This window comes from Agelaius tricolor, unplaced genomic scaffold (genome assembly GCF_023055355.1).
Source record: "Agelaius tricolor isolate 1412-34295 unplaced genomic scaffold, bAgeTri1.0.p SCAF_59, whole genome shotgun sequence".
NCBI lineage: Eukaryota > Metazoa > Chordata > Aves > Passeriformes > Icteridae > Agelaius > Agelaius tricolor.
The window spans coordinates 1644251-1788429 of record NW_027269319.1 but is presented as its reverse complement, the minus strand read 5'-3'; the positions used below and the strand labels follow the sequence as shown (position 1 = coordinate 1788429).

Genomic DNA, 144179 nt, shown 5'->3' with positions numbered 1-144179 from the left:
CTGTCCTCAAGGTCTCCCTTGCAGCTGTGGCCAAAGTGGAGGCTCTGGAATTGCTTCCAAGGCCTGGCACAGCTGCAGTCCCGGAGCCCTCTGTGCTCCCTGCTGGCCCCCTCCATCCCCTCAGTCCCGCCATGCTCTCGGTGAAGCCCCAGCCCCCTTCAGTTTCTTCAGCCCCTCACAGTCCCTCTCACCCGCCTCAGTCCCTTCTGAGCCATCCCGTCCCCTGAGACCCGCCAGCCCCTCAGCCTGTGCCACTTCCCTGTCACCTCAGTGCCACCATGGCCCTCGGCTGCCCCACAGCCCTCAGCCCCAGCAGCAGCTCAGGGTCACCGTCCCTTCGGCGCCACCGCCCCCTCAGCCCCCTCAGCCCCCTCTGTCTCACCGTCCTCCAGCAGCTCCTCAGGGGACAGTGCCTGGAGCCAGCGGCAGCTCCCACCGCTCCAGGGACAGCCAGGGCTGGAAGTGCTGCTCCACCCGGCCCGGCCGCCAGCTCGGACCCAGCACAGGGACAGGGGACACAGGGGGCACCGGGAGAAAAGCAAGAGGTGAAAAGGCAGCCGAGGGAGGAAAGAGCTAAAAATGCAGCCTAGGCCTACACAAACAGCAATCTATCCATCAATCTCTCCATCTAAACATTCCTATTCCTCTTAATATATAACTATACACATTTATAAATGTCACTTCATTTACATATATTCATTTACATAGATATGTAAGTATATATATTTTACTGTACAGATATAAAAAATTAACTCTGAAAATCTATAAATGTAAATGGATAATAAATTATATCACTTCTCTAACTATATGTATACATATCCACATTTAACTGTACAGATCTATCAATATATGCCCATATAAACAGAACACTATTATCTATAAATGGAACTATAACCACTCATAAATAGAACCACAGAAATCTATAAACATATCTACAAACAGAGGAATTCTACCTGCCTGATGGCCACAGGCTCTCCCCTGTCTCTTCCTGCCATGCAGGGCAGCCCTCCTGGAGATGTTGCTCAGATGGTATCTGGGAAGCAAAGGGAACGCTCAGTCAATATTGGCCCTTGTGCACCTTTCCCTTGGGCAGCAACTGTCCTTCTACCAGGGGCTGTCAAAGATGGCCTGAAAGACGGACTCTCACTTGGCAATTTGAAGCAATCTGCCCTTAAAAGAACAGGGAACATTCCAAGTGTTCAAAAGTGTGTTTCAAAACACTGATGTATCTTGATAAAGTCTCAGCCCCCACAGTGCAAAGGGCACCCAGGAGAGCTTGAAACACAGCCAGTCCCAGCTGCCACAAGGAATCCCAGTGAGGACCTCAGTCCTCACTGAAATGGCTGAAGCCGAAGGTGCTGGGAGCTGAGACGTGAACCAGCTCCATGACCTGGCATCTACAAACTGCCCTCTGCAGTGAGCAGCAGCTGCTCCACCTTGACCATCAGCTCTGGCAGGAAGGGCTGGGAGGGACAGAGCTCCCTACGAGGCCTGCAGGCTGCACCAGCTTGGCTAAGGAATGGATCCAAAGTGCTCCTTCTCTCCTCTTAGGTCTCCCTAATCAGGGGTCATTCAAGCTTTTCCTTTTGTTACTGGAGTTACCATGATTTTTCAATTGGTTGGCCTCTGATGCTCAGCTCCTTGTTTTTCTTGTGGGTCATGACCAATATCAGCAGACTGGTATTACATTTAGTCAGTGATTTGTACTTCTACCCTGACTTTTTGCACTTTTTTTCCCCTGTTCCTTCAAGAGTTGCTCAGCCTGGCCTCCCCTGGCACCCTGCAGCAAATTTATCCACCAACTTCAGCACAAAACTGGGACACCCGGCTTGGTGACACAAGTCCCACAAGGTCAGGTTTATTCCCTGCTCTCTTGCCCCAGCAGAGGACTCGGCCTCAGAGTCTCTGGAGAAGCGTGGAGGGCAGGGCTCAGGCAGGTTGTGCCCGTGCAGGATTTGAACTCAAGGCACCAGGAAGCACCAAGCCTGCTCAGAGCAGCCATCTCACACCTCTCTAAACCAGTGGGGGCTCTGTCCTTACCAGGCTCCTCGGGCTCCTGGGAACTGTTCCTGCAGCTCTCGGTGCCAGATGAAGCTTCCTCTGCTGCAGCTCTGTTCACAGGCTCCCCTCCTGAAGAATCAGGGGCAACACCAACATTGTCCTGAGCTGAAAAACAGAAAGAAAGGAACCCAAAGATCACTCACTAATTTGCTGGAATCATATCAGGGATACAGTAACTCTCCTTCTCCACTCCCAAAGGATGTGGAGCACGGAGGAGGGAACGCTGCCCACACAGTTCACATGACAAGCCTTTTAAATTCAGGATTCAGGAGGCCAAGGTGAAACTGAAGCTCTTACAAAATGACCTTTGAGACAAAAGGGGAACACAGAAAACCAGAAGACACAGAGTGAGGGGACGTGCATGGGATACTTGGCCTTCAGTGCCAGTTCTCCAAACACTCTTCTCTGCTTTCCCAGCAAGTAAAACATCTTCTTCAGTTCTTCATTTCCTCTTTTAGAAATCTTTCTTTACCAAGAATAATTCAATAACTAAATAATGATTAAATAAGTTCAATTAAAGAAGCCTTTGCTTCTCAGCCATGTAACAAGGTTCAAAAGCTCAGTCCAGCCCCTTTTATCCCCATCCAATGGAATTACCTGAGCAGAGGGAAATCTTTTAGACAGGGACCTCCTGTTCTCCCGAATCATTTTCTCTACGGCAAGGCCCAGATCTGCTGGTGGCCATTCCTCCTCCCCAGCTGTGTTCTGTGCTGAGCTGGAGGCCGTCCACGCTGCACAGGCTGCACTGCCGGCGGGAGCGCTGGGCCCTGAAATGCCCGGGGTGGCTGCAAGAATCCAAACGCACTGGTCAGGCTCCCCAACGTGGCTGTGGGACACAGAGCTCTAGAGCTGCTGTGGATCAAACATCACGGGAAGCACACAGGGAAACCAGGCAGAGAACCACAGGGAACTTTGGCAGCATTGTTTGCATACTTTCTCTCTCCCAGGCTCATGATCTTGGATGTGTTGTTTCCGGAAGCCAACTCTGGGTCCACAGGTGCTATAGCTATCTGCATACCCTGTATCACGGAATGAATCAGTCTAATAAAACAAGGAATTAGACATGGGAGAAATAGGATTCCTGCTACTGAACACAGCACAAAGAATATTGTTTTGTTCCACCAGGCCCCATCAAATAATCTGTCCCACCAGGATGATTGTAAAATTGAATTCCATTTTTGGACTGGGACATGGGCCACCTTCTTAATTTAGGCTGCCAATCCTCTTATGGTTTCCCCATAATCATCAATTTCGATACAACACTCTGATTCATTGAATTTTCCACACACTCCCCCTTTGGCCAGCAAATAGTCTAAAGCTATTCAATTCTGGTACACAAACGCTTGTACCTGGGTGCGCTGCTGACTTAGTAAATCCAGGGCCTCTGAAGTGTGATTTGACACAATTTCCACCACTGCCTGCAACCTGATCAGCTGGTTCAGTAGATAAATTGGAGTCCTATATCCATGGCTCCCATCTTGAGCCCATATGGCTGCCCCATAATAATCAATTATTCTTGCTACTGGCCACTCTTCCTCCCCCCAAGTTTACCTACCACTTATGACAGGTATAATTTTCTTCAGGCTTCTTTGCTCCCTCCTCAGGGTCTCATACAGAGGAGTCCCTAGTAAGTTACTCTGTTTGGGGGAGAGTGAAGAAGACTGGCCAGATCATGCCCAAAGTGCATGATCCCTTCCATCTTGGAGGCAACTCACTGTATGCTTTCTTTTTGCAAATCAAATAAATTCCATCTGGGGCTTTCCATCTAATGTTCCTTTTCCCTGGGTCTCCCCAGTATTCTCTCAGACCCTCCAAGGATTGGTAAAGATTGGCTCCAGGACTTTTGACCCAGCAAAGTCCTATTTGTCTGTTCCATTCACAATTTGTTTCATTTCTCCAGCTCCAGTACCCTGTAGGAGGTGCCGGTTGCCAGACTTTGCCCTTATTGTTTGAATTTACCATCAGGGTAGTTATACACGGAGTGTATCCCACCATTTCGGTATATTCTTTCCCCCCTTGACTGATGCAGATCGTTCCGATCACCCTTTGATCCAACACAATCTTTCCCGCTCCACTCTTTTCTTCCTAAGTTCTGACTCCCTCCTTTTCAACTCCTGAGTAATTTCCCTCACCTTTCCCTCAGGATCCGTTCTGTCTTTGTTTCTTGCAAAACAGACAACCCTATCATATTGCAGGCAGACTCTATCATTGTTTGCCTGTGCTAAATCCAATATGATTGGTTCCCTGCTTAGGGTGAATTTGGTGTCAAATTTCATATTTCTTCCCACCCAGTACATCTTTTTGTTCATCACACACGTCCCCAGTTTCGAATTGTCATAACACAATGGATTCACCTGGTGATATGCTACAAAAATTGACTCAGTCTTTCCTCTAACCCACATTGTCCAATTATATTGATTGCAAACAGGGATTGACATTATTTCCACATTCCTTTTCCATATCTGATGTTGGTGTTTGCTTGACTATCCGTTCCGTGTCCGCACCTCCGGATCTATACAGAAGATCTCTTTGCCCAATTAACATAATCTGACCCTTGTGCCGTTCACCCAACAGTACCTACCAGGCTCCCTGATGCACTCCTCCGGGGCTTGGTATGCTGAGGTTCCCCCATCCCTTCGTTCGATTGCGACCATCTGAGTGCACTTATTGCACTCGTCCATGGAGCTCTCATTGCCATCATTGATCGGGATCTCAATGTGCAGACTCTGCATCCTGCACATGGCTAGGCTCAGGCTAATCAGGATTCCCACCAGGCGTACTCCTCTGCCTTTGCCTCCACCCCCTGTGGTGCCACCAGCAGCGAGGAAGACCATCTTCGTGGCAGCAGGAGTATTCTTCAGGTAATACATTCTCAGACCTTGCCGCATACCTCCTCTTAAAGGTGCCCCACCATGAGACCTTGACAGCATCTGAGCTGCACGGTACTTTGATTGACTTCCGACACTCCACATCCAAAATCTCTGCCTTAGACCTAAGTTTTCCACGCACCCCGTTCTGAAAAATGTGAAACCAGTCCTGTGAGTCTAATTCAATGATTCTTAAGTTTGTGGCTAGGGTTAGAATACGGTCAGTCAGTTCAAGCTCCTCTTCCAGACACTGAGCGCACAATCCCTTTGGCCTCTGTCCCCTTCTGCAATGTATAACAAAAGTTCCCTGACAATATTCACACTTGAAGTGTACAAATGGATAGCATACAGAATCAGACAGTATACAACCTATCCATTCACCGTCGGTCATTTATGAGGACGTTGGAGTTTGATTTTCAAGTTGCCTGGGGAAGAAGTGACTCTCCACTTGGGTGCTTCTACCTGGTGTTTGACCTTCTTCACCCTGGACACGTGTCCAACCTTTCTCCGCCATCCGAATGGCTGTGTCTGTTGTCAGAAGGACAAGAAAGGGGCCTTCCCAGTGAGGGGAGAGGGGTACATCTTTCCACACTTTCACAAGCACCCTGTCACCCAGTTGAATTTTGTGGACAGCAAATCCCAGAGGGGTGCTCTGAGATACTATCCCTTGTTTTCTCAGTTCCTGTAAATTTCTGTTTATTGCAATCAAATATGGTTGAATTTGGCTGTCCTCCAATCTGGGGTGTCCCACTGGCATCCTGTGCTTATATGGCATCCCATATACCATCTCGAAGGGTGAGAGCCCCATTTCTGAATGAGGCATCATCCTGATATTAAGCAAGGCCAGAGGTAGGCATTTCAGCCAGGATCCGAGTTTCTAAAATTAATTTAGACAACTGCACTTTCAAGGTCTGATTCATCCTTTCAACCTGTCCTGAGCTTTGGGGATGCCATGGAGTGTGGTATTCCCACCAAATGCCTAGCACCTCCGCCATCTGCTTAATAATTTTCGAAGTAAAATGAGTCTATTGATCAATGCAATTCAATGTAATTCACCACCCCATATCGGGACACAATTTCTTCCAGCAATTTCCGGGACACTGTCTGAGCCATTGCCCTTGGACTGGGGAAAGCCAATTCGTAAATTCCTCCGCACCTGAAAAATTTCAAAAATTGTTCAGCAAGGTCCTGGGCCCCCCAATGTGCTCACTGGTGCAGCTTCCTCAAAATCCTCCTGGTAAAACCTTTAGACACTAGTTCTCTTCCATCCGGTAGTTTCCACTTACCTTCCTCCAGTTTTCCTCCAATCTTCTCATTACTTTCAATCTCCTTTTGGGAGGGTTGAGGAGGGTCGTCTGGACCTTGATCCCTTTGATCTCCGAGGTACTTACCGTCATCAGTGCTGCGGTCTTGGCTTCCTGGTCTGCCAAATTGTTTCCCTGGGTTCAGAACTGCATCCCTGCCTGGTGTCCTTTCACATGGACAACTGAAATTTCTTCTGGCTCCCTTATTGCTTCCAAAATTTGCCAGATCAATTCCCCGTGCATCAGTCCCTGTCCCCATGTGTTGATCAACCCCCTTTCTTCCCAGACTTTCCCAAAGGTGTGAACCACCCCAAAGGCATACCTAGAATCTGTAAAAATTGTTCCCTTCTTTCCCTTCAATCCTTTCAAGGCTCTCAGGACTGCATACAGTTCGCAAGCCTGTGCTGACCATTCCGCGTTCAGGGGGCTCGCTTCTATCACTTTTCCTGTTTGCCCGGCCATGACTGCATATCCTGACTTTCTCTTTCCATCAGTCACCCTGCTTGAACCATCTACAAACCAATTTCCCCCCTTATCTAATTCCTTTTCTTCCAAATCCTCCCTAATCTTTGTCTGCAATTCAACCACTTCCATACAATCATGAACAAGTTCCTCCAAGGCTTCCCCAAAGAAGAACTGCACTGGGTTTTGCTGCAATTCCAAATCTTGTGAATGAATTGTTGTTGTCTGCAATTCCAAATCTTGTGAATGAATCAAAATGGCTTCATACTTCAGCAATCTAGCATCCGTGAGCCACTTATCTACTTTCTGTTGTAGTATGCCCCACACATTGTGCTGTGCAAATACTACCAAAGGTGCTTCAAAAGTTACTTTCTTGGCTTCTTCCACCAACAATGCCACAGCTACGATAACTTGCAAGCAGGTGGGCCAGCCGCTGCTAACTGGGTCCAAAAGTCTAGACAAGTAACCCGCTGGTTTCCTGACCCCTTCCCAGTCCTGTGTCAGCACACCATGTGCCGTGTGATTGCTTACATTCACGAACAACTGGAATGTCCGTTTCACATCAGGGAGGCTCATCACTGGTGCTGCTGTGAGTGCTTCTTTGACTGCCCTGAAATTGTCCTCATCTTTTTCTGTCCATTTGATCCAGTCCGTGATGAGTTTCTCATACAAAAACTTCACCTTCTCGCTGTATCCTTCAATCCACTGCCGGCAATACCCCAACAGCCCCAAAAGTTGCCTAACTTCTCTTTTTGTCCATGGGGGTGGTAAGACAATAATCCCTGCCACCCCTTCCGGATCCAACTTCTTTTTCCCTCTCGTTAACCAATATCCCAAGTACCTGACCTTGGGCTCTGTGAATTGCAACTTTGACTTTGACACCTTTAATCCCTTTTCCCCTAGAAAGTTCAAAAGTTCAATGGTACTTGTCCTCACAACCTCCTCCCTTGGACCTGCAATCAACAAATCATCTACATATTGTAGCAATTTTGTTCCCTCCATTGGTACAAAGTGACTCAGCACCTGCTCGAGTGCTTGCCCGAAAAGGTGTGGGGAATCCACGAAGCCCTGAGGCAAGGATGTCATCTGAGTTGTTCCTTTCTGTTCGCCTCTGTGTCTTCTGCGCAGAGAGAAGTAATCTCTGTTGTCCTCTGCTAAAGGACAGGTCCAAAAAGCATCCTTCAAATCAATCACGCTGTACCACATGTCCTTGGGAGAGATGTAATTCAGCAGGGTGTAAGGATTCAAGACTGTGGGGAACAGTGTCTTAGTCCTTTGAATCACAGCCCTAAAAACTTGCACTAGACTGTAGCTACTGTCCGTCTTTTTCACTGCCAAAATTGGGGTGTTTTGCTGGGACATGCACGGCTCCAACGTTCCTTTCTTTAGTAATTCATCAATCACTGGTTTCAGTCCTTTCCTCCCTGCCGTGGGGATGGGGTACTGTTTGACCTGAATGGTCTTTCAGTTTCAATGTGGATTGGCTTTATGTCCAGCCTCTCGGCCTCCCCTTGGACATACCAAACCTTTGGATCAATTTTCTCCTCATCCTGGGTGGTGAGTTGATACAACCTCACCCTGAGCTGGGAATTCTCTACTGCTAAACCGTTTTCCAATGCCACCATCAAATCCTGTCCCAGCAAATTAAAGCCTGCATCTTTTATTAAACATATTTCCTATACACTTTTTAGTTTCTGTCTCTATTTCAACATCCTTTATGATTGGAACCTTGAAGGGTTTCTCTTTGCCCCAATTACCATCATTGTGTCATTGCTCAGAGAGCTCCCTCGTGGTAACTGCTGCACCATGGTTTGTTCTGCTCCGGAATCTACTAAAAACCAAATTTCCTGCCTGTGGGGTCCCACTCTCAATCAAGGGCTCCTCCCTCGGTGTTCTGGACCCCAAACTGAAAAGCCCCTGACACCCCTAATCCTCCTGAAACATCGCTTGATCCTTGACCTTGTTGGGACAATTCTTTTGAATGTGTCCCTTTTGCTTGCAGTAGTAGCACTCAAAGTGCTTTTTCTGGTTGTTTGAACCTTTTCCTTGGGAAGGATTTTGCTTCTTTGCCTGTGCCGTTTTCACTGAGTCTCTGACCTGTTCCTGTTTCTGTGCTTCCCTTACTGCGCCACCAGTACCTTCGCTTAAATCTTCTGCTTTTCTTCATCTCTCCTCATGTAGACCTTCTGGGCTTCCCGGAGCAAATCCTGCAATTCCCTGTCTTGCCATCCATCTATCTTTTCTAACTTTTTCCTTATGTCTTCCCGTGATTTTGCCACGAACTGAGTTTTCAGCAAAACTGGCCCAATTGAAGAATCGGGGTCCGTCTGGGAATACATCCTCAGGCTTTTCCGGAGCCTTTTGAGCCATTCCGTGGGGGTTTCGTCCTTTCCCTGACATTCCCTGAGTACCTTACTCATATTTTGCCCCTTCAACATCACGTCCCTGATCCCTTGGATTATCATGTTTCTCAAATTTATCATTTTCTGCCTCCTTTCCTCCTTCTGGGCACTCTAAGACGACTTTTGGTTCATCCAGCTCTGGTCTCCCCACTCCCCCTGGGGATTCCTGTGCTCCCAATCCCTGGTCACGGCTTGTCTGATCATTTCCCTCTCCTCGTTGTTGAACAGTGACCTCAGGATCGCATTGCGACCCTTGGTACGTGTACTGGTTCCTAGGAATTCATCTAGTCTTTCTTCCACCCCCAATGGATCATCCATCAATTTCCCCATCTCTTTCTTGAAAGCCCTCACATCTCTGGTATCAATCAGCACATGTATGAAGCCGGTAATTCCCAGAGCTGTCAGCACCTCCCATAAAGGAAAGATGCTGGGCTTCTCTTTCTCATTCTCACTGTCTCCAGTGGTCGCCCTCCTCGTTCACTGCTGCGTCCGATGGCCCAGAGGAGAACTAACTTTCTTGGGAAAATTACCTGTTTTTCTTTGGTCTTGGGAAGGGTCAGTAGCTGGGGCTGCTCGCATGGGAGCAGAGGTGCCGCCACCTGCCCACGTGGGAGAGAAGGCACTGCAGCCAGCCCTAGTGGGAGCGGCGGCGCTGAGACTGACCCCGCGGGATCACTGCCTCAGGAGGCAACGCAGGCACCAGAGGTGCTTGGGCTGGTGCAGGCTGGGGTGGAGGGACAAGGCAGGGAGGTAGAAGGTTGTCCAGTGGTTCCTACTCCTTGCCCTGGTTTGCTGTGTGTCTGAGAGCTCGGATCGGGTATAAACCCGTACAAGTATATCTCCACATCTCGGCATATTCAATTTCCTCAAAGTCCTGCGGGTGGCGATCAACTACATGGTCATACAGGGACTTGCATGTGCAGAACACTGGCCAAACCATGTATTTTGCAATCTCCTTCCCTCCCCACTTTTCCATGTAAAACTGTATCATCTTTTTCTTGGATTTTCCCATTCTCCTGGGGCTGTCATCCCAATGTTCTAACATCCATCCCAACGGGCCTTCCCTCAGGATTTCAGGCAGAATCTTCCCGGGATCTTGGGCAGGTTTTTCTTGGGGCTTTTTCTGGAACCTACTTATTCCCAACTCCATTTTTCCAAAAAACCCGCTTGCAAATTTTCTCACCTTGTCTCCTTCGGTTGGGACTCTCGATGTGAGTCCCCAGTTTCTGTCCAATGTAGATTTCCTGAATTTGTGAAATGCCGCTGGTCTTACTCAGCCACGCAGAGAACCATTCTGCGGGTCTTTTGACTGGTCTCGAGTTTTCTTACCTGTTCCTCTGGATGAGAAGGCAGAGCGGCTCCCAAAATATTCCGGGAACATCTTTTCCCCTTCCTGACCCAACCGTGACTGATTCCCCGAACTCCCTATGAGTCCCGGGTCCCATATGGGAAAAGAAAAAGCGCTTGCTTCCCCCTTGACCGACCAAGTCCTTTGTGGGAAAGTGGAACTGTGATTGTGGGGTCCACACTTGCTTTGTGATAGAATCATGTCTCACACACATGCTTGATCACACCCCACTCAACCATGCAATACTCACGGTTCCTTTTCCCATGTGGATTCTTCGTGCACGTCGATTTCTGGGTGGAAAAAGCACCTCAGTCTCGGGGATCCTTCTTTGGATCATTCCGAGTTTCTGAGAGCTGGGCCTGTTTTTATTCCTCTTTGGCTGTGGTTCTGGTTTCGGTTCGGTGTTTTGATTGGTTTTGCTGACTCCCAATCCCGTCAGACTGCTGAAATCAGCGGGGCACCTGCTGACTGGGAAGGGGTCCCTGAACCCCAAATTCAAATCATGTCAGGATGTCAACAGAATTGTTATAAATGATCAATCGAAAGCCAAATTAACAAAAATGCGAAAAGATTTATTTATCTTTTTGCGCAACCAAAATATGGTCCTCAAAACCACCACAGCCAAAGAGATAGCGTCAAGCCTGGGATCAGCGCTGGGTAAACCTGGATCCAACCTCTATCGCATCGAATCCTCCCCCTGTCCATGCAAGCCGCTTCTAGCGACGAGGTTTTATACAGTTTATTGTGCCTGAGGCAAAGGAGTCCCAATTTCTTTTGTAATTCTTCACATTCATAGTGGGTTCTTTCACTGTGCAGAGCTGGACAAAGGCCGTCTCCTGGTTGATAGCCAGCATTGATTGAGTTTGGGGAAGTCATGTATTCACATGTATGTTCCTGGCATCCCTGGCTATCTTGATTGATGTTATCCGCAGGATGATGATCGCTCTTCCGGCGGTTTCCGATGACTCGAGATACTGGTGATCATTGTGCTAGTAGCATCTGTTCTTCCACTAAAGTGTAGCCGTCTCCAGGAATCTCAGAGTTTGAATAGACATCTGCTCTCAGGCCGTGTGTGGTCAGAGACTCATTTGTATTTCACAATCTTCATAAAATACATTCTTTGATAGCATGAATTATTTCTAACATATATTACAGTGGAGAAGGTGCTGGCGCTGAGCCCGGCGGGCAGCGGCAGCTCCGCCATGGCGTCGATCGCCGACTGTGCCCACAACGCCCGCAGCGCAACGGCCGCGGCTGCGCCGGAGGCGCGCGGCCTGAGGGGGGCGCTGCGCTCGGGCCCGCGCGCGCCCAGCGCGGCCCCGGCGCGGGCCGGACTTGGCGGGGACGAGCGCGGCAGAGCCGGGGCTGCGGGCACAGCGCGGGCGGGGCGGCTCCGGGGCTGGCCGGGCTCGGCTCGGCAGGGCCATGTGCGAGCCCCCTCTTTCTCTGGCTGCAGTCATCCTTCTGCATTAGCTTTGCGGCACAACCCCAAAGCACCAAGGCAAGGAAAATATACAAGCCGCTTCCCAGCCCATCTTGATGCCTGGGGTTATTCCTGCCCAGGTGTGAGACTTTTCATTTCCTTTCCTTTAATTCCGTCAGATTCCCCTCAGGCCAATTCTTTAGCTTTCCAAGGTCCCTCTGAATGGCACAAACATTTGGGCTGTCAGCTGCTCCTGCCAGCTTTGTATTGTCTGCAGACTTGCTGAGGGTGAACTGCTCCTCCAGCCCGGCCATGAATGAAGACATTAAAGAGCATCTGCCCCAGCATCAGCCCCTGGGGGTCAGAGCACCTGTGACTTGCCTCCAGCTCTACTTTGTGCCACTGGTGACAGTCCTCATCCATTTTCAGCCTTCCTCACTGGGCATTTTGGCAGTTTGTGTTTAAGGGTGCTGTAGGAGACTGTCTCAAAGGCTTGGGTAAAGCTGGAGTAGACATCATCCATTGCTCCACCCATATCCATCCATTTGACTGTCCTATCATGGGCATCAGGTAGGTTAACCATTACTCCCAATCAACTTCTCCATTTCTTTGGAATGGTTTCCAGGATTAGTTATTCCATCACCTGTCAGGGGATGGAGGCAAGGCTGACTGACCTGTATTTTCCTGTCCTTCTTACTCTCTTGGAAGAAATCAGTCTATTAGAGCAATTCTGGCTGTTTCTAGCTAGTCAATTCCAGCAAAAATAACCAGTAAGAAAAATGAAGCTCTAAATAAAGTCTATTAAATTCTTCTTTCTGCAACCATTCTAGGCCACAAGAAAGATCTTGTTTTCTTTCCAGTACTGGACAGCTGATTAAAAAAAAAAAAAAAAACAACAAGACAAACGTCTCCTTAATAGAATATAATTATACCTATTTCTCAGAAGACACATAACTTAGATTTTCTTTCAGGATTAGACTGAGATGAAAGGACTTGAGAGCTTCCAGAACTTTGATATTTTCTTGTCTCCAGCTGTTTGGAAAACTGTTAGAGCATGGTGAAAACACAGTGCTTTTGAAAATGCCATTCTGAAGTTTTGTATGCTTGTATTACATATAAAAGTCCCTGCAAGAATTTTAGCAAACCTGTAGCACAGATTCCTTACTTTCAAAATGAGGAAATGCCAGAATTTGTTTGATCTTTGGTTTTTTATGTTGTGTTTCTGATTCCCATATTTTTATATGCATATATATCTTTTTTTAGTATCATGGTTACATACTCCAGTTTCCATCAGATCCCAAAATCATCAGTTCTCAGAATAGCCAATGAACAACTAATCAATATTCTTTTTCATCTCTTTTATTTCATAATAAACTCAGACACCACTGATCTTTTGGGAATCCAGGACAATACTTGTATGCAAAGTTTGCAGGGAAGATTCAGCTTTCAAGCCCTGTGAATTTTCTCTTCTCTCCTTTCCCATTCCCCTTTTCATTCATCTCTTGCCTGACCTCAGGGCCCTTTCCCCTCCTGTCAGGCCCTCTGTTTGCTGCACTCCAGGGAAGCTCTCAGCTGTGGGTTCCCCAGCGTGGCAGCTCCAGGCTTGGAGCAGCAGAACCCAACTGTGGCTGAGAGCTCAGGCACCCCCTGGGCCAGCTCAGCTTTCAGCTGCCAGGGCAGCACAGAGGGAAAGGGGCAAGAGAGAGCTGAGGACACTGCCAGAGCAGCCCTTGGGCAGTGCAGGGTGAGAGTGGCTTAAAGTGCTGCTGAGCCCCACTGCAGGGGCACAGGAGGCTGCGCTGGTATGGCTGGGCTGTGCCACCCATCCAGATAGAAAGGCAGAGCCAGCAGGCTCTGATGGGGGAGAGCAGGCTCCATCCCTACCAAAACTTGGTCAGTCCTGCTAAAACCTCTCTTTGTCCTTCTGTCTGAACACTGACACTGCTTTGGAAAACAGAATGCAGGTGACACAAGACAATCTATCATAACTTGTAAACAAATTTCCGTGGGTTTTTTGTTTGCATGGGGGTTTTTTGGTTTGTTATGGTGTTTTAGTTTGGTTTGGGTTTTTTGCATGTGTGTGAGGCTTAAATGTGTCCTAAAGTTCTTGTGCATCCATGAGGCCTCCACAGGGATCTCCTTCGCTCTGCACACGCCCAGAGAGCAGCACTGGCACCTCAGGCTGAGCACAAAGGAGCATACGATGATCTGCAGGGTGGTCTGTGACAACAGGCACTTGGAGCTGTTGTCCAGTGTGTAAGAACTACATCCCCTCTTCTTCAGACTCTCCTAAAAATGCCCACTAATATTGTTTTGTATGATGCAGCTCTCTTAAGCCCCTATTACACTGTATCTGCACGAGCATTCACACCGATGTTTGCTAAAACAATTCTGCTCCAGCTGAAAAGCACTGGGGACCCTGAGCAATAACAGTAGATAAATGGACATAGAGAGACTTCAGGAGCAGAAGCAGCACTGATGTGAAAATACAGAAATCCACCAATGGTAGCACAGCCCACACATCTCCACTGGGTTCTGCAGAATGGCAGCAAATAATGCACAGGTGTGGAGACCATGAACTGGTTGGTGCTGCACTTATTTGTCAGTGGGCAGAGCTGTGGGAGGCAGGGATTAAGGGTGATTTTGGAACAGGAAGAAGAAAGGTGTTGGAATCTATAAAGTTAGAGGGTTTTGAGAAAATGGTAAAAAAGCAGGCTCCAAAAGGCCAGCAAGGACAGAGAAATGCTACGATAGCAGAAAGAGTTTTAGGCTGCAGCTTAGACATGAGAAATAGACCAATAAGCCTATGTGGTTTGTCCTTTTTAGTTGCAACAAATTTACTTAATGTATATTTTAGAAGGCTAACATGAACAAGCCATTGTGTTAGAAAATAGGCCGCTATTGTTTTAACCGAAGCTATGTGTGCTCCATGTAATAGGGTAGAAGTAATGTCAATATGCTTTTGCTCTATGTGTGATTGGCTGAAACTTGGAAAGATTTTGCTTTATGCTGCGTTGTAACATTACGTTTCTTTGGCATTCTGTTTAAATCAGTGAGCTGTTCACATCGAGTGTCTCCATTGTTAAGTGTTGAGACTGATGTTGAAATAAAATGGCTCAAGACACTGATTTTTGAGTGTCCCATCCTGTTCGAGTCTGTAAATAATTGCCAGTGGCAAAAGGGACAGATAAATTCCAAGTGGAGGCAGAGTGGCACTGCTCTGCTGACCCAAGGAGAGCAGGGAACAAGTTGGAAATGAGTAGGAAAAAAGAGTTCTGTAAAAGGAAACCTTGCTATATAGGCATTAGTGTTCTTGCCACAGCACACAGAGCTTAGAGCATGAATATTCATCCTATTTAAATATTCCTGTAAGGAGTTAGAAAAATTCCTTTACATGTGGTTATTTACACAAACATACCCATGAACAAATAAAAAAACTGCACAACCACATGCATCATTAAGCAGGATACTCTATAGATTCTCACATTAACACTTGCATAATTATATATGATGCTTCCAAACATTTAAAGATTTTTGTTCTCCATTTACTTCTTTAAAACTCACAAAATGTAATGAAATTCTCTTTCAAAACTGCAGAGCCTGCTGTGTGGCTAAGCAAGCCATTATTTGCTTGCCTTCAATCATCTCTTCCTTGTCTGTTACAGTCACTGATGCATTAATTGCTTACCCAAACTTGAAACGGTTCATGAATCACTCTGAAGATAAAATAAATATTAAGGAGCCAATTTTAATGGAATTCATGTCCTCTGCCTCTTAAAGCTGAAGGTCTGTATTTATTACCTGTCAGAATTAAGTCTTGTTGCCTAATAAATGGGGAAATAGGAAGTATGCTCACTAGATCACCACGCTTTAAGGGATCATTGCATTTTAGTCTTACTTGACCAAATCAGTAATCAAAGAGAGAAAGGACTGGTCAATTACAACAGAGCAAGCAGGTGAAAGAGATGTCTAGGTCTGCTGCAGCTGGAGTCAAAAACGAAGTGTGTGGGTTTTGAAGTTGGGAAGGGATTCCAGATCAGATGATTTTAACTACTTTGCATTACTAAATGCATGATCTTCAAACAACCACACTGGCAACAAATATCATGACATAAGAAATGTTGCTATTCCTTGCACTGAGCAAAGGAAGGAGAGAAGGAAGGCAAGGAGTTTTCAGGAGTATCCAAATAAATCCACTTTATTCCGGATCAATATGGAATTTTCACTAAGCAAAACACTAAGTGGAGGGCTCTTAACCCATTTAATTTTTTACTAAAATTCAGTAAAAGATACTGTTTTAGCATGTAAAAACTTTAATGTTGAAAACATGAATGTGCTGAGAGATTTTGAAGTCTGGACCAATGACAATTCACTGTTGAAAATCCAAACCTAAAACTTTTCAAATTAAATGACCCAGGATGAAGTAGGAAACACAAGTCCTTCCCTTGAACCTTGACTTGCCTCTTCTAGCTCATTCCTGAAAGTGGTAGGCAAAGAGGATCCCACAGAAATCAGAGAAGCATCGGGGTCTATCCCTAAAAGGCAACTGTAGATGTGAAATAACTTGGGAATTAGAGGGACATCAATGAGCCACTTGTGAGTCCAACTGCTAGTGAAGAGCCCTTTTCCAAAGAAATGCCAGCTTCTCTCAAGGAAGCTGAGCAGCAGGACATTATGGCTCATGTAGCTGGCAGGTATAAAGCAGATAAAGCAAGAAATTTGTGGAAATGAACCCTGGTATTCACTGGTCAGAGCAGGATGAAGAACCCATTTTATCAGACTCTGGCTCTTAGTAAGAAAGGAAGAAAGCTCTATTTATTATATCAGGACCAGCTGTTCATGGTCAGAGGTGGTATCAGCTGCTCAGCAGAAGGCACAGCTTTAACTCCAGCTCATCATGCCTGGAGGCAGCCCTGAAGTGCTCCTGCACCTCAGCTGGTGCCAGAGCACAGGGACACCTGCACACCCTCCTTAGACCCCTGTGTGCCATAAAACTAAAGGCATCTCCCCAGCCAACCATCCAATTGAGCACTTAGCACAGAGCATGCCACTGCCAGTGACATCTGCGTGAAAAAATACAGAGAAAAGTGCAATTACAAAACATATTGGGGGCTCAATATAATACAGGAAAAATTCAGATTTTGGTACTTACCTTCATAAATGAGCATACCTACTAGCTCTTTCTCCTAAATCGTGGTTAAACATGTGCAGTTTCCATGGCAGTGTCCTAAAATTCTTCCATTCATGCATTCCCAGCTAGCAGAGCTCTCACACAACCTGTTTTTTCTCTTAAGTGTAAGGAAGGCCTTAGTTCAGATGAACTGTGCTGCTTCCTCTGAAAGCTATAAAATTATGGAAATAATATCTGCAAAGTCATAGATTCTTTAAGGCAGGCCTCTGGTATGTAAAATAGGGAGTGTTTACATTTAGCATCATGTGCACATAAGATAACAATCAAACCGTTTTCTTACCTTGAAAAATGAAAAATAGTTTTTGTGCTCCCAGAAGTGGCACAGCCAAATAAGGCCGAACTCAGACACAAATGCGTTCCTCATCATACAAATGGCCAAACCAATGACAGCTGCCGGTGACACTTTTCCCGCGGTCCCGAGTGCCCCAAGCGCGGATCCAAGCGGCGTCTCACCTGCCCAGCTCATTCCCGCCCGCGGATCCGAGCCCGTCGCGAAGCGTCAGCAGCAGGGATGGGAGCTCAGCAGCTCGGGCTCGATGCCGTGTGCTCCGATCGGGGCTCCCGAGAGCTCCTGCGGGGCTGGAGCAGCCCCAGGCAGCGGGAGCAGCTCCTGCTGCGGTAGCCGGGCAGCCTCGGGGGCTGCCGGGGCACGGCCCGGGCAGGGCTCGGCTTGGCCCCGGCAGTGCCGTGCCCTCAGCAAAGCTCCGGGCCGGGCGTGGAGAAGGGCGGGATCTGCTCCAGGGATCCCTGCCGTGCCCGAATCCAGAGCCCGCGGGAAAGGCCGCCTGGGGCACAGCGACCTTCCCGTTCGTCCTCCGGTCTTTTGGGAACGCTGCCAAAGGGGCCCGGGTCTCTCCTCGCCGCCTGCGGGCATCGGCTCATTGCAGGGACCTGTCAGTCGGAGCAGGGCTCGTCCAGGCTGGAGACTGCTGCAAACAGGCCGTCAAAACATCCGATCCCCAATTCCTCTGTGCCAGCGCCTGTGCCGGACAGGAGGAGTCCTATGTTATAATTTGTGGTGAGGAACCAATCACCGACAAGTGAGTCCAAATGAAATGTAATTTATTAATTGACAGAGCAAGCGATAATAGGCAAATTACAGCGCTGGGTGCAGCCGGGCAGTCTCCGCTCCACCAACGGCTCGCACCCACCCGGCGGTTCAGGCCTCTCTCTGATCTGTCGTGGTTGCGTATTTTCCAGTGTTTTCTGCGTCTGCGCTGATAGTTGCTAGGGGGTCTTTGTCTGCCTTTTGGTGGTCGTTTGGAGGAAGGCTCCCGTCCTCTCTCTCAGAGTTTTGATGACCCTGCAATAGTCTTTACCATATATAGGCGTGTGGCTGCATACGTATTGCATATTCAGCTTTTCAACATATTAGCTTGTGACATATTGCGGTTTAAGCCTTATGACATTTTGCAACATATTACCCGTTTTTATAGACTTGATGAACAAACTTGAGAAATTAACCCATTACATCCTACCCCTGAGAAAAACTCCTGCACATTCACAGCAGCCTCAGCAGCCGTGGTTGTACACCATTGCAGAGCAGTGTGCTTGTTAATTCTCAGCCAGCCTGACAAGCATTTTAAAGGTTTCTGCAGTCAATCAGTAAATCGATCATTGATTTTTAAGGTCTAAAAATTTAAAAATTAGAGTAAGAATTTAAAACAGTTACATTACAACAACTTACCTATATCCCAAATGAATTTTTGCATTGGAATTTTTGAGGAGACAAACCTCTCACAAACTAGGATAGCTGTCTTTTTTTTCTCTATAGGGAAACACCTTACGAGTAATGTTACAACAGAATTAGTAATCCATGTTTTCTCTGCGGGTTCCATTAAACACAGACTAAAAATATATAACAGGAAATAGTTGTAAGCAGAGTTGTTAAGTTACAAAATGCAGCAAAGGCCTGTTGTACCTGTCTGTGTACATAAACACATTTGCTCTCTCATCTCACAACTCATTCTGCAAGTTGCCATAAACAGCTGAATGCTCTCAGTAGCTCCAAGTCCTTCCTCTTACCATCCTGAATGGACAGGCAAAAGTAGCAATAGACAATATAAACAACTCTTCAGTTCTATTAAAGCTTAACTCTTAAAAGATCAGTTTTTATTTTGTGTCTTCAGGGGCAGCAGACATACCAAACACACAGGAGAACATGATTTTACACAGTGCCGTTTGCTCTGGCAGGTGGTGTGGTCAAGAGCTGCTTTCCTCAGGAACTGGTGGAGAATCCCTCTCTAAGCTTCAAGAGCTGCAAAATGAGTAAAGCCTGAAGGGACCAAGTTGCATTTCATGTGTTAGATGGTAATCCTTCCATACTCTGAGCAGTGTTTAATAAAGCAGTTAAGGGATACTGGAAAAACATCCTCTCCTGACTTGATCTATGATTTGCGGGTGAGAAAAAAAATATTGATTTTCCAAAGAGAAAAATAGTGTTTTCATTGAGGAATTCCCTAGATCTGCCTGAGGAGGTTGTACTTCAGAGGAGGCAATGAAGCAATATAGGGATCAACAAAAAATTTAGCTTAGAGCTGAGAATAAAAACACAGAAACACATACTACAAATATTAACCCATTTGATACACTGAATGGCTACGACTCTGTAACTTTTATTTCAAGTTGTACACATTTTCATGTATATTTTCCTCACATTTATTTTTAAGTAAGACTGTACAAAGAAAGTAAGGAAAAGCATGAAGTACAGTTAATACTGTCCAAAGAGTGATGTTAAATACAGTCAGAATCAAATAGTGCCAAACCATGTCAAGCAATTTCTGAAGGCATCTGAAGTCTGCTGGTTAGTCGCTGACTGAAAGGAATTATAGAAAAACCAGAATAAATGTAAAAAAGACAAGACTGACTATCACATCTTTAATAAATATCCATGCATAAGTACCTTTTATTATGATAAACAGTTTGTCCTGTTCAGGTCAGTGAAAGGATTCTTGCTGACATGCAGTGGGTTAGAAAGTGCATGCTTTGTGAAAAGATGACAGAGAAAACATTAAACTGGTCAGCACATCCTTTGTAATCAGTCTCTGTTTTCTCCAATTAAAGTGAGATACATGCTTATAAATCACAATCATTCCTCTGCTCTCTGTAAGTCTTATTTTGTATTGCACACCACTCTTAAAATTGAATTTGCTGTTCTGCTTTCTATTCTTTTAGCTGTCACATGAATAGGGACGAAAATGCTGACAGCTGTGGGAATCCATAAAATCAGAAGGTTTTGGGAAAACTGCAGAAGACAGGCCTCAGTTACAGCAGAATACTGAACACTGCTAAAGCAGCAGAAAAGATATCTAAGCTGTAGCGAAGACATGGGAAATGGAACAATAGAGCTGTGTAGTTTGGCTTTCTAAGTTGCAACAAGTTTATTTAGTAGATATTTAGAAGGTTAAATATGAATAGTGCTCTGTGCTTTTTCTCTTATAAACGGGCCATTGTATGTGAGAATAGGCCACTATTGTTTTAACCAAAGCTACGTGTGCTTAAGGTGATTGGATAGAACTACTGTCAGTATGCTTTTGCTCTATGTAATTGGCTGAGACACATTTATGGTATGTTGTAACATTAAGTTTCTTTGCCCTGCTGCCTGACCAGCGAGCTGTTAGCATCTCTTCATTGCCATAACCCTGTAATGAGACTGATGCTGAAAATAAATAGCTCAGGACGCTGATCCCAGTGGCCCCGTCCCATTTGTGTCTGTATATGAACTGCCAGTGCACAACAGCTCACAGCGAAGAGTCAGAAAGTGCATCCCACTTGTGTGGGTTTTTTGGTTTTTATTGCTACGTCACATACATGTGTCACCCTCTCCTTAAGTGAGTTTCAGCATAACCATTCATACCTGCCAAATATCACAGTGATTCAGCAAAGGATTAATTTGTTTCAAAAGTCAGACTCCTAAAGTCAGTGCCCTCCGTGAAGCTGTGTTCCCATCAAAGGAGACCTCCTCAACAAAGCCTCCTGGTTTTACCCTGAGAGTTACAAGCAGAAGTGCCAGCTGAGCACCTCTGAAGCTGCCAAAATCTCCTGTGGCCCCTCACGCCTCTGAGCTGAACTAGATTTTCATCTATATCTATATCTATATCTATATCTATATCATCTATATATATTCTATATCTATACCTATAAATATCTATATCTATACCTATCTATACCTATATATCTATATCTATACCTATATCTATATCTATCTATATCTATATCTATATCTATCTAAAGATGAGTGTACCTTCCACCTGAGCAGTTCGTCTCCTGTACCTGAGACCCATGCCCTGCACCCCATGTCTGTAGGGTCCATGTGTGTATGGGAGACCCTTTTTCTTCTGGAGCAGCAAAAAGGCACAACAGATCCCACAGGTCGATTGAATTGATCAAGATGCCCTCTTGAAGGCACCTGAACCAAGGATGAGATCTCCACCAGCTCTACAGGCAGTTTGGACATGCAGCTCCCATGGAGGCACAGGTACATGGGAAACCAAAGTACAGCCTGAAATTATTAAATATCAACTGTAATACACCTCATTTTTACTGGGGGAAGTAATGACTGCAACGAACATGCAGTCCTACTACAGAAACTTTATGTAGCTGCCTAAGAGTGTTTGAGAGAATTTTTAAGGGGAGATGCCATTTTTATTTGCCTGTCCAAAAGGTCTTGGGTGGTATCTGTAGGCTTTTTATGGAGATTTTGCATTTGAAACAGTATTAGATGGTTGTGCTGAGACCACAGAACTAAATTCTAGATACCTGGTTAACAGAGACATGACAAGCCTTCATATACAATCTTGAAGCAGCCCAGAAGAGCAAAGACAAAAACTTAGGCAAAAATTATTCTTGGTTTATATGGCTTAAAATAATAAAATGTGAAGAATAATAAGCTTTTTTAGCATTATTTTTCCTAGATGGAAACCGTAAAGTCTGTGATCTAAACTATCTATTACAATCCATGGCTGCCCCTATTACCAAGAGCACAAATATTAGCTGAACAAATAAATCATGCTGCACATGGATAGTCAAGAGATTTTTTAACTTGGTCTGAACAATAACAAAGCTTTGATATTGAACTGCATTGCTACTGCCTCAGCAACCCTCAAACGAATGAGTACAACAATCAACTTTGTAGTTTACTGACTTTTTCTGCCTTTCTAAACAGGATATGATGATACTGGCCACTTGTGCTTACAATTCTGCATCATGTTGCTTAATTGTCCTTTTATGATTTCTTACAGAATCTGTTAATCAGTTTTTTTTCTACTGGCACATTTTCTTCTTTATAGCCATGGCAATTTCAGAGATTTGTTTTGCTCTCAGCAAATTTGCTGACAGACTGAAAATCAGACCTGTGTTTACTTGCAAAGCTGAACAGCTCCTGGGAATGCCTCACGATGGCAGTCTGTGTCATTTACAACACTTTCTGATACTTCAGTGACAAATCAAGTGATACTGGTTCCATACTGCAAGCTGTAGCAATGTTTGTCTTTTAAATCTGTGGGCTGAGACTAAAAGAGTCAGCATTAATTATTCAGAAGGATACAAAAAGTGATGAGTTTTCAATCAGTATAAATCTAATCCATATAAAATGCATTTTAAGGTGAGCAAGATAAACTCTTTTTATTGTTATTAAATGATTCTTTGAATCCTCAAGGGTCAGTGTCTCTTATCCCCATCATTCATGAGCTCTTCATATTAACTGCTATACAACATCCTAGAGATGACAGATGCATTTACCACAGATGACATGTCACTTTTGTTTCTCTTTGGTGACAATTAAAATTATTGTTTGTACACTCCTAAATCAAACCTCAAGGTTGTCAATATTTTAATGGATTAATTTTTCAAAGAGCAGCAATGTTTCTCTTCCTGATTTTAGTGAGAAAGGACAGAACACGAGGCTAGCAAAAAATGTAGATGAGAACTTGTTTATGTATAGCATTTATTCAGCTGATACTTCATACCAAGTACATATATACATGGTTTTTAAGTAATGGTGTATTTAACCGGGTGATTAGAAAGTGATGTAAAATAACTCTCAGGCCACTGCTTTAAAAGATTTGCTCTCTTCCCTTCCTTTAACCTTTCTGTTCCTGACAGCCATGGGTATTTGTAAATGATAAAGAAGTTCCAAGGTATCAATTAGTCCAGTGGATTACTGTCTTTAAAATAAAAATCAAAATTATACGTGTCTTGTTTCCTAGAAAAAAAAAAAAAAAAAAAGAAGAAAAGAGAAATCTAGTTTTCTAGTTTTTTATTTCTGGATATTAATCAGATTTAATGGAAATATTGCACAGAATGAAATAAAATTTGGATTCTATTTTAAGCCAGCCCTGCAATTCTCATCCTTAACTTTTAACATCCCATCCTTAGTTTTAGCAAAGTGTCTTCTAGTATAGGAACCTCAGAAAAGAATTTGAAATAAATTTCTATGAAACCATGCTGTTGTAAAACAAGTGCACTTTCTTAAGGTTATCCTTTCTTCACACAGATGAATGTCACAAACATATAAAATTACAAACATATATATATATGTACGTATATAAATCTGCTAAAGCAGAGAAAGCTTGGCTCTAAATGCTGAGCACTACCTTTGGAAACACAGATGGTACTAATGCAGAGACAGTCAAAGAAATTAAAAATCCACTATTAGCAGTGGCCAACTAGTTCTGATGTCTTACAATTTTTATAATTTATGATCAGGTCTGCTTTGTTGGAGTGGTTGGAGCTCAAGAAGCCAAAGGGAGCATGCAGGACAGGTGACTGCGCTGTGACTGCAGCCCCAGGAGGGGTCACCTTGGCGGCTCAGGAGCAGCACCGCTGTCCATCCACGATGTGCTCACTACTCCTGTGTCCTGCGAGTCCTGACAGCAGGAGCTGCTCCCTGCCGCCGGCCAGCTTCTCTGCCTGGAGTCCCTTCCCGTGCTGGCAGTACAAGCTCCCTCTTGCCTGGAGCCAAACGTGAGCCTGTGCCTTGGGCTGGCTTTGCCAGGTCTCTTTTTCCAAGCGTTTGACTCCCAGGCTTCTGCCCCAGCCCAGGGATGTTTGTTATTTCCATCCCCAGGTAGTTTTACATGGTGAACCATTGTGGCTTTACCTAACAGGTGAATCATTAAGGTGGTGGTGCTTTCCTGTACACAATGTCCTGTTAAGACCAAGAAGAAGCTGCTCCTGCAGCTTGGTTTGTGGCTATTCCCACACCATTTATCCCACACTGCATGACTAAAGAAAGTCTGTCCTTTTCCTTACTAAGTTTAGGCTACAGCTGAGTGCAAATATATGTTAAAAGGGAATAAATGCCAGAATCCCCTTACACTTTTCCCATCCCCTCCCCAGCCACGGTGCTGCCTGAGGGGGTTCTAGAGATGGACACAGCTCTCAGACAAATAACCTCAGATGGATGTTTCACAGACAAGACAGGTCTATTAGCCAGAGCTGGACAGACCTGTGAGGAACTGGGTGCCACAGCCTGTCCTACACTCATCAAAGCTTCAGGATCAGTGAAGAAACAGGGACAAACATTGATGTGGTCACTCATCACAGAAATGAGAAGTGCCCCAAAGCCAATGTCAGTTTAAAAGGGAAATTTATTACAGATTGCTACAACTGCACTGCTTAGACACAGAAACCATTGCCTGTTACAGGATGGCCACAGAATGGCACAACTCTGAAGACCCTATAAACAGAGAAAAATCCATTTCAGCTCCCATAATTGAGTATTTTACAGGTTACTAAGTGCTGCCTACATATATCTGTGTGTCTGTATGTAAAGAACCAAACATGGACTGAATTATCTGCATATCCACAGAGCAGGAGTTGTGCTCTCAGCGGACTCCGGGAGTTTTCTCAGGAGGCCTCTGCAGCGAGTTCTGAGCCAACGGGGGGCTCTGCTGCCAGCCCAAATCTGCGCTTCCCTTGCCCAGCCTGAGTGCAGGTGGGGCATGTGCTGGGCATGGCTGGAGATTTGCATGGCCAAAATCCTCCAGCATTTACATCTGCTCATGGCTTTGGGGAGCACAAATCACAGAACACCCATCGCAGCTGACAAATGGCATTTCTTGCAGATTGCCACAGCCGCACTGCTGATCCACAAATACACGAGAATCAATTTCAGTTGAAAAATGTCATTTATTAGAAATTGCAATTGCTACACCCACGCTGACAATAGAGAACTATACAAATCTCAATTTAGGTAAAAAACCAGGAGTTTATTAGATTATTACAACCAGTCCATTTAAAATATACAAATAACAAATTCACTTAACAAAATTTAATTTATTGGCAACCTCTACTATACAGAACTCACTAGACACAAAGATCAATTAGACGTTTAACAACTTAATTTATTACATATTACTACAAACATAGAGCCCATATAGAAATACAAAAATACACATTCCCTCTCTAAATAGCCCTACACTAAGAATTCAATAGAGTTACACAACTATACCCTGCATACATCTTTAAATAGAATACATATGTATATGCACATATATAAATACATATATAACTATAACAATCTACAGATGTAAATATAGATTAAACATCACATACTACATAAAATATACATATAAAAATATATATATCAGTAGATAAACAAAGCAAACCTATCTGCACCTATACAAATATCACTCTGCCAAGCTAAATATCCACCCAATGCATCAATACAAACACAGAGCTATACATCTGGACACATATGTAAATATCAATAAATAGACAGAAATGGAACAATATACATATAAAAGTACACATATGTCCCAATTCAAATACCAAAATACCTATTTAAAAACCATATACCTATACCTGCATCAATATAAAGAGATATGTTCAAAGCTGTAAACCTAGGAAATAGAACTAAAGACAGATATAACAATATCCATGTATACTTAGATACAAATATACACATATATGTAATTACAGACATATATGTATATATATGCTTACATATACATATAGCATACATCCATACATATAACTACATAAAGATAGAAATATTCCTATACAAATAGCAACCCACATATGGAAATACATATGAAATAATCCCTGTCCACGTGCAAGTCCATCTATCCTTAAACAGCAGTCGAAGTAGAGGGATCCCAGCTGCCCCATCTTCAAAGCCTCTCGCTCGGTCTCCTCCTCCCGTGCAGAGCAGCTCTCCCAGACAGCGACAGCAGATGGGACATCTGGCAAGCAAAGGGAACACTGAGTGAGTATGGGGACGTTTCCCTTGGCAGCAGCTGCACTTGCATCAGGGAAGAGGAAATGTCAGAGCCTCCCCAGGGGGGTCGTAAAGAGAAAGCAGCCGAGCGGGCCAGGCTGTGGTGAGCGCAGCCGCGGCGGGACTGTCCCGCAGCCCCGGCAGCCCGGCAGAGCCGGCACAGCTCCCGGGCCCTGCCGGCACAGCTGCCTGGCCCAAGGACAGCCCCTGTGCCAGCCGGGGCAGCTGCGCTGAGCAGCCCCAGCACGGGCAGGGCCCGCTCCTGCCCCGCCGGGCACTGCCCACGGCCACAGCCCACGCCAGCCTCAGCCCCAGCCTGCCTCCCCGGGCCTGTGGCCTCAGCCGGGCTCTCTCCAGGCTGGCAGCAGCAGGTCCCCGTTCACTGCTCTTGCTGCCGGCCTTCAGCTCCTCCCTGCTGGCTCCTGTCAGTCTCTGGCTATCCTCAAGGTCTTCCTTGCAGCTGTGGCAAAAGTGGAGGCTCTGGAATTGCTTGCAAGGCCTGGCACAGCTGCAGTCCCGGAGCCCTCTGTGCTCTCTGCTGGCCCCCTCCATCCCCTCAGTCCCGCCATGCTCTCGCTGAAGCCCCAGCCCCCTTCAGTTTCTTCAGCCCCTCACAGTCCCTCTCACCCCCCTCAGTCCCTTCTGAGCCATCCCGTCCCCTGAGACCCGCCAGCCCCTCAGCCTGTGCCACTTCCCTGTCACCTCAGTGCCACCATGGCCCTCGGCTGCCCCACAGCCCTCAGCCCCAGCAGCAGCTCAGGGTCACCGTCCCTTCGGCGCCACCGCCCCCTCAGCCCCCTCAGCCCCCTCTGTCTCACCGTCCTCCAGCAGCTCCTCAGGGGACAGTGCCTGGGGCCAGCAGCAGCTCCCACCGCTCCAGGGACAGCCGGGGCTGGAAGTGCTGCTCCACCCGGCCCGGCCGCCAGCTCGGACCCAGCACAGGGACAGGGGACACAGGGGGCACCGGGAGAAAAGCAAGAGGTGAGAAAGGCAGCCGAGGGGGGAAAGAGCTAAAAATGAACCCTAGGCCTACACAGCTCAATCTTTGCATCTAAAATTCCACATACCTCTAACTAAATAGCTATGCACTTCTATGTATAAATATATATATGTTACTCTATACACATATAAATGTAAATCTCAAAATCTATAAATGTAGCTACATATATATAAATATAAAATTCCATAACATCTATAAATGTGATGCAATTATTAAAAAAATATATATATTGATTTAACTATAAACACACCTGTATAAATCTATAAATATAACTATATATAAAAATATATACATATATATTTATATCTATATCTATATCATCTATATATATTCTATATCTATACCTATAAATATCTGTATCTATACCTATCTATCTATTATAAAAAATATGTCTATTTAAAAATACATATATAATTATCTATATTGATTTACTATATAAACACACCTGTATAAATCTATAAATATAACTATTGGGATATACAAATAGACTTATAGAAATCTATAAATCAATGTATAAATGGAGGGATTCCACCTGCCCGATGGTCACAGGCTCTCTCTCTGATTCTTCTTCTCACGCAGGGCAGCCCTCCTGGCGAGGTAGATCAGGTGGATATCTGGGAAACAAAGGGAACACTGGGTCAATATTGGCCTCTGTGCATCTTTCCATTTTGAAGTAACTGTACTTCTATCAAAGACTGAAAAAATGGCCTGAAAGGCAGACTCTTATTTGACAATTTCAGACCTGCTCTTTAAAGAATAGGCATCCTTCCAAATTTTCAAAACTTCTGAAGTTTTTAAGAATCCCAATAAAGTCTCAGCCCTTGCAGTACAAAGGGCACCCCCAAGAGCTTGAAACAGCCAGTCCCAGCTGCCACAGAGAAACTCAGCCTTCTTCTTTTTCTGTGCTGACAGAGAGACCTCAGTCCTTACTGAAATGGCTGAAGCTGAAGGTGCTGGGAGCTGAGTCATGAACCAGCTCCATGACCTGGCATCTACAAACTGCCTTCTGCAGTGAGCAGCAGCTGCTCCACCTTGACCATCAGCTCTGGCAGAAAGGGCTGGGAGGGACTGAGCTCCCTACGAGGCCTGCAGGCTGCACCAGCTTTGCTCAAGAATGCAGATCCAAAGTGCTCTCTCTCTCCTTTAGTTCTCGCTAATTTAAAGGGGTAATTTCATTTTTTCCTTGAGCTACTGGATTTGTGACTGATGATTTCCTTGGCCTCAGAGCTTCTGCTGCTTGTATTTTTAATGTATCTCACTACAGCTATCAGCAGACTGTGGTACTACATTGATTTAATGCTTGGAGACAAAAAGCTCAGACTTCTACACTGACTTTTTGCTGGGCTTTTCCTCTCTTGCTTCAAGAGTCACTCAGTGTTGCCTCCAGAGCACTGACACCCTGCAGCAAACTTATCCATGGACATCAGCACAAAACTGGGACACCCGGCTTGGTGACACAACTCCCACAAGGTCAGGTTTATTCCCTGCTCTCTTGCCACAGCAGAGGACTCAGTGCCTCTGGAGAAGCGTGGGGGGCAGGGCTCAGGCAGGTTGTGCCCGTGCAGGATTTGAACTCAAGGCACCAGGAAGCACCAAGCCTGCAGACAGGAACTCAACTCTTCTCATCTCCCTTCCTGCCAGAGGCAGGCTCAGAGCAGCCATCTCACACCTCTCTAAACCAATGGGGGCTCTGTCCTTACCAAGCTCCTCGGGCTCCTGGGAATTGTTCCTGCAGCTCTCGGTGCCAGGCAAAGCTCCCTCTGCTGCAGCTCTGTCCACAGGCTCCCCTCCTGAAGACTCAGGGGCAACAGTAATATTCCCCTTGAAAGAGAAACAGAAAGGAAGAAACCCTTCTCACCACTTACACAAAACACCTGGTCCAACACCTCCATGGCTCACACACTTAATCCCTTGTTCCTAACAAGAACTCTGGGCCCCAAAGGCCTTCAACAGTCAAAAAGATTTGACTTCTCAAACACAGTCCAAAAGCTGTCTAAGCTGTCAAAGCTGACAGTGTTGAACATGGGGGTGACACTGAACACGTGGAATGGCTGCTAAGGAAGGAGTCCTGCCAGCTCCTGGCACAGGGATGTGCTCCTCCCTCCACAGCCCTGAGCACAGCAGTCTCATCCAGGCTGCAGCTTGGCAGGGACAGCATGGGAACACACATCTCTTCCCACAGAGATGCCCAAGAGCAAGGGGACTGAGCTCTGCAACATGGACAGCAAGACTGGCCAGTTTGCCCAGCTGAGGATTTCCCAGATGGAAACTGGGCTGCAGGCAGCAGCTTCCTGAGAGGACAAGAAAGCTGCAGCTCCAGCCCAGCCCCAGCCACGGCTCTGGGAGTGCCTACACGCACGGCAGGGCTCACACAGCAGCAGCAGCTGCAGCCCAGCCCTTGCTTTGCCTTGGCCTTCCCACCCAAAAGAGGCACAGCCCACATCTGCTGCTGCAACAGAGGCACCTCTGGCATGCCCCTCCCTGCGCGGGACACTTGGCCTTCAGTGCCCCTTCTCCAAACACTCTTCTCTTCTTTCCCATCAAACAAAGCCTCTTAGAACCTACCAAGCTTCCACTTCCTCACCACAAATGCCCCTGCACCAGGGATTCTTCCCAGGAAAACAAGCACCCAAACGTGGCCATCGCCTTTCACCCTCATTTAAGGGCTATCCCCCTTTTTCATTCCCTTTTCTTCTGGAAATCTTCTTTCACCAAGCAAATCCTTCCCTGTCAATTCACAGCTGAACTCAAGAAGCTTTTCCTTGTCAGCCATGCAACAACATGCACAAGTTCTCAGTCCAGCCCCTTTCTTCCCTGCCCAATGCAGTTACCTCAGCAGAGGGAGAAAACATCTCCTCCAATGTCTCAAGCACCATGTCCAGATCCGGCGGTGGCAATTCCTCTTCCCCAGGAGTTTTCCACAGCCAGCTGGGGGCTGTCCATGCTGCAAAACCTGCACTGCCAGCTGGAGTGCTGGGGGCTGAAGTGCCTGGCCTGGCTGCAGGAGTGCAAACACATTGGTCAGGCTCCACGATGTGTCTTTGGGACACAGAGCTCTGGTGCTGCCTTGCATCAAACATCACAGGAAGCACACAGCAACCTCTGTTCCAGAAATGTATTCAGACTTCCCAGGGGATTGGAGGAGTGAGTTCTTCCTCTTAAAAATATTTATCCTAATTGACATGTACATAGATTAAAGCATGGACTGGAAATCTGATATAGACACAGACACACACAAACACCTTATAATCACAGTCTTTTGCATTTTCCCAGCAGCTTGAGGATTTGGCTGCTTGACTTTCTCATCACAATCGACCACAGAAAGTGGATGCACCCAGGAAGAGCCCAGATCTGCACACACACACTGAAATTAAAGTGTGAGTTTTTTCTAAAAACAACCTTGAGGGTGAGGCCATATTCTGCAGCTGCAGCTGTTGTGGGGCACACAGAGCTCATTTCAATGGCACGCCTTGATTTGCAGGGCAGGCAGTCTTAAACATCTGCAGTATTCTATCAGAGTCCTAGTTTGGCTTCATTCAAAGAAAGAGGAGAGTGCACCTAACACTGACCACTTGTTAGGCAATATCTTTCACCTTGCCCTTGTACCCCTACACAGAGGCTGTCTGGAAAATGCCCAGAACACTCTCCAAATCTGCAGCAAGGACAGGAAAAGCAGGCAGAGAATCTTTCTGTTTTCAAGGTCCCCCTTCCTAGACGACTTGACACTTTCTACCTGATTCTCACTTGAGATCTACCCATGATAGAGCACTGCAGGAAAACACTTTAAAGGGTCATTAACCAGGACCTGCTTGGAAAGCAAGGGTAGAAGCTCTTTCCCTACCTGATGGGCTGAGGGCTGGCAACTGCTGCTCTGAAGATGTGCAGCTGCTCCTCTCTGAAGAGACCATGGAAGGGTTGTGATGGTCTATGGGAACCAGAGGAACGATGAGCTCAGGTTGGCATTTAAGCTTCATGGGAACCAGTGGAATGATGAGCTCATGGCTGAATTGAAATTTGCCCGTGCCTGGTTCCTCCGATGAAATCCCAGGAAGTCCAGATGTGGCAAAGACTTTCTTGGGTGATCTTAGGAAAACATCAGCCTCCTGAGCACCTGCACTTAGCCTGGAAGGGCCTGGAAGCAGCTCTAAACCCTGAGATGAGGCAGCAGCAAGGTTGTGGTACGAGAGCACTGTGTAGGAGTGAGAGAAGAAGAAAGGAAGCAAGGGAAGGCTTGGTCACTATTGGTCTTTGGGTGTGTTTCCCTTGGCAGCAACTGTACTTCTATCAGGGAAGACAAAAGCTCCCATCCTCCCAAGCAGGGTGAGAAAGAAGAAAAAAGAACCAAACATGTTCTGAAGCTATTCAACTAGCAGTTCCTTGTCTACTGAACTCTCCCCTGTTCATTCAACTGTCTGGGAAAACTGTCCCGCTGCCCTACCCTGGCAGGAGGCAGCTGCCAGAAACCCAACTGGCAGGTCTTTTCTCTGGTGCCCCGGAGGGACAGGAGGCTCGCTCCAGCTGAGCCAAAGAAAGCTCTCAGCTCACACGCACTCACGGAGAGCTCCCCAAGCATCCCAGGGCAGGACAAGGAGCAGCGCCAGCCGCGGCGGGACTGTCCCGCAGCCCCGGCAGCCCGGCAGAGCCGGCACAGCTCCCGGGCCCTGCCGGCACAGCTGCCTGGCCCAAGGACAGCCCCTGTGCCAGCCGGGGCAGCTGCGCTGAGCAGCCCCAGCACGGGCAGTGCCCACGGCCACAGCCCACGCCACCGTCCTCGCCTGCAGCTCCCACCCCGTCTCACCGGCTCTGGGCGGCTGCCCGGCGGGGAAGGAGGGCACCGCCCGCTCCGTGTGGAGCTGCTGGAAGCGGCTGGGCTGGCGGCTGCGCACGTCCAGCCCCGCCGCCAGCCGCTGCCTGTTGGCCCTGGTCAGGCGCTTGATGCGGAGCAGGAGGTCCGGGCGGTCGCGACGAAAGTTGGGGTTCTTGAAGTGAAGCCAGCCCCCGGCATCGCCCGGCTCATCTGAGCCAACCCAGCCCGGCACTTTACGGAAGCCGTAGAGGTTGAGCTGCCGCACGAAGCTGCCGAAGTGCGTGGCTTGGAAGGAGTCCGGGGCTGGTCCCGCCCCCTCAGTGCCCGCCCTGTGGGCGTCGCCCGAGCTGAGCAGCTCCTGCTCGAAGAGGGAGCGGTCGACGAGCAGCCCCTGGGCGCGGCTGTCCCAGCGCACGGAGCGGACGCGGGGGCTGTTCACCAGGCGCCACAGCTTGGCGGGGAAGGTGCTGGCGCTGAGCCCGGCGGGCAGCGGCAGCTCCGCCATGGCGTCGATCGCCGACTGTGCCCACAACGCCCGCAGCGCAACGGCCGCGGCTGCACCAGCGGCGCGCGGCCTGAGGGGGGCGCTGCGCTCGGGCCCGCGCGCGCCCAGCGCGGCCCCGGCGCGGGCCGGACTTGGCGGGGACGAGCGCGGCAGAGCCGGGGCTGCGGGCACAGCGCGGGCGGGGCGGCTCCGGGGCTGGCCGGGCTCGGCTCGGCAGGGCCAGGTGCGAGCCCCCTCTTTCTCTGGCTGCAGTCATCCTTCTGCATTGGCTTTGCGGCACAACCCAAAGCACCAAGGCACGCACAGTAACTTTCAGAAAGGTCTAAACTGAGGAATCCCATCAGAAACTCTTCCTCTTTGTTCAGTGAAAGGAAAATCACTGTGTGTTCTGCATAGCCGAAGTCAGGAAAAACGTCTTAGTCTAAATAGCTTCTCTGTTTTGGTTGGGGATGCAAACAGTTCCTCATTTCCAAGCAGACAGGTCAAATGGGAGAAGGGGAAATGATGAAGGGACTTTAAGACATTCTTTTGGACACACCTCAGCCCCTCAGTGTCCTTCCTGAATTGAGGGGCCCAGAACTGGACACAGTTCGAGGGCGTGGCCTCTCCAGTGCCGAATGCCGGGGGACAATCACTGCCCTGGCCCTGCTGCCACACCATGGCTGGCACAGAACGTGTTGCCCACATTCACCATCTCCGACGCCGTTCCCGCCCGCTCCGGCGTGGACATGGTTCCATTCAGCGGCGGGCAGGGAGGCGGCCGCTCTGCCAGGGCCGCCTGTGGGGGGGGCGGCTCCGCCCACACCGCCATCTTGGGTGCGAGTGCCAGCGCCAGCGTTGGGGGGGAGACAAAGCACTGCCCCCCCCGACGGGTGAGGGCGAAAGGGTGGCCGGACTGGGCGGTGGTGGGTCTGTGGGGACGGCTGGGGTCAGGGAGAGCCGGGAGGTGGCTGTGTGGAGGTCGGAGGGATCGATGGGGGCTGGAGGGAAGGTGCCGGGGAGAGGGGCATGACCCCCGCGGGATGTGGGAGAGCGGAAGAGGTGTGGGAGCAGCTGGTGTGTGTGGGAAGCTGAATCACAGAATCGGTCGAGTTGAGATCATCCTGTGCAACCCCCCTGCCAAGGAGTCACCTGGAGCGGGTGACAGAGGACCACATCCAGGTGGGTTTGGGATGTCTCCAGAGGGGGCAACTCCACACTTTCCTGGTGTCAGGAAAATCCACAAACGTTAGCGTTTATGTCCAAAAAGGAGACAGAGGAGTCCTTCGCCTTTATTCGAATAAAGGAAAGGAGTCCACCCGCGCAAATGGCCGTGGGGTTTTCTCTCTCAGGGTTTCGGAGGGAGCAGCCTCCTTTTATCCTGAGCTCCTGGCCGCATGTTGCCCTCTGCCTTTCCCCTTTGGCTGAAGTACAGCCTTCCTGAACGGCCTACTCCATATCCCCCCTTAAACCTCCAGTTCTACCCCAAAGTTCCGAAGTTCAGGCTTGTACAGGCCCACTTGTCTGTCTCAGGAGCCAAACTGTCTGAGCTCTGCAGCAAACCTGCTGCCCAAAGTCAGTAGAGACATTAAGACCCATTTCAGTTAATTGTAAAGACATTAGCACAGATCTTTCCTCTCAGTTCCTACTCTTCTTATTTCTCAATTTGTCTTTACACCCCCTGCTGACTTTTCCTTGTCTGGTCCCTGCACTAGGTGTGGCAAGTAAATTCAGAGAATGAAGTAGATAATAACAGTTTATATTAACCCATTAATCACTTTGGGTACTGATAACCAAAGTCTCCCATCCTTTTCTTCTAGCTGAGAAGTCCAAATCTCCAGGGCTTTCGTGACCTTGACTGAAGTGGGATGGGTCGATCCGTGTTCAGCTCTCCTGGCTGCTCTCTCTGCAGTCCCGGTTGGATTTTATGAACAGTAAAGTCCAAAGGCAGCATCTGTGCTAACTGGGCTTCGTGTCAAAAGAGATTTCACAAGACACGGTATCCTGGCCACACACTAGTTTAAATATACATCTTCTTCTCCCTGCTACCTTGAAAATGAACAAGGTAAGAATCCCAAACAATTAAAAAGGGAATAATTGAATATTCCCTCGGCTTTGGCTCTTATCTTGCCAAACCTAATGGCAAAAGCCATGCCCAGGGCATCTTAGTTTCTGTTAATAGCTTCAAAGAGTGTTTATTCGTCCATTCATCCTTTCTACTTGGCCTGAATTCTCAGGGTGCCAGGGAATATGGAGGTCCCACTGAAATCTCAAAGCAGCTATAATCCCTTGAAGTATCCCCCTGTAAAACCAGCTTCCCCTGTCCAAATCTACTGCCTTCACAATCCCATGTTCAGAAACCATTTGTTAACTGATTGTTATGAATAATTTATGTAGCTATTGGCTTTCGCTATTATTGACTTCAGTAAACTATTTTGATATAGTACAGTTTGTAATCTCTAACTGCCTTTGATACAGTAGAATTTGTCAGCCTTTTATGGTTAATACCCTAATCCCTGTGTAGATTGTATATCTTGGTGTGTTATATATTATAGTTTAGGCTTTGACAAAATATTAAAATAGAAGCTATGTAATGTGTATTGTAACATTAACTTTTGGAGAAGTAATTGTAGCTTTACTTTTGTAACTGACAAGTAGTGAAGCTAATGTTGATAGGAAGTACTTGTAAAAATGGCTACAATGTCTGTATGATAAGATAACTGAAAAGAACCAGGCAAGTAACACCGAAAGAGCAAGGAAAAATCTACCACTGACCCTTCGGCTATCAATAACTCTAACCACACACCAGGGGGCCTCTTGAGGAAATAAATTAAATACAAGACTCTCAAAATTACATCTGCTTTGTTGCATGTACTCTTTAAGAAGTTGAGGTCAGGGGTTGAACTAAGATAAAGAATTCCTGGAACATGTAAACTCAAAGGAAGGTTTGAATATGTGTAATTGTCATAAATATGCATTTGACTAATGCAATGAAAAAGTAAGTATATAAGAAGAGTTGTTAGAGTTAACCGTGTGCATCTGGCTATGCACCCAATGCTGTTACTTTTGCTTTATCCCTTATTATCTCTTATAAAACCTTTAAAAATTTTAAAGAGTTAGCCTTGTTTCTCACAATGATCAAATAGTTGCTGAAGCAGCTAGAAACTCATCTGGCCACCTTGCCAGCCAGCATACCTCTACCCGAGCATATCTAAGCCCTCTTGCCCAGGGAATCTTAGTAAAATATGTCCTATCCTTGGAAAGGACATAGAGCCCAGGGTCATTTCCCTGCCTTGCAATTTCCTTTATAGTCTGGCTATATACTTTAGCCAGACACCCCTCATTATTAGCACGTTTTGCTAAAACAAAAATACCCAATGCAGTACATCTTGAAGAACATTGCCAATCCTCGAAAGCCCCAATGACTCACCCCATGGAGCTGTCCCAACACCTGCAGGGTCAAAGCTCCTGGCATCCACTGTTTACTGCCCTTTATTAATAAGTTCTCCCCTCTTTCTTGTGCCCCACTACCTTTAATTATCTCAAACTCCTCTGGTGGAAAAGACAGCACCAGCACCACCACTTCCCCCCTCTCCCTCAGGCAGTAGCTCAGTCACAGGGGGTAAAGGGGGGATCCCAGAGACCTCTGGCAGAAGCACTGCTTTCTGAACATCTCCATTGAGCAGTTTATTACCTGTTGTCTCTTCTGAACACCCTGCCTGATGTCCCTTAACTGCTCTTATTTCTGCCTCTTTAGGCAAATTCACTACCTCCAACAAGTGAGTAATTGAGCTCTCCAGAGGGAATGTTTTTCCCTGCAAGTTAATAATCCTCACTCCTCCCAGCTTTCCAAATGCATGTAAAACCCACAAGCATACTTGGAATCTGTAAATCTTCTACTACCAAGCTAACTTGAGTTTAGAATTCCAGCTACTGCTAAGAGAAGGAAAATGGTTCCATGACAGTTGTCTTTTTAAATTTGAGGTGTAATTTAATGTTTCTGTTAAAAGAAACCTCACAGGATCCCCATATGTGCTGTTTCATTAACTCACTTAGATATAATCTTTATATTATACTATATGCTATATACTATACTGTATACCATACTATACACTAAAGGGCACTGCCAAGCTGAAATGATTGTGAAATGCTGCGGTTTGGGAAAGCAGTGTATACCAACTTCATCTTCAAAAGGTAATGGCCTTGTTGCTTTCAGTAGAACTGCTCAATTAAAGCAGGTAAGAACTGGAAGATTCAGTTCCTAACCCCTGGTTTGACTGTAAATGCCATTATAGGCTTAAATGGAACAGGTCGGGTTTTACTGGTATAGTCTGCACTTCATTCACTTCTGATTTCATTCAGTCTGGCACAGCCTCAGTGGCTGTGGGAAAAGAATGCAGCTCATGTCTAGTGACAATCTGATTGGTTCCATTATTCATCTCCAGCTGCTCGTTCACTTTGCAAAGTCTTTAAGGAGATTCTTGTAGCTTTGCTCAATAATATTTTAGGGAACTACAGGAAATTCTGTTCAGACAGGAGAAAAGCCTGTTTTAATGTTGAGGGTGATCAAGCACTAGAGAGGCTGCCCAGAGCCATGGCTGAGTTTCTGTGCCTGGAGATGCTCAGGCTGCCTAGACAGGATCCTTGGCAACCTGCTTTGGCTGAGCCTGCTTCATGCAGGAGCACAGGGCAGGTGATGTCCAGTCCTCCCTTGCAGCCCCAGCTGTTCTGTGATTCTCTGTTAGTCCAGAGCTTTTGAGACTGCTTTGAGTTAGGAATAGGTTCTCTTCAAACATGTTTGCATCTCTCTTGGTACATAGCAAAATTCTTGGAATGGGTCTTTACAAGCCTTGAGTCCGAGTTTCTTTTCAGTTCTGTAGGATTTGTGAGCTCTCTACATACAGTTCTCATTTATTTCCAGGGTGTTGCTGCCTTCAGCTTTGACTGGCTTTGTGTGTAGATTCAATAGGAACAGTTTGGTTGTTGTGCAGTGAACTGGTGCACATACACACTGTCTGAGTTGTTTGCTAAAGTCTAACCTGGTTCTTTTTTGTTAATGCAGAAAAGCAGAGATGGAGGATCTCATCTGGAAGATGAAGATTTTTTTTGTGAAGAGGGTGATAAGGTATGGTGCTTCCATTTTAAATGTTACAGAGCAGTGGACATTTTTCCCATGAACTTTCTGCTTGCTGTGCAGATCCTGCTGGTGTCTTTTACGGCTTAATGTTGGACCAGAATGTATGAGTCAGCACAGGCTGGCACAAACTCCCAGTTAGGTGACAAGGAGTAGATTTGTTTCTGTTACCTTGTTCCGTGTGGGATCCCCAAAGCAAGAGCTGGGCAGAGGTGCAGTATTAGACATGTGAGCACTCTTAAAGTCAGCCTGTGCCAGAGGATCACTGGCTTGTCAAGGGTTATTCCAGCTGCAAGGTGACTTCAGTGATTTACAGTCCTCCTTATCTGTATTCCACTTTTAATCTATTCCTCCCAACAAATATTTTTCAAAATCTTTTTGGTTCCATGATCTTCTCTGTTTTGGGCATTTTGTTACTGTGATGCCTCAACATGTTAAAAACCCCAAATGAAATTGATCGCATGGATGTGTATTTGGTGTTTTTTTGATAGTGTTCTTTAATGTTCAGGAAGAACTTGGAGAAGGTGGGAATCTGTACACTTCAGCCACCATGTCTGGAATTGGCAATAAATGGACGGCTGGAGAGCCTGGCCCTTCTGCACCTCTGGAAAAGAAGGCAGGGGTTGAAAATTTGGGCACCACTGTGGAGACCATTAAACTTGGTGGTGTTTCTTCAACAGTATGTCTTCCTTGCATACCCTTACTCCACCTTTTGTTTTTTTTTCATCTGGAGGCAGAAATGTCTCTGGGGTCAGGGTGAGCCCTTCTGTGACCTGGTCTGTGTGCTGTGTGCCTGTGCCCAGGAGGAACTGGACATCCGGACCCTGCAGACCAAGAACCAGAAGCTGTGGAGATGCTCGACCAGCGCCAGGCGATAGAAGATGAGCTGCGGGAGCACATTGAGAAGCTGGAGCGTCGGCAGGCCACTGACAATGCCTCTCTGCTGATCATCAACCGCTACTGGAATCAGGTTGGGAACAGCTTTTGTTACTTCATGTACAGTTTGCTTGTCTCCCCTGTACCACTGCACTCCTACACTCCTACTGTTCACATCCATTCCTTACCTTGTCTTGCCTTGCCTGTCCCATCATTCAGTTTGATGAAAATATCTGCATCATCCTTAAACGCTTCGAACTGGACCAAGGTCTTGGAGACCTTTTGTCTGAAAGAAAAGCACTGGTGGTGCCAGAACCTGATCTGTCCGGTCGGCTGTCTGTGTCTGCCCAGACATGTGCAGGGTGCAGGGTGGTTCTGGGGCAGCCCGCGCTTCAAAGGATGAGTCTGGACTCTTCAGTTTTTCAGTCTTCAGATTGTTTATTATTTCTTATCTACAGAATTTTCTTTCTGCCCAGCAGAGGTCTGACCAGCAAGGCAGCTAAGGGCACTCTGATCACCCATGGGGCGGTCGTGTCTTTTTATACTAAAAACTACGTACATGATATTTACCTTTATATCCCAATACCCTTCACCCATATTAGCAAGTGCACCTTCACCATGGACCAATCCCCAAGTGCCAACATCACCACAGAAAATGGATGAAGAAGAAGAAGAAAGAAGAAGGACATGACATGCCCTGATCCCTCCATCTTGTCTCCATAACCCCCCTGTACTAAAACCCCTAAAATCTATATTTCACCCTGTAAATATATCCTTCTTGCACCATTCACTCCCAAGTGACTCTCATGTCCTCAAACAGATGTCACATCCCTAGAGGGATCAAAATCAAGCCACTAGACGTTCCTGGCAACATTCCAGGATTTCCAAGCCCCCCCAAGGGTTCTCTTGGTAACTCTGGACATCTGGAGTGATGTGCTGAGTTCCCACACTGATCCAGACTCTGACAGTAATCAGGAGTGTAAAGATGAGAGGGAATATGGTGAGGCACCTATCTGGGGACAGTGGGAAAGGTGGATTTCAGCTGTGGACAGCGCTGATGTCCACTTCTAAAGGCTGACAGACTTTTTTTTGTGACTGTAAGGAACAGTGATATGCTACCTTCTAGAACACACTTTTTTTCACCTCTTTATGTTCTCAGGGGAGGACTGAAGCTGGCATTCTCCATGCTGGCTACTCTAGCCAGCAGTACCAGTGAGGAGATACAATCTCATCTGAGAAAAAGTACTCCTGAGCAGTGTCAGGAATAGTTGGCTCTGTGCAATGTGCTGGCTGAAGCACTCCTTTGATCGCAGTCCTCCAAGCTGCAAGAGAGGGTGGAGACAGCAGAATCCTGGGTGTCTGTCCTGGAGACCATGATTGCTGACCTTCAGTGGGACATTGACAAGATCCGCAAGAGAGAGCAGAGGCTCAACCACCACCTGGCGACATCCTGGAACGAGTAAGTGCTGGCCAGGAGACCTGGGAAGTGGGAAGGATGTTGGATGGTGTCCAGGATTGCCAAGCAAATTGTATTCTATTTGCCATCTCTATGGCAGTTGTTTTCTGTTAAGTGGGTAGTTTTCCTTATCTCTTCCACAACCACTTCTTTCCCCAGGGAGACATCTGCTGATAACAGGCTACTGAATGTCACTGCATGACTGATAAGAACTATAGCATCCCAGTGTGAGATGCTCCACCCAGAGGGAAGAGCCAGGCATTCCTACCTGAGATATAACCAGCACAGCTTCTCCACTGGATTTTCCCAGAGGAACAGCTGCCTCTTCCACTGGATCTTCAGAGGAAGACTACACTCTTTTCCACAGGATCACTGCTTCAGCAGAACCACACCTGACACTCCAGGAGGACTGCAGCCACAATTCCAATTGGACTGCTACCAACACCCTGATGTGTCAGGTTGTGTTCTGACTCTGTCAGTGTTGTTTTAGTTTACTTCATTGTACATTTTATCTTTTTATTTTCTTCCCTAGTAAAGAACTATTATTCCTGCTCCCATATTTTTTGCCTGAGAGCCCCTTATTTTAAAACTTATAGCAGTTTGGAGGGAGGGGGTTTACATTTTCCATTTCAGGGGAGGTTCCTGCCTTCGTTAGCAGACACCTGTCCTTCGAAACCAAGACAGATGGGTGTGTGACATTCTCTCTGGGACTTTGCTTGTAGAGCTGAGAACCTGTAGTGTTCCTTTTTGTGCATATTTCTGCTGCATCACTCTTGTCAGTATTTCACTGGGTCTTGAAGGAATCCCTTACATGTTTTGCAGGTAAATTCCAAAGGCTACAAGGTGTATGGAGCTGGGAGCAGCCTCTATGGGGGAATAATCACAATTCATGGCCTCAAGGTAAGGCCAGGAGCTTGGCTGTGGGCAAGGGGAAGATTACAGTCAAGAAGAACAAGGGCCACAATTTGAACAGAATTTGATACTTATTTTAGATAATTTTTAGATCCTGTGCCACAAAACTGGGTGACTCTGGGCAAGCCATTTTGTCTGTGTATGAGTTTTCTACTTAAGAAACACCTGGTGGAATTAGACTCTGTCTCACTTGTTCAAGTTACCTGACTGCTCAGTCTGTAACTACTGTTACTGCATGAACAGATAGTTCATTAGCACTCTCAGGAGACATATTAACAGTAGGATTTGCAAGGAGTTTATCCCAACAGTTTGAGGAGATGAATGCAGAGCTGGAAGAGAATAAAGAGCATGCTGGGAATCATCTTAATGAATTGGAGGAACTATATCAGGATCTCGAGCAAGTAACCACACAGAATGAAAAGCTCAAGGTGAGACATCTGTAGCTGTGTGAGGATGAAGGTGTTCTGTGGGATGGGCTGCACTCAGCTTTGCGGTGCTGTGTCTGCAGAAAACCTCATTGCAGTGTCTGTTCTGAGCCTGCTCTTTAGCTGTGTTACGCTTTGCTCCAGGTACAATTGAGTGCAGCTCAGTGCGTTGGTGACACCGTGTGGCCACCGTTGGAAATTGTAATGGTTTCCTGCCCGTGTCCCGTTCTGATCTTTGAGTCCATTTTAACCATATCTGGTTAAAACTGTATTCGTCTCTTTACAAGTAGTGATCCCTCCTCCACCTTCCCCAGGCCCTGTGCAAGTGGAACCAGAGAACAGAAACAATCAGGGAACTTGTGTGGGGAGAGAGGCTCTTGAAAGAGTCAAAGAATTTCTGTCTTTCCCACTGTGGGGGATGGATAGATAGGAAACAGCCTGTGAGTTTGTGATGTTTTAAAGGTGGTAACACACTAAGCTTGGCTCTGTGATAGATGAGTATATGGTGGGGAGAATAATCCAAATTTCATCTTAGTGGTCAGTGCCAGTTGTAGGAAATGTCTGTCTCGATAACCTAAATCTGATACTGGGAGCTGTCTTGAGGCACCTCTGAATTTTGTTTATCCACAAGTTTGTTTAGAGATAAGTGGTCTTTAGTTTACAACTTTTTTTTTTCCTTCTAATTGCTTTTAAGCTGAATGCATGTATATATGTATCTGTTTCACTGCTGCGAGTCCACAATCATTTGCTAACTATCTTTATAAGGAGGATTCAGATTCTGTACTTCTTTTTCTTTAATTTCCTTTCAGTCGTTATGTCTTACTGGTAGAAGGCTACCATAATGCCTACTTCACATGCACTTTCTCTATTCTCTCACTTTTCTATGTGTCCATCTTTGTTGATGAGGTGATTATTGTTTATGGCAGGTCCAAGGCTGTCAATGAGCAAGAAGGTATGATGTTGTGCTGTGCCTAAAAATGACCACCACCTCTCCCACACTGCCCTTTAGGGGCTACAGTGCACTAGAACATCTGGGTTTTTTCTTTGTTACTGTTAAATACTTGTTCTGGCAGGTCTCTTAATCTCAAAAAACCAAAGCTCTTCACCTGTTTTATTGGGAGGCCATGGTTGGGTGTAAAACTGGCATGGCTTCTTTTCAGACAATAGTGTTGCTCTACTATGTGGCAGAACGATAACAGTCTTATTTTGTTCTTTGTCATTGTCACTTAGCTTGTTCTCCATCTCCATGAAAGTCCTCAAGAAGGTTGGCAGAAGTGTGGTTTGTTGCAGAGGTGTTTCTGTTTTTGCAGGCCCCATTAATCGGGAGATGCATCACCTCATCAGCAGCCTCCAGAATCACAACCACCAGCTGAAGGGAGAGGTGCTGAGATACAAACGCAAACTGAGAGAGGCCCAGTCTGACCTGAGCAAGGTAACACAGCAGGAGATGCCAGAAAAGAGGGGAAAGGCTTAGAAGGGGGAATGCTGTCACCCTTGCCAGGAATACCAACCTTTCTGATACACTGTGCAGGATGCAGTGAAATTTTCTGTGGAGCTCTGCACTCTGCTGCTTCCTTTGACCAAACGAATGCTCTTCCTTTGTAGCTGTGTAGTGCTCCATGAAAAGGGGGCATGGAAGCATGCATCTGGGAAGACAAGGGAGAAGGGGGTGAGGAAGACTCCTGGCTAAGAACTTAAACATTTGTTTTCTTGGTCATCTCTCTTGCTGTTCCATGCCAGATCCACTCTCGCAGTGGCAGTGCTCTCCTCCAGTCCCAGTCTAGCGCTGAAGACACAAAGGAGGAACCTGCAGAGATCAAGCAGGAGCCTGATGATCCTTCTGCCCAAGTGACTGTTCCCAAGGCTGCTTTTGAAGATGTTAATGAGATAAAGGCCAGGCAAGATGAAGAGGAACGGGAGCAGGTGAGATGGGAAAGAGAGAGGGAACGAGAGAAGGAAAAGGAGAAGGAGAAAGAGAGAGAATGAGAAAAAAGAGAAAGAGAAGGAAAAGGAGTGAGAGCGGGAAGAGCAGAAGCAGAAGGAATCAGAGAAGGAGAGAGAGTCCTAAGAGAAGGAGAAAGGGAAGCATGAAGATGGAAGAAAGAAGGAGGCTGAAGTGATCAAGCAGCTGAAGGCTGAGCTCAAGTAAGAGTTGCTGTTTTCTCCCTTTCCTGTGTGAGCAGTGCCCAAGCCTGAGGTGTTCACGTGGTCTTGCTTTTACAGGATCAGCATCACTGGAATTTGGAGCCAAGAGAGTTTCTTGACACCCTCTGTTTCTGATTGTGATGTGGTCAGTGCAGTAGCTTAAAGCATGAATTACCAAAGGAGGTACTTCATGGTGTGGGTCAAGTAATGTTGATTTGTTGCTGTCATAACAATAGCATAGAAGTTCACAGCAGCAGGTTATTAATAGAGGACACAGCTGTGTTCCCACTCCTATGTGGTTCCCAAAGCAGAGGTGGATAGTTTCTAGCTTATTGTTAGGGTACCTCTTTCATCTCCAGCCCACTTCTTGCATTTCAACCTATGTCCCTTAACATGTTTCTTTTCCAGCCTGTATTCAGCTGCTGTTTTATATTACCAGGATAAGATGACCCAAGGATGACTCCATATCCATGTGGGAGATGAGAGAATATTGCCAGGCTGTGGTGCTGGCTATGCAGCAGTGGCTTTGCTGCTGTGTTCTCACTGTGGTCTGTCTCCCTTTCTCCAGGAAGGCCCAGGAGAGACAGAAGGAGATGAAACTCTTGCTAGATATATACTGCTCTGCCCCCAAAGAGCAGAGAAACAAAGTGCAGCTGATGGCAGCTGAGAAGGCAAAAGCTGAGGTATTCCTAATTTCTCTTCCTTTTTTCTTTTTAATGTGTTACTTAAACTTTTCAGATACTCTGAAGCAGAACTGTGTTGTTTCTCTCCTCAGAATTGAGGATTATTTGTCTTCTCAGCTTTGTCGCTTAGAGATTGGAATGGTCTGGAGATAACAGGGACTAGTTGCTAGTGCAGGCACACACACACGCCAGTCTCTAGGCTCATAAGCATAGACCCATTTGCAGATTCCTTCAGTTCCAGTGCATGTCCCTCTCTTTGGGACCCCTGTGGTTCCAAGCCCCTCTTGCCTTGTTCACAAGCAGGTCTCACCTATAGGCAGCACTTCCTCTGTGCAGCACACACACATGGGGTAAAGAGTTAGATTACATGGCAATACTTAGGAAAAGATACAAGAAGCTAGGACAGGATAGGCTGTGATGATTGTGGGCAAGGCTGAGCCAGACAACTGCGTACTGACTGCCCATATTTCCCATGGGACTGGCTCCTTTTATACCCTTCTCTGTCTAACCCCAATTTGTTCATCCTTGGTCTCCATTTCCCTGCACATTGCTTCTGAATTTGAGCAGTTCTTGATTGCCACAGCTGTCCCAGTTCAGGAGCCATTCCTGCTTTACAGTGTCATCAGTTACAAAGTCCCAGCTGATCCTCCCAGAGGTGGTTCCTGTTATTGTATTTGGATTCTTGTTATTGTAGAACAGAACTGCTCTACCTTGTCAATGCTGAAGTGGCCAAAGTGAGTTTAAGGAGCTTGGCAGCCTGTTAGCTGGAAGCTGTAAAGCTGTGCACATGTAGAATTTTTGCCCTGGTATATCTGACAGCTGTTCAGCTGCTGGGAATTGGGTGTTGGTTTCTGCCCAGCTCTGGCAATGACTGTGTCAAACCTGATTCTGCCAGACAAGTGACAGGTGACCATCTTTTCTCTGCACTTTCAAATTCAGAGTATCTTTTGCTGTGGTGCAGACTTGTAGGGAATACATTTTTCTGGTTGTTGGCATAATGTGGAAGTTGTCCCAGGGAGGCTGGGACTAGAGGATCTTTAAGGTCCCTTCCAATCCAGGCCATTCTATGACCCTGTATCCTGTCATCCTTGGTACCACTGTGGAACTGTTCAGTGCCTTACTGCAAGTCTTTAAGCCACTGCCCAAAAATAAGACATCTTTGTTGCAAATATTTGACTGCTAACTTTTAAAGTGTTGACCAGAGAGATCTGGGTACAGCTCTCTGGATACAGGCACAGCTGCTCAGGGAGAAAAAGGCAAGCCGAAGGTGTGCTCCCTGGTGATGGCGAAGCAGGGGTAGTTTTAGGCTGCAGCTTGAATGACAGCTCTGAAGACCCACAGAGCATGCATTCATTTGTTCCTTCTGGTCCCTCTGTGTCCCTTTCCAAGGTGGATGCCCAGCTGCAGGTGGTGCGTAAGCTGGAGGAGAAGGAACACTTACTGCAGAGCAGCATTGGAACAGGAGAGAAGGAGCTGGGGCTGCGAACACAGGCCCTGGAGATGAACAAACGCAAGGTGAGCAATGCCTTCCTTTCCTCTTGGGCTGTAAGTGGGAGCTTGGGGAGGCATGGAATGTTGTGGTTTGCTCTATGTTTGTCCGGTTTCCCCCCATTGTTATGTAGATGGTTCTGCCCAGTTCCCAGATCTTGTCAGTCTCCAGAACCCCTCCCACGTTGCTATAGTTATCTGATGTATCATTTTGTTCCCCTCCCCTGGCTGCCTGCCTGTCACTCGGCACCCCTGCCTCTTTTTCTGGAATCTTCTGGCCAGGGTGTCGGGTGATTGGCTCAGGGACCGGGGCCCCACCCGCAGCTGTGTTCTATTGGTTCTCCCTTTGTGTCAATCCCAAATGTATCCTTCCCTTCCCCTCTCTGATTCGTTGTCCTTCACCCCTCCCATTCCCTTTAAAACCTGAGGTTTTCCCCACTTCAGGGCTCTCGGGTTCTTCTCCTTCCCTGTTCACTTCCCCTGCTAATAAAACCTCCTACCCCAAAGGACCTGGGAGTCGCCTCTTCATTCAGTCCTACGACTTTGGAGTTTCCCGCAACGGCCAAACGTCCGCAAGCCTGACATTGCTTAGGCACAAGGCCCGGACTTCGTGTCGGGGAAGTGCCTTGTCGGCTGGAGGTGGGCTGGACACTTGCTAGCCTGGGCATTTCACTTTCTACCGGCCACCGCTCCAATGGAAGCCTCTGAGCTCTCACTGGCATTACAGAACCTGGTATTCGCTGGTTTTGGATGAGTGTATCAGAAGGCTGAGGAGTCCTGGAGAGAATTATGATTAAATTTAATTTAATTATGATTAAATTTAAATTTAATTATGATTAAAATACTGGAGAATGATGTTTTGCTTTGATAAGGAGAAGCAGGTTATATGTTTTTCTGTGTAACCTATGGTAAAGAAAGACACAGCAGCCAGATGAACTGGGGTCAAAGCTTTTATAGCAAAGATGGGGTAAGCAAAAGGAGATATAGGTGGGGAGTGTGAACACTTTTAACAAATTCCTAAGATAGTAAAGTAGGTGTGTTACAGTAAAGTAAGACTTAAGACTTGTGCTGCCTTTGTTGTTAAAGTTTAGTAGAAATGCAGAAATTACATTAAAACAGGCAAAAAGGAAAGCAGGAGTATCACTGTGAGGAAGAGCTAGGGAGAATTCAGCAGTCACCTGTGCTTAATATGACAATTGGTGGTATTAGGGCATTTGGTTATAAAGTCAGAAGAGAGGTGGTGAAGAGAGAAGATTGTTAGAAATAGGTATCTTGCAGTTCTGTCTAGTTCGGCTATAGAACTGCCTCTGAATGCTTTTACAGAGAAAATGTTGAAGCCGGAAGGCTGAAAATACCTTAAGAAGAGATTTGGATGATCATTAGTGTTTTTCTAAGTGATGTGCTTTGCAGCATGCCAAGGTTTGGTTCTGCCCAAAGGAATCTTGAAGCTAAATGATCAAAACTTGTTGATAATAAGGTAATTACAAGGGACTAGAAGCCACTAGAGCTGTTCTTCTATGTTTGATCCTTATATACTGGTTTTCTTTCTCAGGCCATGGATGCAGCCCAGCTTGCAGATGATCTGAAGGCCCAGCTAGAGCTGGCTCAGAAGAAGTTACATGATTTTCAGGAAGAGATTGTGGAAAACAGAGTAACTAGAGAGAAAGAGATGTTCAACTTCAAAAGGGCTGAGGTGTCGCAGACATCTTTTCATGAAAATCCTTTCATTAGGATTTTTTCCTGCTGAGAAGCTGAGAGGCTTCAGGAACAAAATGTAAACAATGGTTATCTGCTGCTGTGGAATGCAACAGGGGCATTTGTGATTGGCCCATCTTGGATGTTTACCATTAATGGCCAATCACAGCCCAGTTAGCTTGGACTCTCTGTCCGAGACACAAACCTTTATTATTCATTTCTTTCTATTAGCTTAGCTAGCCTTCTGAGATGAAACCTTTTCTTCTATTCTTTTTAGTATAGTTTTAATGTAATGTATATCACAAAATAATAAATCAAGCCTTCTGAACATGGAGTCAACATTCTCGTCTCTTCCCTCACCTGAAAACCCCTGTGAACACTGTCACACTGAGGTACATATCCTATGCACAATCCTTCAAGATCTGTCTGCTATGGTGTCCTTCTTGTACATCGAGCTTGCCAAGGCTTTCAGCTGAACTGCTCTGGGTGTCCAGTTTCACTTAGATTTTGGCTTCATCAGGTCTTGGCTCTTTCAGATTTTTTTCCCCTGATAACTGACAATACTTGTAGCATCAGAGGATCATGTTGTCTCTTGGATTACAGGGGGTAAAACTATGGGTGGCATGACTTAGCCAGGTGCATGTTCTCTTTGGTCCCTGAAGAAGCTGACAGAGAATGTACTGCTCCTTCTCTTGGTCTCCTGTTTTTGTGCAGGAAGATATTTCTGGGTTGCGCAGGAAGCTGGAGACCACAAAGAAGCCTGACATGGTTCCCAACTGTGATGAGATCCTGATGGAGGAAATCAAGGATTACAAGGTGAGTATCTGTGTCCCTCAGCTTCCCTTTTTATCTTAGTCAGAAGGTGTGTAGGCACACTTCCAGTATCTGACATCTCTCGTCTGTACTCTGGCACTGGAGAAACCATTGTCCTTCTGAGGAATGGAAGGACCTTCATGTTGAGACATCTCTCAGCACAGCAGCTGGGCTGCAGGGCCCCTCACAGCTCTGTGTCTGTGTGTCTCTGTGTGTGTGTGTCTCTCTGTGTGTGTGTGTCTGTGTGTGTGTCTGTCTGTCTGTGTGTGTCTGTGTGTGTGTCTGTCTGTCTGTGTGTCTGTGTTTCAGGCCTGCCTGATGGGCCCGTGCTGCAGCATGCACAAGAAGGACGCGGTGCTCACCAAGTGCTTCCACGTCTTCTGCTTGGAGTGCGTGCAGACGCGCTACGACACCCAGCAGCGCAAGTGCCCCAAGTGCAGCGCGGCCTTCGGGGCCGACGACTCCCACAGGATCGACATTGGCTGAGGCCTCTGAGCCCCCACTGCTGCCGAGCCAGCCTCCCTGCCTCCCTCTCAGCTTCTGCTGCCTGAGCTGCAGTGTCTCCTGGAAGGGGCCTTCAGGGTCTCGAAAGAGACACACTCTGGATCTTACTTCCTTTCTTGGCCCTGTCCCTTGGGTCTTGCCCTCGGTTTTTGTGAGTTCTTTGTGCCTGAGAGGAAATTTCCCATCCCAGTGTTCCCACACTGCCAAGGTGGGAACATGCCACTGAAGTGCTGCCTTGGTGGGATGGAAGCTCAGCTGCAGCAGAGATTTGTGAGAGCTTCATTTGAGGGCTCTGCTAATTAAATCCCATCAAGGAATGGCAGTGTTCCTGGGAGGGAAGAGTTTCCCAATTACCAGCCCCAATAGAGGCCAAGGAAATGAATCTGTAGACTCAGTGGAGCAACTCCTTAGGCACCTGTGATCTTCCTGAGCCAGGCCAAGAACCCCTGAGGGCTGGTGCACTAGGAAACCCTAGCCCCAAACAAACACATCTAAATATCCAGAAGAGGAGAAAGAAGAAATCTTGGTGACCCTTAGGAAATAGCATTCCACTGAGGAGCCCTGGTTGATGTGCTCACCTTCCCCTAGGCTGAGGCATTGCTGTCATTGCGCTTCTCAGAAAAGGACTTTTAGTCATCCCTTTACTGCAGCTTTACCACAAAGATTAACTTTGTTATGCACAAATTCTTATTAAAGCTGTTGTTTGGTTGATTTTCCTGGTACTCCTGCCTCTGGTACTGTCTGTCTGTTCTCCCATCCTTCCTTTGTCCAGTTCTTGGAAACTTTTCTCACAAGCTTTAAACTGCAGTAGAGACATGTGATTTCTTCCTTCTTCTCCTTTCAAAATGTGCTCAGCTAGAGCAACTTTGGTCCCTCTGGCTGTATCCCCAGTGGCTTATTCCTGACACAACAGGACAGCCAGAATGCTGCATTATTTCTGCAGTCATTTTGTCATGGCTGCTGGGAATTTTGGCAGAGATGTCGTATGGCTTAGAGTCTCAGTGCTCCCTGTGCTTGGAGGCTGCATTTGAAGTCTGCTCCAAAAACCAAAATGGGAAGTTGTTGATTTGTGACATTTCTTGCTAGGGTCTAGTGTTTTCCCTGTAAACCTAATTTGCATGGAAGATGCACCTGTCAGAGGTTTGTCTCATGGGTGTCCCTTCTGTGAAGCAGGGAATCTCCTGCCTTCCTCCATCCCCTCCCTGCAGGAAATACCAGATACAAAGTGAAAGGAGTTCATCACAGGCTCTTATACGATTCATAATCTTGCTGAAAACATTCAGAATGTATGAGTAAAGCTTGTAAATGATGAGGAATCCTGAAAAGTGAGAAGGAACATGGCATCCTGCCTTTCCAAGGGGAACCTGGGCTGGTGAGAGTCCCTGCCATGGTGTAAGAGCTGTTAGAAGGAATGAGAGTAGAACCCACTCCCCTTTCCCTGGAAGTTGCTCCTGGGATTACAGGTTCTGGCAGCAAGCTGGCTAAAGTATGGTGTGGTAATGCTGCTGGTAGATTTTGGGGAACAAATGCTTCTTCAACCAGGACCTGGCTCATGAACAAACTGTCTGCATCTTCAAACAGCTTTGCTACAGCAGCAAGAGTTCCTTTTACAGCTGTGAACAGCAACCTGAACTGAACAGCCCCAGCAGAGCTGCAAATCCCCTCTGTCCATCCCCAGTGTATCACCCTTCTACTGATATGAGCTTTGTGTGCACTCTGCCCAGGTTGGCGTCCCTCTGCTCCTGGTAGGAAAAGGATACTTCAAACAATCTGCATTAGATTCACAGAGGAGTTTTTGGAAACTCCTGTCCTCCCTTAGCAAGAAAAATGTGTTGGTTTTGTTCTAAAGTAATAGCTTATTTTAAGCTAATTTCTGGAATAACTGAGTTTTTCTGTGCTTTTAATTAAACCACTGAGAAACAGAACATATGGAAATAATTAAATTTTTCAGGACTAGTAAGTATTGGGGTAAAAAAGTAAAGCAGTGACGGTATTCTTTATGAAAACATTCTCTAAATTCAGTGTCTTAGGCAAGAAAGAAAAGCCTTGTCTCCAATCTCCCGTGCACCTTCTGCCACAGCAGATCCTCCCTTCTGCCACAGCAGATCCTCCCCTCTGCCACAGTCTGCAGGCACTGATGTGCCTGTGCTACTCCCCTTCCCACAGAAACTCACAGCAATCTCCTGTGCCCAGGGGATCAGGCTGGAGCCGTGGCTGAACAAGAAAATAATATGCCAAAATATGTCTCTGTTGGGCAGAAGTTACTTGGGTCCTTTCTGAAAAGGCACAGTTGGTGGTGCAGTAATTCAGAGCAATCCCTGTTCTGCATTTGACATGAGAGAAGCTCCTCAGACAACTACCAGAAATAACACTTGCTTAACAGTAGTTATTAGGTGATTGACATTTTTTCATTTATATTTTTGCTTTTAAATGAAGTCAGATTTGTTGAAGGATTTGGTGTTTAGAGCTTTGAAGCAAAACATTTTTGCTTAAGATACGACTAACATTTTCAGTTTTTTGTTAGTTTTTTTTTTTTTTATCTGTTTCTGGGCTCGTGTGTAGAGATAAGGACATAAAAGCCTTGATAAAAATACTTATAAAATTGGACTGAAATACTTCTTTCCTAGTGTTTTAATGAAAAGAACAATATTCATATGTTCTAAACCAGTGATGTTGGAGGTTGTGAGGTACCAGGTGCTACACAACAAAAAAGATCTTTCTAGAAATTTGATTATCTAAAGGGGAGAGGGAGTGGAAGGGAAGGCAACAAAAGTAATCTGAGTGGGTAAGGGTCCATCAAGTTTGTCAGGAATGTGGGGACATCCCAGATCTATTAGACCTACCGAGGTGCAGGCCTGTGGATCCCACTTCTCTGTTTTATGTCCTAATTTCTCTTCCCCGTGTTACTGCATTGGAAGGAGCAGAAACACAAAAGCAGAGAACAAGCCCTGAGCAGGGAACAGCTCTCCAGCTAATTAGTCTGGGTCTCACTGTGATCAGCTTTTAGTGCTGTTGCAGAGGTTTTCATGTACAAGAGCTCTTCAAAGGTTAGAGATGCAAATAGGTAGAATGTCTTCCTCAATCTGCCTGCAGCCTTTGAACTCCACCTAACAAGAACACCCCGGGCAACCCCTGCAGGTGACTGGAGATACAGGGAGGGTAAAAATTCGGTGATTTATCTGGGAGACTGCAGTTAAGGGACAGTGTTACCAACTTTCTTTTTCTCTGTAATATGGGATGTGTTGGGAAGTGGTTTTTAAAAATTGGTAGAAACCCTATTTAAAAAACACAGTCAGTTGAGTTGATGCAGTGTTTATTCAGATGCTGAACAGCTTACCCTTCCTTCCCCTCATCACCCAGAAGGGAGAGAGCTCCATTCAGTACATTGCCTCTGAAACCACAATTTCTCATTCTTCATTCACAGGTGGTTTTGGTGACTTCTTTTGGTTTTGATGGGACCTTGGTATCTGAATAAATCGTGGTCCAGAGCCCCTTTAGTCACCTCATCTGTGAGGAAGGACCTTATAGTCATCTTAAGACAGAGAATATTAAGGGAGTAGTTTCACACTGGCAAATATTTCACTTTTTGAGGTAAATACTGATTTACAGTAGTGCCCCCTCTCCCTTCTCATCCTTGTCCTGTGCCACTGTGAATCCATCCCTTCACCTGTCAGTGCAGTGTTTGCACGGCTTCTCCCGTGGGAGGGAGTGGAAGCCCAGCCTAGGCTCACAGGCAGACAGAAGTGGTGGTTTGGTTTTTGCCAAGTTATTTTAAGCTGGGTGAGTTCCTTCACCACAGCCTCAGAGCAGCCACACCTCCATTTGTGCTGACTGAGCTGAGGGAATCGTGTGTGGTGGGTTTGCCACCAGGAATTTTTCTTGTGAGCCTGTGCCAGGAGAGAAGGGACTGCCAACACAGAACAGCACCTGCCATAAAGAGGCATCCGTGAGGAGCCTTCACATGAACAGAGACTAGACCCACACAGAACACAACAAAAATGTACCAACAAAGGGACATACTGCCAATGAACAGTTTAAACCTTTTTTTGGTATCTTTTTTTTTTTTTTTCCTTAATTAATGCACAGAAAGGGCTAAAAAAGTGAAACTTCACTGTTACTGTCAAGTGAAGAAACAAGGAACTCTCATTGGGATGCTCCTTGTCTCTCCAGTCCCTTGGGAATGGCTGGTGTTTTCCAGGAGAATAAGAAACTTGCTGTAAAAGGAGAACTCAGGAGGGTGGCAGTGGCTGTGGGCTGCTGCAATTCTGCTCTCCTGAAGAGCTTATTGCCTGGTTTATTTTTGCACCCCTTTCTGGCATTACAAAAGTGTGTTACAAATTTTACAGAGGAAGGGGAGAAAGGAAGAAAAGGGAAAGGGCACAGATATGCTGGCCTAGGGCTCTGCAGTTCTGTTTGTCCGTGCATACTCTTCCAGCTCTGATTTCCTGTCCATGGCAAGTTGCAGCTCCTGCTTGATGATTTCGATCTGCTTCTCCAGCTCTGTCAGCTCTTGCAGCACCGAGGTCCTCGCAGTGTTGAGGGACTCTGCTTTCCCGTTGGTGGTTAAGGAAGGTGGAGTCTCTCTCCTCCCCTGTGGCAGGGGGATGTCCTGGTGCTGATGGATTGTCACCTCGTTTTGCCCCTCATCAGTGCAGATGTATTTTTTTCGGTGGCAGTTGCCCAGGTTGGCTATGTTCCACACCACATGCTGGCTATTCCCCACATGGGCCCTGAACAGAGAGAGGAGAGTTAACACCACATCAGAGCCTGCTCTTGTCTGTGTGCAGACCTCCACTGGGAGCCATCCTACTGGAAAAATATAAGGCTGCTGTTGCATGTTACATAGAAATATTATTCCTTTATCCCTGAAATTATGTTTTCTTGCAAAGCACAAATCATGAATTTAAATGACCAAATTTTTGTGATTTAACCATAGCAGAGGCTAGAACAGAACCCTGAATGTAATCTTTCCCAAAACTTTTTTTCAGTTATGAAATTACTCAGCTGCAGCTCAGGAAAGTCTGAGTCCTTCAAAGCCTCTGAAAGCTTTTGTGGTTGCAATGTGCAAGTTTATTACAGTGTTAGTCCTTTGTGTGTTACTAGTCAGTTCTGACTTGGGCATTTGCTCTCATGGAGAAGGAAAGAGACTCCCCAGAGCTGCTGTGGAGAGGTGAAGGGGGAAGCTTTGTCCCTTAGTCTTGAAGTCTTGTTGAGGAGCTGCTTGTGCTCTGGGGGATGGACACCAATGATGTTTATCCAAGCCTTGCAGGTTCATTCCTGAGCTCCCTGACACACCACAGAGATTTAAAGGCTGTCAAATTGGAGCACAAATTTCAGTCTGGGAACTTTTTGAAATGCTTCATTTTTTTTTTTTTTTCTGCAGAAATACTTCCATAATATTTTGATTCTAGAAAATCTTTTCCTACTTTATGGGGAACTTCCCTTTGCTGGACTCCCAGATCAGGCCATTTCCCAGGACTCCTTCCCAAAGTGAGGTGTAGCCCATGGCCTCCACTCTCCAGCTGGAACAGAAGGAAGCACAGAGTTTGCTGTTGTGGGAGGGGAGCTTCTCTTTCCTGCCTGCTTTCCCTTTGGGACAGGTTGGTGTGTGCTCATGTGATAAAGGCAGCTTTAAACTCTGAAGCAGTTGTGTTTCAAACTGCTCCCTTCTCAAGCTCTTCTGTGGGTATCCTTGGACAAAAGGCCTCTTGGTGGGAGCTCTCTGTGGGCAGGTTAAGGAAGGAGGTTGATATTTCAGGGTTGTGACTGCTGAAAGCAGCTGGTTTAAGGGGTGGATACTTTTCTCACCTGACTGAAGTAAAGGAACTTGGAAAGTGAAAATTTTGTTCAAGGAGGTGGCGACTGTGGGTGTTTTCCAAGAGATGGGCCAGCAGAGAGAAGAGGCTGGAGGGGAGGTGTCAGGCAGGAGCAGCAACCCCTGCCTGGATCATGCTCCAGAGAGCTCAGGGAATCCCAGCAGGGATGTGTATGTAGAGTTGTTTATTTTTGTGCAGATCAGCTATATTCTCATATTTCAAAATAAAAGATGGGAACACTCCAGGTCCAGGCAGTTGATTTTAACAAATGGCAGTCCACAGTTAGCACTTCAGTTTCACCAAGTCAATAAAACCATTTAAAATTGGGCTACCGATGCTGAGCAGCTTTTGTAGTTTTGGTGACCTTAAGAAACCCAACGGATTTTCCTCCAGGAGGATACCTGGAGTAGCATGATGCCAATTTTTTCCACCTCTTTTCTGTATCTTTGGTGCTTTTAAGAGTTCTTCAGGGCCCAGCAGGAATGAAAGCACATGTGATAATGTAAGTGATTTGAGAGCTCTGTGTTGTGCTGATGGCTCAGGTTTCAGCTTTCATATTTTTCAGATTCTATTCTGCTTTATTGTGTAGTGTTGAGCCTCATATTAGGGGATTGTAAGCTCTCTTCACAGAATAGGTAGACAAAACAATTCCTTCTCTAGCTGAGGACCAAAGACAGCTGATCCAGATCTCAGGCCCAAGAGTATAAACACTGGTGGACTGAAGAGAGAAAACAAGAAGGATGGGACTTCATGGGCTAAAGCTGTAATTGGACAATTAGGTCCAATATGCTAATGGACCAAAACTTTTAAAAGTATGAGACCCCATGACCTGTCATCCATTTTTCTGGCCATTTTGGGTTGTGCTGCCCAAGGTGGATCTATTTAAGGCCTCTTAATAAATACCTACTTTATTCTTTAGCTCTGTCTGGTCTCTGATCTAGGTCAGTTTTCACAAGGCATCAGTGCCTTGCCACATGAGTGTTCATGACAATCTGGACATCCCACTCATGGCTCTAAATTCATCCCAGTTCTGTGCAAACAGCAGGCCTGAGATGCTGAGAAGGGCAAGCACAGTGGGTGGGTGTTCATGCACACACCTGAGGGATGACTGCTGTGTGGGCAGAAGGTTTTGGACTGCTGTACATTTTCACTCTCCCAAGTTGGAAGATTATTTGCATGGATCTTTTTCTAAGCCATTGCCTGGGGGGCTTATGCACCATCTCCTCCTGTTCCACCCAACAAGGAGGGTGCAGCAGAAGGAAACATTTTGCAGCACTCATGGCCTCTCGTGCTGCTCATAGATCAAATGCCAGGAGTGGCTGTGTTCAAGGAGGTTCCATACATGGTGTTCTTTGATAAGATGAAGGAATGAACAAAGGAGATCAATTGCAGGCATTTTTAGACACTTGTGTGTATAAAGGCAGCTTAGGAGCTTAGAGATGCTTACTCATCTATATTTGCTGCCTTTAGCAGAGGATTATCAAAGAAACACAACATACATTGACATCTGTAGGTTTCAGTCAGGCCAAACATCCAGTAACATCCTGAAAGACCTTTTGTATTCTATACTCTGTGCCTGAACTTCTCTGTAGAAAAGCAGTGCTGCTGTCTGTGTCCTTACAAAGTGCACCAGTAGGGTTGAGTTGCTGAGCACATGCACAGTTCCATGCAATGCCTTGTGTTCCTGGAAGCTGTACATCCCAGTCTCCTCTGCAGAAGACACAGGCTATGAAAACAAGGCCAAGCTGTTACCTACTTTTTTTTCCAACAACACTTGTTGGATGCAATAATTTTCAAAGGATTGCATTTGCCTCTCCTCAGCTTTCTTTAAAGAAGAGAGAGCTGAAGGAGTTTCAGGCATGCGAGTGCCTGATCTCTCTTTCCCTCTAAAGGCTCTGCCTCTCAGAGCCCCGGTTACGTGCCGGTGCGTTGGCATGGGAGTCATTCATTCCCTAAACTCCATTGCCTAAACACAAGTGGACTTCAACTGCAAAGCCTCTCTTTGCCATGGGAGGTTTTTTATAAGCTGCATTCAAAATAATGAAAGAACAAGATATCTAGATTTAATACTAGAAAAAATAATTAATTTCTGCCTTCTTCATTTGTCACTTCTATCTTGTTTCCTTTTTTTTTTTATTCTATTACCTTTGGGGCATAACTGTATGTCCAAACAGAAGGCATTTAATTTCAAAGTAATATTTATAGTTTGTGTTTTAAGGCATGGATAGCTTCCTACCTCTTTTCTACTCGTTTTTTCTTAGGCTGATGTTTTTCCTCAATAAATGAACTGTTTAGAGCACGATGTAATCTCTAGAGGAAAAAGAGGAACATAAATTAGTCAAAGTAAGATTAAAAATGGCTCCACAAATAGGTAAACAATTTGGGCTTTGTATGATGAAGCTGAGAATAAATTATTTTGCACATTGAAGGATACAAGCAATTGTCTGTGCTTTGTCATTACAACAGATTTATTTTCCTGTACTTTCCCAAAGAAGGGCAAGCTGAAAAGTTGATTAATAGTTTGGGAACAATCCTTGGTGTTAAATTAGTTTTAAAAGATTTCTTCCTCTGTGCTGCTTTAAAGCAATGGAAGTTCTTTCCTTTTCTGCCTTTTGCTGTAAAGTAACTTCTTCCTTTAGAGCAAACACCCAGAGCAATTCTGTCCCATTAGTTTCTCTAGAATACTGAGGGAAATTACCCAGCATTTCCTGCATGCCTCACAGGTTTGGGAACCTGTAACAGTGAGATGGAATGTTCTGGTTTGCCAGTTCAGGATAACAACACTGTTGCTTCCATCATCCAAAAGAGCTGAGCTGTGAGGCTACAAGCGCAAATGGAGGGGTCCCTCTGTAAGCTTTGCAACCAAATATTTAAATAATTTCCTCTGTGTTTCCCATTCCATCCTTAGGTCAGCCTCTTCAAACTCCAGAAGCTGCTGACACCATTCAAATGCCAACTGTCAGTGCCCTTACAACATTTCATACCTAGTTCTTGTCCAGGCTTTCTTGGTCAGCCACACAACTTTCACAAGGTCCCTTCAGAACACCTGAAGAACATACCTGACTGGTATGGAGCCAGTACTTCATCTTGGATTTTTTCTTGATTCGTGGCAGGACCAGTCTGTACACGATGTGCTCCCCAATCGTGGTGAGAATGGACAAACCAAAGCCAACGCACAACATCACGAAGAGCCCTGAGAAATGCTTTATCCCCATCTGCAGTGTCTGTGAATAAAATCAAAAGGAAAAGTTAAGGCAGGAGGTTGTTAGTGTACTGGAGCAGATGCTCTGTTTTCTCATGTGGAAATGTGGTCTGACTGAATACAGAGTGGTGAAATAATGCAGAATGGTTTGGATAGAGTTCACAGCAAAGCCTTTCTGTGCTGCTTGGTGTTCAACCAGAGCAAAGGCTCTGTCATGGGAAGAGAATCAGCCAACACCAGGGAAATTGAGCCATTCCCCTAATGAGGTGGAGTGTTAAATGTACAAGAATACGGTGTTTGCAGTGTCTTTGCATTTTTAAAAGCAAGTACTGCTTGATAGAATGCAGTCAATGAGCTGTAAAGCAAGTCCTTCATCAGCAGTTGAACTACTGCTCTATAGTGTTCATATTTTCAGGGAATTGATTGTGAACTTTCCCTTTTTGTGCTTTGCCCTTGATGGAGGGTCATGGAGAAAATGTTAAGTAAGTAGCACAAACATGGCACCCCTCCACTCCTTATATTAACAGGACTGAAACTGCGTTAGGAACTCTGACTGCAGCTATTGAAAACAGGAACACTCACACCTTTTTCTGCCAACCCACCCTTTTCATGTAGGATAGAAAGCCTTTAATTAATTTGTCTTATTGGCATTAATCATGTTTGAACACCAAGAAACTGTGTAGAACAGGAATCTGTACCACAGATACCTGCACTGCAATGTGTGGGTGAGGCGCGCATGTTGTACCTTTATTCTCAGGCCTCCATAACTAAGTTTATAAATAACTAAAATCCCTTGTGAAAAATTACTGCTCACAGATTACTATGGAAATATTTCCAAGAATACAAAGTCCAGTTGTGTCTTTCTATTAAACAATGTTACTCACCAAGTAAATGAATGGGAAAAAAAAAAAAAAAAAAAGAGGAGCAGAGTTTGGGAAGGGTTGTGTGTCACCTGTGATGCTGCTACCCTGAACCAGTTGTGTTCCTTGTGTTCATTTGCTCCATGGGTGGGGGTGGGGATTGTGCTTTATTATGAGTATTTCCATAAGTTGGAAAAAGAAACTGGAATTAGTGAGAAGATGCATCACAGAATATTTGTGAAGTCTTGTTCTAAGGTCGTTTTAAGCCACAGAGTTCGTAACTGATGAGTCCACTGAAGCTGAGGGCTCAGAAGTCCCTCTGTGTACTTTGGTTGGGTGACTGTGAACTGTATTTCTCTCTTCTGGTTTGCATATTTGATTTCTGCTCTTTAGAACACAATGGTATGAGATAGCATATCACGGGTTTTTTACAAGAACAGAGCTTCTGCAATCTAGCAGAGTGAGAACTTTCCCATACTGGCACTGGCAATGGATTGTTTTGGGGATCCTCTGCCAAAATTAACCTCCTTGTCCTGAAGCACACTGAGCAGAACTTTTGAGATGAGAATTTTTGTACTAGTGAATAAACACTTCAAGGGTGTTGAAGGGTCTAATGGAGGTGTAAAAGCAATTTCTAAAGAAGCTGGAAACCATAAGAAAGACATAGCAAAATGGCTCTGGGGTAGAAGTGTGTCAAAATTTTGGCACAAGGGTTTTTTTGATATGGAAACTGCATTAATTCAACCTCAAGGCAAAACTTGCCTCTCCACATCACAATTTCTTACTGACCTGGTGTCTCATAGTTTGTCCTTTCAGTTAGGGGCATAGGAGGGTGGCACAGAGATTACAGGTGGTAATGCTTTACACTGCTCAAGCACCAAAGTGTTTGACTGTAGGTCTGGCAGTGAAGCCCAACTTTTAGCCCAGGTAGAATAAAATAAGAATGAGGTCCCATGTCTGACCTTTTTCTCAGAGGTCTCAGAGCTAAGGCCTCAGTATGGCTTATCTTTGAATTTGAAATCTTTAAGTATCTGTAAGAAGCAAAAAACCTGCTATCTCAAATAGCGGAACATGCTGGTAAAAGGTACTTTTGCCAGTTCTCCAGGAAGCTCTAATGCAAATCACTCCCCTCCCAGAAAGGGTGTTCAAAGGCAAGTATGCAACAACTTAGAGATGCAGAGCTAACAGTAAACATAAGAACAAACAGAACAATATTTAAAAGGTTATGTGTTTGCTCAGTCATCTGATGAATACACTTATCTACCAGCACTCCCAGGCTCCAGCTGTTGGATGTCACAGAGAGTAACAGCTTGTGGGTGGTTCTTGCCATGGGAACTGGGTTTAATGTAATATCATAAAACCCTATCCATTCAAAACAATAATAAAAAGCCCTATTGCAGTGGGGGTTCCTGAATGCTTGGGGTCAGTGTTTGATGCCACTCCAGCACTGCTACAGAAAGCACACTTGGCTAGCTCCTTACATGAAAAATAACTCCCTCGTCTTCAACAAAGCCTCTCTGATTTATGCTGATGAGTGTCTGGCTCCCTGTCCTGTCAGCTCTGCAGAATTGTTTTCTACCTTCCCTGGAAGCAGGTGAAAGAAATTCCAGCACTGTCATCCCACATGAGTTTTTCACCTGTAATGGATGGCTTTTGAAATTGTCCCAAACAAGACATCTTTTCCTAGCAAAGGAAGTGCCAAAACAAAGCATCAGTAATATTTCATCTAGCAATGAAGAAGGTAATACTTTGGAAGAGCTGCATGATAAAGGCTACAGAGTAAAAGGAAATTTTTGAGACTAAATTAAGGGGGAAAACAAGGTAGGGTAGAAATAATTAACGCAGTGTGGAGTGTATGGAGTGATTATACATAGCAGTATCAGTATAGTCACAAACCATTGTAAAATGGCTATTTATCAGCTGTCTGTAATTACTGTAGAGACACACGTTAAATAGTAAAGGAAAGCATCTAATAGAGGCAGCTCTCATTTTCAGCCTCTAATAGAGGCTTCTCTCATTAGAGGAGCAATCTCAAATACTTATTTTGTTGCTCTTATATGCATTTTTAGGTGCATACATAGAATATACATGGAAAGAGCAGGAAAAAAATGGTTTCTCTGCATTACTGCATTCCTCTCTGCTCAAGGGTTAGGGGCCAGGGGAGTGGGTATGTGGGTTGGGGGTGGCAACAGAAAACAAACTGGTGGATTTCTCTACTGCAATATCTTATTTTTATTTACTTTTATTTAATTTTTTTTTTTTTTCATAAGGAATAAAAGCCCGCCATGTGGTGTATTCTGTACTAAGCCAGGATAAAAATGCAGTCCTTGCTCCAAGTTTGTAATCATAAATCCAGGATGTAGCTTCCTGCATTTTAGGAGAATGAACTCAGTTATCGTCATGTAATGGTTCTGGAACAATAAGCAGTGTAGTCAATCCTGTGATAATTACTGCTAATGGGTGCTAAGCACAACAGCCTCCAAGTTGTTTCCCACTGGCAAATTGGGAAATTGGCATTTCCTAGACACCAAGTACAATAGAAGATATGTGCTTTTTCTTTACATCCTTGAAGACACTTATTCAATTTATCAACCTATATATGCAGTTGCTATCTGAATACTTCCTGTTGTTTCCACTCTAGTAATGTGCCTTTTTTTCTTTTTTTAACCCTGAATACAAGTAAAGGGATGCAGAGAAGCCAGTCTGACATTTGTGTTCACTTTGGAGCAGGCAATAGAGACAAAAACAGCATTTAGTAATTTCAGCATTTGTTTTCATGGGAAGAACTCCTGTTTTACTCCCTACTACAGGAGACTGCAAATGCTTTACTCTCCCTGGCTGCACTGAATAAGTCATCAAATACTCCTGTGGTCCAACTTTGACTAATTAGAAGCTTGTAAAGATTGTTGTGAATAATCTGCAAGTTGGCAGTGCAGCTCAGATATTGGTACTACACACTGCTGAACCCAAATACTAAATATGGGTATCATGTGTGTGTTAAGTATAATAATAAGCTGTATTTTTCTGATTGCATTTTCCCTTTAAAAGGTTTGCTGATCTTTGGAAGTTCAGTTTTGCAGCACCTGTGCTGATAAGAAATTAGTAGGGATAAATGGATATGAAGGGTAGAATTCTAAACTCATTTACACATCTCAGTAGGCTTGCAAAATCCTACTGATGCTGATACTTTTATTTAGTCAGCTAAGTGTTATTAAAACATGCCCCCCTCTCCATGTTGTGGCATTTTTTGTAGCTGCAGAGAGACTTATTTTTAGACTTGATTTTCATTCTTATGGCTTTCTGTGGTCTCAAAGAAGTAGCAGCTTAAAAATAATACATATTTAATCTCTTCAGGGAGATTATCCTTAGCAAAGACTGATGACCATGGCTTTAGAGTTTCAAGTGACAAATTTCAAGATATTGTAAGTACTGTCTTATATTGGCAAGACAAGTTCCTTTTCCCGCTTGTTGTGAGGGTTTTGCACAGAGCTGGAAAAACACTGTTTTGTAAGAAATGTTTTATTTTCTACTCATCAATTTTCCAAGCCCTGTCAGTACCTCTTCAGACAGTCACCTTTTTCTTTTGTTTGTTTTCAGTTTCAATGGATGAATCTAAATCTTTTACTCATTTGCAGGACACATCTTCTCCTAACTCTGTTGACAGAGTCAATACTCATTCAATCCCTTCAGCAGGACTGTTGTGCAAAGTATTTTTTTCCACAGTGCAAGTCCAGAACCCACTGTTTCTTCCTGCACTGAGATGACCCCTTTTCAATGCAACATTTGTCACTTTGTGAGACCCTTTTTGGAAACATTCCCAGTTCCTCCTGTGGGCAGGGGCCACCTCTCCCCCCTAGACAACATACGTGCAGACTGAGAAAAGTGTCTTGGTACAGCAGAACCTTTTTTCCGTGTTATTTCTGTTTGTTTTTCATGCTCTCACGACAAGGTGCTGTGAAAGGTGACTGATGGGCAGCTGCTATTTATGAGCACATTGCAGTTTGTTTCCTTTTTGGAAGTGTCTGCATGGCCTTCCCTTGACACCTGCAGTGCACCAGGGACAAACATAAATCAGAACTTCAAGGTTGGAAAAGTCACTGTTGAGTTGTCAGGCGATGGGTGTAACAAAAAAGGAAACTATTGGCTGACCTTTAAGGGGACTAGGAAGAAGACAGAGCAGAAAGGCACAATTTTCTGGGTGACAACTGGGTGAAATCATGGCAAGATGAATGAGGCACTGTCTGATTGTGTGCCTCTTGAGTGATGCTGAGGCCAAAGATCATAAATTCAGGCAAAAGACCAGTGAATTTGAGCAAGTTCCTTCAGAAACTTGAGAGCTAACAACCATCAACAGCTCTCACCACTGATGGGAGATGAAAAGAGGATTGGTTACCATCCCTGAAGGGATTTAAAAGACCTACAGATGTGGCACTTAGGGACACAGTTTAGTGGTGGACTTGGCAGTGCTGCATTAATGGCTGGATTCATTGATCGTAGAGGTCTTTGCCTACCTAAATTATTCCATGATTCAAAGATGAAAGGATTTTTTTTTTTTTCCTGTGTGGCTTCCATCTGGATCAGATGGAAGGCTGTGGTCAAGGACCAATCCCCACTGTTAGCATGGACCTGTCCCTCAGGCACTGGGAGGAGGCTCACAGCACTTTGCCTTCCCCAGCATCACCACTGTCAGGGTCAGTTTGGCTGCAAGGTCTGTGTGCTTTCATACATTGTTATTTTAAATGTCAGGTTAGATACCATTTGTGTGAAGCATCAGCAAGTTCTTGATATTAATAGCTGGGATAATGGCATGCAGCAATATATTTTTTATTCCATGTGTTGGTTGTTATCTGACTGAACTGCCAGTCAACATGGAAATCAGTCTAAGTTCTAGAGTTCTAGCTGTCCTGTGATCATTATGAATATAAAAGGAGAAATACAAACCTTTCAAGTGAAACAGAAGATACAGTTTCAACAGTAACATTTTTAAAAACATAGCTAAAAAAGCTGTGAAAGATTGTGTACACTTAAGTAGCTCTCCCAAAGCATGGACCAGGAAGGGCTCTTCTTTTTTATACTGTCTTGGTAAATCCTGCCCTGGTCATCCCTGCCTGGCCTGAGCAGCCAAACTACTGACTCCAGGCATTTTGCCTTTCAGGGATACCCCTGCCTTCTGCCCTGCTGGCTGAGTTCCAGAGCTGCTTTGCTGCCAGGAGCAGAAAATTGCAAAATTTTTGGTTCCCAAAAATCACAGAATCATAGACTGGTTTGAGTTGAAAGGGATCTTTCAAGGTCACCTGGTCTAACTGCCCCACAGTGAGCAGGGCCATATTCAATTAGAACAGCTTGCTCGGAGCCTTGGATGCCTCCAGGGATGGTTGAACACTTTCAGGGAGGGGGCATCCACCACCCCTCTGGGGAACATTCTGCTCACTTTCCACCCTCTTTGTAAAAATCTTCTCTCTGCAGTATATTCTGAGCTTGGATGGAGCTAATGGGATGGAAAGCCAAGTCCCAAGAGCCTGGCTCCCTCTGAAGAGGCACCAGTGAGAATAACAGTAGGGTGGAGGAAGAGCTGAGTGTACTCTATGCAAAAATAAAAACAAATTACATTGATCATGCCCAGATATGATGTGCAAATATAACTCTGTCAATTCCTCATCCTTCCTGCACCATGTTTCACCCTTAGTAGGGAACAACACAGAATTTGGCCACAAAGGCATTCCTTTGAAACAAAAACATGACAATTTTAAACCAAGAGTACTCAGGCAATATTGCTAGAGGCTAGCACTCACCAAGAACAGCCACTGCCAGCCACATTACCTGCAGTGGAGAGGGTAAAGTGCAATTCATGGCAGTGTTCTTTCCAAGCCTGAGTTAGCTGCATGCCCCATAATGACCCAGTGGGTGCTGATCAGGGCCAGATACCTTGGGTAAGTGGTTTTGCTGGAGAGGTTGATACAAAACAGCAGAGTCAAGCACTTCTGACCTCTGCAATATCAGAAAGTAAACCATCTTTATTGGTTTCCCAGTTTGAAGATCTGCAAGGTTTTTACTGCAAACCTTCCAGCCCCAGACTGAATAATTTCTTTCCAGGACAACTTTGTTTTGAAATGCAGTTTACAATAAGCAAAGTGCTCATCCACTGCCAGATAGAGAGAGATGGAAAGAGCTAGCATTGAGTTCTGCCACAGGAAATATAATTTCCCAGTGTAAGATTACTAAAAAATGGTGAGTAGGAAGACGGATCTCAAAACAAATCTATAGAAAAATAACTTCAGTGGGCAGGAGTGGCAGGTGGATACGAATCAGGCACAGCTAAAGAGGTAATGACCAAAATGGATGATGGATATCCCACCAATTTAAAGGCTATACTGATCAGTATTTCACCTACATATATTCCCATTTTGGCATCATTACTCTTGGTCAACAGGTGCAGCATGTCACAGATCAAATTTATCAAATCGGCATAGAAGAATACAAAGCCTTACTCTTGCTGTCAAAAGGCAATTGCTGGGTCTCACTTTGCTATATAATCCATGTGAATGACTACCCACTGAGAAGTTGAGACTTTTTTAAAAAATGAACCATCTGCTTTTGTGTTGAACATTGTCTGCTCTTCAGTGAATCTGTAGAATACTACTGTGACTGAGAGCAGGGAGTAAAGTTACAGAGATTTTTGGGCTGTACAGGAGTAAATGACACAAACCAACATAAAAGTAAGTCCAAGACTAATTCCCATGCTTCTTTCTGTTACAGTGGGGAACCTGTACTTTGGAGAGTGTTTGCTGCTTGGCTGTTAAGTTTGGTAATTTTCTCCCAACTAAGAAATCACACATTCTAAAATCTGCAAGTTCTTGGCCAAAAGGAATGGATGAAGAAGAGGGGATTCATGTGGGAGATACATTAAAAGTGAGGCACCTCAGGAAAATGAAGATCTGGACTTAGCAGAGCTTACCCACAAATGGCACAGACTTGCCAGTGGTATTCTGCTTCTGCTTCCTTTCTGATTGCATAAGGGTCTTTCAGTGACTTTTTAGATTCACAAAATCCTAGAACAGTGTGGTTTTGAAGAGACCTTACAGACCATCTTGTTTCAACCCCCTGCCCTGGGCAGGGATACCAACCACCAGATCAGGTTCCTCCAAGCCCTGTCCCACCTAGTCTTGGACACTTTCAGGGGTGGGGTATCCACAGCTTCTCTAGGCAACTTATGTCAGGGCCTCACCACCTAAATGTTTCAATTCTTCCTTTTATCTCCTCTCAACCTAACTCTTTCAGTCTAAACCCTTATCTTGTTACTCCATCCCTTGTCCAAGTCCCTCTTCAGCTCTCTTGGATCCCAGTTAGGCACTGGAAGGGGCTCTAAGGTCTCCCTGGAGCCTTCTCTTCTCCAGGTGAGCACCCCCAGCTCTCCCAGCCTGTGTCCAGAGCAGAGGCCCTCTGATCACCTTTGTGGTCTCCTCTGGATTTCCTCCAACAGTGCCACGTTCTTCTTATGCTAAGGATCCTGGAGCTGGATGCAGCTCTGTAGGTGGGGTCTCACCAGAGTGAGCAGAGGTGCACAATCACCTCCCTCGACCTCCTGCCACTCTTTTAGTGATGCAGCCCAGGACATCTTTGGCTTTCTAGGCTGCCAGACTACATTGCCAGGACATCCTGAGCTTCTAATGCACCAAGGTCCCAAGTCCTTCTCCCCAGGGCTGCTTTCAATCCATTCTGTATATGTGTCCTGCCTGTATCTGTGCTTGGCATTGCCCCAACCCAGGTGCAGGACCTTGCACTTGGCCTTGTTGGATTCCATGAACTGAGTCCTTCAGTCCAACTTGTTGGACTTTAGTTTCTGAACAAAAAACTCAGTTGTACATGTTGAATTAATGCAACTGAAGATGGAATAAGTACTATGGTCAGACAACCAGCCTGGGAGTAGCTATACCTGCCCTTCATTCTTCACAGGTACGTTATACTAAAAGACTTAATTATGTTAAAGCACAACATGTCCTCCATCTGTCACACCATGCTTAAGGCCTCCCATAAATCCTGTGGTTCAAACCTATTCAATAGTGAAAAAAAAAAAAAAACCAAAGGAATTCCATGGGACTATTCAAAGGGCAAAATCTGAATTTTATTTTCAGACTGGAGCAGATTTTTGCCCCACCTCCTCTCCCTTTGTTGGTAGGCCTTGAGGAATCTTGTGTTGATCATGCACCTCTCTTGGTAAAATTTTGAACAAGGACCCCCATATATGTACATCTATTTACAATTTTTATAGGCAGGTATTACTCAGGTTCTAATACTTCTGCAGCCCAGTGTATCATCTCATGCCCCTCCCAGGGGATCTAAGCACCTCAGTACACAGACTTCAGAAGGAACTACATGTTCGGAGAGTAAACCAGTACTAAATAAAATTGTACTTTTCACTGGAATTTATTCTATGACTAAGAATAGAGAGCATGCAGCCCCAGATGAATGCTGTAGGGTAAGACATGATCAGAGGAAGCTCCTTTTGTCACATCACTAGGGATTTATTAGGAAGGTAAGTTTTCTCTGCTGTAAGAGTTTTGAGTTTTAAGCAACATTGAGGTAATTTATAGCATTACCACCTTGTAATTTCCTGAGATTTAATTCAAAAGACTTGTTAAAAAGTAGAGGAACAAGAAGTCATTGAAGGAACTGCTATTTTAAAAAGACAATTTCCTTTTTAGATGATAGTACAATCTTCAGATAAGCTAAATCAGAAAGAGAAGTGAATACATACTTTTATTTAAGTTTGCTTTCTTGTGTTGAATTAATCACATAAAAAAGAAAGAAAAAATGAGTAAGTTGGATAAAAATAAATTGAATTTTCTTCTATGAATGTCTGATGTTAAAATATAATTTATTTCCTATTGACACAACTGTAATGAAAAAGTAAAGAATGTAGTAAGACCTGCAGAAACACCCCAACAAATTATATATTAAAAATGCCAAATAAAGATTTGCTTTGTCGTATCTCAAAAAAATGCTAATTTTGTAGGGATTTAGTCAGCTGCGAGAGGTTTGCAGCTGACCATTGAAAAGTGGGAGTCAGAGTCCAGGAAACTGAGGTTCTCTTTGATAGGAGAATGCTGCCACTTCCTCAGGGAACACCGTGTGTGTGTTTGGCATTTGGCTGAACAGTCTGAGAAGGAGACAGCAGAGTTCTAACTGTTTTGTACCTGTGAGAACACATAACCTATCCCTCCTGGAAGACCTTCAGCTAAAAGAGTATGCTATAAGCTTCACACATTGGTGGTGCTTTTGATTCTTCAATACTTTATCTTATTTTTTCACTTGACAGTCTAGGGAACTTGATGAAAAACTGCTATTCTGGTAAGAGTTATCTTTTCCTCATAAATAATGGTGTAACTCCTCTGATGTGGTACTTGGATGAAGTACCACATGAAGATTTACTTCCATTTCTCATAGATGTACATGGAAGTGAGACCTACTTCCCCTCTCTTCTTGGCATGGTGTCTTAGCAGACCATTTCTAGCCTGAAATCCTATCTTTGGTACAGGTAGCTGCCACCCATGTTTGGAAGTGGTCAGGGTGTATTAAAAAATTCAGGATGTCCTGAGCTCCCCCTCTCTCTGTGGATAGTGATACGCACACAGTTGACTGGAATCAGAATCAGACAGGTTTCCTATGAAATATACCAGATCATGATTTTTACTGCCCTCCTCATGCCCTGCTTGTGTCCAGAGGAGCTCCCTGGTGCCTCACTCAGCAGCACAGTCCCACTGATGCGCTCCTCCTGTTTTGCCCTGACTGCTGCCTGGGTCATCAGCTCTTGCCTTTGAAGTCTCCTCCTTCCCTTCAGCTGCCACCCACCCCTGCCATGTGGGTATGCCATTAGGAATGAGGGGAAATAATTGTCAGCTTGCACAAAGCCTCACTTAGGTGACCCGACTTCATTGCTTACCTCCGTGACGGCGAAGCTTCGTTTTCCACAGGGAACAACCTTGTACCACTTGTCGTGCAGAACATCCATGAAGCCGTGGGATTTGTACTGGCTGATCAGGTCAGAGATGTTTGAGGTGAGTGGAGAGTTGGGGGGAAGACCAATGCCATATCCTAGAAGGGAGAACAGTGCAATCATCTCTCTCTTTCTTGTTTGGTTTTTGCTGACGTATGTTCATTTCAGCATGGAAGAGCGAGCTGGCACTCTCAGCCAGCCAGCCAGCTCAAACCTGGCTTACTGTGGTCTGAGAATGCTGAGACAAGACCTTTTTTGGTGCAAAATAAAGTCACCCAATATAAACAGAATAAGCAAATTCAACATTATTATGGCCACATAAGAAATATGTAAAACTGGAGATTCAAAAACTTAAAATGGAGACAATGGATTAATAAATATTTTCTCTAGAAACACAGACCTTTTCATGCCCTTGTCATGGATTCTTTCAGCAATGCAAAAGGGCCTCAATGTTACATAAATCATTCTGTGATCCCCTTGCATTGTTAGAGCAGTGGATGTGACTGTGGTGTCAGATGTGACATTTTCTTTCTAGGCATTTTCTGATGAGGAGCTGTATGCACATAAATATATACAGGAGCCATCTTCATTGCTATCACACAGCAATTTAAAGCCCAGGGGCTATGCTTTCAGTTTGTGCACTTCTGCTGTGGCACTGACAGGAATTTTCAGATACTAATAAATGCAGTTTTTAGCCACTGTGCTATCTTTCACCATGTTAAAGTGCGGGTAAAGGACTTAGTGTAAGTGAAAATTAATTCAGTAACTCTGAATGTGGTACTTTTACCAGAATCTGGGGTTTGATTTAAGAAATTCTAAACAAATACAATTGATCCCTCGAAGACATGCAGTTGCATGCCAATTGCCTGCAGAGATTAATTTCTAGTCCACTGTGGATTTTTGTTTTTCAGTTCAGAATTCAGAACTTCAGATTGTCTCCTTAAAGAAACCCACAACAACACAGGAAGAAAGAAAAAGCCCTCACCAACAGACTGAATTTTCCAGGACAGTGGCTCACTTTTTAATGAGTGATGAGGTGATATCTGTTCCTACAATGCTTCTCCCTTGCTGCTGAGTTTTTTACATTGTGCCTGTAATTCTACCTGAATAAACTTGCTCCCATCAAAGGATTTATTTCAGAGTTAGCACAGCTAGAACTTATAAATATCACATTTTCAGCATACATTTTTGTAACTGGGTGAAATGAAGGAAGTCCACTCATCCAAAATCATACAGTTCAGTGTCTATTTGTTTGTTTCTTTTTCTACATTGAAATCTAATCTATTTGATTTGAATTTGTGGAAACTTCTGGTTTTATTTCAGCAGAGCTGACCTTTCTGAAAGGGATTTATCGGGTTTCTGAAGGAGGTTGTTTTACATTGTGATGGGAGCAGCTGGAGCTATTGCCCTTGGAGGGGAGGAAAGTGGAAGCACCAGTCCTTTGCACTGTCCATCTATCACAAAAGTGGTTTCTAATGTCTGCTGCTCATGTGCTCATCCATGCTGGAAGCAGCTTCACTCCAACCTGGCTTCCAGGCTGCCTTCTGAGCTGTCCTTGCTAATTTCTCAAGGCTGCAGGAGGCCAAGCACCAGGGCAGGCTCCCTTCTCAATTAACTATAGATTCAGTGGGAATCTTGAGCTCACCTTTAAATGAGAACAGTATTTGCCTGTTTCAGATAAGAGTGAAACTGCAGAACCACATTGTGAACATGTTAGAACTGGGTTTTGAACAAATGTCAACAAAGAGAACTGGCAGAAAAGAAGCCTCATTTCAGGGTCCTCTTTATTTCATGGTGAGCAGGGAAATGGACTCTGCCTCCTAATGTCTGGAGACACACTGCCTGAGCACTTGGAATAATTTCTGTATAGAGCATGGCAACAGATCATAGAATCAGAGCATGGTTTGGGTTGGAAGGGACCTTAAAGAACATCTCATTCCAATGCCTGCCATGGGGGATCTTCCACTAGGCCAAGTTGCTCAAAGATCCACCCAACCTGGCCTGGAAACAGGTGGTAAAAGTGATATGAGATCTCAAAAAAAAAACACCAGAAGAAAAGGCTGGAGCTTTTGTTCTGCTCAATCACTGAGGATTTTGCCATAATCCTCAAGGGGTCCTCAGTTTCACCTCCATATTTTCACTGAGAACACCACAGCACAACAAAGCAAATTCAGGACATGAGGAACAGAGCGGTGTGTTATAAAACAGGTTATTACCTTCAATGGCAAAGGGTTTTCCCACAGTTAGGAGCTTGCAGTCAGCATCTATTGACACTTCATAATCTAAGAGTGCTTTATCCATGATGAAGGCATCAAGTTTTTCTGGATCATGCCTGTATTCAACACCAAAATCAGAAACACAATCACTTCACTGTCTAAGTGACACTGAACATTTGTCTATGCAGTTTTCTGGAAAATTACTGCATGAAAACAGTGACTGCTATTTGCACATCTGCACTTAAATTGAAAACTGATTTGTATTTTGAAGGACAGAATTGTGCATGAAATGCAAACTTTGTGCATTAAAAGCAGTCAGTGTGTTTAGGACTTATTTTGCTCCCACAAAATACTATTGTTCTGAAAGACAAAAATCACTACAAAATGTTGGACTTTGACTCAATTGAAAGTGGCACAAGGCTTTAGTGGAGAAGATCAAAAATTGCTAAAGTACTGTTGCTATCTTGGTTTCTTTGTGATGTTAAACTTGGGGGATATTATAGCAAAAATCCAGAGTGATAACTTATTCAAAGGTATTTCTCCTCCTTTCTCCTTGAATATGAAGTAAATTATTTCCTTCATCCAAGGAAGGAAATCTATCTTTTCTTTGTGTTGTCTTTATGAACACAATGACTGAATTTCACTAAAATAATAATATCTGAACAGCACATTTGGATAAAAATAACAGAGCAGCTGCAATGCCTGATCTCATCTGACCCCAGAACTGCACCCTCCCTTCCTGTCCCCTTAAAAGTCTGGGTGTTCTCCTGATGTGATTACTTCATTGATCTCAATCCATTTACTCCACTTGGACCCAAAGAAGTGCCATGGGTCTTGATTATCAACAGGATGGATCTGGGGAAAAATATATGAACAGGAAACAACAAGAAAAAGCTTCTGGTGAAAAGTTCTCAGGCCATCTGCCAGGCAACTTTTAAGATAAAATGAGTGAATGATTTCAGGCTTATTACCACGTCCCATGTTTCCTGGAAGAGTTGTGTGATGCCCCAGACTGTTAAGCACAAATGTCTCTGAGGCACACTGACACCATGATTCCTTAAGCCAACAAGACTTTGATTACTTTTTACCGGTCTAGTGCTTCTTTTATTTGTTTTAATGATAAATTAAGGTTCCTCTCTGAGAACCTCCTTTCCTCCCATTGCACTGAGGAACTTCATTGGCAGCTTTTGCTTGGACTGGATGTCTTTTTCTGAATGTTTCTCACTGCCTGATGAAGGACTCCCAAGCTCAGGAACTAGCCAGGAGTTTATACACTGCCCTGGCCTGATGGCATCCCCACACCCAGGTGGGCATTCCTCCACATCACCATTCAAGGTGATGGTCTACACTGCGTTTTTCCTCAGTTCTCTTTGTATACAAAAACAAAGGCTACAAGAAGCAGCTGGGATACACTTTCGTCTTTTAAAGCAGAGCACAGATCATCAATACTTTGCTTCATGCCAGACAAAGCAGTATCATGGCACAAGCAATACTACAGAGTACTACCAACAGAAGCAAAGCTGATGATTTTTACCCTCGATGGACAAATGCAGAAATAAGAACAAGACCTGCCATACAGGTTGACTAAAGAGGTGGTGAGGGTTTTAATACCATAAATGGGTATTAATCCGTTGAAGTCCCATGTTTTGTGGGACCCTCAGCACTGAGAAGGAGAGGATCAGTGGGACATGGCATCTACAGAGTGGTGATATTTTCTACATCTGTCTCTCTGTCACTGTCTCTCTTGCTCCCTCTCTCTCTCGCAACATTTACTGTTAAATAAAATCCCTACTATTGACTTTGGCCTCATTTTCCCCTTAATCCGAGCATGTCCCTTTACAATTTTAATAACCAGATCATAACAAGCGGCCAGGGGGGCAGGTGTGGTGCTGTTTGCAGGGTCTCACTTCAGGTAGGCCACGCCGTCGGTGGTGGCAGGGACGTTGTAGCGCCGCATGTACTCGTGCATCTCGGGGAAGCTCTGCCTCACGTAGTCCTCCGCGCTGCTCTCCCGCACCGTGCCGAACCGGAACCCTTGGGATGGGTGGTGGAGCTGAGGAGAGCACAGGAGAGGGTTAGCAGAGCCATTTTCCTCCCATCACACCTGGTGTCTTGGCCCTAGTGTGCCGACAGCTCCTCAGAAATCTTCGGCGCTCATGGGCCTGCCCCTCTGGGTGTTTTCCTGCAGGCAGCTTCCCACCCCCCAGGAAAAGCCTGGAAAGACTTACCAGGTGGCTAAATAGCCTGTCTGTCCAGACTCAGGGTTTCTTCAAATACTGAAAATAATCCCCATGAAACACCCTGAATACCCACGTGTAGGTGTTTATTGGGATTGTCTCTAGAACAGACAATGTTTCAGGAACTGTTATGAAAAGCCTCTGGGCTGGCTACAATCCACCTTCTGGGCTCTGGGTACCCACCAAAGGACACACAGCCTAGATTTGTTTTGTCAGAATGTTTTACTTTGTCCTTAGGGGTGAAATTTAGCCTTCTGCAGAAGGGTAGAACCCCCAGTTCATTTCTAGAAGTCTACACACCATATCACAGTTTTGGCTGCCATTGCTCACAGACAAACTGAGGACTGAAAGGTCACCAAAAAGTCTCCCCTGGCAGTGAGGAGGGAGAATTCCCCTTTGCACGGCCCAGGCTGCAACCATTGGTATACACACACAGTCTTTTTGCCGTTCTGTGCCCTTCTCTGAACCGACTCCACAGTCTGCAGCCACAAGGAGCCCAGTTCAGGTTTCACAGATCCCTCTTTCTGAAGTTTCTGTTTGCCTTTGGGGCATTTAGTGACTGCTGGGGGAAGTCTCAAGCTGCCATGGAGAAGTCAGGCAGCATCTTCCACTACGCCAAGCTCTTCCTTAAGCTGGCCAAGAGCTGCCAAGCCACACTAATTAAAAAGCCTTCAACAATCCACCAGCCTCTAACAGGCCAAGCTTTCAGAGCACAGGAAGCCAAACAGAGCTAAGGCTGAAGCAGTCATGCTGTATTTGCTTCCCAGGAAGCTCATGGACATCACAGCAGCTTGCAAAGATGATCTCACCACAGCCATGCTCTGCTTGGCAAAGACCAAGCAAGAAGCAGTCTGCCAGTCCATCTGGCCTCTGCATTATCATCTAAGCAGAACAGAGTGCAGGGCAGCACAAAGCCATAAAAAGACCTTTCCCAGTCTTCTCTTCAATGACTCCATGGATAAAAGAGTGTCTGTAGTTTTTTAAAGAACAGCAGAGGTAGGATGCAAACTCACTGTCACCCAGTTTAGTCTGAAAAGGAACAGAAAAAGGTCTTTTGGATGGTGTTTCTGCTGTCATGGAAGCTATGAACATTCTGTATTTCTAGTAATTTTTACCTGAAATTGAAAATTAAAATGGGCAGGTGTTTACCACCTTGTGGTCTGCTGATCTGATTTCTGTGTTGCAACCCAGGAATGAGACCTGCCACTAATTCCAAGTCTGTGAGTATGGCAGAGAGTCCTGGTTTTTTTGGTGGGTTTGTTTTTGTTTTTTTGTTGGGTTTTTTTTTAATGTTTCCTGGTGTGGATGGCTGTGGGACAAGCAATGCAGGGTGTGCATCCATCTGGAGCTGGCCATAGTGCTGTGCCAGAAGGACTGTGGGCACAGAGGGAAATGTTCTTGCCTGGGAGTGTGGGAGCAGCATTCAGGTGCCAGAAGACATAAATAGCAGGAGCTGGGCTGTGACAATACATCACGGAGACTTCCAGCACAATGCTGCCAGCCCCAGTCTTGAGACACTGAAGATGACCCCCTTAAAGAAGGAACTTGGAGTGAGGTTCATGCACTCTCTGTCCCAAGCAGATAATCTCCACAGTCAGGACTATTTTTTTTAGGTTTTATTTTTTGGCAGTTTCAGTGAAGAGACTGAACACCTCATTAAGACCCAACACTGAACCACACTGGCATTTTCCAAGTCAACTTAGGTGCTTGTTGTGAAGTTAGTGGCCCACCTAGTGTTGCCAACTGCAGTGCAACATCTGATCGGCAGATAAAGTCTTCACTGGAACACATCTCTCACTCAGACTGTCACCAATGCCTGCATTTGGCTAAACTTTTACACCTGAATGAGAAAGGCTGGTTCAAAACCAGTAAACTACACCTCCATGCAATTTTCTATCCTAAACCCTTTACTGAGGACTGCCCACGCTTTGCTTTGTGTTGGGCACGCTGTCAATTTTCACCCCAAACGATGACAACACCAGAATGTTCATTAGATCAGAAGTCCATCTGGCTTAATATTTTGTCTCCAGCAACACCGTATGCCTGGTGGGAAGTCTTGAGAAGTCTGTACAAGGGAATTGTTCAGCCATCCCTTGTATCCAGTGCTCTACCTGCTTCTGGTAATCTCTGCTTTTTCTTAAGAATCATTATGTGTCTGCAGCTTTGTATTTGATCAAATCCTTTTATGAAGGATAAATGCTAACACTTGTTTTAACCCTCTATGTCTTTCAAGGACTTCTCTGTTCTTCTTATTGCTGCTCACCCACAGGAGGAAAAGGTTTGCTTGCAGCTCTGTGGATTGACAGTGCAAAATGCTGCCAAAAGCACTTCACTGAGGATTTGCTAAGAGTGCTAAGGGTTACTTGCTTCAACAGAAGATAAAAACTTCAGGATGGAAACAAGACTCATCACTTGTCATTGCTGCTTTCTTACCTTCTGTAGTCCTCACCTGGGAAGATTATGTGACAAGATGGAAACCACAAATATCTGTGTCCTGACAGGATAGGTAAATACCATAGTCTTGCCCTGAATATTGCCTTATTAGTTGTCTCTTTTTTCTGATCTTTTCTGTTTCTCATGCTCTCTATCTTTTGTCTTATGTTTTGAAAGCCCTATACTGAAAGAGTCTTTCTGTTTTCTATAAACCAACAAGGGAACGTTAATGCCTAGGGCTTCAGAGAAATCATAAAGTCTGAAAAATCAGCATTTGAAGAATCAAGAATGGATTCTATGTATTTTTTTAAACTTGTAATTCAGGGGAGGCAGTTACTTACATTTATACCAGTAATTGAAAATATAAAGACCAGCTTACTCGAAGAAATAGCTGTTGAAATCAGAGTAATTTCTGCTATGTGGATTCTCTATTTCTGTGTATATACTGTATTTTTCAATTCAGCATTCAGTGTCAGAGGTGAATAACCACCACAAAGCAGGTAAAGAGCACTAGGAAATGCTGACCCTTTTGTATCCAGAGCGCCTGGAGGTTTGCTGGTGACTCAAGCACAATTAAAAATAAATCAATGCAATGATCCATCTGCAGACATGAGTTTTCTTGGCATTTGGCTTAGATAGCCTTACAAAGTCCCTCCAAATTCGGACATCTGTGCTGTAAGAAATGGAAAGAACAAGGTTTGTTCAGACCTGGACAAGGCTCTGAGGTAACAGTGGATTTTATGCACCCTCTGTCCCAAGAAAATCATCACCACAATTGTCCTGGCTTGACAATTCATTGAACAAGATATGAGGATTGTCATGGGTATGGATTTTGCAAAATAGCAGTATGTAAAATAAGGTTATTTAAATTTCTTTGATGATCAGATCATTGAATCACAGAATCATTAAGGCTTAAAAGACCCTAAAGATCAGACCCCAACCACTAAGCCAACACTGCTGAGCCCATCTCTAAAATACACCCCCAAGAGCCACATCTACAGGTCTTTTAAACTCTACAGATCATGACTTCACCATTTCCCTGAGCAGCCTGTTCCAATGCCTGACAACCCTTTTGGTGAAGAAATTTTCCCTGGATCTCTCTTCTGAAGATCCATTTGCATTTATCAAGCAACCAGCCCTTTGAGTGTATCTGGCAAGGCCACTGCAGCCAACTGCAGCTGGCTGTGAGCCTCAGCAGGGAAACACCAACAGCCTGGGCAGTCCAACAGCAAGGGTAAGAATATGTCAATTGAGTAGCTATGATAAAAGCTATTAACTGCTAATGTATTTTAATATTTTATTTGTTAGAAGCTAAAAGGGGTTAAAAACTTATTTAGTGCTGCTGGTTAGTGGCTCTCCAAAAAAGGGGTGACAGCTCCAGCAGCCAACAGTATAGTTTTTGCATCTCAAGTACTGGAGATCATGGATTTCCTATCAGTGAACTGTTTTATACCGAAGCAATGGTGTATACCATGAGGGGCCATTCTTTAGGTGCACCCCAAATTTTAGAACCAGCTCCACACTTTACTGTAAGGGAGCTGTTGCACATGAAGTTGTGATGAGGCACGTGGTGATATCCCATTTGGACCTGGTTTAGTGTTTGGGGCAGACTCAAGAGATGAGTGAGACATGGAGCCAGAGGGGCCTGAGCACTTGAGCACTGAGTGCTTGGATTTTACAGGTTCAGGGCTGTGGAATGCCAAGACCATATGATCTTGCTGTACAGGACAGGGACAGATGGCTCAGGAGCATGTTCCATCTTCTGTGAAGGCAGCAATCTTGAGAGGAAGGACTAGGACATGCTGCTGGGAAGTAGAGGATGCAGATGCAGGAGAAAGGCTAAAGAGCTGTTATTTCTGGAACTGGTGTCCCTGTGAACACTGCTGTCCCTGTGACATTTCTCAGGACAATATCTACTGTAGGACACATGGATTGTGCCCAGCATTTCCAAGAACGAGTCTCACTGCTGAAGAAAATATATCATGGGTAAGGAAACAAACAAGAGGCACTGTGTAAGAAAACAAAGGGAAATGTGAATGCTGCCAAGCACTGAGGAGGTGAAATGGCTGTTGGGTCCCTTGAGACAGGGAGGCCATGAGGTGTTTAAGAAAACACCAGAGCTTTACAGCACATTCAACTTCTCTGACAGTGCCAGGACAAGCTTTGGGACTTCCCAGAGTTTTCTGTGCCTTGCATAACACGGTGCTCCCAGACAAATGATGTTTGTGCCTCTTGTTGCTGAAAGCAAACACTGCAGTTACCAGTTCCTTCAGCTTAGCCCCTTACTTCCAGACATCCTTGGTTTCTGTTTGCTGTTGTTAAAACATCTGCTGAGTGGGAAGTGGAGAACTTGTGTTTTTTGGGAAGATGTTGAGACGAATTGGGCATCTGCATACATCTATGGCTTGGGGTGCCAATTATGCATGAAAACACCAACATGATAAACATCAATGTGATGAAACCACAGCAGCAGAAACAGGAAAACACGATCCTGAATGACAGCGGTTTTGCATAACTTGGCACATTCTATTTTATGTAATGCATTGCCATTGCACTCAATGCTGTCAGCTGGAGAGAACACCTAGATGCCAACTTGAAAGGAAACAGGCCCAGAAATCTCCAGTGCAGGCTGGGATTTAAAACTGAAAATGCAGCAGTTAACCTTGGGACACTCAAGGCTGTGGGACTGTGGGGTTTTGAGGTCTTTCTAGCAGGTTCTGGCTTTTGTATGATGTTTCAGTGCTGCAAAACCAAATTATTTACCTCAAGCACTTTTCCCCCCTTGATGCCCTGGTTTAGTTTAGTATCATTTTGAGGTTGACATCCCATTCAGTTGTTATTTATTTTTGCAGTAAGAGTCCAGATACAGAAAATTATGGTCTCAGGTCCACAAAGTAGGCAGTAGAATATTGCCTGATGATCCCATGGAGTTTGAACTTGCTGGGACCTGCGAGGAGACAAGGAACATCTACACAGAGCAGCTATTGGGAAGGGAAATTGTGTCTATTTTCTACAAGCAATGGTGTAACTGAAATCTAGAAAATTGGTTGATGGGGGGCAGCAGCTGCCTCACTGAGTCTGGCTGAGAAGAGTTCTGTGAAATGGGACTGGAGGAAAAATGCTTTGGGAACTCCATTTCTAATCACGATCTCAACTCACGAGAAGCATTTCATCATTCATTCTGTTGGCCTCTTCAGTGCCCAAATTCAACTCCATGAACTATTTTTTTTTGCTGGAAATGAGAAAAAGGCAACCCAGTATGTAGCTGAGGGCAGTGCCAGTGACCACTTACTTCAGTGACAGAGCTAATGTTTAGCTTTTACCACTACCCATAAATGTGCTTTTTAATTTAAATAGGGTATAGAAATGAGAAACATGGCTGAAAGTGCTTTCCTAACTTTTATAATAACTTCTGAGGAAAAACTATGGTGTAAAAAGTTTTAGTAGCTTGCTTCCACAACAGTGCTGGTTACCTGTTATAACACCAAGTGCAGTGTTTAATGGGCACTTTGTTATCAGCAGAATTGCCAGCATGATCTCTGCCAGACAACTACTCCAGAATCTTAAAAATCTGCTCAGTTTCAGCTCCTAATCACTAGAGAAAGATAGCATTAGTTAAAGGACTGATGTGGTTTTAGAAATCTGCTGTTTTACAACAATTTTCTGTCTCTCACACATAAAGCAATCGTATTTTACTTCACCTTATGTAACCCACACATTTAGGTGATTTCCCAGCCACCAATAGATTTCCCATAGCCCAATAAGAAAATATAAGCAATTGGAAGTGATACGCAAAATTTCAGGGGAAAGTGAACAAAACAAATGAAATAATAGTAATAAAAAAAAATCCCAACCACAAACCAATATAAAACTATTCATGGGCTTTCCCTTCTTATCTGCAGGAGTTTTTGAAAACTAACTAGTGAAACTAACTAGTGAATATTTATGGGGTGCAGAGGGAGATGAAAGAAAATTATTCACAGTGAAGCACATGAATTTCAGATTTTAGCAGATGAAAATTCACAGCTCAACTTCTGGAAGTGGAGGTTTTGATCAGGAACTGTCCTACGTGTTCAGGCTTCGGAAACCGGGAGGTTCCCAGGCCCTCCAGGAGAGGGTGTTTGCAGAATACATTTGAATCAACACTTTCGCTTCTCTGCTGCGAATAGTGTTGGTGGAGCTGATTCTTTCCTTGTCAGGATAATGACAGATTTCCTTAAAATTCTGTCACTTTGAATCCAGCTCAGAGAGGTCATTAGTTCCCATAAAACCTGACAGCTGCACTGAAGTCAATGAGCAGCTTCAATCTGGATGTAAGTACAGAGTCCACTGCTGACAGTTTATTCTCTTCACTGCAACAAGGGAATATGTGAAAGGAAACTGTGACTTAGGTCTCTGCTCAAAAATGTGAATCTTTGTGTTCATGGTCCCTGTGTGAGCACTGATAATTAAATATAGGTCTGCTCTGCTCCTTTGTGTGTTGGAAAAGCTGTTCAGCTCAGGGATGAGACAGGACTAGGTCTGTGGTTAATTTCTGAGGGTTGCCCTGATGATTCAGGTGCTGGGCAGTGCAAAAAGCTCTGTAAGAAGAGCACTCTGGAGAATACGAACTTGCAGGTGTGTTTATCCCTTTTTCTTAATAGCATTCTAAGAGTTTTCTGGACAGAGCAATCTCAAAGCTGTGATTTATTCTGGGAGAGCTGAGGACTGTAAGGTAGAAAGTGTAAAATATTGTAAGAAAAATGGGTAGACTGAGGGAAAAGAAGGGATGTAATTCCCAAAATGCAGTAGACCACTGCTTCCAATTCCACTTCAGCAGAAAGCAGCTGTAAAGATGTTCCAGATGGAGTCACTTCATCCAGCATGTTCTCCTGCTTGCTCCCTGTAAAATGTGGCTAATGCACTGTCAGGCAGGTGAAATCCTTTTCAAATTACAATCAAGTGAAGAAGAGCTGTGTGGCTGAGAACATGTTCCAGCTACCAAAGAGATACCAAAGAAGATTTCTGGTTAGAGAATTCCTCTTGTCCTTCCATCCTGAGTCTCCAGCCTCAGGATGAAAAGCTATCACAGATTTCTACAAACATCTGAGGGCTGAAGGAAGAAATCTAATGTGGCAGCAACTTTAAGTAGGTAGTTTACCATCTTCAAAACCACTGTCTTTAAAATCCTTTTTCTTAAAAATTTCTTCTGCTCCACCTGTTGCCGGTTGAAGGTCAGTCCTCCCACCCCCTGGCCATGTGGCAACTGTCCCCTGGGTGCCAGGGCTGGAAACAGTCCTCTGCCTAAACCTGTAAGGCAGGAGTAACGCTCTGTGCTTTCCAGGAAAGGAACAAACAATGGGTTTGTGTTGTAAAGGGGTTGTCAGTAACCAGGATGAAGGGGTTTCCAATTGTAGGTGGTGGAACTGTCTACCTGCGCTGCCCTCATTTCTGCAACACACTATTTGCTATTTGCTTTGGATTCAAGAGCATCAAATGAAGGGAAATCAGAGGGAGTCCTGTGTTACAGACAGATCCAACATGGGAACAGAAAGGGATTTTTTTTCCCTTCTTGGAATCAGTGAGGAATGTGTTAAGCATGAAGTGTAAATGAAAAATTATGGTTGTATTTGGATACCCTGGCTTCTTGCAGAGTGAAATACAGACACTAGTATTTGACTTTACCTGGTGTTCAGTCAAAGCTTAATGCACGCAGTAAAAACCACTATTTCTTCCAGAGGACTTGGACTGTTGTCATCCCTGAAATCCAGTGGATCAGTGCAGGACTTCTGTCTCCAGGAGGGTGAGCCAGACTAGCACTCTGGTCTCTGTAGATCACCATGGCTGTGACTTTTGTGAACAGAAATAAACATTCTCCATGCTGCTAAGTCAGCTATGCAATGACCTTCCACCTGTCAGGTGATAGGATCAGCTTGTGCACCTTCACTGTTCTCTGCTACTTTTTGCCAATTACTTCAGTAACTTGTAATTCTCCACTTGCATTATTTCTTGCAAGGGTCTGAACCCCACCTATGATGCAGGTGCTATTTCTTGTGGTGGGCTCATTTTCCTTTTTTCAAAATATATTATGACATTTAGGTATTTAGGTATTTAGCTTGAGAATGAGAAACTGACCCCCACATAGATGTGAAAATGCTAAAACATATTAATTCCTTCTGGTGCTTGAAGAAAAACCTTCATGACCTGCACCACACGGAATGAAGACAGCTAAACCTCCTCTCTTCCACACCTACCCCTAAATTCTTTGTCTGAAACAATGAGGGGAGGTGAGGAGTGGCCAGGGCAGCCAGTGATAGTGAGGCAGTGTGTGTAGGTGAGGAACTCAAGCAGTAAGGGTTAATATGCAAAGATAACAAAAAGATAATTGTTGGCAAGAAGGCATAAAGAAAAGTGTTTCATCAGGAAAGGAAACTTGATTTGCAGAACACTGCAGGCATTGTCTGATAAAATGGGTATCAGAATGAAGCAGTTCTGAGCTGGACAGATTCTGAACCTCCAAAGCTGTAACTTTAACAAGAAATCTTTAATGAGGTGATGGGGAAGTTAAACAAGTCAAATGTTTACCACCATAAATTGCATGGGGAAGCTAAAGAAGTCAAGATTGCACCTCCATAAATTCCAGGTGCCTTTCATTCCTGTATGAGACAGCTTTGCAATTCTTTTTTCTGGCTGGAGCTTGATACTCAATTTTGCCTTTGTCTGAGAGTTTTTCACTTTCCTCTCTGTGACACTGAAAGTCTTTTTGAGTTCAAATCCTTCACTGACTCATTAATACTCAGAAAGGCACCATGTATTAATTATCAGGCTGTGATGCTGTGAATCATGACCTTCCTGTGCCCAGTAATTCCTGCACAGAAGCACATGCTCTGTAGTTTCTTCTTTTAGTTGTAAAAAGAGCCCTGTGGTCCTGTACAAATACTAAACCCCATGGCAGCAATAAGATTTTTTTAAATTCCACTGAGTTTGTAACTTGATTTTTTGCTATACAATTTAATGCATTTAATGCATATTTAAATAAATGCTACTTTATTATCTATTTAACACATAGCAGTTCAAGTAGTGCCCTTATAATGATTCATCTCAGGCTGCTGCAGTGAAAGACCACAGCAGTAATTTGCATTAGTGTAATTCCTACAAAAATTCCTTTTTCAGGAAGAAAATTTACCAATAAACACACAACAGTTCTGGCCTCACCTAAAAATTGCTGAACTCGATGGAAAAGATCATTAAAAGAAGGAGTATTTGAATCATGCCTCTAATTAGGGACAACATATAGAGTGGCTTGACCTTTCTTTTCCTTTGATTTGATGTTGCTAAAGCTCATCTGCAGTTGCTTACCAGTTTTGTTTCTGGACAGTTTTAATACAAATAACACAAAGTATTCATTATATATATGATATAATAAGGGCCATAAGGCCTCTAACTGAGATGCTCAGAAATCAGAAATGAGAGCTTGCACCCTCATATTTTATATATCTAGATACAAATATCTGGGTGGTTGCACATACTGAATTCCTGATTAACAAAACCTCAGAAATACCTTGCCTGGATCACTCAGAGTACTTAGTTTTGTAATAAAAATGTGGCCACCTCATAAGAGCAAGTCTTCAGGCACTGAACTGGGAGAAGATCAGAGATTTCTGGGGACTAATCCCAATGCACACCAAGGCTGTTTGAAGGACTTGCTGGGTGGACCTTGCCAGAGTGACTGTAGGTGTCTGCAGTGTATTTCTTGGGGCACTTTGCGTTTTTTTGTGAGTTTTGGAAACACCATCATTCATGGCAGAGAGAAGGAGGCACTTCCATGGAATGATTTAGGTGATCTTGTCCTGAAGCCAGCTCCTTAAGAGCAGCCTACCTGTACAAATATAACTGTAAAGGTATAGTAGACTGACCAATAATATCTTATCTTTTCTTTGTGGGCATGTAAAGTTAGGAGAGACAATTCAGTGAAATTGCTGGTGATGGGACATAAAGAAGTAGCCCTTTTTTTGTTAAATGAAGCTAAATACGTTCAATATTTTATGTCAAAATATAACGCAGAAAGGAACTTTGCCACTGCCAAGAGGTATTTTCGAAGGTAAAGTGATGCAGAGTAGTAAAAACATAACCAGAGTAAATGGCTACTTAAGTGTGTAGTAAAGATGGGAAAGAAAAGCTGTCAGATGTCACAAAAATCACAATGGGTGGATAGCGCCCAAAACCCTCACTAAATTGTTGAAAGAACAACACTTTTTGCAGAAAAGAAGGCCAGGTGTTGGACTACCTTATGCAAAATCTGCCCAGCTCCTCTCCCTTCTACTCCTGTTTGCTTCCATCGTAGCATGTTCGAAATATTTCTTCTGCACTATGGGCTTCCAGAATTCTTTTGCCTCAAATCACCTGAACTATCCAGCACACTCAGGACACCATGGTGCATCTCCACTATGTGTTCTTGCATGAAAAACCCAAAAGCCATGCAGGTCCCTTTGCCACTAAAAAACTCCACTCTCTGGGGGATCCTGCAGAATCACCTGCCATGAACTGCTCTGCAGAGTAAAATATCTTCTTTCTAGGACTTACACATGGCTGTACCAAAGAGTGAAATACATATAAATGAGCAACTTGGTGGAGGGTATCCCTCCCCATGGCAGCTGGGGGGAACCAGGTGGTTTTTAATGCCTCTTCCAGCACAAACCATTCTGTAATTCTGTGATCAGACCATCCCCAAGGCAGGCTCCTGGTCTGCATGCCTGGCAGAGGAATATCTGAACCTTGGAAAGAACTCAGCTCTGGCTGAGTATCTGGCTGCTGGGCACTCTGACAAAGAATAATGGTATAATATTTTTGTGCAAACTAAGAGGTGACATTAGAAGAAAAAGTGAGATGAGCCTGTGTGATTCAGATGAGAGAAGAGATAAGAGTAGAGGAAATTATACAAATACAATGCTTTTTCTCTATGTCCTCTGTCTATAGACAAGCTTTTAAACTTCTTTGCCACATACTGTAGAGAGTTTCTTAAGAGGGATTCAGGACATGGATGCATGCTCCATCTGGGCAGCCAGCACATTTATCCTGTAGCTATCCTGTCTCCTTGTCCTCAAACAGGAGGCTGATTGCATGCCAGTGGACACAAAAACTGTATTTGTCAGTTTCCACTGGCAAGAGATGATGTCTAAAACGTGTACAGTTAGAAAATAAGGGGGGAGGGGGCAGCTCTGGCCCCAAACCACCCATTTTCTTAGAAGAATTAGATTTTAAGGTGTCAGAACATTGCTTCAAGATCTCAACAACCTGGTGTACCTCCTAGGAAAGGGGGCAGCCACCTTTGATGGACACTGCAGGAATGTGGCTTTAGTGACCTGCCCTGGTTAAGACTCTTACACAGAAAATACATGGCAAGTTCCCCAAATTCAAGACACATTCCAGTAAATTAATTCTCATTCCTCACACTGCTTTCCTTCTGCTCTGGTTCCTGTCTCGCTGGCTGTTCCTCCTTTCAGCAGCTTGATGATATTTCTATATTCTCTTCTATATCATTAGTGCTTTTAAAGGTCCAACTGAGATAGCTCTAATTCTGTCCTTCCTGACTGTTCACAACCTTAGATGGGATTTGCCATTTATGGCTGACAGCCTGAAGAAATTACATGTCTTACATCACCTCGAGAAAGCTGCTTCTCTATTTTGGGCTTTGTTTCTTAAATAAATTTCAAAAGCACAGTACAAAGGACACATGCATACTGAAAGCAGCAGAAGGATGTTTAGAAGTATATTTAAATTAAAAATGTTATTTCTCTCTCCTGCTGCCTTCTTTTTGAAATGAGTCTCCACCACTAAAAAGAAAGAGGTAAATATATCTGGGAAGAAAAACCCAAGCATAACATCTTTTAGTCACATAAAATTGCTTTAAGTAACCAGCTAAAGTGGTGCCTGTAAATGTGTGACTGCTGTGGCCCAAATATTTCCTAAACCTAAGCTTTAACTCTTAGAGAGAACTTTGAATAGCCATAGCTCAGACTCTTGTGTGAACAAGGTTAAACCAGTGCACTTTCTATTACAACTACTCTTTCAGACTAAGACTTTGGAGGCAAATGCATGAATGACACACACAAAACTACTCTGCAGCTCATGCAATGGCAGGCAATCTTCTTTCCTAAAATCTGTGTAGTCTTATTCCTATGATGGGAGCTGGTAACTACTCAGAGGCTTAGATTTATTCCATAAAGCAGGGAAGTGCTTTTCTAGGAAAGGCTAGTAATCCCACTGAGGTAATGGAATCACTGAGGCTACTAACCAGGAGTCATCAGTGTTTCTGTTCTGGACTAAGATCTGTGTCTGCAGCACCTGACATGCTTCAATGTTCTGCACTAAGCTTCAACAGCACAGATTTAGAATAATTTAATTTTCCTTGGGGCTGCAAGAATTTTCCAACACCTGTTTTAAAAACATTGCATGTGGTCACAGGAGTGATGCTGAAAAATAGGATGTAATCTGATGCAATTTGATGGATGAGGAGATGCCCATGCAAAGGTAGAAGACTAAACTAATTTTTCAAACCAATGTTGTGGCTTCACACAATGGTATAACAGAGATATCCCTGGAGCTGGGGAAATTCAGCTGAAACCTCTCATCTGCTTCTTCAGAATGCTTTGAGGAAATCATATATAATGGATTTCTATGGCTTGTATTGATCAAGATATTAATGCAATATTTATGATATTTTTTGTTGGGAGGGGAATGGCAGATTATTAGAAGCAATTTGCTTTAAGCCATAAATCAATTTTGGAGCACATTGGGTGAGCCACAAAACTGTTGTTCTTTGTTTATAACATTTTTTGGTAGAAACCATCTAGTTAACACTGCAGGGAGTGAGTCAGGCACTGCTCTTGCACAGTTAAAACTGTCTGGTCATCAGCCTGACTGTGAGGTTTCACTAATGGAACAGATGGAGCCTGGCCTTTGTTGTCTGGAGGGGCATATGTACCATTTATCCACTCAGTTTACAAAAGCAAGATGTATGCCCTGTTCTTGTGTTATTAAAGTTACTTTTTTATAGTGGAACAATCTAACAGTTCAGTCCCTTGAGACAAACACATGGTGGATGGTTTCTGTACCAGCAGTTAGGTCATGAGTACAAAACTGGGTAATACAATCACACCTTCACTGCAGAAAGTGCAACATGAGCAAGGGAAATCTGCTGCTGCCATTGTGTCCCTTGGAGTGGCTGCTGGGTGCAGAGGATGCTCTGGTGTCACCTGCAGCCATCCATTCTCTCTAAAAGCCATTCTGCCCCTTGCTTTCCTGATCACTACTTAGTGACAAATAAATTAAGAGTAGTCTTAGAAAAGGACTGGACTAAAACTCCAACTGAAGCCTTCTTGGGAAGGGGGAGAGAGCAGGTGGAGGAAGTTCTGGAAAGTCTGAGTTCTTTGCAGATGGGTTGTCTACAACATGCTCATCTCCTCCCATGATGGCTCCCCAGCAGAAACTGCACTGCAAATCAAATGCCTGACTACTTGTAAAGTGAATTCTTCTGTTTTGAAGCATAAGGCAGGATTTTTCAAAATATTTCAGTTCTGCTATGTTTCATTTAGCATTCATGGGGAATTTTGCCAGCACTGCCTTTGCCAGCAGCATTATGACCAGTGAAATACTTGAAAAATCCTACCTAGAGAGGATCAGTGGTTTTGTCTCGTTCTGTGAAGTTGTTTTGTTTGAGTAGATTTCAGGATGGCCTGGGTCATCCAACTGATTTAAACAAGTCCCATCAAAGGGAACTTGGAACTGAACTCAAATCCTTAATCTTCAGGTAGAACCAACTATTCTTCTCTGCAGTGGACAGTATCAGAATACTTCATCTTTCTCCTCACCTTCAATCTTTTAAATCCTTCCCCCTACACTCTTATGGGTGTTTAAAGGTCCTATCTCACTGAACTTTCCTCCTGAAATGCCACCAGGTTGTAAGTAACTGCAACCACAGTTTTCCACAAAGATTACTTTCTGATTTTGTTAGAAACCATAAATTATGCAGCAGTGAATTTTGAATGAAGAAAAGGCTGAGTTAATAATAACAGACATGCTTTACCTTTGGGTCATGTATTCCAGAAAGTTCTTCATAGATCTTCTCTCCCACCATGACAGCAGCTAGGTTGGCTGTGTATGTCGACAGGCAAAACAAGCAGAAAATAGCCCAGAGATTCATTAAAAACCTTCCAGTCCAGCACTTTGGGGGTTTGATGGCAGCTGTTCTTCCAAACAGGATTGCGTAGCAGACATTGAGGGCAGAGGAGAAGGAGAACACTTTGTTCCTGTTCCTTCCCCTAGGGGTCATTCCAAAAGGACTTTTCCACTCATACAAGGTGAGGAATACAGCTGTGATGTGAAGAGCAACAAATATCCCCAGCCACATAGTCCAGTGAAGTGGCCACATAAAGGCTCCAATAGGAGCTGCAGTGTCTTTGGTCCTCACCAAAATCCCCAAGCTGGTTGAAAAGAAAGGGCTGGTGAAATCAATCACTTGGCTTCGGGCAGTGTTGATGCTGAATGATGTCACTGCCATGTGAGCTGTACCAGCAAGAAGGTCTCCCACCAGCCCAGTCCAGTGGCCATTCTTCCAGGCACCGTATTTTCCATCCCCAACAATGTACAAGTCAAAATCAAAATTCATATCCTCAGCCAGCTTCTCCAGCAGGTCAATGCAGTAGCCATAGCAGCACTTCTTCAGCTCATTGGGCACGGTGTCATTGCCCCCTTGGAGGGTTTCAAACAGGTTGTCCAGCACACCTGAATCATTGGTCAGCGGGTCCAGGCACAGCTGCCCTGCTGGGCAAAGACCTTCATCATCTACATCCCTTGTGAAGACAAAGGGATGCTCAATCAGAGTCACCACCCTCAGGTGCAGCCGGGTGGGGTGTTGCATGTGACTTTTGTGTCTCTGTGCCTGTTCTGGCCATATCCCATAGTCCATGATGATCTTCCCTTCTTGCCAGCTCCCCAGGCGCGTCCACATTGGATTTCCAACGGGGTCATGCTGCAGATTCCAGATGAAGAAATTATTTTCTGAGCTGACAATGGATGAGCCCTTTACCTTAATGTGGCCACTGAGACCATCAAAAGTTGTGTTGGCTAAAAACCTGTTGGAGAGAGAAAGCAGAGGAGTCAGAAGCAGACAGGTGAATCATGAATTTGTGTTGAAGAGAGTAGATGGGGATGTTGCTGAACACCTGGACCATTAAAAGAACATAGATCCTATGGTACAAGCAACCAGCCACATAATTTATGACTAAATTATATAGGGCTCCCCTACTATCTAATGCAAATGAAAACTCCTCGGGAAAGATGCATTTTTTTATTTACTAGAAAAAATGAGTAGAAGAACAGTAATTTTTTCAGCTACCTTTGCCTCACAAACTGATGAAATACAGGTTAGTTCTAAGCTGAACTCACCAGATCTGCTGTCACTTTCCTAGATAAAAATATATATGAAAATGGAAGAGTGGAAATTATGTATGAAATGTCCTTCCAAGAAAAATGCTATAATCTCAGTAAGATCTAGCTTACATAAGAGGGGCTACTGAAGTGCTGTCAACAGCTTTCAAGCACTCTCAAGTGAACCAATCTGGATTCAAAAATGCAAATTTGGCATTGGTAAATCACTGTTAGACACTTCAGAATAAAGTAAAGGAAGAAAGTGAAAGATGGTTGCTCTAGGACAGTCAGTTTGAATTCTTACCAAAAAAAACCTGAAAAAGCAGTTTTTTAAAAAAATGTGCAAAAGTAATGTTCTTAAATGTGCAGTGCAGTGCTGCCATTGAAGCAGAACTCATGAAGTGCGCCAGCTTTGCACTGCACATTTTGTATTGAGAATCTGGGGCTTTTACTATTCCAGATACTGACAATTAAGTTGTATTTCCTTTGTATTGGAAGGCAGCGTTTGCTAGTAGCTGTCCTTCGTGCCTGTTGAATTCAGCTTCTGGCAAGCCACCATCAAAGAGGCTAAAAACGACATGGATTAAAGAGCTGGGAACTCAGTAGGAATTAAGTGTTTGAAGCAGAAAATCCTTTTCAGTGTGAGCACCATGACTAGCTGAACTGCATGCTGCTAACAGCAGAACTGCTATGCATTTGGCAGGGGCTGCACAAGCCTTAAAACACTGGTTCCATTAAAAACAACCGAGTTAAATTGTTGCTAATATGGTGCAAAGCAAGTCGTGTGCATTTTTTTTCAGTAAGAGGCATTCAGAAGACCGACTACTCGGCTGTCGTAGCAGAATATAGCACTTCACATTAATCCTGAGAATTGGATGAAAGTAAGTGTTGGGAGAAGTATAAAGGCTGTCATTCCAGCCTCAATAAGGAAGACATAAACTTTTAAGTAGAGTTAACTGTTTATCAATAGTTACAGAGGAAAAAAATAACCTTCAATTGATTTGAAAACAATAAATCAGTTGCAAGTGTGTGTACATCCATACTTCTGTCCAGTCTCTACACTTTGTTTTGTTGACTTTTGATGATTTTTGATGGGGTTTCAGCAGTTAAAACTCTGCACTGTTTAAGTTTCAAGGTCATACAAATTTTAGTCCTTTGCAAAGGCAAATTTATGAAAGTTAATGTTTTAGTCTTGAGTTTGGTTGTGTCTGTGATAGCCTTCTCTAAGGCAGCTTCACAGTTCTTGCTCAGTCTCCTTTGAGTAGGTTGACTTTGGAGAAAGATGACACAGACAATACTCTCAAAAGCAGATGATCTGTACGTGTGCTAGCTTGGGTCTGGAAATCACACCTCAAAACACAGACAGGCATTTATAAATTTAAACATATATAAACTATAAATGCAGTTTTCATGTTTTAAATCCTTTACCTTTGTTAAAGGACACCATAGCTCCTGTAATCAGTGGTATCTGCCACTGTTTGCCCACTCCTTCTCTCCTAATCCATGCTTCCTACCTGATGGTGTAACTCCCTCTTTGTGTATGTAAACACTATCAAGACAAAGTTTATGGGAGCAGGCAATCTTTAGCTCTAAAGGAAGGTTTATGCGCCCATAAACTTGTTTGGGTTTTATCTCTCTCTTACTTTTATCTCCCTCAGTCTCTGTAAAAAATTGTGCAACTTCTTTACAAGCCTTGCTGGGCATACAGGCAGAAGCCATCACTGTGACAGTAACAGTAAAACCATTCCATGTGTTTAGATGGACCTGCATGAAAATGTTTTTAGGAGATGTGCACAAAAAACGTAGCAGTTCACAAAAATGTCAACACCAGAGGGACACAAGTCCTCAGGTGGAATAAGCTTGCAAAGTTCTCATGAATTTGGCCCCGTGTTGCTAATACAGCATGACCTGGGCATGAGAATACTGCAAAGCAGGTGCTTTGGGAGTGACTGAAGCCATGGAACAATTCATTACATTAATTTTCTGAAGGTGGAAGGAGACCGCTGGAATTAATGCATGCTGTTCCCTGACTTGTACAGTAGAAGTGAGCATCCTCAGGAGGGCAGAACGAGCCCTCTGAACCCGTCCTGTGGTTCTGTTAGGAGAGGGTACCTGAGAGAGATTTAGCAGCATTTCCATGTACAACTTCACCACCTCATGGAATGGGTGGCTTATCTTTGCAGCTGATTTGCATGTTCTGTATTTTTTCATAGAGACAGAACATGAATCAAAATTAATGATGGGAACCATGCTGGAGAAGCATTTTAACAGCATTTTGTTTTATATGCAAGCAGCTGCGGCTGCTGAGCATTTGCATGCACTGTGAGCAGCACCAGTGAAACTCATGCCAGCAACTTCAAGTGAAAACTCCTTTACTCAATAACTTTAGGAAACAGATAAGAGGCTCTGACTACACTTCTTAAGCTAGAAATCTCCAGTGTGAATCTTTGGGAATTACAAGTGTTGGGTACTGCACAGACATGCTGGCAGTATCTGAGCAGCGCTGTTTCAGAAGGGCTACTGACAGATCTGTATGGAAAAACAGCCTGCACAAATTTCAGAAGGTGAAGGGCCAAATCCTCAAGTCTGACAGCTGAATGAATTTTCTTGATGCTGTGTCAATATATGGGAGCTGACGTTCACACTACAGTCTATGATAACTGCATCAAAGCTTTATCAGAGTCACTTCAGTTTGAACAATGAGTCCAAAGTGTGTCATTTGCTCATTTCAGCTTTGTTTCTCATGTGCTTTGTTACAAGAACCGCTCCTTAGACCTTTAGCAGCACTACCACTCTCCAGTAGCAGTATCTTTGTTGTATATTTAAGAATGATTTAATGAAATTATTTTCTCTCAATCTTGATGGATGGGTCATGATTTAATGAAATTATTTTCTCTCAATCTTGATGGTTGGGTCATTCCACCTCTCTTTTTGGGAAGCTTACTGGAGGCAAGAACCAGAACTGGCATGGAAAAAGAGGAGGTTCTGGGGCGAACTTTTAGTAGCCTTGCAGTCCCTAAAGGGACTGTAACAGAGCCGGAGAGATCTCTTACTGATAGAACAAGAGGAAATGGCTACAAACTGCCAGAGGGCACGGTTAGATGGGATACTGGGAATAAGTTTTTCCTGTGAGGGTGGGGAGGCCCTGGCACTGGTTGCCCAAAGCAACTGTGGCTGCCCCATCCTTGGAAGAGCTCAAGGCCAGGTTGGACAAGGCTGGCAGCAACCTGGGATATTGGAAGGTGTCCCTCCCCATAGGAGGGGGTGGAATGATGTGATGTTTAAGGTCCCTTCCAACCCAAACCATTCTGTGATTTTATGGACCTATGAAATAGCAGGTTGATAAAATTACCCAAGAAGCTGAGTTAAAGCTGTAAGACTAATTAAAGCTATAAGACAAGATGGGGCTTTGAAATTTTAATGCCTTGTTCCATCAACAGGGATGCTCCCGTGAGCAGGCAAGAATAGATGAGGGAATCAATCTCATTGTAAGAGGAATAATGGACAGTGACTTACAACAGTAAAATCTTCAGGGGGTTGTACATCTATACCCCTATCCATGCAGATACAAGCATGCTTTGCCATGCACTAGCTCATTATTCTGCTCCTGGGTTCACTTAAATATCTGCACAGCCAAGGTATGAGATCAGTGCTGGCAGAAGAAGCTCTGGCTGTGCCAGAGAGTGGGGCTGCTGTTCATCCACCCTTTGCAGAGAGGTGAGGTGAAGGCATTGCTTCTCCCTCATCCCCTTCTCCATCCCCATGCACAGCAGCTCCAGGCTTCCCACCAAGACATACGGGTTCATTCATACAGGAAAATGCACTCATTACTAAAAAGCAGTTAAGCACCAGACAAAATATTCATCTTTGGGGGCTAAAAATGCCTAAGACCCCTGGTGAGATGCCAGGTTGGTCACAGTGAAGCCACTCATCAGCATGCCACACCTGAGAAATTAATGGCAGCACTCAGAGTTAATAGTTGTGCTGCTGACGCAAACACAGTTCTGGCCGTCAGTACCTGTCTCGCTCAAACTCTGCAAAAACAGCTGCACTGATTTAGCACAAGGGTTTCTCTAACCTGTTATTTTCTCTTTAATAGGGTTCACAAGCAAATGTATAGGGAAAAAAAAAAAGGCTAAGCATACAATTCTTTCTTTCACTTCCACAATACCTTTACCAATATGAAGGGAAAAGAAATTTCACAGATGTGAAATTGCATATTGTCTCCCAAAATATAACAAAAGCTAATGGTTCTCTATAGAGAGCATCCATGATGAATTATTTTTCATGAATACATTTAAGTGTTTTATTTTTGTTTTCCTTTTTTTAAATCTCTTCTTCAAACCTCAAAAAGCCTATTCATAAAGCTGCTGTCCTCTTGTTACTCTAAGAAGTCTCCTGCTTTTACTTTTCAGTTAAAATATCCAGAATAATGTGGCAAAATAAACATCACAAGTCACGGGGTTATTGTGAGTCGGTCCAGTGTTTATTTCCCAAGCCCTCTTCCATTCTTTGGAAACAGGGAGTTTTTGACTCTGAATGGACAAGTGGACTAAGGAAATGTTGGGGTCTCAAATGGTTATGTTTTGAGCAGAGATGTTAATAATGTATTCATTATTGTGCAGACATATCCAAAAGAAATTATGTTTCTCAAAAAAAGCCTCAAGAACTTTTATCCTAACTCTGTCCAACAAAATCTTTAAATTGAAAATCAGATGTAATGGGGGGAAAACATGTAACAGTTGCTGGATGTAGATTAAGTGATGAATTAATGTAGTTACCCAAGATACTTTTGCTTGTTTTCAAAAAGATGCAAGTTTTCCACTCATATGTTAAAAATTGAATATTTCTAAACAGGAACACAAAAGTAGTTTTGGGAATAGCTTCTTCATAGTGTCATGTAGCAGAGACAGCACTTTGTACTTTTGAGTGCTCTCACCAGAATAAACCAGACAAAGGTGCATCTTTTTCCTCTCTTTTCCATGGAAGCATATTCTCAAGGGCTATTAAACATCTTTATATTGTCCGAGGGCTTAGACAGTGCAAATATTCTGTGTTTTGTACACTCAAAATCTCAGAGAATTTGACAGTAGCCCACCTTATAAAAATAAATATAAATACAAGATTTACTGACCCATTTTCTGACCCATTTACAGACCCAGTCTGTAACCTAGCCTATGCTTACTATGTGATCTCTACTTCTGTGGAACATTGTCTTCTTCTACCAGAATCTCTAAATTTTGGCTTCTCTCCCACTGTGGCAAAGTTAAAATTTCATTATCTGCCCAGAAGTAAAGAAGCGGGAGAAAATACTGAAACAAACATGTTTGTGAGGGAGGGTAAGCAGCATGATAGCTAACCCACAGAGAATGGTGGGAGGGAGGGAGAAGAAAATTATTTTTCTTGCAATACAGCAAATATTACCTAAGGGGGAAAAAAAAAGGAAAAACTTACTTTGACAAATACTGGCCTGAAGTGATATTCCTCTCTTCTGTGTCCATGCAGTTCATTGTACTTGGAATGAGAGCCAGCTCAGGCTGGATCATGGTGGCTGCTGCCACAGCCCTGGCCACCAGCTCCATGGCATCCTGCACGTAGTGCTCGAAGACCGACTGAGTTGTCTTGCCGTGAGCGATGAGACCAAGGGGCAAACCTTCTGTCCTCAGCTCTTCCACGTTCTGTGAATCCCCAATAATCCAGTGCAGCTCTGGAGGCATCACACCAAACTGCGTGGTTATCTCAAAAATCCTCCGTGTTTTCTCCATGTCACACCCAAACATCACCATGGTCGATGTCGTGTCTTTGATGCTCTCCAGGTAAAACTGCAAGTAGTTCAGAAGGTCACTGGTTGAAGTGAGGTTTGCTGTGATGTTTATAATGGACCCCAGGTGGAACTTGGAGCTCTGTTGTGTGAGGAAGAGAAAATCTGTGATGTTCCACTCCTCCTGGCACAGCATCAGGCTGAAATTGTACCAGTTGTTCATTGTGAGGATCGAGAAAGTGACATCAGCATCAGAACTCAGTGAGTTTTCTAAGCTCATCTGCAGGTGAAGGGGGTTCTGTGGTTATAAAAATGAAAGACAATGATCAGAAATGTACTGGACACAAGCTAATGAGTCTGATTAATTTTTATAGACTCCTTTAGTTCAAAGTAACCACCTGCCAATCAACAGAACTGTGTGAGCAACAGGAAAATTTACACCCACCCAGCCTAAATGGACTGTGATTCATGGGCTTCCTCTGCTAGTTTGACTCAACTGCAGCAGTTATTAATGAGCCTGTTTCTGAGAATATGTTCTTCTTTCTACCCACTTGTCCTTTTGGATTTCAAAGCATTCTCAAGCAAAGATTTCCCCGCACCCCTAACAGGGATATGAAAAGGTATTTCCTTACTGCTCAAGTTCAGCCCATTTACTGACCCATTTACAAATGGATGCTGAAAGATTCATTGGTAAATAGTTAAAAAAAAAAAAAAAAAGAAAACCCCTCGGTTGTTTTTATTATAGCTCTTTTTTGTGTGTATGTGTAGTGGGGAGATTTTTTACAGACATATGAGTAACCTAATAAAATGGATCACAGTCTACCACCAAGGCACATCACGAACTGCCAACAACACAGGACAAGTTAGTCAATGCACAAGAGGCTAAGATATGCAGACTCTGATTTCTGAGCTGGAAAACATTTGATAAATAAGCATTTCATACTAATTTTTTTCCATGTCATTGATGCTATTATAGAACTAGACCCATTATGTTTCCCAACACCACTGCCCTTGGCTTTATCCTTTCCAGAAAAGGAAGGAGGATTTGAGGCTAATTCCTCTGTTCTCTTAAGGTGAGTAGTTATTATTTGATCATTCTTTTCCCTTACTCTCATTCATCTCCTTTCCCTGGTCTTAAAAATATTTTTTTTTATTTAAAGTTTTAATAAGAAAGAAAAAAAGTTAAATAATTCAAGCAATTTCTGGCACTTGCTATGAAAAAATTCTCTGCCCTACAAAAGTGTTTCTACCCGGCTTTCAGCTAGCATATTATATATTACTCCAACTTTTGCTTTTCAGTTGAGAACTTGACAATCTTCCCTGTAGCTCTCCTAAAGAAGTTGTATCACTTTACACTGGCATTCAATTCCAGCCATGAGACTGTCCAAAAAATGTCATGTCTGTTCCAGTGCACCTTTTGGTCTGTGAGATCTTTGTTGTGACTTTATGTCAGCATCTGTCTGTTTTCATGTCCACTCAAATTGTATATTACCCTACACAGGTACCTGGATTTTATCTTTTTATCCATTATGTTACTAAACACTTTAGGTCTGTTCATCCTTCTCTTATGTCCTCTGTAGTTAATATGTATTATGTGAGGAACCAAACCTTTTCAAAGTCAATAAAAAATGTCATTTTGGTTTTAAAAGTACTTTACTGATAATAACAGGCTTCAGTGTGTATGGATCTTAGAAATGTCATTCTGAATTCAGAATAATATGATAATGAGTCAATTTACACTAGTTTTATTAAATAAAACCCTGGGCACTCCAACACAGATGTAAGGGGTGAAATCACAAAAAAAAAACCCCAAACCCTGAAGAGCTATGTACTGGCTATAAGCAGCAAGCCCTCATTGTGTTAATTTGCAGCTACATGAACTCATCATCTGTTTTCCAGATAGTTTAAATTCAGAGCTTGATAAAAAGAATGCTGTAATTGAAGATGTTCTCAGTTCTTTTTGTTATCTCTTGGGTTTGGTACCTGTGGCCCTTTTTTTTTTTACCAAGATGCAAGAACAAGCTAATTAAACAGAACACTGTCCACAATCAATGCACATCATGTACTGCCAGCAAGACACAAGAGGGATGACTCTTTGATAAAGGACAAGTTACTCAATGCACAAGGAGCTCACCTGTGCAGAATTTCTGAGTTCTGAGCTGGAAAGCATTGCCTACTAATTAAAACACATGATAAGTTTAGGAGGGAAATAAAGCACTGTGCATAGAGGGTTTGGGAAACTGGCTTGAATAAACTAGTCCCTGCGAACTGAGTCACAACAAACTTTTTTCTGAGATTATGAGATATTCGGGTAAATTTACTCCAGTCAGTCCCTCCCTGTAAATAGATGGGAGTAGAAAGGATTTGCCTTGTCCTCTTTGTCCAAAATTAGGGAGAAGTAGAAATATTTTGTACACAATGATTCACCTCCCATCAGCCAAACTCTGCAAGCTTTAGTTAATTCGAGTGTTAATGCCCGTGAGAAGAAATACTTTTCAATATACACAGAACACCCTCTGCGCACATACAAAGCACAGCACACAATCTGACCATTCCTCTACAGGGAGCAGCAAACACCTTCAGTATTTCAGAAGGATAACATCTCAAGCACAGTACTATGGCTGTTATGGGATGGGCTCAGGGATCAATCAAAGAAATCTACCAGATGCAGAAAAACGACCAGAGAGTGACAGATGTTTGTAGTAACAGCTGTGTCCATACTGCTGCGTCAAACAGCCCAGAAAACAAAAAACAAACTGGAGTTTTTGTACAGCTTACCCTGTCCTGGGTCTGGTTTTGGCACCTCTCAGACCCAGCACATTTGGGGAGTAAGAGTATCCAGAATATCCCAGTAGGGATAAGACTGTGTGAACACTTTCTCTCCACCTCACCCAGCAGAAGATCTCTACGTCCTGATGCCAAAACCAGCACACATGTGGTTTCACAAATGCAAGACTGCTTCTGCTCCTCTACAGAACCATTCTTCCTATATTAGAACACTCTGAACTGATGAAAACCCACACCCAAAGATCACTGAGCATTACCCTGCACCCCCCCCCCTCAAGCACACACAGTCCAGAGAAGGTGCAACTCTGCCTCAGGGCCAGAAAAATGGAAGCAATTTTACTTGGCAATGCAGGTGAAGGCCGTTTCCACCTGACTGGGAGTTCTCAGGTTCTTGAAGGGCTGGACTCCTACAGAACCACACCCAAGGCATTAGTCCTCCAAAGCTCCAGCACTGTGATCCCAGTCCTATGTGCAGCACACCTGGATGTGTCAGCACGGCCCAAAAGCCCATTCCCATGCTGAGACACTCCTCCTCCCTGAACAGAGGAATTATTTGGGATAACCTGGCTTGGACTGAGCCTGCGTGTAGAAGGACTCCTCGGAGTGAGACCATCTGTGCTTCAGCCATCACCTTCAGGAGCCCACATATGCATTGGCAAAAGCACTTATCATCACTGTGATTTATTAGCTGCTAAATTCCCTGCTAGGATGCTTGAAAGATAAACATTCAGCTCTGGAAAAGCAGCAGAGTCTCTCTTCTCTACTACAAGTATTGGACTGCAAACCTGTCTTTAGAATTTTTCTGATAAAATAGTGTACATAAAATTTAGTCACCAGGCATTACTTCTGCTAAGATTTCAGCTCATTGTCTCTGCATACCATGAGAACATCCCTGTAGGTGTTGGGGAGGAAGAGTAATCAATGTTTCCTTTGTACTGGGACTGAGGGAAGGGAATGCTTCTTTTGAGATGTTTGGATTTTAAGCCTTCCTAATTATATTTTGAAAGGTTTATTTGCAATTTGTATGGAGGTTGCAGTTGAAGAAAAATACACAGAAGCCACATTTCAGTAGAGAGCCTTTGATATTATAGTGTTCTTAATGCTTTTACATATCTCTTGTTGATTTGTCTCTCTTCAAAGGCAACAATTACTGCTTTTTAATGAAGAACTTCTACAAATTATTTATTAAATCATTCAGTGGTAATTGCTGAGACAGTGTAATTTCACAGAGAAGGTTCCTGACAACTGAAATGATAATTTAGATGTGTACAACTTCATGGTAATAACAGAACAGAGATTTATGAGATTTCATCTGTGTATTGAACTCTCCTCCACCCTTATTAAAGTTCTCAGGCAAACTCCTTCTTTACTTCCCTTTGAAATTAGCAGAGTTTGACTACTTCTGTTTAAATGACAATTAAAACTCACATGGAAATTCAGTTTAAATGTCTTTGACTTTAAGCTGCCATTGAAGACTAGTGATCTACACCAGTTTTTCTTCAAACTACACAATTCAACCTTATTTGAATAATGCTAATTGCTATCTGTTTTTAGTAATGTGTTTACACAGCGCGATTAGCAGAAACATCTTCTATGTCCATGAGTGCTTAATATTTTATTTGATGTCACTAACTCCTGTTTTATAAACCAGCCACGGCCACCTGACTTCACTGTTTACTCGGCAAAGAACAGGCCTCGAATCCTTAATTTCTGACTAACTGCCTTTGGATCAGATGCTGACAGTCTTTCCACTGCCTTTCAGTGGGCTCTGGACCAAGCCATTCATGGAACATTAAGCTGTACACGGTCTGATGTGTCTCTTCTCCTGCCCATCAGCAGAGACTGTAACTACTGATTTGCTTTTTGTATCCCAACCAGAGCAGTTTTTACAGGTTTTTCACATTGCCTGAGACACCTGAGAGAGCAGGTTCATTTAGCAGCTGAAACCCGGTTTGCATTTCATTAATGCAGCAATTTCCAGGCCTCCATTTCATCAGTCTGCAGACCCATCCTTGTAAATCTTGTGAGCACAAGTGCCTGGAGCTGGGCTGACTTGCACCCTGAAGGATCTGGTCATTTATCGCTTCAACCGAATTTGTAATGCTAATTAGGCATAGTCATGGTGACATTTTATTTGACATTATAATAGCTTCATTAGCAGAGTTAAAAGCATAGATGTGAACATTGTTTTGCTAACTGTGTAAAAGTAAACAACACAAAGAAAATATTATTCCCCTCTGACTCTTGGGGAAAAGGCAGTGATTATATATATATATATATATATATATATACATATATATGTATATACATTTTTAATAAGAAACACAAAAGAGAAAACAGGCTATATAATCAGATCAGAGAAAGTTCCACTGAAGGAAAAAAACCCTCCTGGCTTGCAGTGCCACTGTGGGGACTCACAGCTCTAAAACAGAGCTCAACACCAGCTGTGAGCAAACTGATGCCACAGATTCAAAATCCAGGACTGGTTTTTTCCATGGTTGAAATTAGAAAAATTTAAGCCCAAAGCCCAATTCCTTAAAGTCTATGGGCACTTCCTCATTTCATGCTATGAGAAAAGGTGCTAGGAAATGCTATTTTATTTTTTTAATGTGTGCTGCCTCTGCTGAAATGGCAATACTTGAAGAAGGAGTTTTTGCTGACAGCTGACAGACTGTGGGAAGTTCTGCCCCCCTTCCTGACCAGCTGCAGAGGTGCCCCCTCTGCACCACATCCCAGCCCCTGCCCAGCCCACAGGGCTGCTCCGGAGGGAAGGTGAGCTCCTGTTGCAGCAAAACCCTGCTCTGCCCTCAGACTTCTGGTTTGCTGCTTCTGCTATGCAGACTTCTGGTTCTCTGGGGAAGAAAATCCCAGACCTGCTTTGGACCAAAAACCAGTGAGATGATGTCAGAAATTCCTTTTTTCCTTCTCTTGTACATCTGTCTCCTTATACACCCTTGTTTGACCAAGACCGTAATTTCAAAAAGGGTTGGTCCCCACACTAAAGACCATTTTTTGCAGAGGGTTTAAAAGCTCTGAAAGAAAAGCTTTCTTAGACTAGCCAGAGCTATCCTGATTCCTGCAGTAAAAGAAGCCTGGCATCCATCCAGGCAATGCTTACATGCAAATCCTAAAAATGCACTGACTGTTGATTTTAAAAATCACTATACCACAGGAGTTAGCTTAATTTAAATTTTGACTTAGTTTGTTTTGAAAATTATTTCTTTTATTAGACCAGACAGACATGACTTGAGGTTGCTTTCTCTAATGCTACACAAAAATACTCCAGACTAATCTGAATATGTACAGCTCTCTCTACAAGGTCATGGAGGCAATGTAAAATATGAACTTTCAGCTGCTCTTGGAAAGTAGGGTCCATTATTTTATCTGAATAGCCACTTATAAATTATCCTAAGTAATATTACTTCAAAAACTTCAAGGTGTTCTTTGCTTCAGCAAGAAAAAAAAAATTCCAACATTCAAAGTTCAGTGAAGAACATTTCATACAGATCCCAGGGAGAGAACATTTTTCCCTTCCCTAAAATTTCCCTTTATGGTGTAAAAAAGGGCATGTGCAGACAGACCAGGGGGAGCTGTGCTAGTTCTCCATGGCATTTCTTTAAAATGGCAGTACAATTCGGGTGGGAGGAAGTGGTGTGGGTCCATGTCTGTGGTGTTCACTCCCAGCTGCCACAGAATTGTCATCAGAGTCTAAAAAGCCCTTGCAAAAGCTGCCAGGAGCTGCTGTGTGTGGAGGTCAGAATGGACTACTGAAGTGGGTGAGGACTTGCCAGAAGGAGCTGCCCCACTACCAGTCTTCCCACATCTGTAAAGAATACAAACCACAGTGGCTGTTCCACTAAGAGCATAATTTGGGTCTTCTTCTGATTGCCACTATGGGACTGGATAGCTGTAATATGGTGTTAAGCAGAATTCAATCCTACCCTTAAGAAGAAACCGCATTCTTCTGAATCAAAGGCCTTCAGCAGACTGTTTAGGGATGTCTGAGTGCTTTTCTGTAGAGAAGCACCTCACAAGCACTGGTGCTTTGCACATTATGACTTTCAGTCCAAATGGATCCATTTCGAAAGAGTTCTGAAGCAGGCAGTCTTGAGTTTTCCCACTTGTTATTCAGGCAATGGACAGGGGAGGGGCTTTTTCCCCCAGTTTTTTGGTTCAAGCAATCCAGCTTTTGACAGCAGCAGAGCCAAACCAGCAGCAGCAGGTTGAAGCAGATACTACTTTAACTAAAGTTCTTTGGGCTTGCTGGCATTTGTCTCCTTGCTCCTCACATCTGAGGCACGATAGAGGAAGACTCTGTTGTTGCAAAGAAATTTTGGTAACACACTAGTGCTGCTGGTTTAACTTGAAGAAACTATTTAGGCAGATACAAGGTTGCTCTGTGTGTCTGTGTGTGTGTGTGTGTGTGTGTGTGTGTCTGCTAATGGAAGAACTCTCCTTAGCCTTTTAGAGTGATTACCTACAACCCCAGATCAAAGATAAAGCTGTGGCCAGGCTGCAGGAATAAAATGTGAGTTGGATTATGGAGAAATAAGAGTTTGAAGACTGATGAAATAAAAACCAAACAGGGTTATATTGAAGGTCCCTAGAAGTGACATCACAAGGTAATAGCAAAAAACACCACTGCCTGCACAGAATGGCACCAGGAGGTGCCAGGGCTAAAAATCACCACTCACCAGTGGTCAGCTACTGGCCACTAGGAGACTGCAGCCTTGAGAACTGAGCAGAACAGGATTTACACAGAACAAAGGACAACTACCCAGTGTGTACCACGTGCCACAAATGTGGATATAAGGTAGAACTGCAAACGAACGAGGAATGGGCAAATAAATACAGTAGGCATGCAGGCAGCATTAACAAATATACAGAAGAGACCAAAAGTGGGAGAAACTCCCAAAATCAACATAATGCTCCTGCCTTGAGAAATCCTGGAACACAGATTACTTGCCAGTCACAACCCCCAGCCCCCAAAAACACACAGGCACATGTGCTCTGTCTCTCTAAAGATCTGGGAACCTAGAGGATGATCCCAGAGATGCAGGGATTCTGGCTACCACATTTTGAACTGTGTTGTTACTGAGAATGAGCTGTGGCACTTGCATAATTCCCCTGTATCATTGAGACAAACAATATCACTTTGCTAACAGTGCTGAGACCTTGATTAGGCTAACAATGAATTCCTGGCTTTGCACATCGGAAGGGTTTCTAAAGCTCACATTAGCTGAGTGCAATATTTGCTCGCATGCCTTGCTCTTGAGGACCCCTGCTAACACAGCACAAAAGCTGACAGGGAATTTGGCAACCAGGGCTGTAATTATGATGCACATTGCCAAGCACTGCTCCACACTGGGCTCCTTGGCATGTCACCCCTGCCAGGCTCCTCAGCATCAAGGGCTCTTGAAGCAGCATTCCCCCCATCTTTGCCCTGTTTCGGCAGCTTCCACCTTCCCATCAGTAAGATGGACATCCTGCAGCATATTGCTGGAAAGGGCTGCTTTTTCAGAGGCATGACAGGCTGTGAGTACTCTTTCTGTATGACTTAACTTTTTTGGTATAAGCAAAACAGTGACTGAATAAGAAGAAATTAATTCTGGAAGGAAATGGAGAATAAAAGAGAGGGTATGGAGAAGACCGCTTGATGCTGTGTTGGTGAAAGAAGTCTGGTCCCATTTTACAACAGCATCTGCTGCCCTTTCTGAGATGTACCTGGTGTATGCACACAGCATTTAATACAATTAGATTATATTCACCATTAACACCTGCAGCAAGGAATAAAATCTGATAGAGCACCATTTTCACTCACCAGTGCAATTACAGCATGGCTTGAAAGTGTTTTCAACCCTTCCTGAGCATTTGCATTCCCCATACCCTCAGCAGCTGTGTCCCTGAGAAGAAGTTTCCTTCTTCTCTACAGTTTCCTCCTTCTTCTGTCTGTCAAAGAAATACCCATGCAGAGATCCACAGGGCACCCCTGGAATGATACCTGAATATAGCAATATACAGCAGGGGAAATTGATGCTGACCCATGTCCCATTCCTCAGAAAGCCAGCACCAGCTCATCATTGCATCCTCTTCTGCTGGGCCTTGCTCCAGGCATGTTTCACAGGATTAATTTTAGCTACAAGGGCATTTTGTTCTATATTGATTTTTTTGTATGAAAGAAAGCTGAGAATTAAGCTTGCAAAGCCTGATCTCTTAACTCTATTAAATGAGGCCAGGGTAGATTAAGTTAGTAGTTCATCTTTCTGAGGCTAGGTATTAAAAACATGGCTCTAAGGTGAATTCTTGGGTGTACACAGCTTGGCTTAAAACCAGGATCAGAATTTAAGCACCTTCACTTGAGGTTTCTTATTTAATACACCAAGGATTTAATTAGAAAGATGGGAAATTAGGAAAAAAAAAGAGTTAAATTGGCTCTCAGGGCACAGGATGAGGAGGGAAAAATAAAATCAAACATCTCTTTTAAAAATAAATACTGTCTCCATGTGATGGGATGCAGGCAGCTGACAAAGGGGATGGGCCACTGGAATGTGCTGTCCTGAATGGACTTGAAATGCCTCTTGCTGCTGACCTGAGGCCCGAAATGCTGGCCAGGGTCAGAGGGTGTCATCCTGCACAGGCATCCTCAGCTCACTGGGTACCTTTCACTAATCAGGCAGTGATGCTCCTTCCTCAGCAGGGGGCAAACCCAAATAAACTGGGAGCTGTGGTGTTTTAAGATCCTCAGCTGGGGACTTACTACCTTCCAACACAAGACAGAAATCTGACCGTTCGAAAATGCACCAAAGCCTAGTGGCTTCTACCCACTGCAAATGCTTTAACCACTGCTCCCTACTTTTAATTCCCAATGCTGAATTAAAATACTGTCATTAACAAACAAACAAAAGCCTGAAAGACAAGCCAGCGTGTAGAAGTTTTGTGGCCGTGTTTTGAAATTGCTTTTTCTGAGCGTGCAAACCACAAAATCAGGCAAGATCCCATAATCAAGAGGCGCCCACCACCCACCCCCAAAGGCAGAAGCATTTGAGTTTCCAATAAAGTGTTATAGCAACGACCCACTAAAGTGTGTGACTGCACAGAGCCCGTTACCAGGCACACAGGAGAGGAGGAGGAGGAGGAGGAGGAAGAAGAGGCACCGTCTGGCTGTTGAATATAGAACCTGAGCAATCTAGTTTGAGATCCCTGCCTAATCTCAATGAGCAAACCCCGCTGTAAAGTGGGGATAACCCCCTCCACAGTGCCCCAGAGGGACACATCACCACCAGGCTTCTCACCCATCCTAAGGCTTACAGCAAGATAAAATACTTCACAGCCTTTTACACAGCCACGGATCAGAGGGAAAAAGGGGAAAAAAACCAGAATAAGTAATACATCAAGCCTTTGCCAGAAGCAAAATCTAAGGCCGAAATCTCCACTTCTTTGCTGTGCTAGACACAACTGCCTTAATATATAAAAACTATGGGAAGTAACAGCCATTTGTTTTATGTGTTGTTAAATCATTTGGGTATTTGCACCATTATACTGCTCTGGTGCATCGGCGTGTCCTTCCAACATCCCACTGAAAATCCCCTCATCAGGACCCCATGTCTATGGGTATTTTGGTACTGTGATTTCCTCATTAGTTTAAAGGAGATAAGCAAGTTACTAATGGTCCACAGTATTCCAAATGAGTCCCGGATATAGCGATGAAACAAGATCTTGCCGTAGTAGGTGCCTCAGAGGACAGGAAGCGGTTTACAGCCAGTATTATGGGAAGGTTTGGGAGAATGTGTCAAAAACCATCAGCCATCCCTGTCTCACTCTTGGATTTATAATGTGCAAGATCATCAAGTGAGCATTTACAGCTCCTACTTGTGACTCAATCTTCTGGGCTCATCTAAATGCCTGACAGAAAATACACAACACCTTCACCTCCCTGCTACACACTTGCATGACTACTGCTACCAGTTTGGTTTCTCTCTGCACCTATCGTAGTCATTTGGCCCAAGAATGAAGTGACTGCACAAGATTTGTAAGTAACAATGGCATATGAATCATACATATTAATCCCTCCTTTGAGTAATGTTTAGATTCAGTGGAGCAGTGGTAACTGAGGCTTTAAGCAATGCGTCCGTCCATAAATAACTCAGCATAGTGCTCTTACCAGGCAAGGCCTTTCATGGCAGGGAAGTTCAATACACTTGTAGGAAAAAGATAGTCAGAAGAATGTGGACAAATTGTTGAGACACAATTAAATACCAATTTAACTTCTCTGTAAACAAAGTTTTTCAACCTACCTATTTATGTAAAAACTTATGTGTACTGATACCTTACATTGTTTGAGGGGAAAGGTTGTGGCAGGTTAACAGGGGTTGGCCTTGTTTATGAGAAAATAATGAAAGTAACAGCAACAATTTAATAGCCTGGATGTTAGGGATGAGAAGAATGCTTTGCAGCATGGAAATTATGAAAAAGGCCTACAAAATCTAGTTTTGATACTGGTTTTATCTTCTCTGTTGCAATTCCTTAAAATTTCCACTGCCTCCATTTCCTATTATGAAATAATATCTTATAATCTCCCTTAAAAATTAATGTACCTCCTCCTTAGAATTACATATGGTTTGAAAAACCCTGTGACAGCTGAAAAGCCACTACACTCATTGCAAAGCATCAATTACCCAAGAACATTGGGCATTTAGTTAACTTATTAAGAGCTTTAGCATCTGCTTGGGCTGCACATTTCTGTGAGTCAAAAGGCTCCTAAACATTCTGAACCAAATGAATCAATAAACTCTTGTCTGTGCTTGAGACTCCTACAGACGTGCAAGATCTTTCTTCCTCATGGCTCAGCTCTCCCTGCCCTGATCCATGGGATGATGCCTACGGATGCTACGCTCTCTACAAGTCAGCTTTTTGACCCTGAAGACTGCTAATAAACTATTACAGCTGGCAAAGAGGCTCTCAGCTCTCAGAAATGAACTCTGAGAGTGTTTTGATGCACTTGGGCAGCCAGTGTTCAGGCCTGTGGGTCTTCTGGGTGTAGTTAGGGCAAACAGCATCTTTATTTGTGTCACTGAGAATCTGAGAGCATCAGATTAGTAAAGCCTGTGTAGCCTGCCCTCCCCTGCACTTAAAAACTTTTAAGTTAACTTGCAAGTGACTTAGAAACTCTAAAAACACAGCAGCTGTTACTCCTCTTAAACAGCTCCTCAGTCATCAGAGCCACCATCACTCCAACAGCTTCTCCAGTCCGGTGTTACCAAGACTAATAAACACAGTCAAGTCTAACACTACAAGTTCTACGGGCTCGAAGAAATAATGACATTCATGAATTTAGCAAACGAGACAGAAGTTATGAATTTAATGATCTCGGAGCCAGTCTTGAGTTATGCAAAACACACTGAGTTAGGTATTCACAAAACTGCTCCAGTGTAATTGTCGGCACGTGGATTGTTTGCAAACAGCTTGCACAAACTACTTAGTGTTAATCATTTGTTCCGTGACATAGTTAGTCATGCACTATTTCTGCTCCTTGAGTGGGTGATTGTATCATCCTGAAGGAGAGGGTAAGAACCAGAGAAAATGAGGCGCACCCCAGGAGTTTAACACGGATAAGCGCCTCCAACAAAATACGGGAGCGTCACGTCTCACTAATCTCTGCAAGATGCTTGCGTCTCTCCATCCCCATGCAAATAATCCATGATGACTCTGCAGAGTCTGGTGAACCAAAGCCTGGGGACAAGGAATTCGCAGTGACTATTTCTGGCACCGCGATTCTTTTTAACACTCCAAACAAGGGGGAGTGTTGCAGAGGAGTATCTAATTCCCCCAGACAACCTGAGAGGAAGGGATGACAGATCACCACTCCTAAGAGTTTGGCAAGAGCTTGCAAACTGCTGTCGCTCTCTCTGCAGGAAACAGTACTGCTTCAGGGAGAGAGAACCTCCAGCAAAAACTACCACAAAAAGAAAGTATGTTCCCTGAAGACACAGGAATGTCGGGATTTTATTTCTTTCCACATTTCAGCTTTCATTGTTTATATGATGTTAGCACTTGAGTGCAAGTCTTGGTCAGCCTAAGATACAGAATCGTAGAATGGTTTGGATTGGAAGTCCCAAGGACAGGGACTTCTCCCACTAGATCAGCTTGCTACAAGCCCTGTCCAGCCTGTCCTTAAACACTTGGGGATGGGGAATGTACTACAGTTATTACAGCAATGTGCAGAATTACACATTTCAGTCACCTGGGATGGAACTAAAGAAAGTGAAAAACTATAACCTGAATTGATTTTTATTGCAATAAAGCTTTGATACCCCAGAAGTGCTCTGTGAGGTGTGTGGCAAACTGGAGTGAAACAGACAGCCAGCAGTGAGAATAAAAGCAACAAAGGGAGACTCAAGAAACAAGGATCTGCTGTTAAAGGATGCCACAGCACCACAAAACATTTTCAGTGGCAGCCACATCAGTGTCACACTGGGCAGTCATTGTTTATAGACAGGCAACATGTCATGGGTAATTCCCTGGCAACTTTTAATCTTCCAGAGGAAACTTCTGACAAAGCACAGGAATACATCTGGACTTCATGCCTGGACTGGTAGACCAGCGGCTATTCCAGTACTCAGTCCAGTGCATTTTCCTGTGATTTTAACTGTATTGAAGAGGAATGAATTTCCTATTTGAGTCCCCTGTTCAGTGGTCGGACTGCAGACTCATTTCTCCTCATCTTACTGACAATAATAAGCCATTTTGCTGCTTATTATTCTCCAATAAAATTGTAATAATTTTGTATGACTCTCGGAAGACATGCATTTGCTTCACAGTGCTGGCATAATATGGATCCACAAAAAGATGGATTGTCTGAATTATTCTCGATCATAGTTAGTGAATTGCTTTCTATAGGATTTTAGGCAAAGTGGGAACTCTCTGGTGAAAATAAGTCAATTTCAGGTAAAATTAAAGGTTAGAGTTGACAGAAGTCCAAAGTTTGCTTATGAATATATTTTTACTATCAGAGCAACAAACCACAGATCCTATTGGACTAGTTTCTCATTCAAAGCAAAACAATGCCACACTTAAATGAAGTCTGAATGCTTTTTTTTAAAAATCATGCCAATTGCATCAGAAACAGCATGCAGACACTCCTACAACTGAAAATATTCACTTCAGCTGTTTTTGTTCTCCTCAACAAGAACATTTTCCCCTCTTCATGAACACTTCAGTAATCAAATTATACTAGGACAAATGCTTATAGAAAACGCACAGCAAAACCAAACACTTGAAGTATTTGCAAGTTCCAGATTCCATGTATATCACCAATTCCTGTATTTATTGGACTGGGGGAAAAAAAATCATGGGCTTAGTTAGACAACCAAAACTGTATCTCAAACTGGTCCTTACTCAAAGCCAGTGAAGTAAAAGGAAGTACTCCCATAGATGTTTTGTAAGGCTCTGGGATACTGCCATTCCTTTGTTCTGGCTTGTTCCAGAAATTTCAGGTGGTTTTCAGGCAGAGAAATAAAATGTCTGTGATTATCAGATGTATTATTCACTGTGAATTCTCACTTCATTTTCCTCTTAAAGTACAGTTCTGGGCAGGAATACAAGGGCAGTATGAGCTGGTCAACAAGCTCCTATTCCCTGTCAAACAGAGCATCTTTCTTCTGCTAATCATGTGGCACTGCTGCATCCCACCATTGGTCTAAATTTGCCACTTATAAACCTGTAAGGGTTGTGAACACCCCAGGAGGACATTGTAGCACAGCTCACTTCCACATAAGTGCATGTTACATATTTATATGCACTGTCAAAATGGTGGGAAGATACAAAACTGTGTTTCACTGGAATCCAGCAGGCTGAGCTATTTATAAATAAGTGCCTTATTTTTGGTGCTCTTCAGTGCAGATGAACAGTGAGTGATGAGCAATTTATGTTGCTGATCATTTGTATCACAATAGAGCCTTGCAGTCTTTTCCTGCAGTTCATAGACTCTGTAAGTTCAGGATCTGTAGTATCCAACAGTGGAAGACAGGACCTCAGAACAAAGACCAGTGGGCAAGATAAAGAAAGGATGAAATGAGCATGACACACTGAAAATGGAAGGTAGATAGATAACAGAGCATCTGAAAAAATATTTGAGCATTCCTGGGGATTCTGGGCATCAATATCCAAAACAGACCCATCACCCATCTATCTCTCAAAAAATAAATTCTCATTGTGAAGGAACCCTTTCCCAAGAGTACTCCACATGAAGGGATTTTCAGTTTAGACAACAGAAGAAAACATTAAACAAAACATGGCTTAATGAACATGAAATAAAAGTCTTTAGAAGGATGACATGCTTGGAAGAAATCTTAGAGGTATAACTGAAGTGAAAAAGGAGGTTTTAATTAACAAGCTTGTAAGCACCCTGTACTCTGTAAATAATTCATGTATATAAAAAGACGATCATAAGGATGACTGAATAATCATCATTTTGGCTTCCCTGTGTTGACTGCTGATGTAAGATTCCTAATCAGATGCCACAGGAGTATTGTTAACCATACCAGCTACCCAGGATATTTCTGTACTGATACATTGTGATAGGAACTTTTATATAAATTATTAATAGGTGTTTTTTCTCTCCCCATTATCTCTGAGGAAGAAACACTTATGCCATGTTTTACCATTTCCCTGGTCATGAACTCTGCAGCAGACACTTTCACAGACCACAGAATAATTTGGGTTGGGAGTGATCTTGAACACCATTCCATTCCAATCCTCTGCCATGGGCAGGGACACCTTCCACTAGACCAGGTTGCTCAGAGCTCCATCCAACCTGGCCTTCAACACTTCTAGAGACAGAAGATGAAACATCTGAAACTGTCATGCCTTGACACTTAAACAAAAAATAGCAATGCTTTCTGCTGTAACTATTTACCTGTGTTTGCCTCAAGGCTGTCAGTGGGTATCTATTTGTTGCCTCTGTAGTTCATCACCTATCACACACAAAACTTAAGCAGAAGAAACCCAGGCACATAAACCTTCCATCTTGTTGCCATCTAAGGCAGGGGTAAAATAAGCTCTATAGTATTAGCACACTAAAACAATGTAAATCACAGCTAAAACACTTTCAGTATATTCTCAAAGGAGGGCAGCTCCAAATAGAGGTCAGATCTGGTTTTCTCTCTTTCGATACTTACACTGAGTACAGGAAATTCTTAAAAACAACTGCTGTCTTACAGAAAGCAGTTACATATGAGTGAGCCTTACACACTCAGAAAGTGATAAATAATTATGCATTTACCTAAAATAGCACTGGAAAATTACCAAATTGTGAACTTAATAATACCAACTTTTCACCTGATTTGCAAGATAAAAAGATCTTTTTAAGCCAGTTTGAGTGAGTATGCCATTAAAATTAGTGTAATGCAACTGGTTTATCAGTAGCATCATTGAGAGAGGCTGGTGCATAATTCAGCTGCTCTTTCTTGTTATTATTTGCTATGTCTAATAGCTCCTTCTTTTCAAAAAATGCAAAACTTCATTTTAAAATCTCAGTTAATGCTTGAAGATCTGTCTTGTCTTTTGACTCTGTCTCAAGTTAGAAAGTCTTGTAAAATGTCGTATAGACAGCATGGGCAATAATTTCCTTCACAGTCTTAAAGAAGCTGGAAGTGGGATAGCATGCCTTCAGGGAAATACTAAGAGTATAAAATATGCCTGTGCAGCACATTCAGAGATTTTTATAATCCACTTCAAATACTTTCCACATTGTAAAACAGGCTTCGGAAATGATCATCATAGATGAAAGCGAGTGAAAAAAGAGTAATAAAAATACCGTAGAAAGAAGAGGAAAAAATGGTGGCTGCTTCTTCTGAGCTCCCCAATGTTTGATTTTTCCTGTATAATAATAAGAACTGAATGATCACAGTAATTTCCCCATTTTCTGTGGTTCAGTGTCAGCTGAGGGTGCACCTGTCCCCACCTGTGCCCTCCTCCTCCACCCCCCCATCTGCAGCCTGCAGGCACCCAGGATGAAACATTTCAGATAGAAGTTAATTATCCAGCACTAAACTGCACACCAGACCTTTCCAAACTGCTGCCAACTGGAAACCTTCCCATCAGCTTCTGAGGGCTCTCCCAGCTCACCATTCTTGCAGCAGGGAGGATCTGAGAGGTTCAGCACCATCTCCCTGCTCACTGACAAGGCACTCAGAGCTCGCAGAGGCACAGGATGGCAGCCTGGCATGAGGGGTGGCACCTGCTTTCTGCTTGTACCTTGCTCCAGGCATGCAAGATGCTCATCAGTGCCTGCATGGACCCACACTGCAGGGAAATGACACACAGAGCTCAGGTCTGAGGGGTGAACATCAAGCCTGAACAGAGAGATTCTCTGGAACCCTGTCTGCAGCCCAATCCAAGTCTCAAGGCCAACTGCACACAAACTTTTGGTTGCAATGCCCCACAAGTGCAGCATGTAATGTTACAATGGCTGTGGTATGCCTGTCTCAGTTCTTCATGAAGAATATTACCAAGAGCAGTGTTATCAGCTTGCTGTGACAGCTGCGAAGCACTTGGGGCCAAGCTATGAACTTCTGAGTCACATTGATGAGGAGCCCCTTGAACAAGCAGCTTTGCTCGAGTGTGACTCCCTTAATAAATGAGTCATCCATCAGCGCTGCCTACTCAAGCTTAAATCCTTCTCCCAGTTCTCCTGCTACTTCCACCATCTGCACATCCTTTCCCTGTGGTGGTGAGAACCAATTTGGCTGACTGACAGGGTTTTGGGGAAAATGTGGAGTCTTTCAGGGCCAGAGCAGAAGTAAAGTACAGTCACTAATGTCCAAAGCTCCAATCATTAAGTCCCTGTCCCTGAACCTGCTCCCATTTATTAGGAAATCCTTGTTGGGTACCTACTGGTATGATGCTGCATGCATCCCAGTAACCTGGTGCTCTGAAATCCTAACCAGTCTGACCCTTTGTCCCAAACTATCATGAGGGACTCTCAGCATGAAGTTTGCAAAAAAGGCTTCCATTAATAAAATCCAAATACACCAAGGCCTCACACCCTTTGCAAGACATCCCTCTGGCAACAGCAATAAACCATTATCTACATTTGATATTAATTCCTGTTCCCATCACTGCATCCTAGATGCTGGCTTAATCAGTTTCCTGAGAAATCTGCAGGAAAGACAATGCATTTTGGGGGGGCGGGGGTGGGGGGGGAATGCTTTTTTGGGCAAGCATTACTCACTGGAAGTAACTATTCTTAGCCAGGGATCAAGACAGCCCTGTGAATTCAACTCTGATTTGGGCAAGCCATTCTTCTCTGTGCTTGGTGATTCCAGCTCTTTGTCCAGTGCTTTCCTACAAAATTCAGTTCCTTGTTTTTTGCTGCTAGAACCACAAAAAGTAAAGACATAGGGAAGGGCACCTCTTCTTTCTCTTCTCAGTTCAGCTTATTTTCTCCTTCTCTTCCCCTGTGTCACTGACATGTGACGTTTCCAGTTTTCTTGCTTCCTTTTCTTGTTCTCTTCCTCCTCTTTTCTCTGGGTGCTTTCAGCTCTTCAGAACAAACTCTGCAATGCACAGCTATTTGTATTGCAGTGAGACCTGATGCACTCTCATTTCATCAAATTGAGAAGACAACCCTTCCACTCTTTAAAAGCCCTTCAGTGAGACCTACAGAAACATGGGTTTATAGTCTGAGTCTTTGTTGGAAGGTAAATTTAGGTTTTTTTAAAAGAAACTGCTTTTTCCAGTTTTTTGCTGATTATAATAAATATGTAAATTCCAGACGTGTTATGCCTGGTTTTCTTCCACATTTAAAAATTGATTGGGAATCCAGAGAGGAAAATAATACAACACAATATAAACACTTTATTTGAAACTGTAGTTTAAAACTGTAGCTAGATCCAGCACAGTCTTAAGCCCTAAAACTATGTATTTTCAATATTTCAGGGGTTTAAATAGTAAACAATTTATTAAATATACCCTAAATGAGAACTTTCTAAGGTAGTGTGTGAATTTAATCACAATAAATAAATTGAGTAACACATCACATCACAAGATCTTTTATTGATTTCTAGTTTCTGGAGCTCTACTTCCACTGGCTTTCATGAACAAATTCTTGGGGGAAATTATATTAAATACTCCAACTTACTTTTCTTTGTTAACAATCTGTTCAGTACGGTAACTTATGTACTCATATAGAATCTGACAACAGGTTGTCTTTAAATTTGTCTATTCTAGGCAAAATTATAATTTTTACTTAGTGGATCAAGCCAAGTATTCTTTGATGTTTCTTCTGATGATGCCTGTCCTTCAGCAAAATAATAATCAATGATTTAACGCTGTCATAATTTAGTCATTCATCACTGATAGGAGTTTGTGCAGTGCATTATGAAAGACCTAGCACCAAGAAAGACATTGTTTTGTGAACACCCAGAATAGGAAAAAAGAACCAAACTCAAAATAAACATCATGTATGGCACTGAATTTGATGTTAACTCAGCTTTTCTGCATCAAAGAATCAGCATGAGATAAGGAATGAGAAAATCTTGTTACTGGGCAGCTCTGAATGAGTGCTATCCCAGCAGACTTCAGGCTCTTTCTGTCTCCAAAGGCTTTAGAATTAAGAAACCTGAGGAGAACTGAAGTTAAACATTCTCACCACTTCCTTGCATTCTGAAAAGGGATTTTTCTACAGGTTTGATTAATTGGATCTTCCTTAAACCTTTAACTCCAATAAAGAGACTAGTTTGGGTTTTTTCTCCCTTTCTTTGTTCCATGCAAAGATTTTTGATAGAGGAAATATCACTGGGGTCTCTGGCTGAAAGAGAAGCAACTGGGCATTTGTTTGCACATCCTCTCAATTTCTGCCCTTGATTCCTCTCAAGACCCCTCTCACAAACCCTCCTGAAGTACACAAAAGGCAAGTGCCACACACTATTTACTCAGTGTCAGGTCAAGAGGGTTGCTGGCCATAGGGAAAAACTGAACACATATTCCTCATCTACACAGAAACTAGCACAAGCTCCCAATATCTGGACTAAGACAGATTTGCTGTGGCAGTATGAATGACCAGAGCCTGCAGCCAAATGTGTGTGTTGCATTCTCTCCCTGGAAAAAGGAATTATTAAAACTTTCTCCAAAATCAAACCCACTTTTCTGCAAAAATGAAATTCTGTCTCTGAGAAGGAAAGAAAAAAGTGTCTCTGGGCATTTAGTTGGGCAGAAGCTTTCCCACATCTTTGTCCCGTTGCTGTAATTTCTGCCTGCCCTCACTGGTGCAATGCATAGTCTGTGTCTTGCAGGTCAGTATGACTTCTGAGGACACTGTATTCACAGTGGTACTCCTGTCTGTTTCCAAAAAGACCTGTAATTCCTCACCCAGGCTGGTCTGATATATCTATAAATTAGGAAGCTGTTAAAAAAACTCACTTAATTCCTTTAAAAACAAAAAATTAAATATTACAGGCAGTTTCTTTTGACAGCATCTCTTCTGAGGATGAGCTTGCTTTTCACTGGAAAATTCAGTTTAATCTGGAACTTTGATTTGGTTTATTTATTCTTTTGGCCCCTTCTGAAGTCATAGCAGTAATCAGCAGCACTGCAGTTTCAGTTCCTTTAAGAAACTAGGTAAAGCACAGACTGGCAGGGACCGATGATTTGCAATTACTTTATTCAGTTTAGTTATTCTGAGAAGATTCCTTTTCATGTTAACAGACATCAGAGGTTCTGATTTATCTGAAACCCACTAAAAATACTCCTTTGAATTCAGAGAACACTGCTGCGAACATGACCTCCCCTGTGTTTCTGATACTATCACCAACAAAATGGATATTATGGGCTATCCTTCCCAGACTCAGCTCTGAGCTGTACTACTAGAAGCAATATCACTGTATTTATTTATGCTTCATGTTCCCTGGATCTTTTCCCTGTTCCATCCATGGGAAAATTAATGACATTGGCTATCTTGGAAACAAAAGATAAAGTGCTTCTCTTGATACAAACATACATAAGGTGACAAGCCTTGCCTCAGTGGCATCAGTGCTTGTGAAGATGCTTTCTCCAAAATAATGAGCTGTCAAAGCTTCACTGCAATTTGCATTTGTGTTAGTAGTGAAGAAATCCAATGCCATTTTTTTCCCTTGCTGAATGACAGTGTTAAATTGTTACTTTTGCTCACTGAGTGTGAAAATGAAATGAAGCGTCATTTCAGTGAGTGTGAAATGACAGTAAAGTGGGAAAAGGAAACAGCATTTTTTCAGGTCACAAAAGCACTTGGATATACTGTAAGTGTACATTAACAATTAAATCACAGATATAAAATGAAAAAAGTGTGTCACATTTTACTCTGTGTAGCCTCCCTTGAAACCAACACACTCCTGAACCTCTAGAATAAGCTGTTGCTTTGTGGGAGAATGAGTGTAGTAGCACACCTTGTGGTGGCTGTTGCCTTGTGATCATTCATGGCATGTGGAAAGACTTTGCTCTCTTTTTTTATCCTCAGGGCGGTAGAATTTAATGAGAAATTGATTTTTAAATATGTGTGAGCAACCACAGAACTTTTGAAAACACTGTCTAGGTATCTTATGTGACTGTAGCTGCCCGTCTGTAGTGCTTCATATTTCCTCTGATGTTACACGTCTGAATTATTACTGTCATCAAACACCACAGAGACAAGAGGCAGTATTGTTGCAATGTATTTAATTTCTGGATCTTTACCTTCCCTTTCATTCTATTGCTTTTTTCCATGTTAGAGGAGATTTGATCCAAGATCAACATGCTTTTCAATTACAGTGAACATTTGCCTGTTATAAACCTCTGCATGAAATAATGACATTAAGAATCAGCAGCAGTACAAGACATTGCATGTGTATGCTCCCGTCCTGTTGCAGTGTGGAAAATGAGACTTTGCTAGACATTACTACCTTAAGATCACCCTAATAAAAGATTTCAATATTAAGGAGAAGCAGTATGACACAGCATCTAGTAAATACTGTGTTTGTTATGCTTGCCATGGTCTTCACATGAACACAGTACAAAATGTTCTCCAAGGGCAAAACAAGTTTTGGGTATGCTCCTATACCTGTGTGGAAGGAAGATACCTGCAGGCACTCCTAAGGGCATGCTGCTGTGATTTTGTGGGAGGGAAGATGCTCTGTCCAAGCATCAGCAGGAGGGGTGACCCCAGGGGTGCCAAGTCAGAAGCAGGATTAGCAATCAGTCTTCTTTTCTTCTCTGGATATCTGCATGTTGGGCCTATCAGTGAAATCTGCCCCGTCTATAACGATGTCATGTACAACTGCCTCCTCCAAGATTGCCAGTCAGTAGAAAAAGGCAATCTGCAGCTCCAGGTCTACAGAGACAGGAAGGTGACAGGTCTGTGGCATGTTCATTTCATGTCAGTGCTGGTATGGGACTGTGAGCAACACAAAATCCCTGCCTGCAACAGAGATTGCCAAGAACTCCAGGGACTCCTGGGTCCAATATGCTCTTGGAAATCCTGTAACTCTAGAAGTATGCAGAGCAAGGCTGCTGTAGCACTGCCTCCAGCATTAGCCTAAAAATGGTATGTAGTAAGTGAAAATATGAAAAAAAAACAGTGTTCAGAAAGATGTCAGCCCTTCCAAGACAACCTTGATAGACCAACACACTTGAATACAAGTGCCGGCTGGCCTTTGAGTAAGTCTGAGTTGTTTTTTTTAAATCCACAGATCCTTGAAAAGTAATTTTTTTAAAACTCAGCCCAAAGGAAAAACGGAGTCTGTTCAGCACAGGTGCAGTGCCAGGCATTGGTTTCACTGTCACTGAAGACAATGCCAGTTAAAGGCTGCTTAAGAACAAAGTCCTGATTTGGACTGATCCTTTGGGCTCCACACTGAGAACAATCTGAAAGTTAAGCAGGAGCTTTCAAGTCTGTAGAAAGCAGCAATGAAATATAACCCTGTGCTGCATGTGTTGAACACATCTTGTGAACTCAGGCAGCTTTGGGTGACCTTAGACCTTTCTCTGAGATGGAAGATAAAATAATGCTAACAGCCAGAGCAAATCCTGGGTTCAGGATTTGGCCCTCAGGGAGCTCTGGCTGTTGCCTCCAGCACCATTGTGACTGCAGCTGCAAGGTTGGTAGATGTAACAGCAAACTTGGATGCTACTGGCACCATCAACAGCAGAATTCAGCAGCACTGATTACCCCTGAGTTTCGGCTTAAACCTAGAGAGATCTGAGTTACATGGGTTTTGCTGAGGTAGAGAAGCCTAGCTGAATTAGAGGGCTACAAAAGAGCTGGAGAGGGGATTTTGACAAGGACACAGAGTGACAGGAGGAGGTGCAGAAGCTTCAAAATACCAGAGGGCAGGGCTGGATGGGATATTAGGAGGAAATCCTTGACTGTGAGGGTGATGAAGCCCTGGCACAGGTTGCCCAGAGAGGCTGTGGCTGCCCCATCCCTGGAGATGCTCAAGGCCATGCTGGATGAGGCTTGGAGCAGCCTGGTCTGGTAGGTGTGGAAGTGGGTGGAATGAGATCGTCTTTAAAGTCCCTTCTGACTCCAACCATTCTGTGATTCAGACCAGGATACAGCAGTCACATCTTCAGTTATAGACTAGGAACTGCCTAATGCAGACTTTTTCTTCCTTTTCTGCCTCAATTCAAACACACAAAAACTGAAAAAAAACCCAAACCCATAGAAATTAGATCCAGGCTGTGGTCTGTATTTGTTTTTGCAAAGCAAATTCACTTGGCAATGTGTTTTCTAATTATATTTTGAAAGCAAAGTTGAGCTACCTCTTTTTACATCAAACAGCTATTTATCCTGTACTTAAAAGGCAGCTGTATCATTTTACTTATGACTTTCCTTGCACAGGCTTTACAGAATAGAGCATTTTCTTTCAGCTCTTTTACCTGGAGATGATTCCTGACATCAAATGCAGTTTCAAAATACTGTATCTATCACCCTCCTCCACAGTGTGTAACACTAAGTTACATGTCTTTGTATAATAGAAAGTTTAGCTCCTGATGCTACTTCTGCTTGTGCCTAAGAGTTCTGTCACACACAAAGAATTCCATTTATACTATTTGTGCTACAAAATCAAGCAAACAGGATGGGCAGCAGTTTCCACTACTTTAGTTAGGCAACTCGAATTGGCAAAAATCTGATCTAGTACCAACGCATGAACTACAAGTGAAACTGAACTACAGAAAATCCTGGCGCTACAGCTCAGCTCGATGCAAAGTCAAGTTACACTGAGCAACTTCCCTGAGAAGTGTCACCTGGTGCCCAACCTGCAGTGGCCGTACACAGACCGCAGCATTAAGACCCAAAACAAACACTCTGAAAGCCGTTTGGGTTTTTTTCCGTTTGCCTTTTTTTTTTTCTTTCCCCCTTAACAACATTTCCTTGATATGCAAAGCATATCCTGGACCCCCTTCTGCTCTCGGCTCTGCAACTAATCGCAGTGTATGGCTTCGGGCTAACAACTTCGATTGTGCCACCGAGCTCTTGCCTGCCTTTCCACGGAGAGGATGTTTCTCCCCGGACACCCCAGGGCTAAAGCGGAACAGGGCGCTAAAGGAGGGAGGGACCGAAAACCGATGCCGCCGGCCCCGGGGTTGGAGCGCTTCTCCCTCGGTCAGAATCCTCCTGCCGAGACCCCTGCCCGGCTCCGACGCCCTTCCCTTGCCCCCCGCTTTCTCCCCGTGTCCCCAGCGCCTTACCAGGCTCCGCCGGGGGAACTCGCCCAGCACGATGCTGACCACCGGGATGCGCAGCGCGGCCGAGATGAAGTCCAGCTCCAGCATCTCCCCACGGCTCTGCGGGAAGGCGAGGATGGCTGAGACCCCCTGCACCACCACGGTGTGGCAGAGACTCTGCAGGAAGGAGACGGGGTCGTTGCTCCAGGAGGCGCTGGCTGAAGAGAAGGGGAAGAGGGGCAGGTCTCCCAGCCCCGCCTCGATCGCCATCACCACCTCCAGGGACAGGTTGTAGGGCAGCAGCCCGGGCACACCGTTCAGGTTGGCCACGGCCAGCAGCAGCGCGTCCCGCGGCGAGGGGGGCGCCCGCCGCTGTCCCCCGCCGCCGCCCCCCGCCCGCCGGCCCCGCGGCCCCTCGGGGCGCCCGCCCGAAGCCTCCCCGGGCCAGGCGGCGGCGGCGGGGGCGGCCCGGGGCTGCAGGTGGGTGGCCCCCACTCGCACCGTGTGCCCGATGCGCCGCAGGATCTGGCAGGGCTGCGGGTGGGACGCGGAGCCGGGCACCGCCGCCAGCACCAGGGCGCAGGGCGGCAGCAGGAGCAGGCACGCCCGGCCCAGGACCCCGCGCACCCCCGGCCGACACATGGCCGGGAGCCCCCCGCCGCCGCCGCCGCCTCCTCCCCCGGCCCCGCCGCCCGCATCAAGCGCCCCGCGGGCGGGCAACAGCGGCATCAGCCGCGGCGGGCGAGCCCCGCGCAGAGCCGCCCCCGCCGCCGCCCATGGGGCCGCCGCCGCCTCGCCCCCGCCCCGGGGCTGCGGGGAGGCTCAGCCCCCGGACCGCCCCCCTCGGTTCCGCGGGGCCGGGAGGCACCCGACCCCCGCCCGGCTACCCCGCCGGGAGCGGGATGCTGCCGTGCCCGGCTCCCCCCGCCCGCCGCTCCTCCGCAGCCCGGGCGGGCTCTGCGCCGCTCAGTTCCGCGCTCCCCGCTCCGAGTCCCCCGGCGCGCCCCTGCCCGGCTCCCTGCGCTGCTCCGCGCTCCCGGCTCCCCTCCCCGCCTCGCAGCGTCTCCGCCCCGTAATCCCGGCCCGGTTCCCTGCGCCAGCCCCCTGCCCTTGTCCCCCCGCAGCCCTCGGAGCGCTCCCCGCCGGCTCCGGAGCCGGGCAAAGTTGCCGGTGCGGCTGCGGGCGGTCGCTGGGCTGCGCTGCGCTCCCGCCGGGAGGGACGGCGAGCGCCGGCCCCGCTCGGCTCCTCCCCGGGCCGCCCAGGGGAGGAAGGGGCTTGGGGGGCCGCCCCTTTGCACCCCCGGGGGAGCGTCCCGGGACGGCCCTTACGGAGCCCTTGGTGGTGCCGCGGGGCGCCCCCCTCACCCCGCCCGAGCGGAGGAAGTTTTCCGTGTCCCAAGGGCTGCCAACCGAAGGTGGGGCTTCGGTTCCCCCTCGCATGGAGGGGGAGCTGTGTTTGCCGCTGCCGCTTGTTGTGGAAAGCAGCGCTGGCAGTGCTCGGTGCCTTCCCGTGCGCTGCTGCTTCAAACGGAACCGAGTTCCGACACGTGGGACCCGAGATCCTGATTCCGCAAACCCGGGGCACTGCCTAACATAGCTTTTGGGACAGAACACCCTTGTCCTAAGGAAAAACAGGACAGAGCTGAGATGGACGTTTGTGTGCGTGTCTGAAAGGATCAGGGGAAATCCCCGTCCTTGTCTTAGTTCTGGTAAATGTGTTTAATCCTGGGCTATCGGAGCCGTGCAGACCCCGGGTCTGAGACTCCAATACTGTGCGTGGGGCATTACACGTTCCACTCCTGTGGAGATCGCAGGGATCTTAGAGGAATCCCTCTCCTCAGCCACGCGGAGGAAATCATCTGACGGGTCTCCTCGGCAGCGAGGCGGAGGCTGCCAGCTTTAATACACCTGGGTGTATTTTCTGCCCGTGGGACTCCTGTCTTCTTTCCCTGTTTGAGTCTTAGGTGCAGTGCATGTCCTGCATGGGAGGATGGTTTGAGACATTCACTCTTGGAGTGTTTAGAGGTTTTTTTGCACCTCCTCCAGCAGTTTACCCTGACCCAGTGTTTAAACTTAAGACCTTCTATGAATATTAACTTTCTTTCCCCTTTCTTTGAGGTTTATCTTATAAAATAATAGAATCACAGAATGGTTGGGGTTGTAAAGGACCTTTAAAGGCCATCTACTCAAACACTCCTGGCATAAGTGGAACATGTTCAAGTAGATGGGGTTGCTCAAAGCCCCATTCAGCCTGACCTTGACTGTTCGCAGGGATGGGGCAGTCACCACATCTCTGGACAACCTCTGAAAATGTTCTACTACCCTTGCTGAAAAAACTCTGTTGTCCCCCCTTCTGGGGGGACCAAAACCAATGGTTTTTCTTCCATTGGTATACACAAAATCTGCATAGAAATAAATACTTCCCACCATGCTGCATGAAAGAGGAGGTCACTGCCTCCCAATAGGTCTGAACTGTGTGTTTTCTGATTTAAATTCATCTTTCTTGAGCAGGGGTCACAGAGGTGTACAAAGTCTTCAAAGCAAGGTCTTACCCAGGTCTTGGGCAGTCGTGCTGCTGTTTCTCTAAGTCCTTATCCCCAGCACACTGACAACACACCTGCCTGCTGTTACCTTCCCAGCGCCCTGCAAGGCTAGTGCTTCTCTCACACTGCTCTCTCTAAATTGGTACAAGGTTTCAAAATTGGTTCCCAGCATGGAAAAGTACAGAGGAGAGCGTGGTGGTCTGCAGGCCAAGAGTGCACCGTGTTCCACGTGTAGACGTGAGCTGATAGTTTGTCTGAGTTAGCAACAATTTCCTATTTCCCCTTTTCTTTTTCCTTTTTTCTTTTAGCCTTGTAATCACATTTTTATTTCTTGTCTGGTCAGCCTGGCTTCTTCCTGTCGCTTTTTCTCATTTTCTTTGAAGGAATGGGTGGATTGTGTTAACACAGGTGTTCCAAGTCTCCTCTGTTAGAAATAAGGAATTATTGGCTGGGAGAATTGGCTTTGGGTATAGTAAATCTCACACAGTGTGTAGAAAACTTTTCTTTTTTCCTGAGCCACAGGAGTTACCTTTCAGGTAGTGAGAAAGAGATCATTTGAGATTTGTACAGTTCCAGAGGTGTTGTCCTTATCTGCATCTTGCTTGTCAGGTTGGAAAAAAAATAACTGGTAAGCACATAAATTTTCTGTTCTGTAGCTAGATAATTACTAGTGGGAATTATTACTTTTCATGTGGGAATTATTTTTATAAGAAATGGTGACTCTTCTGTGTCCTAAATTGTCATTCATTTAAAGCTTCATTATACGAGCAAATCTTCCTCTGGCTTCTGGGCACAGGTGACACTAATTTAAAAAAGCACATGCTTCAGGAAAGGTAATCAGCCTTATTATTGAAAGAACTCTGAAAATTACACTAGAATCAATTAGAAAAGTGAAATCATTCAGTATATATTTTTTTCTTCTTGTTTGCTTGCCATTTTTCTAGTGAGTTTTTAATTTGTTTAGGTTTTGTTTTGTTTTATTGGGGTTTTTGTTTGCTTGTTTGTTTTTCATTTGTGGATAATTTATGACCAGATTGTGATATGATTTTTTTTTTGTTCATCAGTGCTACTCTGGGTATTATGGCTGCAAAGAATTTGTGCTCTGGATTCAGTTTTGAGCAAGTCATAGCAAGTTGTCACTGTTAGAAACCTGAACTGTACAGAGTGGTCAAACTTTTGTTTGTAATGCTTGTGACTCAAATGGCTCTTCATCTTGAAAGTATCTTTTCAGCTTGATTATTTATAGCAATAAATAAATTATGGATTTGTCTTCTCTGACATTTGTGTTTGTTTTTACTCTTTGCTCAAATATTTCTGCTAATAAAATTCTCTGCAATGTCCCTGATATAAAAAAGTGCTTGAACACAGGCTTTGTTTTTCAGAGGACATTAAGTACTCCTTAAGTAGTGCTCTGTGAGAGGCTGGAATATTTCCAGAAAGTGCCCTGAGAAAGGATATAAATGCCACCAAAGTTTATATATTTGGAAAGTTGTGTCATTATTTTTTCTGCCTTTTTTTTCATAAATATTCATGTGCAAAAAAGCACAATTGTTTTAGTCTAATAAAATACTTGGAGACTGCTATCAGTTGCACTCTACTTTTTAGAAGTACTGCAGTCCCTCTTCCAGGGCTGAATAAAATACAGAATATAATTTTTGACAGAGTTGTTGACTTTTTTCAACTTCATTCTGAGGACTGGCTGCCTTCAACACTCCTCCCTCATTTTCGCCTTCTCACGGTGGTTGCTGTCATAGAAATGTCCATTCTGCTCTTTTTTGTGTGTGTGTGTGTGTTAGTTATTCAACTGAAACAAGACCAGGCAGACCCAGGCAAGTGGATTCACCTCCTCTGAGCTGGTTGTCACCCTGTGTAACCATGAGCAGAGCAGTGCTGGTGGCGTTGATTGCTGGACAACTGTGGCCACAGAATTTATCCCTCCTTGATTTGTGTCTGAGCATCACAGTTAGAGTTGGTGAAAGCCCTTCAGCAACAAAAAATGCAGCAGGGAATTGTGATTAAAATCACCATTCGTATTTCTCTTGCTGCTCTTTCCGCTTGCTTGGCTCACTGTCATTTCTTTGAAGTAGGGTTGGTTTGTTTGCTTTCTGGGCTACAGAACATTTGTCCTGTGTATATCACAGTGACCTTCTACAAAGCATTTATCCTCTGAGCAACTGGGCTTGTTTGGAAATAGGTTATCACAGTCCTTCTGTCTAGCTCTGTGCTCTTCTGCTCCCATTGCTGAGAAAAAACCCCGAGGCCTTGCAGAGTGTGATATTGCTCAAATTCATGCTCATCTCCCTCCTTTTTGGCTGCTCACATCTTCTGAAAGGCCCAAGTCACAAGCTGAGATGCAGGACACCTCTCACTGTCTCTTTAGCCTTGGAGTGGGTGAGAGACTTATTTTGGGTCAGCCTGGGATGATTTCCCCCCCCGCCTCCTGCCATTTTCATAATCATAGTTAGAAAATGAGAGGGAAAAGTAAACTGTTCAAACAAAGTTAAGCCTTTCATTTACTAGGAATGGACTATTTTGTTTCTATTAAGATGCTCCAATTTATCTAAACACAGTTTCCAAGATTTCAAAATGCTATGTTTTTCATTTGCATTGCCACTTGAAGGGAAAAAAATAGTCATCTGGATGTTCCTTACTTTCTGTCCTCTACAGTCTTTCACCAGCCAGGAAAAGTAAATTTGCAAACATTTTCAGATATCTAAAACTGCATTAGGGGTGTTGAGTGTTATGTTTGAAAACCTTCACGTTGCTGTGGTGGATCATCAGTGCACTGGCTGCTCGAGCCTTACTGTGGGATGGATGCTGATCCCTGAAGGAGTCAGAGAGGGGCTGAAGCTTCCTGTGTGCAGCACATGCTGTGCTGTTCTGTGTTATCTTTGCAGATGGAGATCTGCATGGCTGACATCACGAAAGGCTGAGCTGGCTGTGGGGGGAGGTCCTGTGAGGATAAGATGTGAGGAACAGAACAAGGCTGTGTGGCTGAAAATTTGAAGGACAGCACAGACAAAAAGTGAGTTTTGCCTGTGTTTTAAAGTTCTCATACCTGCATTCTCTAATAATCTTCATGAGGTAAGTGCTACCACATATGTGACTGAAGTACTCAACTGTCCACCCTGATCCTGCTGTTTGTAAGATGGAGGAGGGGGTTAAGTTTGGGCTGTCTGTCAGGAGGGTAGAAATTTCACCTAGCTAGGAGGGAGCCCCAAAACAAACCTAATGGAGACAGATGACTGGAGACTTTGCTCTCCCTTCTCTCAGGGAAGGACACCTTCTTGGTAAGCTTTTGTGTAGGATTACTATTAGCCAGGTTAATACAGTATTATGGTTTTTATTAGAGTTCTCTCACAGCTGGTATGTTCATCCATGGCAGTTCTGAATCTGTTATTTCTGTTCTTTCAATAAACTGCATTATTTGTGAATCTGTGATCGTTACTGTTCCTACCCAACGTGACCAGGCTGATGGTGTGGAATTGCTTTTAACCAGAACTGAAGCCCATGCACACCCAGCCCCTCTGATCTGCAAGAGGGTTTATGTTCTGCCAAAATTCATACATTAACACTTAATGCCTGCAAATATCCTTCTGTGGGCAGGCCTGGTGTCAAATCCATACAACTGCTTTGAAGTTAAATGGATTTTCACCAGTGAGGGCTGTGTGCTACTTTACTGCCTTGCAGGAGAGGCTGAGACAGTTCTTGCTACCTGAACAAAACTTCCACTTTGTTTCTTTTGGCAGTATAAATCCAGACAGGCTGATCCTGTCAGAGGGTGCTCAAGAAGTGAGTGAAGAAAACAGGCAGTCAACCACATTGTCCCTGTGGTCCCTTTCAGCTAGAAGAGCTTCAGGGAACCTTGTAACATTGACAGAAAGTGTCACAGAGCTCACCACCCCCTCTAGCTTTGATAGTCTCCTCTCTAAAGCTAATGCTACCATGGAAAGACCTCAATACATTCCAAGTACCCATAAGTAAAACAAAAAAACCCCAAAAACCCCCAAACAAACAAACAAACAAACAAACAAACAAACAAACAAACCCAAACCCAAACCCCTGAATGTCACTAGTACTCAGTCACAGCTTCATTCTGCCACTGGGACTGACTGAAGGTGTCTAAAGGAGACACAGATACTCACAAATACTCTGTGAGCCCTGTTTCCACTGCCAGGATGAGGGAGGAAGTGTTCAGCTGCACGTGACAGCATTGTTCTCTCTGTCAGTGTGAGTGATCCAGTCGATTGTTTCTATTGCTCCCTCTCCGAGGTGGCAGTGTATATTTTTCTAAACAACTAGCTGTAAAATCCTCTTGAGATCTCCACTTGCCACATATTTTGTTCATGCTGTGTGCTTTGAGTTTGACGCTTAGTCAGGTTTTCCTCCTTGCCCTTTTTTTTAACACTCCCTGTTGTTCTCATCTTGGAGATGCATTAATCCCAGGCAGAGGGACAACTGGAAGAGAAACCACTATACTGACTTGGTTGGTTAGTAAATATTTGGCTTAGTACCTTGATTCTCTATGTGAAGTTTCTGTCAGTGCCTTTAGTTATTTTTATTTGTGAATCTATTCCATTCTGTCATATCTTCTGTCTTGTTTATTCATGTGACAGTGATGGAAACAGCTCCAGTGGACATGATTGGTCACAGCACAGTTTGCAGCATCATGGTGGGTGGCACAGAGAGTCTTTAGAAGGTTCTGGTCTTAGGCAGGTGACGATCTGGGAACCAGGAGATGCTTGGATATAAAGGCTCTGTCTTGGGTCTTGAAGTCTTGTGGAACCAACTGTACAGGAAAAGCTGTCTGGATATTCCAGACCTGAAGGTAAAGCAAAGACCAGGCCAGAGCCCTGCCAAAGAAGAACCAGATTTATGCCAGAAAGATGCTATCCCCAATATCCACAGTGAGTTGTTGAAGAAGAAAAGTCATCCCCACTGCTCATTTCCTGAGCTGGCACACCCTGGCCCAGGGCATGGGACTGGTTCCTGGAGTGGTGTCCTCATGTGCTTCTGTCTTTGCTGTGAGCACATCAGTTTTCTACCTGAATTTTTTCAGCAGACAGGCTCACAAAAAAAAAGATTGCTCCCCCAATTTTTGTTCCAGTAAGAGATCCCCTATCATGGCCCTGCTCAGGACATCCCTTATGAAAACAGGATGCCATTCCATGGACTTTTGTAGGATCAGACTGGATTTAATGCAACTTTCCCCATATATTTTACTTCTTTATTTCAAGATGACAGTTTTAGTGCTTGTGAAAATTCAGGGAGGTGGGAAGAGAAAAATAAAAAATCTGTTTGAAGTCAGTGTCAAAATTGTTACCAGCATCGATGTCATTTGAGTAGTGAGGTCAGACAAACACCTCACAGAGCAAACACAGAATTTTGAAAAAAATATCAATACTGCTTTGCTGGCACCATGGTGCCTCTGCATTATATCTCCCCCCTGCTCTGAATTCTGCAGCAAATATAAAATTATTACAGGCTGTGTGCAACCCTTGCACTGCTCTGGTTGGCTTCAAAAGGCCACTTGGTGTAAACACGCAATAAAGATGAATAAAGACTGTTTAACTTTCAGGGGAAGGCTTCAATTTCCACAAGGTTGGGAGGGCACCCCACTGCTGCATCACTCTGGCAGGATCACAGGCTTCTTACTGTTTGTCCTCTTCTGCTCCCTCTGGCTTAGAGGTGGGGCAAACGAGGTGGGGGAATAGTAAGAAATCACAAGGGTTTATCAAAGTTGAATTATAAGAGTGGTGAAAAAAACAGGAAAAGATGGAACAAGCAAGCTAAGGGAAAGGCCACAGCACATATTTAAGAAATAATTTACCCAATTTGTCCAGCTAAACAATTCTGTCAAGTTTACTGAGGGCTGCAAAATTGGCAAATTGCCTCATCTCCTCGGAGAAGCATAGAGGCAATGGGGGCTTAAGCCTTCTGTTTGCTGCTTTAGAAACTGACTTTGTAAACCCTTCCTCATATCAGCTGGGGTGACTTTACCTAAATTACTGGCTTTAATGAGGATTTCTGGTACAAGCAAAAATGGATTTGGGCAGGAGCCAGCTGCATTCTTGGAAGTCTGTGGGCTCGCTCGTGCTTCTGGGCACTGTTTGGAGCTGCACAGCAGAAAATGCAGCTTGCCTGGAGTGCCACCCTGAAAGAAATGTGAGTCCCTGTGAGGATCCAAACCTCGTGCAGAGCTCCCTCCCAGCCTCCCAACAGCAGAAAATACCTCCTTGAATCCAGTGTGTCCATTCTAGCCTCCAGCCAAACGTGGTACCCACACCTGTGGATTGAGTCCTATATTGGTTGTGGTGTTGAGGAGCAGGCTGCTGATCTCTTCAATAATTTGTTTCGTCTGCTGTGGTCTAGATTACAGTTAAATCCCCTTCAAAGGGGTATCAGAAAAACATACATGACGAAGAAAATGTCTGAGAAGGCCAAATAATTCTGAAGTTTGGCAGGATTAGGCTCACATAGGAGATTATGCTGGCAGAAGGAAAATGTCTGTAAAATGCTGACACATGAGATAAAGTACAAGTGAGAATGGCACTCACCCAAGGTTGTGGTTTTAGGAGGAAATAAATGAACTGGATATGTGGCTTTTGTTCCAAGGAGCCTTTAAATAATGTGAGGCTGGATGCTCTCCTGGTAAGGTGGTGCAGAAGCAACCAGACATGTAAATATGACAAATGGTTTTTGTCATACTCCAGAAGCAACCTAAGAACTGAAGAATTTACACAGGCTGCCTGATGAAAACAGAGCTTGATCTTTAGAAAGTCTGTTTTGGAAAACACAAGTCCCCTTTAACAACACATTCACAAAATTTCCAAGCACAAATGCTGGTGTCAAATTATTCCTGTTGTGCAAGTGTGCACTCTCAGAGCAAGCTCAGGTATTTTTAAAGTGGTGCTGGATAGCAGAGGATAGATATATCATGTGAAAAGAAAGAACAGAGACATCTCAGGCTTTATGATGTAATCCTGGGCTTTGAAATTGTGAGAGTGCTTTCCAGCTCTTTTATACACTCTGTGAGTCTTTTATGAGTTTCCATTTCTTGCTCTCACAGAGCTCAGCACTCCTCTGGCCCATCACATGGGTGACCCTGGGAATCAAACACCTCTGAGAAAAAGAGCACCACTTTTGCAGCACCAGAGAATCTTGAATCCAACATCCTCTTGGCAATTTGCTTTAAGCACCTGAGAGCTCTGTGATAAAGAGGAAGGAAATCAAGGTTTTCCTCTCTTGTTTGCAAACCTGGAGAAAAGCTAAATGTCAGTTGTAACTCTTATAGATGGAGATGCTAATGTGTGAATCTCCAGAGAAACCCCCAAAGCATCAGAAATGAAGGCACAGTCATAACATATTGAACTTATGGTTTTGTATGTGTTTATCAGAAGCGTGGGTGTCCCTATCCCTTGACAAAGGGCTGTGGAAAAAAACCTGCATTTTTGCTTTTCATTAAAGGTACTGAATAGGAAGATAAAGCAGTCCCTGCTCATTGCGGGGAGATTGGACCACATGACATTTAAAGGTCCTTTCCAACCCAAACTAATCCATGGTTCTGTAACTATTAAAAAAGGCTCTTCAGTGAGTTCACTCTTTTGTCTTCTGTATTTTAAAAAGTTTTTTATGTGAGAAGTTGGTTGGGTTGATAAGAGCATGGAAAGTTTAGATGCCAGGCCTCCAGAAGAAAGCAGTTTTCCTGGTCATTTCCACAGCTTCTGTAACTGAGCTGAGAGTGAATCTGCTACATGCCTCCAGGAATAAAGAGATTGCAGGCTACTGATGATCCAGTACTCTGGATTAGTTTAGCTGCTTCTCTCACTTGTAGAGAAGCAAAATTATGGTCTGTCCTTGCTGTGTTTTATCCCCAGCTGGCAGCCACAGCCACACAGCTCCTTGCTCACTCCCAGCCCTGTAGGATGGGAAGGAGAGTCAGGGGTGGGAAATCCCCCAACACCTCATGGACTGAGATGAGACCTATTTAATAATTGAAATGACAGTTCCCATCCCTTATGCACCATTTAAGTCACACCTGGTCTCACACTTCCTAATGCACCATTAACTTTCTGATCTTTTGATAGATTTTCTCACAACTTTTTTTTCCTTAGTTTATGGACCATCTCTATAAAAGCCCACTGAGTTTTTTTTTAAAATGCCCAGAATATTTAATTCCCACTCAAATTTATTTAATCTACTGTAATTAAAATATTGCCATTCCAGCCTGAAAATCCAAGAGTAAGGTGCAGAGTTTGTACAGTAAGAGCATAATCAGGGGCTACTTTTTTCTCTTAGTGGCCCCAGTTTGGTGTTATTCCTGTGTAAACTTGTGTTTGTAGCACATTTAATGCTATTTTACACAAAGCAAAGTTCACACTTAGCACACTTATTTCAGATTAGGGGAAGTCTATCGATGGCAAACTGAATGCAACAACTTGTAATTTTCAGGCCGAAAACCAGTCCAAACCACAGTAAATCATGGAAAAAGTGACAAACATCAGGGTTTAAATATAAGCAATATGATGAAATTTTTAGCTTTTCAGGCTAAGACAACACTTTCACAACTCTTATCAGCCACAGCAATGAAATTATACAGCTTTCCAATTATTTTTAAAATCCTCCTTTATGCCCAGAGCAGTGTGCAGTTTTAGCGTGACAATGACATAGGCACAATAAATAAAGCACTGTAAAAACCCCCCAGTACTTTATTACTTCACTTGGTGTAGTTGTTAAATCCTTCTCATCTTCAATAACCCTCAAATCTACCAGTGCCCATTTCTGTGATATTCCCCGAGCACAAAGGTTATGAGTATATAGCTTATTTTGGTTTTAAAATCAAAAACCCCAGGATTTTTGCTGCGGTACAGTGCCAAAAAAAATTAAAGCAGGCAAGGCTAGGCTGCTCCATGTTTTCCAATTTAAGTTGTACCATAGTTGGCATTTAATTTAATTTAAAGTTAATTTAAAAATGTGTGTACCTGCAGAGACACTCACAAAATGCATTCAAAACCCCAGACCTGGGGTTCTCTTGGCCAGGTTGTGACCCAACAGGTGCCAGCATGTGGGAGAAGGCTGATTTTGAGTACTACGTGGGGGATCACAGGAAGAGTTGGAGCATGGACAGCCAACTAGGACCCAGAGTGGGGAAGGTACATGCAAACATCCCGTTAGTGCAGTTCTAAGCCACCTCCATCTCCACAATTATAGAAAAAAAAAATCCAGAAACTTCAAAATATGCCTGCAAAGGGCATTTTAAAACTGCCTGTGGGTCCCAATGTAACCAGCCTTTAATTTCAGAGAAGGAAACATTTCGCACAGTCAGCCCTCCCCATGCACATTTTAGGCTGTTGCTTCTGTCTGAGGCTGCTGTTAGAGCAAGAAATAAAAATTATTTTACTCAGGAAGGAAGCCAACGAGTTGGGATTGTCTCGTGCTGATAACACCAAGGTTTGATCCCTGTGTGGGGGATTCACTGAGGGGTTGACCCCCCTGATCCCTGTGGGTCCCTTCCAACTCAGAACATTCTGTTATTTAGACCTTGCCCTTGGAAGGGTCTAGCAGTCTTTCAGGGCAGGAGAGGTGGTGTGTGGTGATGGATTGTCACCTGCTGAAGGAGCCCCAATTCCATTGCTGCAGCACATCTAGTTTGGCCACAGCTCATTCCTCATGGTATGCTTGGGTAGCTCATTCCTCATCAGTGTGGCTGGGCTCAGGTTCCCAAATGTGGAGTGGCAGAGAAGGGCACTGCCAGGTGCCAGGTCTGGTGATGGGTGCACAGCAGGTGCAGGAGACAATTCTCACCCAGAATCAACCCCATTGAGGCAGACACCGGGATTCCCTGTCCTCCCCAGTTACCCACCAAGTACAGCCAGGTCCTTGAGCAAAATCAATCTCACAGATGGGTTTGTCTTTGCCTGAGGCAGGAATAACCCAGGCTGCTTTCCCCAGCATATTTTTAATGTGTGCTGCAGGGACTTTATCCCTTTCTACCTTACATAAAAGTCTTGACTGGGCAGGAAACCAGAAGAATCCTTTACTCAGTTTTCATAAAAGGATTCAGACTCCCAACGAAGGCCAAATCCTGCTGAATTTTTGCACTGCTTGCCCCCAGCAAATTGACCTCAGTGGGAGCAGGGGTGGAGTGAGGCACCACTCAACAGGAGCAAGCAGTTTGTCAGTGACATTAACAGCTGGCCACCTGGGCATTGGCTCCTAAATTAATGGAAGAAGCATTTTTATAGCTGACAAAGGCTGAAGTGAAAGAAAAATTTTGGAATCTGTTCAGAATGCAGATCATATTTAAGTGATCAGGGTCTCCTACCTCAGACTTTTTCTGCAGGCAGCAGGAAACTCCTTAGGAACATCACTTGGGGAGATATTATTTTAGCTGCTGAATTTCAATATGAATGGGAAAGATGTTCTAGATTCTTAGAGGCATTTTTGCCGTGGAGGAGGCATCTTTAATTGCAAGCAGAATTATTTCCCACATGCACACAAGTTGTTCATGAACTGAACCTGAATAAATATGTAAGGATGACAGCAGAGCTATAATATAGCCACACAGATTAGTTAAATGTCCTAAAGTCCTCAGCTGTTGGGGCTATCTCTTATGGATCTGTAAGCTGGGAGTACACAGCTGCTTGGTTTGGCTAGGAGTCAAAGTAAGGGAGAAGACAAATGCAGGAATTTACCCACTAAAGAAATAATAATTAAAAACGGAGTATCTGATGTGACTTGGATAAAATATCTGTCTAATGAGGAATCATAAGTATTTTAGGGTGGAGAAAAGTGAACGCAGGAAATCCAACATTCAACAGCCTCAAGACAAATTGACATGATCTGAGTCTACCAAAAATAACAGGTGGTTTTTGCAGCTAGTATTTTGAGAAAACATTTGTTTTGTTTTGTTTTGTTTTTTTAACTAGGCTACTGGTTTGTTTACAAGCGTGGATTCAGTTGTGTGTAACAGAGTTCTTGTACTCCAACCGAGTGAATTATGTGTATTTTGTCCCCTGAAATTACTTACAAATGTAAGTTTATTTGTCTTGGGTTTGCTTTGCTCTGTAGATATCCTACCAAATTAAGAAGAAAAAATTCCATACGGGCACTAGACTTCTTTGAATACATTTTTAAAAAGTATTTCATCAGTTCAGATGTGATCAGACCCCAAACAATATTGATTAGTCGGAAACTGCACAATTGCGTCCTGTGTTCTGAGAGTGGAAAGAAGAAGCTAACATTCCCTTAGTCTCCCTGCTAAATCCCCCCTGGTTAATTAAATGAATAAGTTCTAACTCACATCCGTGTCTTCCAATCATAGTTTTGCAATTAATAGAATAAGAACGTTGTCCTGAGCCCTGTGTGCCTGATGAAACCTACCACGAATTTGAATTCCGTCCAGCAGCTACTTACAAGAAGCTCCTTTTGATAGATCTTCAAGCTGAGACTGCATCTTACAAATTTTTTTTGGGCAACAACAAATATTCCAGAAAGAAACATAAGCTGATTGCAGAAAATAAAAGAAACAAGATTCACTAAGGCTGCCATGAGTTAGTCACTGATGACTAATAATAATTTAAAACCCTCAGAATTATTTGTCTGGGTGTGCTGTCCCTGCCTTGGTAACAACCAACAGCTGATAGGGAGCACTGCAAGTTTGTCAAAGAGCTAAACCTGTGTGCAGGAAGAAGTTGAATCTCTTTAGCCTAATATAGGAGTTGTTAGTTAGTTACAGTGGTGCCAAACACCCACGGAAACAATCATAATCCAAAATAAGCACTATTCAGACTAAAATATGAATGCTTTTATGCAGTGCTCCAGACTGGCTTAAATAAGTTCTTTAGGGGAAAAAAAAAATCACATTTTTGTTTAAAACAATACTATTTGTTCCTTCTTCAGTGCTTATATTCTTTTGTGAGCTAATCCACAAAACTTGAGGTTGTGATGAAAATGGTCACGTTGACAGCATGTTAAACAAAGACAGAGCTACATTTTTAGGACAAGTTATATATTGCATTTTCTGTGTGGAAAAAGGTCAAATTCAAATTCTAGGCTGGTCATGAGCCAGAGATTGCTGTCCATGGTGTTACTCAAAGGAAACCAAGCAAAGAGTGTGACCATTGTGTCTTTGTGAACTGCAAGTTAAATTCTGAAGAGTCAAGGAAAGCAAAGAGTGTGACTGAGCTTATTCTGTGTGTTTAAAGTTAGCTTGGATACAGATGAATCATATGTTAATGGAATACTAGACCTAAATGAGTTTTTGAATATAAAGCCAATAAGCATTCAGTAGAAACCAGGTTCCCTTTGACTATTCCAGCAAGAAGTCATCAGCTGTGGGAGGAATAAGCATATGAGTGTAGTAATGCTTTAATCACACTGAACACATTAAATTATCCCAGCTGAAGGCCTTGTCATCCAACCACATAACTTGTACTACAGCAGGGTCCTGGCAGAATTAGGCAAAGTGGGGAGAGTCCATGATGGTTTATTTGCTGCTCTCCTGTGGTCCATGTGGTCACACAGATTCATGGCATCTGCTGAGGACTGGGTAGTTTTAAATATTAGAACCCTCCAAATGGTATTCATACACTGAATTAAGAAGGAAGAGCAAACATTGAGTTCTGCTGGTACCATGCCAGGGAAGCATATAATGTAGAACATTCTGCAGAGGACTGCCATAAAATCAGTGAGCATTTGCTGCTAAAAAGTTGTCAAAATACTCTTGTAAAAATAGACTTACTGTGAATAATGAAAAATACAGGTGAAAAGTGTATTCAGCTAATGAATGAACAAAAAGCCAAATGAATTAAGAGTGCTTTAAATGCCATTTTTCTTTTTGTTAGATGAGGGGCAGCTTTCTAACTCAATCAACAATTATAAATAAGGTAGAAATTTATTTTTATGTCCATGTGAGGATCAGGAGTTTAGAAAAGATAATAATCTTTTGTTAAGGATTCAGAAGATTCTTAAAACCTTTAGAAGCAGCTTGCTTCCAAAAGACTGCAGGTTTTCCTGGAGCAGACATTATTGTTGTGGAAAACAGATGGCATTTTGGGGGGGGAGGCTCTTTGACTCTGCTGCGGGCTGCTATTGCATTTGAAAACTCACAGTGATGGGGATATAGATTTTAAAGGGCAAGAGTTTGCAAATGCTGCAAACCATGGTGACCTTGAACCAAACCTATGATGGCAAATTAAAGGAAAAGTTGCTCTTAGGTCAGCCCTTTTCTAATTGGAATGGCTTCCTTGAGGAAGGGCCTTGTAGTACCTGGTAAATGCACAGCTTTCTGATTGATTCAGCCTGATGTTTTGATATGTGCTCATGTGGCTCGGAGAAAGCTCACGTGAAAAATCCCACAAATATGAAAGAGTAAAAACATTTACTCATCCCCTAATCTGTCTGTTTTTCTTCACACAGAAATAGAATAGATAGTTTTGCTCCCTGCTGGTGGTTGTGCCTTTGTCTCCTGCTGCTAAGTCCTACAGGAGAAGAGAAAGCTCGAGAGAGGCTTTATTGAGGCCATTTAATACCTTAAGAGGATCTGTGAGAAAGATAGAGGCTGACTTTTTAGTAGGGCCTGTGGTGCTAGGACAAAGGCTAATGTTTTTGATCTAAGCCAGGCTAGATTGTTTATTAAGAGAATGGAGAAACACTGGCGCAAGTTGCCCAGAGAGCTGATTCCATGCCTGGAAACCTTCTGGTTTGTCAAGTTGGACAGGGGTCTGAGCAACCTGGTGTGCTTGTAGATGTGCTTACCCATGGCAGAGGGCTTGGACTAGATGACTATTAAAGGTCCCTTCTAGCCCAAACTCTTCTATAATTCTTCTGTGTTGACAGTTTTTTGCATCTAGATGTCTGAATGTGACATGTAGATTTTGCAGTTCAGTGGTGGAAATAACAACAGTGATATGAGTGAGTCAATCAATCAATCAATCAATCAATCTTTGGTTTCACAGGCATTTCAGAATATTGCCTTATTTTTACCCCAACTCAGATGAGCTCAGTAACTCCCTGGTGGTGGGCAATTATTTTCTCACTTAAGAAAGCATGTCAAAGCACAGTAGAGGCTTGCTGCAGCTGAGCTTGTCAGACAGTTGTGTCCTTTCCTTGTTTCTTTCTCACTCTTGCCTTGTTCTGTTACAGCCTAAGATCTTTCAGCACTTTGCCTTAAAATTTTCTGCCCCCTCCAAGCACCATCAGCAGTCACCCCTCAGATAGTAATGTTTCTTTTTCTGTCCTTTCTGTAATTCATACATCCATTTTCTACCACTCTGCAAACCTTGAGTGAGCTAGTAATTCTACTCCAAGTGACATGAGAGTGAAGTTGCACAGATGAGTATGTGCACAGTGGATTTTTACAGCTCTGTGAGGTATGCCTGAAAAGTTCTGGAGTATTTCTGTGTCTGAAATACACCACACAAATTATATTTGCAGTCTACTAACACATTGTGTTAGCCATAAAAGATATATGAGCAAAATCGATCCCAAGCTTATTGCCTCACAAAATGGCAAAAGATTGGATTCCTGATGTAAATATTATTTATTTCTAGCCTATTCTGGGACCTGGTTAGGCTTATCTAAGCAATTTTCACCTTGCTGTCTCAGAGTCTTCTTTAAAACTCCAGTACTTTTCCTTTGCCTCACTGCTTCTCTTTTCATTTAATGATCTTCACAACATGGAAACCAATGGGAAAATTGCATGCCTTGAATGTATTTCTCCCACTCCTTTTTTTCAAGCAGAAACTGCTTGAGAGAATATTCCTTGTGCTGGATTATTCAAGGGACTGAGGATTAAATTCCCAGAGGTGCCTCGACTTACTTGTGCAGCTCTCACATACCAAGAGACTGTCACCTATTCATGATTGCCAGAACTGAAATGAGATTCTCAAAAACACTTTTCTAATGTCCCCAGAAGACATTTTCCCCCTCATTTTCATGACAACAACCAATGACTGATGTGTGTCAGTATTGGGGCGATGAAGATATTTTCCTTCATTATAGAGAAGCAACAGTGGATATTGGGTTATTTAATAGGAGCAGGCCTATTTAATAGGAAAATTAATTAGAGGAATGATGACTCTGCAGGAATATGACTTACAAGGTTTGTACTTTAGTAGCAAGAAAAGAGCTGCAAATGCTAACATTAGGCATTCCTCTTACTTTATGAGTTTAGGGTTTGTCATAAGAACAGAAAGCCTTGAGCCAAGAGATTACAATCAGAATTTACACACCTGGGAGTGTGATGAGGCAACACTTTGAATTTACTGTTGAGCACATAAACCCTAAGAAAATTTCACATCTTTTCACAACAGCTTCTGAATTGGATAGAATCTCTTCCAACTGCTAAAAGATTTTTGCTTAAAAGTCAGCTTTCAGACACTCAGATGAAAAAATGTCAATATTAATGTCTGGAATTTCATAACAGAGAAATGTTTTAAAACATCAGAACATCAGAACTTCTGGATTTAGTACCCAGAAGAGTTAAGATTTTTAGTTTGGAGGTTTTTTTGTTGGCTATTTTTTTTACTAAAAACTTTTCTATTTAATTCATGGCACTTTGTAGAAGGATTTCCCCCTTATGAAAAGTTTGTAGTGGATTCATATTATAATACTTTTTTCCTACCTTTTTATATTCCAGACCTGATAATTTCACTTTCCTCTCTTCAAGTTTAGTGTCAGTGTGGCTAAGGGATAACATTCAGCATCTAATCTAAAAAGGGGAATCCCCACCAGAGTTCAAGAATCAAGGTGGAATACTGAGAAAATAGAAGTTTGTAATCAAAAAGGAAATGAAATACAAAATAAAATGAGAGTGAGAAAAAAAGGTGAGGATATAACCAGTTAAGAAAGCTGCAATACTGATATTTTTTATCCTAAGCTTGAAGACAGCAAATACTTGTGGGCAACAGAAAACTATGAAATGCAAAGCAATTTTATTTAGACCACCCTGATTCCTTTTTTTTAGCTGAGGTGTTTGGTTCTAGTGACAAGGAAAGAGCAGCAGATGCTGCATTTCTGACTTCAGGAATGAAACAAGTACTGGTGAAGGGCACAGTGACCGTGTGAAGACCAGGAGTTTTAGCTCTTGAAGCTGGAGGAATGAAAGGAGGGCAAAACCATTCCACTTCTGAGAAGAAAACAGAAAACTTGCAAATCCCCAAGATGTGTTTTGGTTGGTTTGGGTTTTTTTTTGTCTGGGGTTTCTTTTTTTTTTTTGTTTTCATTTGTCTTATGTTCTACTCCTGTCCAACCTATATGCTTTAGTCCTTCTCTAACCACCTGCACAGGCACTGCTGGCAGAATCAAAGTTTGATGGGTAGATTAGATTTGCTCAGCACTGGAGTCAGAAATCTTCTAAATATACACCTTGTATAAGTTTAGGGCTTTTTGAGAGTTAGCTTCACCTTTGTTATTTGAGTAAATTTAGCTCTTACAGGGCCTGAAATAGACAGGATTATGTCTATTTCATAGGCAAGAAATACCATCAAAGCTGATTTGATCACAGCCAGGACCCGAAGCCTCAGCTCACTCAGGTGATTATCCCTGTCACAAGTCGGAAAATGAATAGTCCTGTGGGCTTCAATCACCCTCTAATGCCACCCCAAGGGAGGAGGTGTTCAGAGGAAGGGTTTTCAAAACCTTGAGTTTTGAACCATGGCCTAATCCTCTGTATAGGGTATAGGGTTTTATCCCCTTATAAAATTGTTTCAGCTATTTTAATCATCATGATAATGTGGTATGAAGTGGGATTTCTTTTCCAGTCTGGGGAACTTTTAAAGAGACACTGATATAATTTGTGTTGATTTTTATTTCTCTCTTTTTTTATAATATGTGAGGATTCCTGAATTCTTCTCTTCTAAACAACAAAACAAGGAAGTTTGGAAATTTATTATGTTCTAATTTGCATAGAGCTTTAACTAACTATTTGGCCTTTATGTGAACTCAGTTCTCTTGGGAATTGTGAATAACCAGTATGTGGACTCCTATTTCCTTTTGTCATCCCTGTTGTAGTAATTTCTTCCACCTGTATGTGTGGAAATCATCATAATCCTCTAGCTTCTGCTAGTTCAATACTATAAACCATCAGATGACGGTAACTAATAAACTAGTTTTATTTGTTTGTAACAGATACAAGAGATTCTGAACAGAACTTCCTTCTGAATAAAACTTTCTGAATAAGGGAAGCTGGTTCATGCTTCTTTGCATAGAGTCCTTTTAATCTGCTGACAGAAACACTTGTGGGAAGAACTGAACTTGTTTTAAGGGTGGAGTTTGCTGCTTAGAATGTTTGTAGTGAAAAAAAGGCACTTAGCATGGTCTGTGGTAATTACCTGAAAATCTAATTTTATTTGGGTCTCCTGACACTAACTTCTTGTGGTGTTGCATCCATATAAATCATTGTAGACTGCTTTCATTCTAGTTTTCCTTTGTGGGCTCCATATATATTAAGTAACAGAGTGAACTTTGCCATCCAAGTTTTTTGTGCTTTTGCAAATTATATTAAACCTACTATTGCTGATCCCTTGCTTGTCCTTCTTTAAGTCACCTGAACCACTCACTTGCAACAGATGCAAACAAAATGTGAGGATCATTTACCTGTGCTTTAGTGGATTTCATAAACATGAAGCTCTTTCAGACCACTTATCATTGGCATTAACCTTTTGAAGAACTATGACAATGATTGTATCTGAGAGACACCAGGGTCGTCAAAGAGAATCAGAAAGTGTTTTGAGAATACAATATTCACCATGAGTTTTGGTCCATAAGCTGTTATAATGCCTTCAGAGGTAATCACTATAATTTTCCTTCTTCTTGAGAATTCTGAAGAAAGTTCATTCATTCCTTGTTCTTGCAACAGCTCCAGCTTGTAGGATAAACCTCAAATCTCTTTCACTTTTCTGTATTTTCCATTTCCTCCATACCCTAAGAAAGTCTCATCTCAGATTCTTCTTCCCACCCTTCTTTCCTCCACATTGGGTCTTGATTTGGCACTGCAGGAGGAGTCTGCCTATTAATATTCAGATCAACTGCTTCAAACTCTGTCAGCTCTCTACTGCTTCCTCTGGGGACAATCTGCCAGGTGGTGATTTCCCAGGTCAGTTTTGGGGGAGGAAATCCTCATGGCTACTGCACAGAATTCTTCTAATATCCATGTGTCTCATGTAATCTGGTTTTTTCTCTGATATTTTGCCTCGTGGAACATTGGCAAATGGAGGATGCTGATCTCTGAGCATCAGCTCTTCCCTGAAGGTCGGACTCAGGCAGACGCTTTTTGTGATGGATCATGTTTCAGGATCTCTATCATACAGAGCCAGACATAAAACAGGCTCTGAAAGGTTTTAGTTTTTGTTGTTTTGGTTTTTTTTAATCGTCTATGTTAGTTTAATTTGGCTAATGCAAAGCATTATTTAAAGATAACTTTAAGGAAATTTTTGAAGGTGAAAAAGGTGACAGCATCCTGACATGCTGTTGTTAAGGACAGTTCAGTTCCTTTCATTAATCCACAGCAAGACAAAGTAGGATCATCCTACTGCAAATACACAGCCAAAGTTGATGCATTACAACCCTATGACTCACCAGCTTCCTTTTCCTTCTCAAAACTGAATTTTGGATTGAAATCCTTTTAGAAAAATTCCTGTAGGCAATAAATGAGGGTGTTCTTCATCAATCTGTGATGGGTTGGATTTAGTGGAGCCCTAACTCCAGAGAGTCATTCCTTGCAGACTCAAGTCTGACTCATGGTTCATTGCTGCTTCTTGTTTTTTTCTCTTATGTCTTGGTTCACCACTTTTTTTCCTTTGATGGGTAAATGAATATGTCATTGAAGAAACAAATCCAGTCTCTCTCTCTCTCATCGAAAAAGAGATTTGTGGCCGAGGGGCTAGGGAGTAAAATAAGAACTGAGGATTAGTGACTGCTTAACCTGAAGGTCCAATTTTCCAAGTCTGAATACTGAGCTATTTCAGAAAGTGAGGTAATATTGATGTATCTGATGTTGGACACACTAAAATGGAGACACCAAAATTACTAATTGATTTTGAAGAATTGGATCTTTGCTGAAAAGGCCAGTATCTTAGGGCCTAAAAAAAAAACAACAAGAACCAACCAAACAAAAAAAACCACACCAAACAAACGAAACCAACGAAACACCAAAAAAAACCCCTCAAACAATCCACCAAAAACCAAAAAAACCCACCCAAATCCAAAAAACCAAACTAAACCGTCAAACAAAAAACCCCATACACCCATACACCAAAAAAGCCCTAAAACCACACAACCAAGCAAAAAACCCCCAAACAAACAAACAAAACCACAAACAAACAAAACCCCACAAAGCCAAAAGCAAAGCAAAAGAAAAAAATTTAAAAAAGAAAAAAAGAAAAGAAGAAAGAAAAATAAGATTTAGACTTTCCCATTATATAGCACACTGACAAATCTAGATAAATTTTATTTTTTTTTTTGCAAACAGACAAGCACCAAAACAGCTGCAATTAAAAATTCAGAATAAGCATGTGGAGTTTTTGTAGCCAGAGATGGGGTTGACTGCTTGCCTGTGCTAGCAGTGCAAAAGGGATGGACACCAGGGCTATGCCATTCTCTGCAACTGGAGAGGCAGGGAGGGCACTCCTGCTTTTTTATTCAAAGTCTGTGGACTGAGAATTGCTCTATCTGCTGTGATTAACTGAGTGAAATAAGTGGTTCTGCTGCAGAGGGGAAGCCCTCTGGGCAGTACTGAGGTTTGCCCTGTGCCATAGGTGATCTTGAATGTGAGACAGTAGGTGAAAAACATCTCTCAGATAATTTAGAGGATGGTGAGATGTTGCATTCACCATGTTAAAAACTGCTTGTAAATCAAATTGCCCCAGAGTAGATTTAATGGTCTGGCATCCTGGTCTTCATTCTCAGTGTTTCATCCTTTACTGTGCTGCCATAATTCATGGAATTATGTGAGAAAGGCATTGCAGACATCAGGTGCTACCCGAACAAGTACTTCTTCCACAAGAAGCATGCTGCCTTGCCTGCTAAAGTCTCCAGAAGTGGTACTGCCTGAGCGTGCTGAGCACAAGCCTGGTGGCAAAATGATGGAAAAGCACTGTAAATCTGTATTTTTCCATTATGAATTATTCATGGCTGTTACTCAAGTCACAAACAGGAAACTCGTGTATAAAGTCAGCTCGACACAGGCGTTCATTTATGAAAAGAGCTCAGTCATGTGAAGTTTTGCCATATGGTCCCCACCAGAAGAAGCAGATCCAGAGCCATATTTTCTCCTGGTGTGCACAGGCCTGGATACACTGATTTTAATGAAGCTGCAGTTTACATGAGCTCAAGGTTTGCCCTCTTTCCTTTGAGAGGTTTTGTTGTTTTTTCTCTACTGACCCATTCATTCTTCCTTGAGTTGGTTAGAATGTGGTTATAAACTCAGGCTCATAATGTCTCCCCTACAATTGTTTTGGGGTTTTTTTTTTTTTGTCTCTTCTAATCCGTTACAGGGATATTTCATGAAGGATGCTGCATATTTTGTGCTTGGCTTGATATTCAAGAGGATTCAGATGTTTAAACAATGATAAGAAAAGGGGCTTGAAAATATTACTTATATGGTAGTAATGGCTACTGTAATATGTTCAGATTAGGAAGGACTTGTTTCAGAGGACAAAATATCTTTTAAATTAGCAGTTCCTGTACTAAAAATGAGCAGTATGTTATCACAATGGGTTCTCTTTGCCTCCCTCCTAATCTTCCAGCAGTGCCCTGGTGCCATGAGTTTATTTTTTAGAAGATGCTCCACTTCTGTACTTTCTCCCTGGCAGAGGTTTCCTTCTCTTTGTTACTTGAGAGCACTGTGAGGGCAGGGTTTTGGTTTTTTGGGCCAAATGAAGGGTTTCTCTCATGACCTCACAAGGATGGGCAGTGGGCAGCATGTTGAAAGCTCTGGCTGCAGGAGCCCTCTGTGATCTGTCAGTGCTGCCTGGATCCAGATTGTGCCTCCAAAAGCCAGAGTATTCAGAATGTGTGAAGTTTAGTGAATTGTAGCAATTTATGGCAGGCCTCACAGTTTGGAGATGGAGTTGCAATTAATAATAATTAAACTTTCTTGGAATATAATGGGATAATTCCATGCATTTTTATAGCAAAAGACTGAAATTCCTTAGTTAGTCCTTAGTTAAACAGGCAAGGACATTAAAGAGCAAGATGCACCTAAATGCATTGACTTATGTGATGATGCACTACCATTTTTCCTGAGCTGCTGGTCAGACAAGACAGCCAATAGCCAGCCAAATACAAATTAAACCATATCAGGTACTCAAGGCTTAGTAACATTGCTACTAAATATTCCTGTCCTTGCCTAGGCACAATTGCCCAGGATGCTAATTTGCAAAGCAGACAAAAACTAGTACGCATAAGAAAAATCTATGCTGTCATTGAGTGCAGCTTTTTAATGTCAAACATTTGTGTCTGTTCAGCTCTTAGCAAGCAGTGGGCTTTAAGAGTAAGGTTTAAGAGTAAATAGAACTATTCTCACTCATAAGATACTTCTCTGAAGCACACCCTGGAAGGATTTTTGAGATGAGAAAGGCAGAACCACGTGTAAACATGAGTCCTTGTTAGTGCTGCAGCCTTGTGCTATGCCAAGTGTAGGAAGAGGCTGCAGGTGAGAGGAATAAAGAGCTGAACTGCATAAACCCCAGCTCTGATGCTGGCACCTGGAGAAGGTGAGACCAAAATGAATGGAGTCCTGAGGAGGGCTTTAAGTGTCCTGGAGGGATTTAAAAGACAGATGGATGTGGCCCTTGGGGGCATGGTTTAGTGGCAGGCTGGGAGTTGCCGCATTCATAGTTGGACTCAGTGATTGGAAAGGTCATTTTTAACCCCAGTGACTCCAGGATTCCCTGGAGTTTTCAGAATCTGTGGCTCAAATTGCTCCTGCCATGGAGCACAGAAGAGCAGGAAGGGCTGCATGCTGCAAGCTCTCAAAGGTGGTTGAGCTTCCCCAAGTCCCAGGTGATCAGTGGATCTGGGCAGGCCGAGTAAAGGAAACAAAAGGATCAAAACTGGCATTCGTGAGGAACTGTCTGAGACTATTCCTAGCAGCTCCATACAGATCCTTGAATGGGAAAGCAAGGAGATATTTCAGGTCTTGTAACCGTGTCAACACCAGCAGCAGGTTAAGGAAAACATGGAAAACATGGAATAACTGCCACACTGCTCTGGTTTAACTGATGCCTCATATAGCTGGCACACCATCCATGCCAGGAAAACCTGACTTCTCTTGTTATATGACACTTTGCAATACTAAAACAACAGCAGTTTTGAAAATTTGCCTATAAGTCCAGTTTGACTTTTCTTGTTTCTTTTTCATTCTTGAATAATGAAGCTAACCTAATAATTCCATTTTGTCTCCCAGAAAAAGTTTTTATCTGGATGTGCAGTAATTCAATACTGTTTTTGCATCTTGCACAGATCTGGGGACAAACCAGCTTTACTATTAAAGTAAAAAGGTGCATTTCTTTTCCTCCTTGCTTGAATAGCATACCATTATCCTGA

The 144179-nt window shown here is 43.8% G+C and overlaps 2 protein-coding genes, 1 long non-coding RNA gene and 1 pseudogene across 6 annotated transcripts in view; 1 reads left to right on the top strand and 3 right to left on the bottom strand.

Annotated features, from left to right (window-relative positions):
* The window catches only part of LOC139605085 (uncharacterized), a 3051-nt gene extending 884 nt beyond the window's left edge, over window positions 1-2167 (bottom strand). Inside the window, exons 1-3 of the long non-coding RNA XR_011684225.1 lie at window positions 2041-2167; window positions 954-1033; window positions 383-490 (exon numbers count right to left, since the gene is read on the bottom strand). This is a non-coding gene — a long non-coding RNA (uncharacterized lncRNA). The remainder of the gene's footprint in view (window positions 1-382; window positions 491-953; window positions 1034-2040) is intronic.
* A 23080-nt stretch (window positions 2168-25247) lies between these two features.
* Window positions 25248-32620, bottom strand: LOC139605089 (heat shock factor protein 5-like). Of its 4 annotated transcripts, XM_071456474.1 has the most exons (7): window positions 32077-32620; window positions 31120-31467; window positions 30110-30276; window positions 28979-29099; window positions 27097-27892; window positions 26005-26243; window positions 25248-25504 (listed from the first exon to the last, which is right to left on the bottom strand). In XM_071456474.1, exons 1-5 carry the CDS (start codon window positions 32588-32590, stop codon window positions 27822-27824), a joined length of 1221 nt encoding a protein of 406 aa, XP_071312575.1. In that variant the 5' UTR covers window positions 32591-32620; the 3' UTR covers window positions 25248-25504; window positions 26005-26243; window positions 27097-27821. The 4 variants fall into 4 exon arrangements, with proteins under 4 accessions (XP_071312575.1, XP_071312574.1, XP_071312576.1 ...); XM_071456473.1 differs by having other exon boundaries at window positions 25248-26243; XM_071456475.1 differs by lacking the exon at window positions 28979-29099 and having other exon boundaries at window positions 25248-26243.
* A 5569-nt stretch (window positions 32621-38189) lies between these two features.
* LOC139605101 (E3 ubiquitin-protein ligase BRE1A-like) lies at window positions 38190-49908 on the top strand (annotated as a pseudogene).
* A 2088-nt stretch (window positions 49909-51996) lies between these two features.
* Window positions 51997-120265, bottom strand: GRIN3A (glutamate ionotropic receptor NMDA type subunit 3A). The gene is made up of 9 exons (XM_071456486.1): window positions 119113-120265; window positions 94320-94924; window positions 87523-88570; window positions 72696-72841; window positions 70789-70904; window positions 68519-68670; window positions 57576-57740; window positions 56753-56826; window positions 51997-53430 (listed from the first exon to the last, which is right to left on the bottom strand). The coding sequence occupies exons 1-9, from the start codon at window positions 119815-119817 to the stop codon at window positions 53094-53096; spliced, it is 3348 nt and encodes a 1115-aa protein (XP_071312587.1). The 5' UTR covers window positions 119818-120265; the 3' UTR covers window positions 51997-53093.
* Between the last annotated feature and the right edge of the window lie 23914 nt (window positions 120266-144179).

Coding starts and splice junctions, on each gene's coding strand:
- GRIN3A (XM_071456486.1), bottom strand. CDS start 119,817: ATGCCGCTGTTGCCCGCCCGCGGGGCGCTTGATGCGGGCGGCGGGGCC. Junction 70,905..72,695: donor GACGGCGTGGCCTACCTGAA/GTGAGACCCTGC, acceptor TGTTGAATACAG/GCATGATCCAGAAAAACTTG. Junction 56,827..57,575: donor ACTGGCTCCATACCAGTCAG/GTATGTTCTTCA, acceptor TTTTTCCTCTAG/AGATTACATCGTGCTCTAAA.
- LOC139605089 (XM_071456473.1), bottom strand. CDS start 32,590: ATGGCGGAGCTGCCGCTGCCCGCCGGGCTCAGCGCCAGCACCTTCCCC. Junction 31,468..32,076: donor CGGGCAGCCGCCCAGAGCCG/GTGAGACGGGGT, acceptor ACTCCTACACAG/TGCTCTCGTACCACAACCTT. Junction 27,893..28,978: donor CCAGGAGCCCGAGGAGCTTG/GTAAGGACAGAG, acceptor TTTGTTTCCCAG/ATATCCACCTGATCTACCTC.